Source organism: Cryptomeria japonica, chromosome 3, assembly GCF_030272615.1.
Source record: "Cryptomeria japonica chromosome 3, Sugi_1.0, whole genome shotgun sequence".
In the NCBI taxonomy this organism is placed as follows: domain Eukaryota; kingdom Viridiplantae; phylum Streptophyta; class Pinopsida; order Cupressales; family Cupressaceae; genus Cryptomeria; species Cryptomeria japonica.
In genome coordinates, this window is record NC_081407.1 from 216,189,253 (window position 1) to 216,333,431 (window position 144,179).

The window sequence follows — 144,179 nt, forward strand, 5'->3', positions numbered from 1 at the left end:
AGGTAGAACAAGCCCTAGTAGCTAAAGTTGAAGTAAAGGATGAATGGATCATTGACTCAGGATGCTCACATCATATGACAGGAGACAAAGGTAAATTCTTGAACTTTCAAGAATACAATGGAGGTTTAGTAAGATTTGGAGATGACAAAGCCTGTTCAATCAAAGGTAAGGGTTCAATATCTCTTGATGGTAAGCATAACACTGACAATGTCTGCTATGTTGAAGGATTAAAGCATAATCTTTTAAATGTTGGTCAATTAGTTGAGAAAGGATTTCAGTTACAATTTAAAAATGGAAAATGCAAAATCATGAATAGAACTGGTTTGGAAATTGCAACCGGTAATTAGACTAGAGGTAATATCTTTCATTTGAATAACTGTGAAAAGGCATGCTTGATTGTACATATAGATGAAAGTTGGTTATGGCATAAGAGACTATGTCATGTAAACTTTGATTGCATGGTAAAAATTAGTACTTCTAAGGCAGTTAGAGATCTACCTAAAATTGTGAAACCTCATAATACAATTTGTAAGGAATGTCAATTTGGAAAACAAGTTAGAGCTACTTTCAAAAGTATTCCAGAAAAATCCAATAATGCTCTTGATTTGATTCACATTGATTTATGTGGTCCTGCTAGAAACTAAAAGCTTACAAGGTGATAGATATTTCATGCTAATTATTGATGATTATTCTAGAATGTGTTGGGTTACTTTTCTCAAAGAAAAATCAGAAGCACTTGGAAAGTTCAAACGGTTCAAAGCAATGGTTGAGAATGAAACCGGTAAGAAAATCGAATGTTTAAGATCAGATCAAGGAGGAGAATTCACATCTAAGGACTTTAGTACATTATGTGAAATGAATGGAATCAGAAGACAGTTATCAGCACCTTGAACACCATAGCAAAATGGAGTTGTTGAAAGGAAAAATAGAACTATCTTGGATGCAGCAAGAAGTATGTTATCAGAAGCAAATCTACCACATGTGTATTGGAGAGAAGCAGTTAGCACTACTGTCTATACATTCAACAAAGTTCACATCAAAGATGAAACTGGTAAGACCCCTAATGAACTATGGTTTGGTAATACTTCTACTCTTAAGTATTTCAGAATTTTTGGAAGTAAATGTTATATTAGAAGAGATGCGTATATTGGAAAAATTGATCCTAGAAGTGATGAAGGAATGTTTCTTGGTTATTCATCTAAGAGCAAGGAATATAGATGTTTTAATAAAAGATTGCAGAAAATTGTTGAGAGAACAAATGTAAAGATTGATGAACAATTCAGAGGAACTTCAAGGTATATAGACTCTGAACTGGTAACAGAAATTGTGACAAATGAACTAAATCCACCGATATAGAATGAAGATCCAGTTACCCTGGTACCATCAGAGGATTCCACAGTAATTGAAGAACAACAAACTAAGACACCCTAGTATGTAAGATTGAATCATTCTAAAGATCAGATAATTGGAAACAAATTTAAAGGAGTTATGAAGAGAGGAAGATTGGCAAATGAAGAGGTATGTCTTATTTCTGAAATTGAACCATCATCTATCAATGAGGCATGTGAAGATAAATTTTGGATTAAAGCTATGGAAGAAGAATTAGGACAAATTGAGAAAAATAATACTTGGACATTAGTTCCCCGGCCTAAAGATAAAAATGTAATTGGAACCAAATGGTTATTTAGAAACAAACTTAATCAAGATGGTAAGATTGTCATAAATAAAGCAAGACTAGTGTGTAAGGGATATTCTCAGGAAGAAGGAGTTGATTACAATGAAACCTTTGCACCGGTAGCCAGAATTGAGGCAGTCAGATTATTCTTGGCTTTTGCAGCTCACAAGGACTACAAAGTTTATCAAATGGATATTAAATGTGCATTTTTGAATGGAGATCTTGAAGAGGAAGTATATATTGAACAACCTGATGGATTTTTTTTGACAGATGACAATGATATGGTTTGCAGGTGAAGAAAAGCTCTGTATGGATTAAAAAAAGCCCCAAGAACTTGGTATGCAAGGTTGGATAAGTATCTTTTAAAGATTGGTTTTACTAAAGGAAATGCAGATAGCAATTTATATTACAAAATAACTAATGATGACATCTTGATTATTGAAGTATTTGTTGACGATATAATCTTTGGAGGAGAAGATGGATTATGTAAGGAATTTTCTATTAAAATGCAGCAAGAAATTGAAATGTTTATGATTGGAGAAATAAAATTCTTTTTACGATTGCAGATTTCACAGACTGATAAAGGTATATTTTTGAGTCAATCCAAGTACTTTAAAGAATTACTAAAGAAATTTGGGATGGAGAACTCTAAACTGGTAAGCACACCTATGACTACAAATGACAAATTATCTCAAAGGGATGAATCTACACCTGTTAATCCAACTAGATATAAATCTATGATAGGAGGTCTACTGTATTTGACACAAACCAGGCCTGATATTATGAATGCAATATGTATTGTTTCTAGATTTCAAAGTAATCCTAGGGAAAATCATGAATCAGCAGTAAAAAGGATTTTTTGGTACTTACAAGGCATAGCAAATCTTGGATTATGGTATCCTAGAGATGAAAATTTTGATCTATGTGCATATACAGATGCAAATTGGGCAGGAGATGTGGATGATAGAAAAAGCACCACTGGAGGAGCATTCTTTCTTGGAAAAAGATTAGTTTCTTGGTTGAGTAAGAAATAGAGTTGCACATCTTTATCAACAGCCAAATCAGAATATGTTGCAACAGCAACTAACTGTACACAGGTACTATGGCTTAAGCAAATGTTGAAAGACATAAAGGTAAAATGCAAGGAACCTATTACTATATATTGTGATAAAACTGCAACAATTGATGTATCTAAGAATCTGGTATTACACTCTAAAACAAAACATGTTTCTATCAAACTGAATTTTCTAAGGAAAAAAGTTGAAGAAAAGGAGATAAAACTGGTTTATGTGAATACTAAAGAACAACTTGTAGATATTTTCACAAAACCTTTGCCTAAGGAGACTTTTGAATATCTCAGAGATCAGCTTGGAGTCATACCACCACCAGTAGAGACTTAGACAGTTGATGATTGTCATCAACTGACAGAATTGAAAGACAAATCTTTTACTCCATCTTTGATGAGGAAGCTACTTCTCAGGGGGAGTAGTTGGTATATTGAATTGATTGGTATTTTGTATATGAACTTGATTTTTTTTGTAACTTTGGTATTTGATGTCAAAGGGGGAGAGATATCTATGGAAAAACATATTATCTTTTGAGGAGAGATTGGTATTGAAAATAAATCTTTGGATAAACACATGTTGCTCCCAAAGGGAGAAATTGTTTATAGGAGATTGTTGTTTTTGGTATTTGGCATTTCTGTTTTGGCACTTTGATGGTTTTTCCATCTTGTGTTGCCATCAATGCCAAAGGGGGAGATTGTTGGTATTTTGGTATGGTTTTGTCATTGATGTCAACACCTACTAAAACACTAGCACTTTGGAAATCAGCAACATTCACCGGCAAGCAAGTAACTATTGCACAGTTACTGGTATATGGTTCACCAGCAGGATATAATGTTCACGGGCACTTGGAATGACATGGAAGACACTTGGTAATGTCGAAGACATCATGTGGACACTTTGTTTTGAAGAATTAATCATTGGTATATTCATATTTGCATATTTGTTTTTACCAACAAATAGGTCCAGGGTTATCTAGGGTTTCACCGACAGGTTTATCTTTTCCAGATCAGCATGGCACGCTATGGAGATGATTTATTATTGTTGTAAATGCATTAAGCCAACATGTTTAACTGGTTATTACATCAGATATTATATTGTATGTAAAATGTCTTTTATTGTAACATCTTGTAGAGCCAACCTAATAAAATTGGTCTTAGGTTATGTTATAAATGTAAGATCTTATTTGTAAGATCGAGTGTGGAATGCAAAAAAAGAATTGTGTGAAGGTATATGCGAGATTAAGCAGAGGTATACATGAAGAGATCATTTGAAGGTGAAGCTAGGTTTTTGTAGAAGCATATTAGCATTACACCGGTACTGAATCCAGCATATGAAGATGCTATTTTGTGCAGTACATTTTTATTGGATTTAACCATCCAACTGTAGTCAGTGTGACTCCCATTCTGTGATTGAGTGGTGAGCTCTAGGATATTGGCCTTTTTGCATGTGCAGACCCCATTTATGTACACTTACTATCTGCAGTAGTATCATCTGATTGTGGGTAAGGTTTCCCACCATGGTTTTTCCCCTTATAAGGTTTCCACATACAAATATTGGTGTTATGTGTTGTGGATGACTCTATGTTTATGTTTCATGCATTAATCTCTATCGGTATAGTAATTTACTGTTAACACTGTCTACCGGAACACTTAACTGGTTTACTGATATTAAGCATTAAGTTGGTTAATTGGTTTTTGGTTTGAATTTATTAGACAATTGATTCACCCCCCCCTCTTAGTTGTCTTCAAGACCTAACACTTTTCTCATGGATTTTTAGAGGGCTTGAGCTATAGCACATTGATGAGGAGAATGTGGTCCATCACAAGCCATGCACCAAGGAGTATTCTCCATATTATGAACATTCCCTTCTTTCAAAGGATCTGGGGTATCTTGGTTCTGAGTGTTTTTTGGCTTGTCATTTTGAGGTTTGCCATCTTTCCAAGTTGTATTATAAGGCATGTCATGCAATCTAGGAGGCCTATCTTGCCAATTGTAATGAGGCTTATCATTTTTACTCAGCTTGGCAGTAAGATCTTTCATGGCAATCACTAATTTCTCTATTTTGTCATCTTCCTTAGCAACTTTATTAGGTTGTTTTTTTTATTCTTTCCACAACCTTCCATCAATTCGCCTTCCTACTTTCCTAGATGATTTCTTATTACTCTCCACATTGATGGTAATCCTAAATGCATCCCTCAAACTATGTGGGTTTTTGTCCCTTAGAATATAGGCCATTTTAGAATTGAAAGCATTATTATAAGTGTTGAGACACATATTATCATCTAATCTCATTACTTGATATAGCCTATGCATTGCTTTTTGAAATCTAGCATTGAAATCTATGACAATTTCATTATCAAACTTTCTAATATTATTAAACTCATTGAGCACGAAGCTCACATTTGTTTTGTCACCATATTATTCTTGAAAACAATTTTTAAAATATGCCCAAGACCCAATGCTATTCACAAGGAGACCTTTGTACCAGTCCCTTGCATCATCTACTAAGGACTGTACAAACAATTTTGTGATGACATCTTCATCTACTATTTCATAATCATTGATTAAGTCACCAAAATATTTCAGGTTCTCTTCTGCACTGATTGCATTCTTGCCAGCAAATTTGTGGAGTCTATCCCTTAATTTTGTAGGAACATGATTAGGGTACCCTGGGATTCCATCAAAGAAGAGCTGCATATACAGTTCCATATTAATGGGTCTTCTCTGGAATTGGTTTCTAGTAAAGTTATTACCCATGTTCATTCTCACATTAGGGTTCTGAATTGGAAGAGCTTGGCTACTTTGACTTATAATGGGGATTTGATTAACAGGAACAATGCTAGTAGGCGAGGTTGATTGGATTTTTATTGGAGGGAGTGGAGTAGGATGAAGTAAAGGTTTACTTGGGTCCACTAAAGGAAAAATTATAGGGGGAGCCTTGAGATAACTAATTTTCTATTTAACGTCTTGATTGGCTGCCACTAATTTAGCTTTCTCCAATTCCCTTTGCAGGTCTTCCTTCTCTTTCCTCATCCTATCTATCTCTTTCTCATGTGCAGACAACATAGAAGAGATTTCTACTATAGTTTTAGACCCAGACCCATCTTCCATACACTTTTGTTTTCCTTTGTCAATGTTATTCCTAACAGGTTATGGATCACTTAAGACCTCTCTATTTGGTTGCACAATCGATTTGCATACAGGGTTAATTATGGGAACTAAATTTTCTCTGATGACTGGACCTTCATCCTCACTTTTAGCTTTCTCTTGGGTGCATAACTCAAGATCAGCAATCTACCTTAGAATCCTATCCATCTCAATTAGTTTAGCTTTCACTTCCTTTTCTTTATTTGCTTCCTTTTGTGCTCTCAAAGATATTAAGTGATGGACTCTTCTACTGAGGGCCTCAATTTCTTAGGACACCTTATCTTCATTAGGGAACATTTCTTCTGAATCTGATATATTGACTTGGTCTATATCGATTAAACTAATATTTCCATCTATTGTCCTAGGCATCAAATCCATTTTAATATTTGAACTATTCCTGTCCTTCCCAGAAAAACTAGCATGAGAGATCTTCTGATTTAAAATTTGGACATCCTCATTGTTACCAAATAACCCAGAATGGCAACCCAAAATGTCCTGATCGGATTCATGGGAGGAAGAATTTGAATTTGCATATATGGGTCTATCAGATGACTTACCCGTATTAATGCTCTTTTGTACCCAAGCAGCATTAGATGGCTCATGTACAACTGATCTTTTCTGGCCTCTCCGTGCCTGTTCATGTAATCCCTCTTGCAATGTCTCTTGAGGATGCTTCCTCATGAATGACCTTGTGTTCCTTCCTCTCTGCATTGTACTTGTTTTTATTAAAAGAATTATACTTACTCAAATGCACCGGTTATACTTGTCAGAGTCGCCACCCACAAAGACTATGGAAAATAAAAAAACAAGCTTAAACAAATCACTTGCAAAGATTTAACAAATCAAGAAGATTTTCAAAGAGAAAGATAGCATAAATGAGAGATAAGGCAATCTTCCACAACACATAGATATCCGAACAAACTTCTGAACTAATTCAGGCACCAATCTATAACATAGATACACACTATGACTATTCCCCAGTAGAGTCTCCACTTTTGTTGTTCTCAAATTCTGATTCCCTTCTCTCATCCCTATTAGGAATACAATAAACTTTGTTTTGAAATGAAGAGGACACCAAGGAAGAACACAACTCCAGAAAAACATATAACAAGGTTTTAACAAAACCTTCTACACTTCGAACTTATCCAAAGTTCAGGTGGGTATACCTTCTATGAAAACTTTCACACTCTTAAAATTTGAGATCCATAGTAAACCAATGCTAGAAACCTATGGACTTCATCACCTTAATAGAACTGAAACATTAATAGAAAAGCTTATACTCATTTTCAGTATTGATCTCCAAGAGAAATATAAAGAAAACCACAACTGGATACCAGTGCCTTATTCGGGCTACAAAAATTAGAATTCCAAAACTGAACAATTGCACACATTTCACCACCTCAGCCTTAATTAACCCCATACATGCCTAACATATACATGAGTTTTATCCTCTTAAAACTAAAACCATTCATCAAATTCAAAATGAGAAAACAATTGATTTACTGATAGAGATATTTCATGCATATTTAATTCCTCTCCCTTGAAGAGAAATGCTAGAAACACATCCATATGATTGCCTTACAGTCCATGTTCAATCACAATAACCCTAGACTATTCAAATGAAACCAACAAATTAACGAGTGCACACCAGAAGACAACACACATTTAGGCCTGAAAAGTGTTGATCTGTATCTTTATATTCATTTTTGAAAAATAATCTCACATGATTCAAAATATTCTCTGTGGTAGCTATAAAAAACCAAGATATATTTCTGCAGAGTTTCTTTACAAAAATTCTTGTGATCCCTTTTCTAATAGTCCTAGTATCCATTTATAACATTATGGATGCATACAAGCTTCGGACATTCCTAATAAAAGTTTGCTACAAACCGCAATCTCCTCCAAGAAACAGTTACAAGTCCTTTTCAGTATCAACAGCCTCTTCAGTTTGTTGCTCCTCTATAACATCTTCTAACTGCTCTGGGATTCCTTCTTCTTGCACCACATACTTCTTGGTCCACTCTTGGAATATGTCATCAATAGGCCATGATAATCTAACAATTTTTTCCTTCAACTTAACCAATCTTTTCCAAGAGTTTATCACTTTGTTAACCTCTGAATTCAAAAAGCCATAATGTGACTTTATCTTTTCTATTTCTTAAACTATCTTAACTAATAAGGATGTGTCATCTCTATTAATAATTCCATTCACCCTTAGAGACAAGTTAACTCCTAATTGATCAAGCCATGCTTGTTTGTCTTTTAACCGATTTGGGTTAACAAAACCCCCAGGAAATAATTCAAACTTGTGCTCAGTATATTCTTTCTTATACAAGTTGATTCTCCTTTCTATACAAGCTCTTCCTTCTTTCAACTTTGTCATACCTTTTTCCATTTCATGAGTGGATTTAATAATGGCATCAGATCCTGCCTCATCATAGGATGCACACATAAGTTCTAGATCCACTTCCCTAGGCATCCACTTATCCAAAATTAGCTCCAGAATAGCCGTGTCTTCATTCAACTCATTCCAAATATCAAAAATATTCTTCATGCTATTGTGCACCATGGAAGACCCCATTGTGTTAGCAATGCTCAAAATTGTGGCCTTTACCCTTTCCTCATATTTATTTGCAAATAGGATCTGAGCCTGTTTTAACTTCTCCAATTCATGTTGAATGGTCTTAGCTAGTTGAAAATAGAAGGCATAGGAGAAGGGGGAAATTCTATAATAGGACTAGTAGGTGGAGGTTGTGCAGGAGAAGAAGCTATCATTAGAGTAGAGGACTCACCTTGATGGTACTCTCCTAGCAATTGACGCTTCAATTCAGCAATGATGTTATCTAGGTTAGCTATTCCTTCTTTGGCCTCATTATAAGCCTTCAAGATTGTTTCTAATTTCAACTGTAGATTAGCTTTTTCCTTTGCCTCCTTTTCTTCCACTGCTACATTGAATTTTGCAGTTTCTAAAACTGTGCTAGCAGCCTCTACCACCCCTGTACCCTAAACTCTTTTTGCTATCATGCCTCCTAGAAAACTAGATCCTGAGGTATCCTTCCTTTTTCTACTTTCATCCCTCTTTAGGGACCACATGACAAGAGAAACATTATCTTTGTTGAATGTCACTCCCTCCATAGGCTTGGTCTCTTTCCTAACTACTTCAAGTACAAAGGCATCTACTATATCCCATTCAGGGAGGAGTAGAACACCAGCCTTTGACAGCATTTCCCTTCCTACTTCAGGAGTGATGGCTTTGAATTCAACCATCATTTCTTGTTTAACTTCTTCCTCCACTAAGGTTGTATCTTTGTGAGGATGCTCACTCATTCCCTTTTCACATCTTACCTTGAATTTTTCAATGTTTTGTTTCCATATAAATTGCATGAATGCCCCTGGTGTGACAAAATTGTTGTCAACAAGGAACTGTTCACTAGCTTGCTTGACAGTCAGGTCTAACTTTTTACCTTTGAACTCATCTTCAGTTAAGTTCATTTTGGCACTAGGTGGCTCTTCTGGCATTCCCTCTTGTGTCTCTTCATAGGTGTAAGCAATCTCTCTGAGGCTTCCTAACTGCAACAACTATTCTGCTACTGTCTGTTCATCTCCTATATGGATAGGGGGTTGAGATGGAGAGTAGAAAGATTCACCTATTTGCACTTCTTGCCCCACCCTCTACCTTTTAGGGGATTCTTGGATGTCAATGACATCTTCAATTTTTCTCTTCCCCCTTGAAGTGGAGGACTCCCCTGTTACTAGCATCAATACACTATATTTTGACTTTTTGTGCATCACATAATCATCGGGAGGGATGGCTTTAACAAAGGAAGGCTTAGCTAGAACTAACTTAGCCTTGTCAGGGTTATCTTTTATTATAGCCTCCCTCTTTTCTTTCAGAGTTTGCATTAGATCTTCAAAGTAAAGAATTAAGAATTTTGTCTTTTCCTCAAAGGGGTTGAAGCTAGACAAAGGGTCATAACTGCTATCAAATTGATGAATAAAATCTAGACCCTTTTTGTATGCCACCCACTTTTGTTTCCTCAATTCTTGCTCATCCAAGCTGAATCCATTTCTAATTAGGTCCTCGAGGAAATGAAATTGGTGTGGCCTACTTTTGCATACTGCTCTTCTCCTGAACATACCGTTGAAAAAATCCTCAGGGTCAGCAAACCTAGTTACTATAGTAGACAACCTATACAGTTGAAAAAAGTCATCAAAGAATTTCCAACCACCTTTAGTGATCACGAATTGTTGGGCCATGGTAACAATTGGGAAAATAGTCCCTTTACCCCTATTTGTCAGCTCTACCTCTTGCACACCTCCAATTTGCCTTAAGACCTCTGCAATCCCTATTTTCAATGGGACTTGATAGGGCAATAAATATGGAGTACCTCTGAAACCATAAACTCTTAAAATTGTAGAAACAAGGTACAAATAAATATCACCCCAATTATGAACAATCTTAATACCTTCAGCAAACTCCTTAGTCCTGAGGAACTCCAAAAGAGCCTTTGGGATCCTAGGGTTCTATGGGCATAGAAGAATCCTAAGCCTAGATGCAAAGCATCTATCAAACTTCAAATAACTAGCATCCTCTCTGTCCCAAGACAAAATTATGCTCCACAGTTGCACAAGCATCTCCTCACCTTCCTTTTCTTTGATCAAATCCATTTCCTTAGCAAAATAATAAAATCCTTTGAACAAAAACATGTGCATTAGAAGAGAATACCATCCAAAAGGTCTATCCTCCTTACCATTTTTTATCCCTACAAGCCCTGCATGAATTGCATCAGTGAGGTAGGGTGCATAATCAAATGTCACTGCTAGAGAGGGGTTCAGAATCTGTGACATCATTAACATATAATGGGTTGTCATGGTTGTTTCAACATCTTCCCCAAAGATCTGACATACTACCCAGTACATTCCTTTTGCCCTCAAAGTGAACAAATTCAGGGAGAAGGGTTCCATGGTGCTAGGGCCTACTATAGTTAACCCTCCTATTTTAACAAAAAAAATCCTTCAAAGGGCCACTCCTAAGGTGATCTTTCTCCACATCATAAATCTGGGCCAATGTTTCAAAATCAATAGGCTCTAATAAACTTGATGCATCACTAAGCTTAAAAACATTCCTGAATTGATCATCATTGATTTCTATCAGGGCTCCTCCATTGACATTCCTCACATATCTAGCAACAGGATCATAATTGTGTGTGATCTAGGTTAGCAAGTCCACATCCATAAAAACCCTAGGGACTATGAGCTTCCCTACATCTAGTTCCCATATGCTATTCATTGGGGCATGGGCATGTCTCTGACTGAATCCCACTTTAAAAAGACCCGACCCTGAAATCCCTATTTGTGAATCCCTTAACCATCTACCCTTGTCATATAAACCATCTCCAATCCTTAGATGGGGGGCTTTAGGAACCAATTCTTTGATTTTGGCCCCAGCATTCGCGGACATGGTTAATTGTTCTAGGAAGTCATCACATATATTCCTATCTTGATAATCTTTCTTCCTTGTGAACTCACTTCTTGGTGCCATCCCGTTAATGCAATTATATCAATTGAGATTCAAACAAAACTCTGACAAGGCAAGCACATAGTAAAGTACTGATTTTCAAACTATAATTAGCAAGTAAGATACAAAAAACCTATTACTCTCCTGAAGAAATTTGCTCTGCACCAGCTCCTCTACAACAAACTCGTCGAAATGGTGCCAATATTCAATTGATGTGGACCTTAATATGGTAACTTAGCATTGAATTGAGACATTAATCCTGCATGCTCTGGCCATCAACTTCAAATTGAATTCGCAAATCGAATTCAAAAATGAGCTCCAACGGATCACAAGTTTTCTGAGTATTTCCCTGTTTCGTTGTTTCGCCATTTTGTAAATTTTAAAACCCCCACACATTTCCTTCACAAAGCAACGACGTTCATCGGATCCTTGGAAACTTGCACTACCTTTACTCCTTCTGGTCCTTCTGTATTATTAATGGGCCCCACCTTATTTTCACTATTTTGCAAACACTAAACCTTGTGCACTTCAATCGCGTGAAACAACGCTGATCGTTTGATTAATCATCACTTGCATGATCTTTACTACTTACTATGACCACTAGTCTTTTTTGCAAACCGTGCACCGCCATCAATGCCAGCGGTCTTCACCGCTTCGTGAAAGCTAACCACCCTGCATCTTTGGGCTACAAAACAACATCCATCATTGGATCCAATACAAGATGTACACTATTTAATGTACTCAAACCTTTAAAGTGGGCGCCCGACTTGGAAACCACTTGCTTTGTTTCATCACCAGCGAATGAATCTTACGTGTCAGCCTCCTATTCACTCAAGACTTCTAGTGGGCTCCATTCTAAGACCGCCATGTATTCTACTTTACCATGGGTCTCAACACCATCATCGGTTAAATCAAAGCAGACCCTCAAGCAATACCTTTGGAGCCACGTGCATCTGACAAGTCATCATTTCCCTCAACCAAGTGACCCACCTGTCCTGCCATCTCACCCACCATGTGACTACCATGTAGCTTTTCTACTTCACGAACGGTAATCTTTGTTTGATTTGAGGTTGTGAATCCGTGTGAGCCGTCCGATCAAGTCCAAGTTGATCGGTCTTTAAAATCATGAATGGCTTATCTTTCAAACCCACCAACCCTTTTGCTACTTTGCAGACACTAAACCTCAGGCAACTCTTCTTTGCAAAGCAACAACCATTGTTGGATCTTTGGAAACTGCTCACCTATTAACCTTTTCATGACCACCTTTCCCCTGGCCCTCCACCTTTTCGCTACTTTGCGAAAGGTAAAACACGGACATCTTTTGGCTGCAAATCTATGCACACTGTTGGATCAACTTCACACTGATCATCCTTTAACCAAAGGAGCCACTTACCTCTGGACCCGTCAACTCTTTCACTATTTCATGGAGGGTAAATCACATGCATGTTGGGCTAGAGAAGTAACGCAAGTTGTTGGTTCCAATACAAGATACATTCCTTTTACCTGACAAATAATCCTTTGGTCGGGCCCGCTTACCCCTTTCACCACTTCGCGAATGCTAAACTATAGGCATCTTCGGGCTATGAAACAATGCACACTGTAGTATCAACCTTGACTTGCACGATAGTTAAGAAGCCTAAAAAAGATTACAAAAAGACATAGGAAAAGGCGCAAAAATTGAAAATATTTAAAAGACCGCCTAGGGAGAACCTAAAGGGGGGACACTTTCATGACGGAGCGACCCTTCCACTTAAGTGGAAAAAGTAATGCAAGAATAGAACATGAGGGTTTTTCAAAACATAGGGAGGGTTAAATCTTTCAAAAACCTTAAACCCTCTTTGACCCAAAAAACATAGAGGCAACAAGGTTATGCCAAATACACCTTTGCAAATTTTAGCCAATTATGGGACAAGAATACCCAATTTTCAAAATACTGATAATAGACGGACAAGTTGTGAGGAATAAAGCTAGATTGGTTTGTAAAGGATATTCTCAGAAGGAAGGAATTGATTATGGTGAAACTTTAGCACCTGTAGCTAGGATTGAAGTTGTAAGATTATTTCTTGCCTCTGCTACACATAAAAAACTACAAGTTTTATCAAATGGATGTTAAGTGTGCAATTATGAATCAGGATCTTGATGAGGAAGTTTATATTGAGCAACCTGATGGTTATTCACTTTTAGATGATAAAAATTATGTTTGTAGGTTAAAGAAGGCCCTATATGGATTGAAACAGACACCTACAACTTGGTATGCAAGGTTGGACAAATATCATTTAAAGCTTGGTTTCACTAAAGGTAATGTTGGCATTAATCTATATTATAAAGTCACTGATGATAATATACTGATTATTGAGGTCTTTGTTGATGACATCATTTTTGAAGGTGAAGATAAGTTGTGCTTGGAATTTTCTAACAATATGGAGAATGAAATTGATGTTTATGATTGGGGAAATGAAATTTTTCTTACATTTCCAGATTACTCAGATTGATAAAGGTATTTTCATCTGTCAAACTAAGTATGCTAGAGATTTGTTGAAGAAATTTGGTATGGAAAATTCTAAATCGGTTAGTACTTCTATGGTTACTAGTGAGAAGTTACAAAGAAAGATGAATCTGCACTTGTAAATCCTATAAGATACAAGTCTATGATTGAAAGTCTTCTATATTTGACTTAGACTAGACCTGATTAATGAATGAAATTTGCATTGCATCAAGATATCAAAGTGATCCTAGAGAAAATCACGAGACTGTGGTGAAAAGAATTTTTTGATAATTACAAGGAACATCTGAATATGGTTTGTGTTATCCTAAAGATGATGACTTTACTTTATGTACATATACAGATGCAGATTGGGCAAGTGATGTTGATGGCCAAAAAAGTACTTCCGGTGGAGATTTCTTTCTTGGAAAGAAACTTATTTCATGGATCAACAAGAAACAATCATATACTTCCTTATCTACTGTTGAAGCTGAGTATGTTGTTGCTGCTACTAACTGTACAAAAGTTCTATGGATGAAGCAAATGTTAAAGGACATAAAAGTGCATTTCAATGAACCGGTAGTTATTCACTATGATAACTCTGCTTCTATAGACATATCAAAGAATCTATTATTTCACTCTAAGACAAAGCACATATCTATCAAGTATAACTTTTTGAAGGAAAAGGTGGAAGAAAATGAAGTCAGATTGGTTTATTTGAACACTAAAGAGAATATTGCAGACATCTTCACTAAACCTTTGCCTAAAGAATCATTTGAGTACCTCAGAGATAGATTAGGGGTTTATGCCACTCCGATAGAGAACTAATTGATTCTATTTGACATCAGCCTGATATGCATTATCAGAGCTATTGTTCATTCCAGATTGATGTGGTGATGCTACTACTCAGGGGGAGTAGTTAGTCTTGTAATTCAGTGGTTTATGATTTTTCTTTGATATTTATGTCAGATCTCTGGCATTGATGTCAAAGGGGGAGATATATTCATCTATAGGGAGAGTATGGATCACAACCTCATTGCTATATTCTTGTGTGGGAGATTTGTTTGGCATTTCTTAGCACTTGGATGTTTTTCACATTTAGTGTTTCCATCAATGCCAAAGGGGGAGATTGTTGACCATTTGGAGGAATTGATTATGTGTTGCATTGATGTTTTGTCATTGATGTCAATACTAGCTGCTTTGGCTATTTACCAGTATCCTTTTGGTCCTAGTAGGATGTTTGATTTCTGGTTGGTTAGATCATGATGATCTGGTATACTCTGGTATGCTTTGGATTATGGAATTGGCTTAGATATACTATTCATGCTACTCAAATACTTGTTCAGTCAGTTGGTTTTAATTTGGTGATCAGGTGCTATCTTATATGCTGGTAAGCTCGGTTTGTTGATCCGGTGAGGGTTTCACGGCCAGAGCTTTGTTGGAGATCTTTTGATGTTATGCATAAGTAGTGTTGATGCAGCTTCTAGTATGGTTTCAGGATGCTAATGGTGACCACGTTCAAGACTTGACTGATTGGGATCATTTCTTTAGTGTGTGTGGACCTAAATTGGGTTGAGTTCTATCTAGGTTATGGACCGGGTCAATGTAACATGTTGTTTGGTCTTCTTGATGTGTTTCAGGGATGTCTTATGGGTTAGATGATATTTTTTTGGTCTTGGGATGATATGTTTTATAATTATTTAATAGGTTTTATTATCTAGTGGTCAATCTTATTGTTTAAGGTTGAGGGTTTGTATATATATGTATGATCTCATTGTAAATAATAAGGGATATGGTATGCAAGTGAATAATGTAATAATCATTCATGCAGAGGATTTTGTCGATCATTGGTGATCAATTTGGGTTTATGTAAGAGGATTAAGTCCTTCGATATTGAGCTTAACCGAAACTATACTCAAGCATAGGAGATGTTATTATTGCAGCTCATTCTTCCTTCCCATTTGTAGTCTGCATTTCTATGTAGTCAGTGAGACTCCTTTTGTAATGAGCAATGTGCTCTAAGTTGTTGGCCTTCTTGCAAGTGTAGGCCCCCTCAATTTGTAATCACATACTAACTGCATAAGTATTATTTGCCTATGGGTAGGCTTCCTACAGTGGTTTTTCCCTTTACCGGGTTTTCCACGTAAAAATATTGGTGTCATATGGATGGTATTCTCAAATTCTTGGTTGTTCTTAATTGGTATATATGCTATTTCGATAATTGGTTTATGTATTCCGGTATTGATCTTATGTGTTTCGGTATTAAAGTTTTAATTTATTAAGGTTCTGGTTATCTGGTGACAACCGATTCACCCCCCTCTCTCAGTTGTCCTCCGGTTATTTGAACTTTCTAACATTGCATTAATGTTTTGTCATTGATGTCAACACTAGCTGTTTTGCTATCTATCGGCTTCTAGTAGAGTGGTTGGACTATGATATTGATCTAGAGACCATCTCCGATATTCTTCGATTTGGTCAGCTTGTGGTATTGGCTTGGATTGGTTATTCATGTGTTCATGATGCATATCACATTCAGTTGGTTTGGGATTAGATGGTCTGGATGCTATCATTTGTTCTAGTAAGCCTTTTGGTCACCGGTAAGGATTTTTTGATAGCACTTTGGTGAAGATATTTTGATGAATCCAATAAGTGATGTTGGTGCGGCTTCTAGAAGGTTATCAGGATGCTAATGGTTATTGTGTTCATGTTCCAGTTGATCGATGGTGTTTGCATTTTGGACCAGACCTATTCTATCTTATTTTGCTAGGTTATGGACTAGTTTGTGTAACGTGTTGGTTGATGCTCCTGATGCATCACTGGTTGGATTTATTATTTGGATTATGTTGTTTCGGTCTTAGGCCGACTTGGTTTATCATTGGTTTGCAGGATTATGTAAAAGATCTATTGTATTATCTTGTAAGTGGCCAACCTAATTGTTTAGGTCTCAGGTTGGTATAAATATGATGTAAGATCTCTTTGTAGATCATGGGTTTATGGATAGAGGATTATCTATGTGTGAATATTGTTGTAATCATATGCAGAGGTTTTGGTCGATCATAGGTGATCGAATTGGGTTTGTGAAAAAGGTTTAAGACCTCTGGTATTGAGCTTAACCAGAATTGTACTTAGGCATAGGAGATGTTATTCTTGCAGTTCATTCTTATTTCCGGATTTTAGTATGGATTTCTTTGTAGTCAGTGAAGCTCCTTTTGTGATGAGAAGTGTGCTCTAGGCAGTGTGCCTTCCTGCATGTGCAGACCCCTCTTGGGTGAACTCACAACACTGGTTCCCATTTTTTGACCAACTTTGACACTTATATGAATATTTTGAAAAAACCCTTCACCTTCCGACACCTATAACTTTTAAACCGTTAAGAATTTGAAGATGATTTAAACTCATGATTTTTAACATCTTGTTTGTAGATTCTAAACATATTTTTTTCAAATTTGTTTGAATAAAATTTTATTGATTTTTCCATCTCCCTCAAAAAGTAGTTTTTTACAGCAAACAACATTTTTTAAGAGTGATGTGTATCTCGAAACGCATAATTTTTTTCTATAAATGATAAAAACTTAATTCTTTTGAATTTTGGTTTGTAACATCAATACCTAGGGCATGCAGTTGGTTTGATAGTGATATGTTGAATATTTTTCATTTTATTAAGTTTTGAAGTTCGAATAATTATAATTTAGATATAGGTGTACGTTTGAACACATAACTTGTTCTATATATATCAAAATTCAATTTTCTTTTTTTTGCGGGAAAGAAAACATCAATACCTAGTGCATAGATATTTTTTCAGAATTTTTTTGAATTAGTTTACTATTTTTCCCAATGCATTGAACAAAGAAGTTCATGTTCGATGAAAAACCTACATTCATAAGAGATAAAATAGAAATATATTAATGAAATTAAATATATTAATTGTTATACTATTTGGAAATCTTATAATAAGGACTAAATACTTAAAAAAAAACTTTTAAATGAATTAATTTTGTTGGTAAATGCACACTCCAATGAGATATTGTAGGTGATTGAAGGTTTTGTCATTGTTGGCAACCTTACAATCCTATGACACTGGCAAGACAATTTACCGGCATCAGCAAAGACAGACTCTACACCGACACAGAGACCACTGATAGTAAAAGGAAGCATACTAGCACAAAAGCCAACAGGAATTTTGTTTGTAATATATTTTGTTATTAATTGTAAAATCATTGTAAGCCGACTTGACAAGTTGTAAAATGACTCATATATATATGAGATCATTGTAAAACATTTTGCAATAGATGGAAGGAAATATATAGGCGAAATAAGGCAGACCTATTATGCGAATTATAGGTTAAGGGTTTATGTATGAAGCAGAGCTATAAATTGGTACTGGATCTGGCATATTAGATTCTATTTTGAAGCAGTACAAGACATTGGATTTATATTATTCATTTTGCAAGTCAGTGAGACTTCCCATTTTGTATTTGAGCAGTGAGCTCTAAGCACTTGGCCTTCCTACATGTGCAGGCCCCTCTTGTAGCAGTAATATTCTCTTATTGGCCAGTAAGTGAATATTGTGAGTCACAAATCCCACCGAGGTTTTTCCCACACCGAGTTTCCTCATTAAACTACTGTGTTATGGTGTGTTTTTCATGTGGTTGTTGTTATCTCTGTTTATTGTATTATTTCTTGTTTACCGATATATAGTATTGATATGATTTACATGTTTTAAGTTAAGAAAATCTTATAACCGGTTAGATACTGATTCACCCCCCCCCCCCTCTCAGTATCTGTGGGAATCCTAACAAATTTGACCCCACAAAAGCTAATGTAAAATTGGTTTTTTATCAGCATTTGATAGATGCAAAGTAGACTCCATTGCAAGTATGATTTAGAAGTAGAGAGGTTTTATCCAAGAAATTTTGATCTAAGAGCCTTTGATTTAACTCTATTCAATTAATTACTTAAAATGGGACCTCTTAAAGCTTAAATGAATATATTTTTTTAAAAATGTATGATTTCTACAAAAATCAGGACGTACCAAAAAGTGGGAACCAACTTTGTGAGTTCACCCTCTTATTGTAATCATAAAATTACTACAGAAGTATTATCTAACTATGGGTAGGCTTCCCACTGTGGTTTTTCCCTTTACCAGGTTTTCCACGTATAAATATTAGTGTCATGTGTTATGGATGGTTGGTTAATTATTCTGTAATTTATGTTTATTCTTAACTATTACATCTACTATTTCAGTATTTGGTTTATGCATTCCGGTAGAAGGTTATGTGAGCTTAAAGTTTTATAATATGTTGACAACTGATTCACCCCCCCTGTCTTAGTTGTCTAGCGGTTATCCTAACAATTGGTATCAGAGCCTAGTCCTCTTTTGCAAAAGCTTAATCACTTGAGGAAGATCCTACGGCAACTAATAATTCAACTGCAATTGTTTTCTAGAGAAAAACCCCTAAGCTTGATTTGACAAATTACAGAGTATGGAAGATTTGGATGGAGACTCATTTAAGATGTATTGGGAAAGAAATTTGGGAGATCACAGAGAAAGGCTATACTCCTCATAATTAGACATCTAGCAATCCTCCTCCGGCAAGTCTGGATAAGGACATTGAAAATGATTGTAGAGCTAGAGAAGCACTATTGAGCTTACTATCTGATCAACAAATTATGGGATTAACTGACCAATCTAATGCAAAGGCTATATGGGATAAGTTGGAAGCTTTGAATGAAGGTGACCCTACTATTAAAATTGCTAAACTTGATGGTTATCGGGTAAGGTATGAGAACCTGAAGATGGAAGAAGATGGAAGGACTACTATTTTCATGAAAAGAGTTAATGAAATTGTAATGACAATTCAATGTTGTGGTGGATCTCTGAGCAAAGATGAGATTGTTTCTACAGTTTTGAGAGCTTTTTCACCGACTTACAAGATGAAGGCTACTGAAATTAATGAGTTGAGAACAATGGCTAACACTTTTGTTAACTGGGATACTTTGGTTTGAAAATTGTCTACTTTTGAGCTTGAAGAATTTGGTCCTCAAGGAGCTGCAAAGACTGAATCTGCTTTTCATGCACCTACATCATCAACCAGAAAGAGTGATTGGAAAGATTTATATGTGAAGGAACTAGATGAAATGAAGAAAGAAGATGAAGAGTTTGAGCAACTGGAAGCCCTATTTGCTAGAAGAGTCCCTAAAGGTCCTGTTGGAAGTAAGTATGAAGGAAAATCACCTTTTAAATGTTTTGCATGTAATAAGATAGGTCATTTTGCATCTAGATGTCTTGAGAGGAATTCAAGATTTGAAGAGAAAGCTAGAAGATCTTTTAGGCATAACCATGATTATCAGAACAAGCATGAGTACAAGAGAAACAAAGACAAATCATGTTACTATGTCGATGAGGAAGGTGTAACTGATTCTGATGATGAATCGACACAAGATTCAACTAGTGGATTCGGTAATGGTAAGGAATGGGTATTTTTGGCTATTAAGGAAGATGATTTGGTACCTGTTATTCAAAATGAGGAAAAGGCCCTTGCTGCTAAAATTGAAGACAAGGATGAATGGATGATAGAAAATGGTTGTTCACATCATATGACTCGAGATAAAAGGAAGTTTTTATATTTGCAAGAATTTGATGGTGGACTGGTTAGATTTGGAGATGACAAAGAATGCATGATTAGAGGAAGATGAACTATATCATTGGATGGTAAGCGTTATACTGATAATGTTTATTATGTTGAAAGTTTAAGGAATAATGTTTTGAGTGTAGGATAGTTGATGGATGAAGGATTTCAATTACAGTTCAAGGATGGAAAATGCAAAATCATTAATAGGTCTGGATTGGAGATTGCAACTTGTAGATAGACTAAAGGTAACATCTTTCATTTCAACTCGGGTGAGAAGACATGTTTGATTGCACAAATTGATGAGAGTTGGCTATGGCATAAGAGGTTGTGTCATGTGAATTTTGATTGCATTGTAAAGATCAGTTCAACTAAGGTTGTTAGAGATATACCTAATATTGTGAAGCCCTATAATCTGGTATGTAAGGAATGTTAATTGGGAAAGCAAGTCAAAACTTCTTTTAAGAGTATTCAAGATAAATCTAATGATGTTCTTGATCTTATTCATACTGACTTATGTGGTCCTGCTAGAATAAAGAGTTTTTAGGGTGATAGATATTTTATGCTAATCATTGATGACTATTCTAGAATGATGTGGGTTACTTTTCTGAAAGAAAAATCTAAAACTTTTGAGAAGTGTAAGATCTTTAAAGCTAAAGTTGAAATAGAGACATTTGGTGAATTCACATCCAATGAATTTAATAGTTATTGTGAGAAGCATGGGATAAGGAGACAATTGTCTGTCCCCCAGACACCTCAGCAGAATGGTGTTGTGGAAAGAAAGAACAAAACTATCTTGGATGCGGTTATAACTATGATGATGGAAGCTAATCTGCCTCATATCCATTGGAGAGAAGTTGTGTGTATGGTGGTATACACATTCAACAAAGTTCATATCAAAGGAGACATCGGTAAGGCACCTTATGAGTTATGGTTTGGTCATACACCTTCAGTTAAGTATTCTAAAACTTTGGTAGTAAATGCTATATCAAGAGAGATGATTCTATTGGAAAGTTTGATTCTTGATGTGATGAAGGGATATTTCTTGGTTATTCTAATAAAAGTATATAGATGTTATAACAAGAGATTGTAGAGAATTGTAGAGAGCGCTAATGTCAAGGTGGATGAGTTGTACAAAGGTCAAATCAAAACTTATGAGAGAGAACAAGAAGTGGAGATGATCATAACTAAACCGGTAGCACCTGTACTAGAATAGAATGTTGAACTAGTTACTCTGGCAATATAAAAAAATTCAACAATGACTGAAGATCAGAGTAGGGAAATAGAAAGTCAGAAGACTCCTCGGTATGTAAGGTTAAATCATTTAGAAGATCACATCATTGGAGACAATAATAAAGGAGTAATGACAAGAAGAAGGCTGGCAACTAATGAGGCATGTTTAATTTCTCAAGTTGAACCAGCATTGGTCATTGAATCTTATAAAGATGAATGTTGTATGAAATCTATGGAAAAGGAATTAGATCAAATTAAAAAGAAAAACACATGGACTTTAGTTCCTCGGCCTAAAAATAAGAATGTTATTGGAACTAAATGGGTTTTTAGGAAAAAATTGAGTGAGCATGGAAAAATTGTGAGAATTAAGGATAGATTGGTATGTAAAAGATATTCTGAGAAGGAAGGAATTGATTATGATGAGACTTTTGCTATGGTAGCTAGGATTGAAGCTATGAGATTATTTCTTGTTTATGTTGCCCATAAGAAATACAAGGTTTATCAGATGGATGTTAAATGTGGATTTTTGAATGGAGATCTTGAAGAGGAAGTTTATATTGAGCAAGTTGATGGTTTTTCACTTTCAGATGATAAAAACATGGTTTGCAGGTTAAGGAAAGCGTTATATGGATTGAAACAAGCCCCTAGAGCTTGGTATGAAAGATTGGACAAATATCTTTTGAAGCTTGGTTTCACTAAAGGTAATGTTGATAGTAACTTATATTATAAGATCACTGATGATGATATATTGGTTGTAGAAGTATTTGTTGATGATATCATTTTTGGAGGTGAGGATAAGTTATGCATGGAATTCTCTGGAAATATGAAGAATGAATTTGAGATGTCTATGATTGGGGAGATGAAATTTTTCTTAGGTTTGCAGATTACTCAAAATGATAAAGATATTTTCATCTATCAAACTAAGTATGCTAGAGAGTTGTTGAAGAAATTTGGTATGTAAAATACTAAACTGGTTGGTACCCCTATGGTTACAAGTGAGAAATTGACAAAGAAAGATGTATCAACTTCGATAAATCCTACAAGGTACAAATCTATGATTGGAGGTTTGTTATATTTGATTCAGACTAGACCAGATATAATGAATGTTGTTTGTATTATATCAATATATCAAAGTGATCCTAGAGAGAATCACGAGTGTGCGGTGAAAAGGATTTTTAGGTATTTGCAAGGAACAACTAAGTATGGTTTGTGGTATCCTAAAGATGATGACTTTACACTATGTGCATATATAGATGTTGATTGGGTTGGAGATGTTGATGACCAGAAAAGCACATCTAGTGGAGCTTTCTTTCTTGGAAAGAAACTTGTTTCATGGATCAACAAGAAGCAATCATGTACTTCTTTATCTACTATTGAATATGAGGATGTTTTTGCTCCTACTAATTGTACACAAGTTTTATGGATGAAGAAAATGTTGAAGGATATAAGGGTTGATTGTAATGAACTAGTAGTTATTCACTATGATAACTCTTTTGCTATTGATATATCAAAGAATCCGATATTTCATTCTAAGACTAAGCACATTTCTATCAAGTATAAAGGAGAAGGTGGAAGTAAATGAAGTTAGACTGGTTTATGTTAACACTAAAGAGAAGATTGTAGATATCTTCACCAAACCTTTGCCTAAGGAATCATTTGAGTACTTTAGAGATAGATTGGGAGTTTTTGTCCCTCTGGTAGAGACTTGAGTGATGATAATTGGCATCAGTCTAGTATGCATTTATCAGTGCCATCATTCATTCTGGATTGATGTGTTGATGCTACTACTTAGGGGGAGTAGTTAGCTGTGTGGTTAAGAGGTTTTATGATTTTTCTTTGATGTTTATGTCACATTTCTAGCATTGATGTCAAAGGGGGAGAGATATATGTGAAAAAATAAGCTTTACTATGATATCATTCTTAGGGGGAGTTTGGTTTTCAGTTCAGAACTTCATTGTCATATCATCTTGGAGAGTTTGTTGGATGTCTTCCATTGGGGGAGACTTGTTTGGCATTTTCTTGGCACTTGGCTATTTTTCATATCTAGTGTTTCCATCAATGCCGAAGGGAGAGATTGTTGGCAATTTGGAGGAATTGATTATGTGTTGTATTGATATTTTTTCATTGATGTCAACACTAGTTGTTTTGTTGTCTACTGGCTTCTGGTAGAGTGCTTGGACTATGATATTGATCTAAAGACCATCTCCGGTATTCTTCAATTTGGTTCTGCTTGTGGTATTGTCTTGGATTTGTTATTCATGTGTTCCTGGTGCGTATCACTTTCAGTTGGTTCAGGATTTGATGATCTGGATGCTATCATTTGTTCTAGTAAGCCTTTTGGTCACCGATAAGAGTTTTATCGGTAGCGCTTTGATGAAGATCTTTTGATGAATCCGATAAGTGGTATTGGTGCGGCTTCTAGAAGGTTATCAAGATGTTGATGGTTATTGTGTTCATGTTCCAGTTGATCGGTGGTGTTTACATTTTGCACCAGACCTATTCTATCTTATTCTGCTAGGTTATGGACCACTTTGTGTAACGTGTTGTTGATGCTCCCGATGCGTCACCGATTGGATTTATTGTTTGGATTATGTTGTTTCGGTCTTAGGCCAACTTGGTTTATCATTGGTTTGCAAGATTATGTAACAGATCTATTGTATTATCTTTTAGGTGGCCGACCTAATTTTTTAGGTCCCGGGTTGGTATAAATATGATGTAAGATCTCTTTGTAGATCGTGGGTTTATGGATAGATGATTATCTGTGCGCGAATAATGTTGTAATCATATGCAGAGGTTTTGGTCAATCATAGGTGATCAAATTGGGTTTGTGAAAGAGGTTTAAGACCTTCAGTATTGAGCTTAACCAGAACTGTACTCAGGCATAGGAGATGCTATTCTTGCAGTTCATTCTTATTTCCGGATTGTAGTTTGGATTTCTTTGTAGTCAATGAGGCTCCTTTTGTGATGAGAAGTGTGCTCTAGGCAATGTGCTTTCCTGCATGTGTAGGCCTCTCTTATTGTAATCACATACTTACTGTAGAAGTATTATCTAACTGTGGGTAGACTTCCCACCATGGGTTTTCCCTTTACCAGGTTTTCCATGTATAAATCTTGGTGTCATGTGTTATGGATGGTTGGTTAATTATTCTATAATTTATGTTTATGCTTAACTGTTACATCTGCTATTCCGATATTTGGTTTATGCATTTTGGTAGAAGGTTATGTGAGCTTAAAGTTTTATAATATGTTGACAACTGATTCACCCCCCCTCTTAGTTTTCCATCGGTTATCCTAATACTCTTTCCTTCAGTAATTGTGTCAGATTCTCTTCATTCTTCTTCTGGTCCTCAATTTCTTTAGTCAACCTCATCACAATGGATGGCATCTCATTCTTGAAAGCAACATTCTCTCTCTCTCAATCTTGTTAACTTCATCAGATTTACCCTAGTATTCCATGATATGATCTCCTTTCTTCTCCAGCTTGTCCATTAATTCTTTCCTCTTGTCTCTTGAAGTGTTCACTTGATCCTTCAAGTCATTAATGAAATCATCAACAACATTCAAGTTCTTCTTCAACGTACAAATCTCATTTCTAGCTGCATCAAGCTCCTCAAGTGCCACACTAAATTGTCTCTAAAAACCAGAATCCATTGAATCAATCTCCCAGACCTTCCTCAAGTGGTTAAGCTTTCTCAGAGGAACAAAGCTCTGATACCAATTGTTGGAATCAGGGATTAGTGAGAGGGAGGGGTGAATCAATGATCTACTGGTTCTCAGATTTTCAAACTCAACTTTAAGCCACTAGAAGCAAACACTTAAAACTGAAATGCAAAAACATGAAACAAACAACCACAAGATCATAACACCGGTATTGTTAAGTGGAAACCCAAATGAGAAAAACCATAGTGGGATTTGAACCCACAATATTATTCCACTATGACCGCTAGCAATTTTTTTTTACAAAATGGGAATGCACAAGCATTCAGGCACACTCCCTAGAGCTCACTACTCAATTACAATAACCTAGAAGGGTACAACCCTCAGGGAAGTCTCATTCACTTACAAAGCTGATACAATGATGAATTACAATAATTGAACTCTGAAATAACATCTACAATGCTTGGATGAGTTCTAGTTGAAAGTTGAATACATTGACTGAATCACCTTCTCTATTCTGCTCTGTTCTGCCTTGTTCTTTGTCTCAGTCAGCTACCGAATCAAGAATGTGCACGTGAAACTGTGCCAAAATGGATTCTCGATCACCTCTCACTTGCATACAATCACGCCATACATCAAAAAGATCACCCACACCAAACTTATATACTGACAACCACAATATAGGTCATTTTCCATGTCGTCTTGAAGATGTAACACGTATTCACATGTCAGCTTGACCAGATCCAAAAAGATAAGTGTGGATCACCAAAACAATAATAAAATGATGTCTCTACGTTGGCCCAATCAACCCAAACATGCTTCAATGCAGCGCAATCACTGAAAAGCTTCCAGACCCAAAAAAGCTTTGTTCTACCTGAAATACCAGTTAATCAGCTACTGCTTAACACCCACTTCCGGATAAAGAGAATTACGACTGCAAAAGTGGATTTCTAAGAAGAGTTGCCATCAATGACAACCCTAAACCAATAATCAGCCACCAAAAACCATCAGAGACCACCAGATGAGTGTCAATTCCCAACACACTCTACCAGTAGGGAATCAAATCTTGACTCTTCAATGGCTAGCAACCTTCGGGTGAGAATCATCAACTAGATACACCTCTCCACCATTAAAATATTCAAAATTTGAAAACCAACCTCTATAAGAGGTCATGTGGAAAGGAGCACTTGAATCTAACAACTACACATATTTTGATGCATGTATTACAAATTCTATAATAAAATAATTTACTTCATCTTGAGAGGATTTTTAAGAGTCAAAATCATAAAAATCCTATTAACCTTTCTTTTTCTTCTCCTCCATGTACTCTTTTGGAAAATGACTAGATTTGTTGTTGCTCCAACATTTCATCGTGGAATTTTTACTAGGAGATGTAGATCTCCCCAAAGTATTTGATTTAACTATCTTTTCCTTCTTCAAGTTCCTTTCTCCATCATTCTACCACAAGAAAGTATACCTTCCTTGGCCATCTCAGAAGATTTCCTTTGTATCTCTTTAGATAACAAAAAACAACCACATCCTCCATCTTAAAATTGGTTGTTGTGCTTCCAATGACTATGAAAAGGTGATACCTTGAGTACAACAAAAAAAATAATATAAGCATGCATTTTCCTTGTTCATCAATCTTGATACTAACAATACCCAATTGGGCAACTAGCATGTTGAATACATTCATGCAATCTGCAATGGAACTTCCTTCCTCTATCCTCAAAGAATATAACTTATTTATTAGGAATAACTTATTTACCAGGGATTTACCCTAATAAATATCACCAAACTTCTTCCAAAGCATAGATGTAATCTTATCTTCATGCACATTTAGGAAAATAAAATCTACTAGATAATCTTATCAAACCCTTAGCTTTCTGACTCATTATATTTCATGCATCATGTTGTGTAGTTTGGGGTTTCATCAAAGAAACCACAACCCATAGATGTTTATCTACAAGCATTTCCTACATTTTGAGTTTCCACAACTCATAATTGTTGCCATTAAACTTTTCTATCTCTATTTTTCTTAATGTGCTTGCCAACTCAAAGATGCAACAAGGTTATGAAATCTTTATCTACAGAACTCCCATTGAATCTAGATTAGCACAAAAAACAGTTCTACAAAACAACAATAACAAAGTTGGCCAAGCTCTAATACCAATTGAAAGGAAGCAATGTGTGAAATAATGATTCTAAATGCTAAATCTAATAGGAAAAAATGCAAAAAAAAATATTACAAAGCCTTTGACTCTTACAATTTAGATAAACGCATACAAATTTAGATTTAAACAAATAAACTCATAATGCCAAATTTGTGTGGGAAAACCTACACTCCAAAAGCTAGAATCAATTGTATTATCAACGACAACCAATAGTTACAATACAATGTATAGAGCATCCAATGCTTTTCAAGAGTAGCTACAACATCAAAGAATTATAGAGCAATTATGACATCATAATAATGTCTAAGAAAATAAACAACCTATCTCATAAAAATAATCCAAGGCATTAACCTATATATAGAGCTTAACACAACAAGCTAGGCGCTCATAGTTTCCAAAATGATCTTCAATACCTAAGAGTTAAGTTATGTAACAAATAACATCTTGCTAATCCCATGAAACATTGCACATAGCTACTTTTAAAGAGACAACAACTATCTCATCCATAATGATCACCTCGCCAAATACAAGGTAAATACACCATAGAAATTACCATGACAAAGAATAGGCTTCTTCCTTACCTCACACCAGATGTAAAAAGTGAACTCCACCAAAAGTACTAGTTACAAAAAATAAACCCTTCACGACTCTTCCACTGAACTAGTCTCCATCATAGTCATATTGGAAATATGTCATAGTCCCAACATAGCAACCTATGACACTGGTCCCCTAAAACTTAAGACTTCCAAAATGAATGAAAAAAAATAATAATAATAATTAAATAAACATGTTAAGACTCTAAGATTATGACACCTTAAACCAAACCAAAATTGACTCAACAATAAAGTTTTTAATCTCATCCATGTCAATACAATTGTAAATGAACAAAAAAATTGACATTTTAATCTGGCTCCAAAAAATTATGATTTCCGTACAACACAAAGGTTATACGCATGTTATTAACCGTTGATTTCACGATTTACGGTTGCGATTTTTTCAGTTACCAATATCACGATGTATGTTTTGACCTTTTTGAAACCAAAATAGCTGCAACCAAAGAATACACCTACGCTGAATATGAGCACATGTTAGAATTAATTTATAAGTTCTCCATTTGAACACCACTAGCGATGAACTCAATGATTGTTGCATAATAATGTGGGAAACAATTACGCAAAAGGTTACTTAACAAATTCAAGTCAACCATTTTACACGTGATTTTGAAAATTTAAAGAGACGTATGACGTCTAACTTGCATGTGCAAGATTTGTTCCTTGTCGACTAGTACGTACAACATGGGTCCACCCTCCCAGGTTAACACGACCAGCGTTGTACGTATAACATCAGCAAAGCACAGCTACATCAATTCAAACAGAAAATCCAGAAAACAACTAGATAAATATAATAAAATCCTTCAAAACTGAATAGCGTGGAATAGTTCAGCTTGAGAAGGTACAATGGGAATTCAAGTCCTCTATAAAGAGCTTTCCTAATGGAAAATCAGTTAAAGAGTTGAGGTTGATCATCATCTAACCATCTAGTTAACGGACGCGTTTATTCTGGTTTCAAAAAGACAGTATGGATTGACTAACAAGAGTGTTAGTCACACGTTTTACATCGTCGATTTTGCAATTAACGGTTGCGATTGACTAACCTGTCACTAACACGTTGTACGACAGGTCTGTTTTGAAGCTAGAATAGCCACAACCCTAGTTAAGGAGATCACACTATAAAGATAAGACTATAGCATAACATTTCTCTAATGATGTAATTTCATAGTATTATCTTGGAACTTTCATACACTCTAGTTTTCATCTTATAAAGATAAGATTATAGAATAACATTTATGTAATGATGCAATTGCATATCATCATCTTACAAATTTCATATTCTACTTAATTTTAGTTTTTTTTCTTCCCTTTTAAAGATGGTTTCTTGGCACAACTTAATTTATATTCTACCTATCTTATTTATCATTTATTGCTCCTACAAATTTATAATCTCTAGTTTCTTATCTTTTCAAATGAACAATAACAAGAACAAGAAGAGACATATAGAGATCATTCAATGTGTTATTATGGAGAGCATAAAAGAAATATTTACTTTCATTATAATATTTATTTCTTGTATTATTTTCTTAATGATCAATTGCAAAGCATGGTGAAATATTTTATTGGTAATTGTATCCAAAATAAAATAGATAAGGAATAACAACATTTCATCGATATATTGCTCATAATTAATGAGTTTAATCTATATCTTGCTACTATGTCAAAAAATATAATTTTATTGGAGGAGATTCATAACTGGCACCTTAATTCTTGAATGAGATCACAATGAATGGGCTCAACAAACAACACAATATAATTACTTTATGTATATAATTAAGAAAAAATGTAAAATTGAAAGCACTTAAATAAAGAAGAATTCATATACATGTGAAATAACTAATTATTCTACATCTTATAAACTCCTCTTTTATATACAATACAAGAGGCTAAAGTAAAGATAAACACTCTAAGTAAATCAACATTTGAGTCACTAAGTATTAAGATTAACTAAAAAATAACTTTATAACTATATCAAGATATCTAATTATGTAAATACTTATAAATTTGTCTATCTACTCTTATAGAACCTACACAAATAAATGCTAAGAAAGCTTTTTCAAAGAGCATAATAAAACATAAAATAATATAAACAAATGCATAAATATAATGCACTGATACCCCATCAAAAATAGTTTAGGTGGTTAAATATTGATCCTATTAATGTGTACTCAGGTTAGGTACCTATGTAAAAACATTCTCTCATAATGTAAATAAAAGTATAAAATGAATAGGAGAAAATATTCCTCTAAAATAGAGAAAATATATCAAAATAATAAATACCTTCAACATGTATAAATCTTTGGCAATATTATGTAACTTATACGTATCAATACAACTAGTTGTTGCATAATCAGTCTTGTACACTCAAATCAAACTAATTATTTTCCTTTATGAAGAGAAAAAAAATGTCAATTATTATTCTTCATTAAGGAATATTCCTTTATAATTGAGTATTTACACTCTAATATACTTAGCATAGCTAAAAACATATACATAATTTAAAATAGCATTAGTTGAGAAGGCCAATTTCTACTTTTCAAGAATTGGTACAATAATTTTCTATCAAAACACCTACCAAAATATTGAGTTCATGGCTAGTACTAGACCAAATGGGACAAAGACTTTGTAATAGGAGCCATCAATGTATGACTAATAACATTGATTTTGTCATCAATAAGATCATCATCTACAAAAAGAAAGATTCCTCAAGCAATGAAGGGTGGAGATTGAGTTAGTGATAAATTGTAGATAGAAGCTCCATCAATTTGAGTTTTCATCAACCTTGACTACTCATTAAAAAAAAAATCTTGTGTGATATGGTTAAATAAATGATAAAAATTCACATCCTCAAATAAACCAACAAAAAATGAGAATTTTTCTTCTTCATGGCTCTGCATTTATTATTAGTAATAAATAGCTAAGCCTGATTGCTAGAAACTTGGAATTAAGTAAAAAACATGCTTGGCATTGCATAATTGAATTATTCAGCCAAAGTAGTTGACTTGTTTTTAAATTATACTATATAATTTTCTATCTATTTAAACTTTATGTTCTTCCTCTTACCAATGTCATATTTGTGAGGTGTGTACAAGAATGTATGTTGATGGTGAATTTAATTCTCAATAGAAAACTTTTTGAAATGTGAGATGCTCTTTAATTATATATGCATAGCTTCTTTAGTATAAGTGAAGATCACATCTTTAAAAACCTTATGAATATGTTAATTTTTTTAAGTCCTAATTTTTACATGAGAGTGTACATCCATTTTTTTTATGTGAAATTTATTTATAGAAGTTAGCACACACTTAGATCATAAAAATGGTATGGAAAATGAAATAAGGTTGTTTTGAACCAATTCAAGAGGAACCATAGCAATGAGTGAATTTTATTTGAAAACATGGCCTTGATAATGTTTCGTAAGGAAACAACCATGAAAAATGTTATTGGTATGAAATTCCTTAGGAATACCAAGTACTTAAGGGAAAGGTGTAAAACTTCCACCATGAAAAAACATCTAACAAAAACATAAAATAAAAAAATTTCACTTTGAGTACAACTTCCCTATAAAACCATTTATTTCATTCATTTTAAACTTATATTATGAATCCAAATCTAACCTCTAGCTAGTGTGCATTTGAATAATGGACTTCAAAGTTTAATGGTGTTGTTCTAGACCATTTATATATATAATTATTGTCAACTCATAAATTACATGTTTATTTTTTGGCCTCATTTCATACTTGATTTTTCTTCACATATTTGACCCACTTGAAGTATTATTTAATTATCATAAACTACCTAATAATAATGATCTAATTTTGTTTCTGCAAGCTGAATGAGTAGGCCAAAGTGTTGCATGTCACTTCCCAGGACATTTCCCCTTCGGGCAGTTCAAAGATGGGTAAGATTACTAAGGCTGTTGATGTAGGGACAAGCAAGATTCCTTGAAAGCCTTCGAATAGCGTGGAGGATGAGATGGAGGATATCGAGGTGCCCCAGTCGGATCTTACGACTAGGATTTGCAACAATTATAAGGGTATGACCCTTGTTGATGGTGTGAGTAAGAAATTATTGTTGATCAACAAAGAGGTCATTAGGAAGAACAATGAATTAAGCAAGCTTTTGTATGTTTGTTAGGTTGTTGTTTTGTTTTTTGTTTCGGGTTGTTGTGCTCTGTTTCATTGGGTTGTTTTGCATCTTGTTGGCATCTGGATCCCAGTTGTTTCTGATTTCTTTTTCTCTGTATACTTTGGGTTTCTAGTCCCTGTAAAATAGTTTTCCCCCTTAATCAAAACAATGATCTAATTTTGAAACAATTTAGTTTTTTATAATCTAGAGTCACATAACCTAATATTTGTGTCTAGACATAGAAATAACTCTCAAATAGTAGGATGATCTTGGTGATTAAATTAATTTGTTACTCTTGTGAAGGTTAAGATCACTTCATGATGGAATATGTCTAAGGGACTAATGACTTGTGGTTGGAGGAAAAGAACATAGGTGATGCTCTCCCTCTTACAAAATTCAAGAGTGCATGCAATATAATGTTAAATAAAGATATTATTTTAATTTCACCTATCTTTTGTAATACTAATGATCTATAAAATTTGTAAATTATGAAATACCTACAACACTTAAAATGTGTTCCTTATATAATGACATATTGATTGTTTTGTTTTAAGATGTAATATTTAATGAATGTATCTATGATAAACTAATGTAAATCAATTGCACAATATGTTTTAATTTATATACATTTATTAAGATAAATCATGGTATATTTATTATGTGTATAGGGTGAGTGCACCAAGATGAGGGACCAAAAGGGGGTCTTCAGATGCCACTTTTTTTTTCTTTTCTAAAATCAGCTAAGTTTAAAATTTGATTAGAAGTTGAAGAAAGTTACACTCAAATTTAAAGATGCATATAGAACAATAATTGTAGTACTATTAACTTTAAATAATAAAAAATGATGGCTCTACAAGTTGGCAGTGAAAGGCGACTTGGCGCTTGGGCAGATGTTGGGTGGGATGATCCACCACATGTGCCGCAGTGGGTGTTTTCCAAGGGTCGATGGGAGGATAGGGCTCCGTTCCTGCGAAGGCATCACAAAGAGTTTCGTCCGGTATCTAAATATTTTCAAGGCTTTTTCAAAATGTTTCCGCAGTGTGGGATGGAAAGTTTTAATAGGCAAGGGTCGGATGGAAGAAACATTAACAGGGGTAGGAAAGTGGTTACTGTACACCGCTCTTTTGCTAAAGTGGTAGCCATGGGAATCCCAGCAGCTCCTAGGGCATTCAGGTTTGTTAAACAAATGAATGGCGCTTGTGGTCCTAGGGCATCCAGGTCTGTTAAACAAATGGATGCGGATGTTGCTATCATTGTTGATAAAGACGCAAGAAGCTCGGGCAGTAAAGATCATGTGGAAACTAGTAATAAGGATCATTTCATTCCTTCTAAGGAGGTTTGGTTCCCGTGACCTTGTTTTGATTTTTCTGGTTCTGTTGTGGCTGATAGGGCTTCCAAGTTGCATTCTGTGGCTATTCTAGGGGAAATCCGGGGTCCTCCGACCAACTTATCCAAGTTACATTCTAAATTATGCAAATGTTGGCCTTCTTTGATTTGTTTTCAGTTGTTATCTTCCAATTCCTGTGTTTTGGTTTTCTAATCCCCTCGTTGCAAGGATAATGTTCTTAAAAGCTCATTCCATTGGTTCGGTAATGTTTTAGTTAGGGTTTCTATTTGGAAACCCTTCTTTGTTTCGGAATGGGTCAAACCTAATTCTCTTCCAGTTTGGTTCGGCTTGCCACAACTTCCATTTGAATTCATGGATCCGGAAGTGCTGAAATATATAGGGGATAATTTTGGGTGCTTTTTAACATCTAAATCTGTTCTTGAGGAAGGGAAGGTTCTGGTAAAAATATGTGTTCTGATTTCCCCAACATCAGTATGCCCAATTTCTTGTAATATTAAATCAAATGAAGGCATCTGGAAGCAACCTATTGTGAAAATGAAGGATGAGCTGGTTCAAAACCTAATAATTGTGGATGCTCCTCTATTTTTTGACTGTCAAAATGTAAAAACTAGTTTAAACAATGAGTTAGATCAAAATATTTCTTTTACTCCTGCTCTAGCCAAAGACTCCTCTCAGGTCTTGGTGGGGTCTATCTGCCAAGGCAAGGAAGACCTTAACAATGTCGCTCAAATAAATCATAATAATTCTACTAAAGAATCTCCTCAGGTATTAGCTAGGTCTGTCTGACAATTCAAGGAGGGTCTTCATAGTACCGCTCTTCCTAATAGTAAAATTGCCACTGTCATTTCTGAAAGTGAGGCGAACATCTTATCTTAGGTTGTGGTGTCTATTGGTCATGTTAAAAATGGCATTCCCAATCTGGGTAAATAGTTGGCTCTTCCTCCATTACAAGATTCTCTTGCTTGTTCTGTCCAGAAGGGGGGGTTGGGTGGTAGCGTAGGGGTTGAGGTCCTTAATGCTTTAGATCGATTGTCTGGTCCTATTGCAGCAACTGGGGTGATTGCTCCAGTTGTGCCTACCACTGTTAATCATGATGAAGATGCTTTAATTCAGCAAGTCAAAGAGCTACTACATAATGAGCCTCTTAGGGAAAGTACTAAGCCTGAATCTCTGCATATTTTTTTAGATGATCACACGGCTTAGCTAGTTGAACAGTTGCTTAAATCCAATATGGACTTTGCGGAAGATGAGGTCTCAAAAAAGGTAGCGTGCTCTATTGGGAATGATCTGGATTTAATTCATAAGAGTTTGTCTGTCTCTCCTTCCTTAAATCCTTCTGAGGCCCCTATTAACACCTCTCAGGATGAACCAAAAAGAGTGGTTCTTCAAGAAGTGACCCTATCGCATCGGTCATCTCTAGTGAATACGCCTATTAAATCTTTTATTGCTCAGGTTCAACTGAATTTCCCTAACACTATAGTATCCCCAAGAAGGGGTAGACCTCCAAAGAGTCATAAAAATCAGTTGGAAATTGATGCAAGTGTTCAACAAGTTTTGTCATTCTCCCCTAGGTTCAAGAAGGCAGCCATCTTGACCTTTGGGAATGGAAAAGGTAGTGGGTCCTTCAAGTCAAAAAAAAAGTGTGTTATTAGTCCTCTGGTTACTAGAAGCGCTTTGGTCAAGAGAAGCTTACACAAAAGCTTTGGGGAGAAATGTTCTTCTCCCATTAGTGAAAAGAGGGGAGAGTTGATCTCCCCTCGAATCCAATGAAGATTATATCATATAATGTTAGGGGCTTAAATGCCCCTAACAAGAGACGCTTGATCAAGTCTTAGTTAGATTTGGTTAAGTGGGATCTAGGTTTACTTCAGGAAACTAAACTTTCATTGGAAAACTTAGAATTTGTATTTTCTTCTTGGAAAAAGTGGAAGTTCTTATCTTGTCCAGTTGTTGGGGCTTCGGGAGGTTTGGCTTTGTTATGGAATGATTTTGTAGTTGATGTAAAATTGGTTGCATCTGAGCCTAACTGGATGTTGTCATTAGTCTCATTCAAAGCCTCTAGTTTTAAAGTATGGTTGTTTAACATTTATGCCCCCTCACGTATTTTGGCTAAATATAGGTTGTGGCAGGAGCTCATTAGGGTGTCATCCCCCCTTAGGAGTTCTTTTGTCATTTTTGGGGGAGATTTTAATGCAGTCTTGAATTTTAGTGAAAAATCGAGGGGGATTTACCCAAACAAGAAATCCATTGATGATTTTAATGCATTCATTGTTAACATGTCTCTTTTTGATTGCAAGCCCAATAATGGTCTATTCACATGGACAAATATGAGGAAAATTTTTTCTCAGATTGCGGAAAGATTGGATAGATTTTTACTCTCATCCAATTGGTTTGATTCAGCCATTGAGTTTTTCTCTTCCATTCTTCCCCTGGCTGGGTTGGATCATTTCCCGGTCTCTCTGACTATTGTATGGGATAGACCTGGCCACAAGCTTCCTTTTAAGTTTGAGCCAATGTGGTTTAGGGATCCCTCTTTTCTTTCCCTCCTAAGACAATGGTGGGGAGAGGCTCCTTCTGTAGGGGTTCTAGAATGTTCCAATTGGTTAAGAAGATTACTTTCTTAAAAAAAAATATTAGGGGTTGGAACTCCATTTCAAGAATGTTTTTGCAGAAAAATAGAGGGTTTTAGATATGTTAGAGGTCCTCAATAGGCATGCCTTGCAGCATGGTTTGGGCTCTTAGGTGTTGGATGAACTTAGGTCTCTTAGGAGTGAGTTAGAAGAAATCTTGGCTCGAGAGGAGGTTTATTGGAGACAAAAATCTCGGGAGTTATGGCTAGCTGATGGTGATAAGAATACAAAATTTTTTCATGCTAGCACTAAAATGAAAAGGGCCAGGAATAAGATTTCTTGTATCTAGGACTGCCAGGGGAATATCCTTTCTGAGGATGGGGATATCTCTAAGGAAGCGGTTAAGTTTTTTAAGAATCTTATTTCTTCTGAGAATATTGATGTTTCTAACAATATCTCATCTCTTATTCCTTCTCTTGTCTCTCCTGAGGATAATAGAATGTTAATGTCTCCTTTCTCAATAGAAGAGGTTCGGGGGGTTGTTTTTGCTATGAATCCGGATAAGGCTCCCAGGCCTGATGGTTTTACTCCTTTGTTTTTTCAAAAATGTTGGGAGTTTGTCAGTCAGGATGTCCTTTTGGCTTTAGAGGAAGCTAAGAGAAAAAGGTCTATCCTTAAAGAAATGAACACTACCTTAATTGTCATTTTACCTAAAAAGGACGACCCTAAAACCTTCGCAGATTTCCGTCCTATAGCTTTATGTAACACCGTTTATAAGATATTTGCTAAAGTAATTGCAATGAGGATGGCTAAGTTGTTACCAAGAATAATATCCCTTGAGAAAGGAGGTTTTGTCCCTCAAAGGGAAACTCTTGAAGGGGCTATAGTTTCCCATGAGGTCCTACATTCGATCTCTACCCAAAAATACCCTGCAATGATTCTTAAGTTAGACATGATGAAAGCCTATGATAGGGTTGAATGGAATGCATTAAAAATTGTCTTGTCAAGGTTGGGCTTCTCCCTGGCTTGGATAAAATGGATTATGGCTTGCATTTCCTTGGCAAGATTCTCAGTTCTTATTAATGGGTCCCCCTGTGGTTTCTTCCACTCTTCTAGGGGTTTAAGGCAAGGGGACCCACTCTCACCCTTTTTATTTATCTTAATAGCTGAAGCTCTGAGTCAGGCAATTGGCTCAGCACGTGAGAGTGGTTCATCGAAGGGCATCAAAATTCAGAATTTTGATCAGAGGATCTCTCATTGTCTTTTTGCTGATGACACCCTCCTATTTGGTTGTGCAACCTTGAAGGAGGCTTGGGCTATTGTTCAAGTGATTAGGAATTATGTAGCTTTTTTGGGTCAAAAGGTCAACAATGAAAAATCTAAGATTTTCTTCTTAAATACTCACTCCCTGCTCCGAGATAAGCTTCAAAAGTTTTGGGGTTTCCAACTTGGGGATCTTCCCTGTACTTATTTAGGTGTTCCTTTTTTTGCTAATAAGGTTAAGGTTATTTTTTGGGATAAAATAGTTTCAGGGGTGTCTAAGAAAATTTTGGCATGGAACCACAAATGGCTTACCATGGAGGGAAAAATTGTGTTGATTAAGTCAGTCTTGAATGCAGTGCCTACTTACTTAATGTCAATTCTCAAAGCTCCAAAGGATGTTATTGTCAGTTGAAAGGATACTCTGAGGTCTTTTCTTTGGAACAACAATAGGGATGGGAAATCTAGGATCCCCCTGTTAGCTTGGGATAAAATTTGTCTTCCTAAAGAACTTGGGGGGTCTAGAATTCATAGCTTGGAAAATCAAAATTTGGCCCTGGGGGCCAAATTAGTATGGAAATTGTATGATAATCCAGCTTCCCTTTGGGTTAGAATCATGTTTGCTAAGTATCTTTCTAATGGAGCTAGGGAGTCTGTATTTCGGGCCGAGTCTCTACCTAAGGGGTCGGCCATTTGGAATTTCATGGGAAAATGTAGAAGAGTCTTGCTGCCGCATCTTTCTTGGGTTGTGCATAATGGTTTGAAAGTTAGATTTGGGATGATGCTTGGAATGGTCATTGTCATATGGATTCTATTAGGGATTGATCACCCTTGAAATCTATACTTTTGGATAAATGGGGGGCCTATTTATCAGACTATTTTACTGTAGTTCATGATGGACATATGGTGATGGCTCAATGGAAGTCGATTGAGTTTCTTCCTATTATCCCTAGTCTAAAAGCAGATTTTTACTCTATTCTTAGAAATAGAATTATCATATTGTCTGAGCTCGATGATGAGCTGATTTGGACCAAGAACTCTTCTAGAAAATATTCAGTGAGAGATGGATATAATTCCCTTATGCCGGCCAAGGATCTCTCTTCTTGGCCTTACAAATTATTCTAGCATCCAGCATGTCTACTGAAGGCTAGAGCTTTTACTTGGCTTGTTGTTCAAGATAGGGTTCTTATTGGGATGAGACTGGATAGGATGGGTTTATTTGTTGTTTTCCCTTGTGTTCTCTATAATCAAAAATTGGAATTGTCATCTCATCTTTTCCTTCATTGTGATTTTGCTCTAGGATGTTGGAATTGGTTCTTTGAGAAATTAGGTCTCTCTTTTGTTACTAGTGGGGACCTCCTCTCACACTTCAGAGCTTGGCCTCTTTTATTCTCCTCTTCTTTGTATGCTTGCCTTTGGATCATAGCTCCATCGATCATTGTTTGGAACATATGGTTAGAGAGAAATAATAGGATCTTCAAAAAATCATCCACGTGGCTCTCTGATATCTTAGTCAAGATAGAGGCTTCTATCTCGGAGGTGGCCTTGTCATAATAAGAACTTAGATCATTTGACATCCTTTTCCCATTGGGATGGCATGATCACAAGGACATGGAAATCCCTGTCTATTATTCCCTCTCATGGGTCAGTTTTAAAGGGTCTGGCTTTTAAAAATAAGAAAATTATGGCCACCTGGGTTTCTCCTCCTCCGGGTCATTTTAAACTCCATTTTGATGGTGCTTCCAGGGGGAACCTGGGTATGGTGGGGGCTGGTATGGCCATTCTGGATCATAATGTAGTTTTAATAACTGCTCAATGTCATGCCCTTGGGTTGCATTCAAACAACTTTGCTGAATGTCAAGGTTTGTCACTTGGGATTGACATGGCTATTTCCCTTGGGATCAAACACATTTCCATTCAGGGGGATTCAATGGTTGTTATCCAAAGTGTTTTGAACTGTAGAAGTAATTGTTGGCATTTGAAGTATTTAATTGATCACATCTTGGAGAAATTATCTTTTTTTAATACCTATATATTATCTCATTGTTTTCGAGAGTTAAATAAACTGGCAAATTTCCTGGCTAATTTGGCTATTGACTCGGCTTCTTTTCATAAGAATGTAGAAATTGGTGACATTCCTCAAGATGTCCTCCCTGGGTATATGCCTCTTCCCAAAGATTAAGTTCATCTGTTTTGAGTTTTTACCTCCATTTCTTATTGAAGTATATAGATTATCCTCTTCTCAGATTCTGTATTGGGTTAGATGGTAATGTATGTACTTCTTGAGGAATGGGGAGGAAATAATCAGGTGGCAATTTATTATAATAAATTCCTACTCATTATCTTCATTTCTTACTGAAGTATACATATTATCCTCTCCTCAGTACAACCTGTATCTGTTCTTTATGTGCTGATAGGAGTCTTTTATTTCTATCTGCATTTGGAGTACTTATACATCTCTGCTCTTGGGTTAGATGTTAATGTGTGTATTCCTTGAGGATTGGAGAGGTTTCTTTAGATTATTTTATCAACACATGAGTTACATATGGTTTGGTGGTATATCTGGATTGAGCAGAAGGATGGGGTGTATATCCCGGGTGTTTTGGTTTATTTTGGTAGATTATGGATGCTTGTTGTATTATTTGTAAATGTTGTTATTTCAGAAGTACGCCCTTGTGCCTTACATATTGTTCACATTCAGACATAAAGTTTAAAGTGGTGGTGTCTTACTTTGGGACATTACTTCATTATTTCTATATGCTTGTGTGTAATCCCAAACAGGGCTCAAAGCCTTTGTTTCCTCGATCCGGTTGGACTTATGGTGCGCGGAAATTGTTTTTATCTTGCTTTATTCTTTGGTGCCACTTTAAGAGTTTTCTATTCTTACTTATTGGCAAAAAGCTTGTGTATGTATGGTGGCTGGAAGATTAATTATAGGAATGCACTTCTATTTTTTGCCATATAGGTCGTCTTTATTGAGAGTTGTGTTTGCATGTTTTTGGGGTACGGGGGAGGTTTCTTGTATGAGTGTAATCTTTTCTCATAAGTTCACTATTGTTTCTCCCTTGTTGTTTGCACGGTTTTGTTTTCTTCATGTCCATTACATGGCAGATTTTTGAGATCTCTTGAGTAATCTTGTTCGTGTGGATATCTTGAGTTACTAATTGGCTTGGCTGGCTCTGTGCTTCACATGGACATTGTCATCATTTTTTATTAGGGTGGCGGCATTTGTTTCTGTCTTGCATTCTTTGTGCCGACTTTTTTGAAATGTCATCATTTTTGTTTAGGGTGGCGGCATGGATAATTTCATCATTTTTTATTAGTGTGTCATCCTCTCATGGTTGTTTTACTATCTTATGATGACATTGTGTTCTTTTATTCTCCTCTGCTCTCTTGGCTCTACATTTGCTTTTTTGATGGAATCAGTGGGGTACCGCATTCTAATGCCTTGCAAACACTATGATTTTCAAGACTCTTTTGTCTTGGACAATGAAAAGCTTGGGCATTTGTTTCAAATTCATTTGGTGGATTTTTCTCTAGCTTTTCACAAAGTTTTGGGAAAGCGATGGCTTGCAGATAACTCAGGTTGTTTCCTTGCTGATATTGCATCTTGGTTTCTCACTGTATGTATGGATGTGCTTCTAGATATTTCTATGGTTAGGGCAATCTTTGATACATATTTCAACTCCCATTTCTACTCTACGGTTGATTTGGACAATGCTCTCTCTAATTACTGTTTTGATTTTGGTGATTTCGAATATGCTGGTTTTATTTCTCATTCTCAGTTATTATCCTTTGGGTGGCATGGGGAACTCCCTTCAATTTTAAGGAATGGTTTGATATCTAACTTATATGATGATACATTATTTGATTTGGCAGCCCTTTTAGACTATGTATCACCAGATTGTCTGGTTGCAGCGGTTAATGTTTTTGTAGGAATTCATTTGTTTTTAGAATCAATGCCTAATGTTCGAGCTTCACCAGTCTGGGTTCCTCCTATACAGATGGTGCCTCCTTCCTCTCCACCACTAGAAGGGCCTAGCTCATGGCTCTCAATTCCTTGACATCATGTTCTTGGGCTTTTTGTTTGAGTGCAAAAGATTTTTTGTCCACAGGTTTTTTGAGTAGGGTTATGTTTCCATTTGGCTTTTTACTCATTTTGGCAAGCATAATTGTTTTTTGTGGGAAATAGTGGGTGGTTTCCTACGCGCCTATTGGATATTATGGTTCTGATCAGTTGATACATAATTTTGTCAAGCATGGAAGCCTTGTGGCTGTGTTCCTCCTCTATAGTCTACTCCTCAAATTTTTTTGGGTCTTATAGATAATGATACGTATCTTCGAAGAATCATGTAATGGGAGGGTGTTAATATCAAGTATGTAATTGGTTTAGGGGGTTTTTTTGGATAATGATAGGTATATCCTGATAAGCTATGTAACGGGAGGGTGATCAAAATCAGATATGTAATTGGGTATATGGGGTTTTAAATTTTATTTTTTTTCTCTTTTTTGGGCCACAACCGGAGGTTTTCTTGCAGGTTCTTTCCTACCGGTATGCCCTTTGAACCCATTTTGTATTTTCAAATCTCGAAATTAATAAAATATAAGTTTATTGGCCTGTCCACTTTTATCAAAAAATAATAATAATTGTAGTACTATTTATATACTTTCTAAGCCACTAATTATTTTTGAAAATGGTGTACAAAATAAGGGTTCAAAAGTGAGACCACACAAAGTGGTCCCATTTTTTAATCAATAACATAACATAGCATCTATTGTGGCCCCCCTAAACTTCAAATTTTCTTTAGAATTTCAAAAATCACTCTAGTAAAAAATAAACTAACACCATGTAGTTTATGTTAGATTTTTCCATTATCTTTTTAATGAATATGATATTTAACTAATTTTCAAGTGGACACATCTTGAAAAATAAAAATTTGATTGTTCTTCCCCCTAAAATTTTTGAAAACTAATCAAAAATAAATTTTTTCAATATGTGTAAAATGGAGTCACATTTCTAAAAAATTAAATTGTTTCAAAATTAGATGAACTTGTAAAAAGCTCTACCCAAAATATCACATGTCAGTTATTACGAAAAAATGGACACATTGACAAAGAAAATTAAAGATGAAAACCTTAGCAAAATTAAATTGTGGAAAAAACTATATCTAGCTACATATATAAGAGAGATATTAATATTATTGAGGTATTTTTAAAAATTTGCATTGAAACACATGCAAACCTAATGGAGAGCATGGCCAAAAATGTGTTAAATTTTTCTACTTTTAAAAAAAAATGTCTTTGGCATGAAATGATTGTATCTCTAAGGAAAATTCAACCCAAAAGGTTGGAAATTTTCAATGCAAAACAAATGGCTAGAAACAAATGAAAATTAAAAAAAAAAGTGAATGCATTTTGAGAATGCTAGTGCCAAATAATTTTAGTTCCAAATGAAAATGCATTTTTTGAATGCTAGCGCCAAATAATACTAGCATTGGATTTTTTGCATTTGAAGAATTATCTTTGTCTTTCTCTCTCTCCTACTATTTTTTGAGCTTATAGTTTAGGATTTATGATTAATGATGGAAAGTTGAGGTCTTACCCTTCACTCTTAGTCTACCTCCTTCCCTCTCTATTAATAGTTTATTTTCTCTCTCTACCTCTTATATCTCTCAACTCTCTCTCCCCTCTATAGGTCTCTCATATCATTTCTCCCTCTCTACCTCACCTTACCTCCTTACCCCCATCTCTATCCATGCCTCACTCCCACTCCCTATCTTTTCTACTCTCTCCCTCTCTTATTTTTTCTCTGCCCTCTCTATTCATCCTCTAGATCACTCTCTCCCCCTCCCACCCTATTTGTCTCTCCATCCATAGGTCTCTCCCTCCCTCCATATTTACCTCTCTACCTCTCTCTATATATCATTACCCAAATCTATCTCCCCTTTTATATCTCTCAGCTCTATCTCTCCCCTTAGGTCTCTCATCTTTCTCTCACCAAACTATGGTCTCTCACCTCTATATCTATCCCTATCTAGTTCTTTCCCACAATCTCCACCTCTATACCTACCCCCTTACCCCTATTTCTTTCTTTGTGAACTTATTTATCTCATTTTCCTCTCTCTCTCTCTCTCTCTCTCTCTCTCTCTCTCTCTCTCTCTCTCTCTCTCTCTCTCTCTCTCTCTCTCTCTCCCTCCCTCCCTCCTTAGCCCTCTCTTTCTCCTTGTTCTTCTCTCCCTACTATTATCTCTCCCTCTCATCTATAGGTCATCATCTATCTTTGCCTTATACATGGTTTAGGTAATAGGGTGTAGGATATAGGGTTTATTATATATATTTAAGGTTACAAGATTGATGGTGTAGGGTGTAGGGTACATATGGATGAGGGTATCACTAGTATGAATAAATCTATATATTTCTCCATCTCGCCCTCCCTCACTTCTTTCTCTTATATCTCCAATATCTAGGTCTCTCCATCGCTTTCTTTCTATCACCCTCTCTATCTCTCCTCCCTTCTCATGCCCATATCTATTTCCCTCCCCCACTCTATTTTATTCTCTCTCCATCTCTTATTATCTCCCATTTTCCAAGTTGTCACCTCCCTCTCCCATATTCTCTCTCTCTCTCTCTCTCTCTCTCTCTCTCTCTCTCTCTCTCTCTCTCTCTCTCTACCTCTACCTCTGCATCCATGTATCATTACACACCTCTCTTTGTCCCCTATTACTATCTCACCCCTCTCTCCCCTCGTCTAGGTCTCTCAACTCTCTCTCCACCTTTGTGTATCTCACCCATTGGACCTTTCTCCTCTCCTTTTATGAACTATCTCTTCTTCTCTCTCTTCAATCACTTCTCTATATTCTTCTTCTATAGGTCCTTCATCTCTTCTTACTCCACTCTCTCTCTCTCTTTTATATTTTGTCTCCTCTTCTCCCTCACTCCCCTCTTTAGGTCATTACCTCTCCCTCAACTTTATATGACATAGGGATTAGGGTATATAAAATATTTAGGGTAATTCTTTTAGGGAATAGAGTGTAGGACAAAAGGTTGATGATATATTGTTGCAGGTGTTGGTGTATGGTTTAGATTACAAGATTAATGTTACAAGTTTAAGGTAAATAGTTCATTGAGAGTATTTTCTAGGTTGATACTTCCCTCTATCTCTTGCTTACCCTTTCACTCTTCTCTCTCACCTCTCTCATCCCTTTCTTGGTCTCTCCATTCATTTCTTCCCATATCCCTCTCTAGCTCCCCATGTTTATCTCCCTCCCCCACTCTCTCTTCATTTTCAAGGTCATCACCTCTCCATCCCACCCTCTCTCTTCCCTCTCTAGGTTTCTCACTCCCTCTCTATCCACCTATTTAATTCTATATTCATTTCTCATTACCCACCTCTCTTTATCCCACAGTATCTATCTCACCCCTCTATCTCCCCATCTAGGTCTTTCTACTCTCTATATGTCATCATTCTAGTTCTCTCCCTCCCTCTCTACCTATCTCTTTTTCCTCCTTTATCCCTCTATCTTTATGAACTCACTCCTCCTCTTCTCTCTCTCCCCTCACCTCTCTATCTCCTCCTTCCCAAGGTCTCTCACTCCCTCCATGTCTACTTCTCTCTTTTTTATTTTTCTCCTCTTCTCACTCCCTACTTTATCTAGGCCATTACCTCTCTCTTTGTTGTATATTGTATGGGCTTTAGGGTATATAAAATATTTACCATATAAGATTATAGGTTTTAGGGAATAGGGTGTAGGATATATGGTTTATGATTGAAGATATTGGCATATGGTTTAGGGTACAAGATTGATGGTATAGGGTTTAATATACATAGGTTTGAGGGTATTTCCCATGTTTATATTTACCTCTATCTCCATATCTCCCTCTCTCTCTCTCTCCATATCTTCTCTATCTCCCCTCTCTCTTCCCTCTCTAAGTCTCTCCCTCCCTATATTCTTCTCTTCCTCTCTAGCTCCCCCTCCCTCTCCCTTCTTCTCCCTTTCTTATTATTTCTCTCCCTTCTCTCTCCATTCTCTTGATCCCCACCTCTTTGTCCCCACCCGCCTCTCTCTCTCTCTCTCTCTCTCCCTCTATCTCTTTTATCTCTAATTCTTGTCCCCAAGTCTCTCACCTCTCTCTCCCAAAGATCTAGGTCTCCCACCTCTATATATCTACATTTATTAGTTATTTCCCTCCATCCTTACCCCTATTTCTCTATTTGTGAACTTATATCTCATTTTACTAATTATCTCCCTCACCTTTTTACCTCTCCCCTCTCTAGGTATTTAAGTCACTCCATGTCTACCTCTCCTTCCTTCCTTCCTTATCCATTGCTTTATCTTTGTTCTTCTCTCTCTCTCATCTTCTCTCTTCTTCCCATATCTAGGTCATGTCAACTCTTCCTTTGTAGTAAAGGATTTAGTAATCGGGTGTAGCATATAGGGTTTAGGGTACAAGATTGATGTTAAAAGGTTAACGATACATAGGGTTGAGGGTATTGTCCATTTTGATACTTCCCTCTATCTCTCTCTTTAAATTCTCTTCCCTCTCTAGGTCTCTTCTTCCCTATATTCTTCTCTCCCTCTCTATCTTCCCTTCCTTCATTACCCCCATCTCTATCTCCATCCCCTAGTGTCTCTTATTCTATGTCTCTCTTATTCTCTCTATCCATTGTCTTTCTCATAACTGATGAATACTAAGAGGGGGGGGTGAATTAGTATGCCAAAAATCACTGTACTTAAACACTTTACTAGACTACCAGTAAATCGGTAAAATAGTTTAGCAGACACACCGGTTAGCACACATGCAAACCAAATAGCAAATAAAGCATTCACCCACAGAAGCAAAAACACCATAACACAAGAGATTTTGATGTGGAAACCTAAATGGGAAAAACCATGGTGAGATGAAACTCACAATTAACTATCTGCAGAATAGGAACAAGATCGGTTAAGGTCATACAATGTTCTTTACCAGAATAGATCCTGTTAGGAATCTCAATCTCTGTTAGGAGATAAGTCCAATTAAAGACTACCTTGCTAGAGGATTTTAGATCCACAGATGTGAACCACCTTGTTAGAGGATTTACAAAAGGCTTTTGGGCCTACCCAATTAAGGGCTTTAGACTTGTCTAAGATGTGAGTGATCAACAAGTGAGTGATCTAGCAAATAGCATAGATTGCTTGGTTAGATCCTTGATAGCTTATTCCTAATGCATTCTAGCATTACTTCAATCTTCAACACATTCACACTCTACCTCTTCTCACAGACCTCAACTTCTCTCCTATGTTCACACTTACAAAAACTCTTCAACCACCTTAAACCCTAGCAACTACCTAAAACCCTAGACATGATGTCCTTATAAAGGAATCTGATTTCATGTCGGTCCAATAGGATTACAATACAATTTCCTAGGTTCAATGCATCTAGACATTTTTGGTAACATGACACAAAAAGCACCGCCAAACAATTGGTGGATGGTAACTCATCACAAAGTATTACTGGTTCATACAAAATACCAATTTAAGAAAAATACCGGTTGCTGGTTTGACAAAATGAAGACTAGGAAATACGAGTTGTGCCACTTTGTTCCTTTGTACCGCTTGAGATCCTCAAACCGCTTGGGGTCTTCATACCGCTTGAGATCGGTAAACACTTTCTGCAAAACACCGATAGTCTAAAGACTATAATACATCATACCAGTTGGAACAAATACTGGTTGAGATTTAACTTATACATACAAAAAGTGATCTCAAATCAAGTGTGTGTCCATCAATGACAATCACAGCATCAATCATAAAAAATGCCAACAATCACCCCCTTTGGCATTGATGACAACACTTAGGAAAATTGTGACATCTAAGTGGTTTACAACAAAAATATGCCATAATCAAAATTACTCCCCCTAAGCATATACACTATCCCTTTTGCAGAAAATACAATGTATACTACTCTTTAACAGAAATAACATGAAAGTATACATCAAAACATTCAAAATTTATACTTTTCCCTGTTTGCCAACAATGACAAAAGTATTGCAGACTAACCCCTGTTTTATTAAAATAATAAGTGTTTATGATAGTAAAGAGTAAAAATTGTCAAAAACTGATTTAAAGTCCTGCAAAAATTGCTTCATGGATAAGGACCATGAGTCAAGTAGGGAGGTAGCCACCTCTTTCTCTGTCTGCATTTGGGAGACCTATTCTTCCATGGCATCTATTGTGCTCATCTCTTGAGTGACCAATAGGGCATCAAGATTTAGATAGCATTTCTAGAGAATTTGCAATCTTGGCAGTAGGACTAGTTGAAGTTCCTACAAATTTCGTGTCTGGTTGCTTATCTCTGCTTCTAGTCTTGCAGACTGCAGTTGAAGTCGGTGAATAGTGTGTCCATATGTGGAAAAGCAATTATATGGCATCTTGAAGGTGCTAATAAATGACTGCATATCAGATTGCAATTTGTTCTTCTGAGTGAGCACATCATCACAAAATAAATGAGGTTGGCAAATCTTGCTGAGTAGAAGATTGCCCTCATTCATTACATCTCTAATGGCCTTTTGTGCCTTCTGGAGATCGAATTGGAGCTCTGTTAGCTTTTTCATCAGGGCAGTGTCCAAAGCCTTTTGATGTGCCTTCTTGGCATTTACTTCTGCGACCTCTTCCAGGATTTGTACCTGGTCTTCTATAACTAAGCATAGGAGCTTCAATTGTGCAAGTGAGGAATCGGTACTGGAAAGGTTCATACCAGGTATCAAACTGGTAAGTGTTTCCACCGCAGTTTGGATAACATCTTCCTCCTTTTTACTCCTTAGAGAATCCAATCACTCTTGAGCAAGCTTAATGCTCTGCAACAGCTCCGATTCATTTGTAGACTGGTAATTGCAGCAAGTTTAGCCTGACTACCGATTGCCATTGGAGTCTCCACCTGTGTGCTCTTTTCCACTACTTCCTTGTCCTTGGCTTTTTGTTGGTCTTCTTGAGCCTTCCTCTGCTCCTCTTCTTCTTTCTTTCTTTAGACAAAAACAAGAAAGTTTCAAATGATTTAGTCATAGACCTAACAGGTGCAACATTTGATAAAAGATCTCTAAGGGTTAATGATGTAAAAGATACAAATGTGAGATTCTTAAGTATGATATTAGGTTACAAAGCCACTCATGCCAATAGACTTAACTCAATTTCATGTTTATGCATTAAGAGTGCTTATGATATGGTAACAGACAATGCAAAAATTGACATTTGTGAATGGTTAAAGGATGAACTGATAGACAACCTTGGAAAGATAAAGAAGGATAAGAAAGGAACTTTCAGATTCGAAAATCTGTTAGTATGTCTAATGCTTCATATAACAAAACAAGTTCCCGGTATAGGATATAAAGAACTTGGCTATGACATACTGGTAGGAAAGCAACTAACAGAATTGTTCAATACCATGGGTGAGAACAAGGAAAACAACATTCATGACTTTTTCCAAGCACTAAAGACAAAAATGAAGAAAAGGACAAGGTTATCTCAGAAAATTGTAGATAAATACAAAGATGATATATGCTTTGTTATTAAAAAGGATGAAATATGGATGGAAACAGTCATCCCAAGGACAATCTGGGTAACAGAAATGGGCTATGAGACAGATGACCACATAGTTGAAACTTATGCCAAAGCACTTCTGGAAGCCCCCAATGAACCTAAGGAGGAAGTATTTGGTAGTGTTGAAACAATAGAAAAACAAATACAGTCCAAGAAAAGAGTGAAGAAGGTAGAGGCATTTGTGAGAAAAGGATCCAGACAAGCAAAAGCCATTAAGGAAGATTTATTAAAGAAAACTGGCATAACTGAAGATGAGTTGGCAGCCCCACAACTCGAAGCTCATCTATCATTGGTAGGTACCTCTTTGGAAGGAGACATGCCAGCAACCTTTAAAAGAGTTGTTAGGAAAAGAAATCCCTCACCGACAACCACTCATTCACCTAGAAGGACAAGGCAGAAGAAACAAGCTGTGAGATCTCCAGTCAAAAAGATCACACCTAAAAAGAAGTTGACTCCTAAGAAAAAGAAAAAGACAAAAACTGACTTGGCACCTCTAGACATTTTGCTAAATGAGATCACAGAGGAAGGAAAACTGAAAAACATAGGGAAAATTTATGACACCCTATCTGTTGATGAAAAAGGGCAAGTTGAGGAGAGTGTAATACTACATATGGACATGTTCAAAAAGTTTTTGATGGAAGTCATAAATGAAATTCCTGATGATTTATACAAAAGACTTGAGGCCAGAAGGCAAGGAGTAATTGAATTAGACAAGAAAAAAAAATAGAAAAACTACTTGTTGTATATCCTGTAAACTCCCCAAAGGAAATTGATGATCTGATTGCTTAGGCAAACTGAACAGTTTTCTCCACTGCACACCAGCATATTTCACTAATGGCAGGAAGAGTTACAGAAGTTTCAGAGGAAACAGAAGATGGTTGGGACATATTTTTGGTTGAAAAAGAAAAACAAGAAGAATACAGGAATCCCAAGCCTATTAAGGTATATCAGAAGGATAAGGACAAAGGGAAAGGCAAAATTGGTGGACCTCCAAGCATAAAGGTTAAAGACAACCTACCTCCACCTATAAAAATTACAACCCCTGAAAACCAACCGGCAGCTGAAAGCATGGATGTAGAGGATAGCAATCCAAATCCTGAAGTCCTATACACTGTAAATGTTGATACCCAAAAGATCAACATAATAGTTGATAAAGATACAATGGAAAAATCAGATATGGCTAAAGAGCCTCTGGTAATAAGAAATACAGAGCAACCGGCAGAGGATACAGGGAAAAAGATGGAATCTGAGGCACAAACAGAGAAACCAACAGAGCTAAAGACTCCGGAACAGGCTCACAAGGAAACAATGCCACCGGTAAGTAATGAAGCAGGAAAACTAGTGCTAAAGGAAATACAGACACAAACTGACCTGCTAGAGGTCAATACAAGCATGGTCACTTCCCTCGGTACTCAGTTTGTTGGGTCATCATCACAGTCAACAAATGTGACTGAGGTATTACTTGAATCCACTAAGAAAATAACTGACTACAGTTCACAAGCTTACAAAGCAATAGATGATTCAATACCAATTTTGAGGATAATTGCTCCTGATTGTAATATAGATAATAAAGATTCTTTAGGACAGTTGGATACATTATGTAAATAAATTTCTAGAAATATTGAGAAAATAAAGGAAGAATCTGTAAAGGACATGGTAGAAAAGGAGAAACACAAATTCTTTGAAAAAGAAATAAAGAAGTGTAATAGAGACTTTGACACACTTCTACTGGAATTGTGTAGTTTGTTGAAAGAGTATAAAAACCTGTACAAAGACACATGCAAAACAAACTTCTTGACTATAGATATTGACAAGAAAATAAGCAAGACACAGGAAGAGATAAACAAGCTTGCAAACAATTTTGTCAACTCACCGGATTCACTATCTATTTTTGAAGATAAGTTAGCAAATTTTGAGGAAGAATTGCTTAAATAGCAAAGAGAGAAAGAGACAATAATAAAAAAGGCAAAACACTTAAGATCTAAACCGAGTCCAAGATTGGACTATCTAGCATCTCTGTGGAAGGAAATCTCAGAGGCATTAGCACAGGGAAGTAAAACACCGGCAAAACAAATGCAACATCTCACCGGTATTGTGAAGAGGACTGAGACAACAATAAAAGATAGCAAAAATTTTATGGATAGTATAAAATTAATTTTGGGCGATCTTTTTTAGATAATAACTACCCAACTACAAGGTTGAGGATATGGATAGATATAACTACAAACTCTACTAACATCTTGACAACCTTTGTCATTGATGCCAAAGGGGGAGTAGTAGGATGAGAAAGTTCAAAGACATGAATCATATGCTCAGGGGGAGCCCTTCATATTTTTGGTAAATTTTTTTGGACTACACATTTTGGACACTTTTTGAAATTTCTCATGAGTGTTGCCATCAATGCCAAAGGGGGAGATTGTTGGCATATGGACACTCCAATGATACATTGTGTATGATTGAAGGTTTTGTCATTGATGGCAACCTTGCAATCCTATGGAACTGGCAAGACATCATACCGACAAAGTATTACACAAGCAAGACAATGCACCGACATCAACAAGATCACTCTACACCGGCACCGGCACCGGCACCGGCACAGAAGAAAAGATGTATACTGGCATAGAGGCTGACAGGATTTTTGATATGTAATATTTTGATTATTATTGTAAGCCGACTTGGCAAATTGTAAAATGACTCTTGTATATAAAGGAGATCATTGTAGACATTTAAGTGTGTAAGCAAGCGAGCATAAAGAAAATTATTAGGCAGACCTAATGTGTGAATTATAGGTCAAGGGTATATGTAAACAACAGAGTTAGAACCGGTACTGAATCTGGCATTGGAGATGCTATTGTAAAGTAGTACAAGTCTTTGGATTAGTATAATCCTCATTGTAAGTCAGTGTGACTTCTCATTGAGCAGTGAGCTCTAGGCAGTTGGCCTTCCTACATGTGCAAGCCCCTATTGTAAGTAATATTCTCTAATTGGCCAATAAGTGAATATTGTGGGTCACAAATCCCACCAAGGTTTTTCCCACACTGGGTTTCCTCGTTAAACATCTTGTGTTATGGTGTTCTTTTCATGTGGATGTTTCTAATTCTGTTTATTGCTTTAATTCTTGCATACCGGTATACTGCTATTTTATGTTCTGCATGTTTTAACTTAAGAAATACTACTCACCGGTTAGATATTGATTCACCCCCCCCTCTCAGTATCTATGGGAATCCTAACAGAGCAGGCCCTGACAGTTAAAGTTGAAGTTAAGGATGAATGGATCATTGATTCAGGATGTTCACATCATATGACTGGTGATAAAGGTAAATTCTTGAACTTTTAGGAATATAATGGAGGTCTGGTAAGATTTGGAGATGACAAAGTTTGTTCGATCAAAGGAAAAGGTATTATATCTCTTGATGGTAAGCATAATACTAACAATGTTTAATATGTACAAGGTTTAAAGCATAATGTTTTGAGTATTGGTCAATTAGTTGAGAAAGGATTTCAGTTATAATTCAAGAATGGAAAATGCAAAATTATGAATAGAACTGGTTTGGAAATTGCAACCGTAAATCAAACTAGAGGTAATATCTTTCATTTGAATGACAATGAAAAGACATGCTTAATTGCACACATTGATGAAAGTTGGCTATGACATAAGAGACTCTGTCATGTAAATTTTGATTGCGTGGTAAAAATCAGTACTACTAAGGCAGTTAGAGATTTACCTAAGATTGTTAAGCCTCAGAATCCGGTATGTAAGGAATGTCAATTTGGAAAACAAGTTAGAGCATCTTTTAAAAGTATTCCAGAAAAATCCAATAATGTTCTTGACTTAATTCACACTGATTTATGTTGTCCAGCTAGAACTAAAAGCTTACAAGGTGATATATATTTCATGCTAATCATTTATGACTATTCTAGAATGTGTTGCGTTACTTTTCTCAGAGAAAAATTAGAAGCACTTGGGAAGTCCAAATTATTCAAAGCAATGGTAGAAAATGAAACCAATATGAAAATCAAATGTCTGAGATCAGATCAACGAGGTGAATTCACATATAAGGAATTTAATACATTCTGTGAAGTGAATGGAATCAAAAGACAGTTATCAGCACCCCAAACACCACAATAGAATGGAGTTGTAGAAAGGAAAAATAGAACTATCTTGGACGCAACTAGAAGTATGTTATCTGAAGAAAATCTACCACATGTATATTGGAGAGAGGTAGTAAGCACAATGGTCTATACATTCAACAAAGTTCACATCAAAGGAGAAACCGGTAAGACCCCTCATGAACTATGTGTAGACACCTAAATATGTCTCATTGATCATGTACTAATTATTCCTCTAATTGATTAAATAATCTTTATTATTTAAATAAATTACTAATTATTCAATTTCTATCTCTAATCAACTAATTGTTCAACCCTTTTCTAAATATTAATTAAATATTTGTTATTTAATTAATTGTGATTTAATCCTTTAAATTAAATAATCTTTATTATTTAATTAAATTTCATTTCTAAAATAATTAAATAGTTTCTTTAAATTATATAATTAACTAATTAATTCTTCCATTTCTAAATCCCCAAATTCTAATTTCATTTAATTTCATATCCTTCCAATTTCTTCCAAATTCAAATACATGTGCATGATTTCAAAAACCAAATCGAAAATCAAAGTTAAGTTCTAAATATATTCAAATGCTAAATTGAATTAATAAATTCAATTATTTGAATAATATCTCATGCAAAGATTAAATTAATAATATAAATCTAAATGCAAGCACATGCTAAATTAATTAATTCAATCAATTAGTTAATTAAATCATTTATCTCTCCAACTTCTATTTCCATCTTTCAGTTAGCTTTTTCTAAATTAAGCTCTTTTTGTCATCCTCTTTATTTCCTCCAATCATTTATTTTTCTTCCTTCAGTCAGGTTTTTCTCAATCAGTTGACTCAATTAATCTATTCAATCTATTGAGTTCCACTCCTACAATAAGCAGTTCAACTATCAACTTGCATTTGAGCTCACCTGAGTTCACACCTCTTGATCATTTTGTTCCACCTTTCAATCAATCTTCACCAATTATCTATAAATTGAGCATCCAATCTCCATGTTCAACAATCACAAACTTTGAATCTTTGTGTCACTTGCAGGTTACCAGCGCAATATCTAAGAGCAATCATACCACGAAGAGGAGAAGAGAAATGGAAGCAATATGCAAATCTTGGAATAGGGAGTTTTATTTGAATTAATTTATAATTCCTATTTTATTTGATCTTGCATTATTTCATTGTATTGTTTGTTAAATTCTGATTAGGAAAGGGACTCATGATTTCCCTTATTTCTAATTGATTGCTCTATTATAAGAAGAATGAATTTTGCATCCCACATATTGGTGAACCTGATGTGAAATAACAACAATTTAACCTTTTCTGTGTTTTGTGTGATTTTTGTAGATTATATGGATTGTTCATTTTTTTTTGTAGGTTGCATGAATTTCGAGAAAAGATTTTCCATCACGCAATCGAGCTTACATTGTCATGCAATCGCATAGACAAAATTACGCATTTGACCCTTCGAGGTCATGCATTCTCTCTGACAGGGTCATGCAATCGCCCTATCCAGATCACGCAATCGCCCTTTCTGGGTCACGCATCCGTAGGGTTAATTGTTGTTTTATTTTTTCTTTTGTCTGATATCGGTTCTGTATAATTCTATCTTAAATTTGGTTAATCCAGGATCAAAATTACTTTTTTACTTCAGGGTTTGATTAACAAAGTTTATGGCAAGAAACATTCAGTTCAAGATTTCAGATGCAAGAAGGACGAAACAACAAAGGAGAGAAGCCAAACGATATCAAAAAGTTCTCCAGGCAGAAAAATTGATACAGGATTCGGAAGAACAACTGGTCTTAGATAGATATAATAGCCTAGTTCTTTCTTATACAGTTAAATATGATCTAATCAATATTGAATGGATGATGAGGGATTTGGCTAGGGCTTCACAATTGGTTTCGCAGGTTCCTGATCGGGTTTAGTTTTCTTGTATTTTTCTTTTTTTTTTGTTGTCTGCATTCTGTCACGCAATCGACCTGTTAGTGTTATGCAATTGAGCAGATAACATCATGCATTTTCTCTGTTAGATTCATGCATTCACTCTATCACATTCACGCATTCACTCAGGTAGTATTACATAATCGCCTCTGTCAAGTTCTCAGTTTCTATTTTCTGTTGGTTTATTTTGCTACTAATCTTCTGTTTACAACCTGTGGTAGATTCACAAAGAGGATTAGATTAGTAATTTTGCATGTACATCTCACAACAGTTAAAATGGACATGCATGGATAATCTCACACTTCAATTTTTAGTGCTTAAAATCAACAACAGTTAAAATGGACATGCATGGATAATCTCACACTTCAAGTTTTAGTGCTTAAAATCAACAATAGTTAAAAAGGACATGCATGGATAATCTCACACTTTGTTGTTGGTGTTTAAAATGAACATGGGCTAAAATTGACATGTGTGTATCTCACACTTGGTTTTTGGTGCTTAAAAATCAACAAATGGTTAAAATTGACATGTATGCCTTCATTCTTGGATTTGGTGTTTAAAATTGACATGCACATGTGGATCTAACACCTAAATTTGGGCTATAAAATGAACGTGAATTAGGCTGCATTAGATTAAATCATTTTTCATTTTCTTAAGGGAAAAGAACTTTTCATTGTGTCTAGGGTGGACCTACTGTTGCACTAACTGACTTTCTACCCAACATCGGGCGCATGGGAGAAAAAAGGAAGGTGACAATGACATCAAAATTTTATTTTTGTTCTACATAGTGAGGGGTATCTTTGACTGGAGATTTCATCACCCCATAGAGGTACTTTGAATTAGGATGTGTTGGGGATATCATCTCTCCCAGCGTACTCTCGAGCGGGTTTTTTGAGCTGTTATATAAATATATTGGTCAAGCGGCTAGAGAGTTGAGTGAATTCAATGTATGTGGGGGCCTTCCTTGCACCGATAAGCTCAACTAAAGCCTTAAGTGGCTTGCTCTAAGAATCCGTCATTGGAACGGGACCCCTCGAAATCTAATACTAAGAACCAAATTAGTTGCCAAAAATCCTACATTCAGTCATTTCGAGAGTGCGGATTGTACCCCATAGATACCCTTCATGTACCTTACACTATGATATAGGAATCCATTGGCTGAAAGATCTTTGGATCTTCAGGGTAAGAGAGATTGGCATGCCCAAGAAGTGTGTGCCGTAGAGTGGAGCCAGTGCTTCCAGACTCTCTATCTGTTCATTTTGTTTTGATATTTTATTGTAAGGGCCTCACTGAATGGTGTCCCATATCCAACCTAATATTGTATTCTGTTCTTTTTTATGTATCGTTGTGATAGACCAGTATTGAGTCAGTCCCTTGGGATATTTTAGGCCCTATCCCACGTATCTTTGAATTTTTTGAGATTGTATGAAATTTGAGTCAGTGAGCTATACATACCAACCAACCATTGTTCTTAGATTTGGAAAACTGCAAAATATTGTCCTACACATGAAGTTATCAAAAACAAAGTCCATTTTGAAACTGATTCTCAAAATGTCCTTACATACTTGTGACCATAGGTAGTCCCATTTACATCCTCATTATCATCCATAGTCTTTTGCATAGTCCCATTTACATCCTCATTATCATCCATAGTCTTTTGCATAGTCTCACTTACATCCTTAATATCATCCATATTAGTTGCATAGTCCACCATTTATCATATACATCTTCACCTAGACCTCATATACCTCTAAGTTCATTATCAGTTATAGGTTCATAGCATGTACCTTCATGGGTCTCCCAGGTGATGGTTTAGCGAACTTAGCTTGGGATTTAAGAAGAAGCGCACCCCAATATATGGGAGTTATATACGAGATAAATATTGAGTCTAGGATTGCCTGTACGATTGATAGAGAGATTGAGGCCGAACAACTTCATCAACAAATGGAAAGACTTGCATTAGAGAAAGATAGAAAGGCTAAAAAGGTCTCACATCAAAATCCTTAATAGAGAGTCTAGTATAGTATTGCATACCTCATATTTACGTCTACTGTCTAGTGTTAGGTCATCGTCTTGCATAGAACCATCATCATATAGGCAATTTTAGATGCCCGTCATAAAGTCCCAGAAAGCAAAAGGAATAATGGACCCAAACAACACACAGTCTATAAACCCTACTTGGAACATGGACATGTCGACAAGTCAACACTCAAATGCACAGACAATGTCCACCACAAACAAATTATAACAACATCTGACAAAGGAAGAAATTGAGTCTGCACAGCAAGACCCACATGTCCTCATGATCCTAGATGCACTTATACATAGTGATAGGGACAAGTATCTTTCGTTGTTAATACAAAATGGGGCAAAATTACCTGAGGATTTTGATGTCACAAAGATTTTACCACTAGGAAAAACTTTAGGTCAAGATAACAGTCAAACACCACCCTTAACACAAATACAAGCAATGACCTCTAGTCTTCCTCAAAATGTACCTCTTCCAACAAATGTCAACACAAATGCAAACTTTCAAACAAGCGTGTCATCTTCAGTGATCAATGCTAGTATACCATCACAGAGCATACCAATAATGTCAAGTATCTTAGAACCTATTCAAATGCAAGCAATAAGTGTAACCCAACCTCCAGTTTCCTATTCTATGGGATCCACATATGGATATCAAAATGCAAATATGGGTATTACCAATACAATAGGTACCAGTCAACCAAACACGGGTTCACATATCACCTATTTCACAGTACCTACTGGAACACACAACACACAAGGTTATAATCTTGGTACCTTTCAACAACCTCCTAGTTATGCAATTACGAATCCTTTTGTGGGACATACACACACACAAGGTATACCTTTGACATCAACAGATATTTTGACACAACAAGTACAAAGTTTGCAACAATAGATGACAACCATGCAAACTAGTAACAATAAAAAGAGCTACACAATGTAGGACCTACATCCTTTTCCATTTGATCACACATTATACATGCCACCTTTCCCACAACATTTTGAAATGCCCAAATTTGATAGATATCGAGGGAAGGGTGATCCTAGAGATCATATCAGAGAATTTTTTACGACATGTATAGAAGTTGCCTTGGAAGATACTTATCTAATGAGACTATCCCTAAAAGTCTTGGAGGTCCGGCTTTAGAGTGGTTTTCACATCTACCACCAACCATCACGTCATGGGGGGAATTAGTTAAACAATTTATTGCAAACTTCTCGCACAACATTGACACCATAGTTACTTTGATGGATTTATGTGCCACTAAGCAATACGAGAATGAAACATTTGCATCCTTCATACAATGCTGGAGGGATCTCTACAGGAGATGCAAGACAGTTATCCCAGAAATAGAGCAAGTTGATATGTTTACAAAAAATTTGATTCCTAAGATAAAATATCTGATACAAATGCAGTGTCTTACCACATTCAAACAAATCATAGAAAAGGCTCTCAAATGTGAGAAGGGCTTGGTAGAACAAGGTCTTATTAAGTATGGCAATACCAACAACAATGACAAATCTAAGTTTTGGTCAAAAAACAAAAATGTGACCAATGATGGTATTGTAGATGCCAGAACAATAAACAGAACTCAACCTATTTTATCATTGGGAATGAGCCAGTCAACAAATCCACATACCGGGAATAACACAACCTCAACCAATGTAAATGCCATGCGAAATACAAACACAAGATACCCTAGGGCAAATGCTCCAAGAAGAAATTACACACCTTTAGGAGAACCTATTGAGACAGTGCTCAAAAAGTTAATACAAACAAACATGATCACTCTACCTGAAGTAAGAGTATATGAACTAGGTCCTTTCAAACCCACATGGTGGAATGACAATGATTTCTGCGATTATCATAGGACTAAAGGTCACAAAATGGCAAGTTGCTACAAATTGAAAAACTTGGTCCAAGATATGATAGACCAAGGGGACATCACAATTGATATAGATAAGACCTCAACAAACACAAATTATATGATTTTTAAGGATCCTTTTTTTAAGCATGACAAGGGAAATGTGACCACATCAGGTACACAAGACAACACGGCTAACTACACGAAAGTCTCATATGACTACACTATTCATGCCATTAGTTCAGGAGATACAAAAAACAATGATTCGCAAGAAACACCTGATTAGGAGGACCAATATCAAGACACTCATAAAGATGACAACCAAATTTGCATGATATCCAAAGGACCAAAGTAAGATGATGATACAAATCTTTGTCTCCAAGACTAGGGGCAGGATCAACCATCTCACTCAGATTGGTTTGAAGATGAACTCATTGAACATATTATGAATGTCAAACATACACATTGGGACTATGAAGAAGGATTTAATATAAATCTAGATAAGACAACCTATGATACAAATGATACAATTGCTACAATCACAATTACTCCCAGAGATAGAGACTATGCAGTGGTTACTCAAAGGTCAAAGGTAACCTTGCAAGGGATACCACAAAATCAACCACCAGTAGTAGGGACTTACAATGTAGTTGAGCAACTTAAGAAAACTTCAGCACATATATCCTTATTTGAACTACTGCATATTTCACCCAATCATAGAGCTATACTAGAAAAAGCACTTCAAGATTTAGTAGTGAATAAAGATATAGATGAACGTGCCTTCCAGTCTATGGTAGGAAATCTGACACAAGGTACACATATTGCATTTACAGAACAAGATATTCCTAGTGATAAATTGTTTCATAATGACCCACTACATCTGGAAGCTTACATTCACAAGAAAAGAATCAGAAGAGTATTTATAGATGGGGGAGCCGGTCTGAACATTTGTACTTTAAAGCTGGTCAAAGCACTGGGATATTCTGAACTTCACATTGATTCTTCCAAAAGGATAAACATCAAGGCTTACGATGATGAAGAATGTCCATCTAAAGGCATTGTAACATTACTTGTACAAGTAGGACTGATAACAACAGAGGTCCCTTTTCAAGTCATGGACAGAGAGCTAGGATATAACATGTTATTGGGCTACCCATGGATCCATGCCATGCAAGTGGTACCATCCACATTTCATCAGTGTGTCAAATTCCCATACAATGGTATTGAAATCACCATAAAGGGTGATCCAAATCCATTTCAACATTGTAATTATCTAAAAGATAGTGTCGATAATCAGGTACCTATCAATCAGGCTGCACCTCTCACTACATAGTTGGAAATGTTAAAGATCATAGAAACACAAAAAGATATGCCTATGACATCCTCCTTACAAATAAAGGATATGGGTTGTGGAGAGTACTCTATTGAAAATACTTTAAATGGGAAATAATTGTCTCTTTCTCCTAAGTCCTTTGGGAAACCTCACACTACAGTACATAAGAAAGACAAAGGAAAAGAAATTGTCAGATACTCAGACTCATGCTCTTTCATTAGATGGGGAGACTTAGAGGAAGAATCCTTGAACGAAGATGTTAACCATTGGATATATAGAGAAGAAGATCATATGACAACACCCAGAATACACATAGATCAGTATGGAAATGGATTCAAAATACTCCAAAGACATGGATATGATGGTACCATAGGCCTGGGGTTACAAAAGCAAGGAAGATTAGAACCTGTTGTTCCTAATGATAATCCAGGAAATCAAGGATTGGGATACAAGCATGTACAACATATCACACAAGCCAGACAACGCACCCTTAATATACTAAATCGACCAAACACACCATCAGATTACATATCACAAAGGAATTGGTCCACACAGGCTCTTCCATCTTCATCTCAAACAAGCAATCAGGTACCTACATCACCAAGCACAGAATCAGATGGGGAAGACATGAGACAACTCTTGCAAGAACCCACCATGAAGTTACAAAATGATGTAGTTATTGACACAATAGTATAGGCTAATGTGGCAACAGATGAAGGATTACCCCCACCACCTGAATCCCACCCATGGTTATTGTCACTACTACCATGAGAAGCAACTCAGGCTCAACCTAACGAAACAGATGAAGAAAGATTACAAAGGCTTATACCTGGCTTAAGAAGAGTCACTAATGTACAAAGAAGACCAGTCAATCTATAATAGAATCAGGGACAGGAACAAGAAGAAATAAGTGATGATAACCCATATGATGAAACATATATTGATACTGAGATAGATTCTCATGACTACAAATTCTTATCACTCCATGATTCTACTCCATCAGAAAGTATAATATCAAACAATCAAGTCTTCATGTTATTAGACTCTACTACAGAAGGGAATAATGATTTACCCCTAGTACATTCACACTTGATTGATTGGGGGAAAGAAGGAAAACCAACACTGGATTGGTTTGAAAACGATGAAGCAATTTCGTAATTTCTAGGAGTTAGGGAAGGATTTCCGCAAGGTGATCATAAAGTAGGGTTTGTTATAGACCTAAATAGAATGGCATACTTTGGAGAAGAAAGTACTTCTCAAAAAGAAGATAAGGATCAAACTAACCATAATGACAAAAGTGACTTGGGTAATCTTCCTATGGAAAGAGAAAGTTCAGCATTACTTACAGAGGAAACAGAAGAAGTAAATATAGCAGAAGGGGAAGTTGTACATAACATCCATCTAGCAAAATCACTGAGAAAAGAAGAAAAAGATAGATTCATTCATTTTTTCAAACAATGACCTATCAACTTTGCTTGGTCCTATTCATACATGTCGGGCTTAGATTCTAAATTAGTGTTGCATCACTTACCATTGATACCAGGAGTTAAACCTTACAAGCAAAAATTGAGAAAAATGCATCCAAGTATCACATTAATGGTTAAAATAGAATTACAAAAGTTGCTGGATGTAGGTTTTATCAGACCTATTGACTACGCAAAATGGATATCAAACCTAGTACCTATGACTAAGCCCACAGGAGGCATCAGAATCTGTACTGATTTTTGAGATCTAAATAAAGCTTGCCCTAAGGATGATTTCCCGCTACCTAATATCGACATGATAGGTGACCTAACAACTGGAAATGAGATGCTATCCTTAATGGATGGTTTTTTAGGATACAACCAGATTAAAATTGCACCAGAAGATCAACATAAAATGACCTCTACATGCCCATGGGGAACGTACTACTGGAATGTGATGCCATTTGGTCTTAAAAATGTCGGGGCAACTTACCAAAGAGAAATGACAACATTATTTCATGTTTTGATCCATAACATAATGGAAGATTACGTGGATGACAAGTTGGCTAAATCACAAACCAGAGAAAGTCACCTTGTAGTTCTTACACAGATATTTGATCAGTTGGAACAGTATAATGTTAGATTAAATCCGAAGAAATGTGTGTTTGGTGTAATAGCAGGTAAACTATTAGGGTTTATAGTATCAAACAGAGGAATTCAAATAGACCCTGCCAAGGTCAAGGCAATCATTGATATGCAACCTCCATCAACACCTAAACAACTCAGAGGGTTACAAGGAAGATTGCAATCCATAAGGAGATTCATAGCATAGTTGGCAGATAAGTGTCACCCATTCCAACATTTACTCAGGAAAGGAGTTACTTTTAAGTGGATAGAACAATGCTAGGAAGCTTTCCAAGCTCTAAAAGATTATCTTTTGAACACACCAGTGTTAATATCTGCTACTCTAGGACAACCTCTATTGTTATACATATCAGCAATGGACTCAACCCTAGGAGCTCTATTGGCACAACATGACAAAAATGGAAAAGAAAGAGCCATTTATTATATAAGTAGGAATCTGATCAACTATGAGCTTAATTACACCCCCATAGAGAGAGCATGCTTAGCAGTAATATTTGCATCCCATAAGCTCAGACACTACAAAATGAGTCATAAGGTACAACTCATGGCACGGTTTGACACACTCAAATACCTATTGAGCAGAGAAACATTGACTGGGTGATTGGCTAAGTGGGTTATGATCTTGAGCGAGTTTGATATAGAATACATAGATAGAAAAGCTATCAAAGGACAAATCATAACAGATAAATTAGCAGAGGATCCTATACAAGATGGTCACCCATTGCTGATAGACTTTCCAGATGAATCTGTGTTTACACTAACTGCCTCAGTAATGTGGAAGTTATACTTTGATGGATCATATACAAATCATAGATCTGGAGTAGGTATTCTCTTCATTACTCCTCAAGGGGATGTTATACCTAATTCATTTAGGATCAATTTCGCATGCACAAATAATATTGTAGAATATGCAGCTCTCCTCATAAGGCTTTGTACAACTATGCAATGGAAAATACAAGAGTTATAGGTTTATGGTGATTCGCAGTTAATTCTAAACTAGGTCAATGATGATTACAATACGAAGGATAACAAACTCATGCCTTATAAGAAGTTGGTCAAAGATTACAAGGAGAACTTTAGCAAAATCACCTTCGAACAAATCCCCAGAATACAAAACAAGGCAGTAGATGCAATGGCAACCATAGGATCTCTTCTGAATATGCTTGCTAATGAAACTCAGTTTGATTTTATCATAGAATAGTTAATGCTACCTGCATATGAGATCCCCCTATCAGACTATGTATGTGCAATTGTGGGTCCAAAATCACCTTGGTACAATGAAATATATACATATTTGCATACCCAATACATCTCACCAGATCTGTCCAGAAATCAAAAGAAGACCTTTATTCATCAGACATCTAGACACACCATTATAGCTGATACTCTATATAGAAAGGGTTTTGATGGAACTCTTCTTCGATGTATGGATGAGAATGAAGCACACCTTGCTTTAAAAGAATTCCATGATGGAGTCTGTGGGGATCACCAAAGTCATCCGCCATTATCAAAGAAACTGATGAGAACAAGGTATTACTGGCCAACCATGGAAAAAGATGCTTACAAGTATGTACAAAAGTGTAAACAATGCCAAATGTGTGGAGACCTTATTCATGCACCAGCACAAGATCTTCAACCCATCACATCACAATGGCCATTTTCACAATGGGGATTAGATCTAGTAGGAAAAATCAACCCTACTTCATCCAACGGGCACAAGTTTATCTTGACAGCCACCGAATTTTTTACAAAATGGGTTGAGGCAATTCCTTTAACATACACTACTAGAAAGCATATATCAAAATTCATGCTCAACTACATTATATGTAGGTACGCAGTTCCAATGTGCTTTGTTATAGATAATAGGCGTCCATTTAAAAACCAGGAAGTGAAAGAATTGTGTGACAAATTTCACATACAACAGAGATTTGCCACGCCATATTATCCACAAAGTAATGGACAAGAAGAGGCTACAAATAAAACAATATTGAAAATTCTTAAGAAAGTAGTCACTGACACGGGACAGGACTGGCATCTCCAATTAAATCCTGCTCTCTGGGCTTATAGAACAAGAGTGCACACACCTACAGGAGCAACCCCATATTCCTTGGTCTATGGTACATAAGCGATACTCCCCATTGAAATAGAAATACCGTCTCTAAGAGTCTCCTTATAGAACATTATATCAGAAGAAGACTACAGGGTAGAAAGGTTGCAAGAATTAGAGATCCTTGATGAAAAATGACAAACATCATTCAATCATTTACAAGGATATCAAAACAGACTGAGACAAAGTTATAATAAAAGGGTCCACCCATGAACCTTTCAAGTGGGAGATCTAGTACTTAAAGAGAATCAAAGGAACTTAGCAGAACGAGAAAGGCCAGGGAAATTCGAACCTAATTGGCTAGGTCCTTTCATTATAACAAGGGTCATAGGTAATGGTGCCTATCATTTGGCTACCATGGAGGGAGATCCATCTCTGACCCTATGAACAACATGCACCTTAAGCGATATTATACCTAAGGGCTATGTAGTTTAGGTTTTTCTTTCCACATTGCATATCATATCATTTAAAACACTACATTACATGAAGTTTCCCTTTTAGATGCATCACATTGTTAAAGTTCTGCATTCTCATATAGAAGCATCAATAAAACAAGGCAACTGTTCGAGTTTATCATTCATTTGCATCCTGAAGAAAACAAGGGTCATCGCCTTTCTTAGATATTCAGACATGAAGTCTTTGGGGTTCTAAAGTCATTCATTCTCAACATTACCCTGTGATGACGCTTTACTTATGGTTGGGTAGTGATTTCACTATTTGAGACTTGTTAACCCACAATCTATCATTTGCTATATCTCACACCTTAACAAGATCTCTAATTCATTCTAGAAACCTAGTTGATCATATGACTAGTGAAAAATCTAAAATTTTGCTTCAGCGCCATTGTAATTGTCACACCCAAGTAGGTTTCATTACTTACAAGTCAAGGCAAGAAAATAACAAAAAATAAAAAGAGCTATGCCAAATATCCATCTCAAGGCAAAAGAGAAATGATATATAACTGAAATATCATGTATACAAATGCGATAAAAATGCTTGACTATGGGAACATGCAAGTAACTCCATCAAGGCTATGAATGCTTACTAGCAATGGAGCAATATTTGAGAAATTATAGTCTATAACCTCATTGGAGCTCTCAAGGCTTGCTGACAATGAGGCTCTATTCGAGATGCTTTTGAAGTTAGAATAATCCATGTAGCTAGTCGTATAGGATGCTAAGGATCTTTAGTGGACACAAGAGCAGGAATTAACTCATCTGCATACACATGGGCAAAAGAAGATCAAAGTTTCTAGAACCAATGGGGAATTTTTCTGCGTCTCCATTTGTAAATCCTAGTCACTAAGTGTGTTGAGATGAATGTTCTGAAGGGCCTTAGAGATCGATTGATCACTTATCTATGAAATGTTTTGCACCTTCATTTTCAATCGGTGTATTACAAATGCTAAATACAAAGACAGTCAACCTTGTTCGAATAAGAAGTGCATCTTCATCCTACATACTGCATTCACATAGGTCATGTCAAAAATTATTTGTCTCCACACACATTTTGCAGATCATCATGTCATACAGGTCTGCACACTGGGGGCATAACTGAAAAAATCCAAAAAATCAGATAAAGTCCTGAAAAAATCCAAAAAATTAGATAAATGATCCTAAAAAAATATAAAAAACATTCATATAATGTCTTGAAAAGATCAACCAAAAACATCCATATACGATCCTGAAAAAAACTTAAAATCCAAAAACATCCATATAATGTGCTGAAAAAATATACCAAAAATATTGGAATACGATCCTAAAAAAAATCAAACCAAAAACATTGAAAAATCTACCTACATAATCCAAAAACATCGAAAAAGCTCTTGGAAAAGAACTAAAAATAAAAAATCAATCAATCAAAACATTTGCAATAAGATGTCTTGTGAGAAACAAATACCCTAGCAAATATCCAGCAAACACTTCGCATGAAGTTAACAAAGGATACGACTATCCAGTCAAACATCTGCAATCAACTGATCAAACTATCTTATCAATCGTATCATATCCATATCAATGTGATTATTATCTTTTCTTAAACAGAAGAGGATACACTTGAAATCAGACAGGTTAGTCTTAAACGGGGTTCACAACTTTTTGAGATCAGACATTATCAACCATCACATCAAATAACTAAGAACGAAGGCACAAGGTCAATATAGCTGCTGAATTTTTTCTGGGTCAGTCTTTATCTTTTTCTCATTTGGCGACAGATATTGTTTCTATGCTACTCAAGGATGTCCACAAGTGACTAGAGGAGCCATGCTGAGCATTATCTTTTTCTTTGTTTGTTGTTTGTGGTGTGAACCGATCAAATTCTAGGGAAATTGCTCTAGTGGGTGTCTGTGATAAGAGCCTTCACATCAAGGTGAAATTGCCACACATACCTCAACCCCTAATGCAATTCCCAGAATGGAGGGCTCACTCCTTGTCTGCTATGTGTTTGTTTCTACAATGAGATATCTTTGCATCTTGGTTCCTTATACCCTGATGTGCTAAAGTTTCATTGCTCAATAATAAGGCTAAGTGATGAATATATATTGACGCAATAAAATATGTGACACAGGTTCGTGATTCATTCTTATTTTCATCTCATTTTCTTATTGATAGTTTTTTGGTTTCTCATCTTCTGTCTAAATCGCATTCTTTCTAACATTTTTTCTATCATCATTTTTTCTCTCTACCATCTGACTAACATTTCTTCAAGGTGTATCTGAGTTAAAATTGATTCAACCATTATCATACAAAAAAGAATTCATTATAGAGTTCATTTGCATTCATTATAGCGTTCATTTGCATTTCATTATAGAGTTCATTAGCATTCATTTTAGATTTCATTTACATCATTACTACATACATGTATTACCATTGCATTTAGAATCATATAGAATTCAAGTAGATATGCATCATACAACTCATAACATCATATAAATCATACATGGAAAGCAAAAAAAAAATAATAATATACATAGATCATTTCCAAAAACCCGCATGCCATATATATATAACTCAAAAATGATAATGTGTGTGAATACAATAAATAAGCCCGAAGGCTTAGATAACATGATCAACCAACATTGCCTCTATCAGCAAGTGGATCTTGTCCACTAGATCTTGCCCCAGGATGTCGAGGTGGTCCCATAACACCACCACTACTATTCCATCGTGAAGTAGATCTACTCAATCTCCTCCACATGAATGTACTGAAGCTAGGCTCTCTCTGACCCTCAGGGATGGCTCTCTCATATGCTTGTCTATAATAAATAGCCTCATGAGTAGCAGTGAAATATCTCTCTCCCTGGTCACATGCATCTTTACCTGCTCTAAAAAGCTAATCAAAGGCATCCATAGTGATCTGACATCATCGCACTACCTCATCTCTCTCCCACTGAAGATGCACTCGCTCTGCCTAAAGGGCTCCATAATCTGCATGGTAGGTCTCTCGCTCGATATCTCATCTAGCGACCTCATCCTCCAAGCTCTGCACCCGTGCTCTAAGAGTATGCAACTCATCCCCATCACCAACCTCTCCTATCCCACCCTCGGTGGCAGGCACATCCTCCAACTCTAGCATATCATCATCATCATCACCACCCTCGCTACTCAATGACTCCAAAGAATCATCGCTGTCCTCACTACTAATAGACTCAGTGTCTCCACCAATGTCTATATCCTCATCTCCCCCACCTCCTCCCCCATCTCCACCATCTCCTCTAGCTCTCTCCCCTGCGTCTATCCTCAACCGTTGTCTAGGATGGCAAATCTGTTGTGTTGTAATCGGAACAACAGGATCAGTTAAAGGCATTGGCCTATGCCTAGCAAACCACGCATCATACTCCACTATCGTCTCCAGATCTACTCCACCTCTACCCCAACCCTAGAGTAATGACTACAAAGAATCAAACTTAGTAGAAGCAACATGTGGCTGAATACACACACCCCAATTAGATACCTCCTGCGATACACGAGAAAAATATGCACTAACCACAGGTGTCACATGTACCTCACCAAATTGTCTGAGAACCTTCCCAGGAAGATACATCTCTATGATCCACTGAGTCTCAAAGGTCCTCCCAATAAGATATCTCTGCTATCGGCAGAAAGACATACGCACTACATCATCAGGTCAATTGGGGCAATCTAAGTAAGGTCTCTAAATGAAATGCTACAATATATCCAACTGATGTCTCCAGTACAAGGTGTTCCCCGAACCCCTGTGTCTGATACCTATTGTATACCTAAAGGCATAAGACTCACCAGGCTGAAAATCTACATGAACAATACACCTAGAAATAGAAATGTGCTCCCATGCCCATGTTTGCAACAAAGTAAAACCAAAACTGATAGAACGGTATCCCAAATACACAATACCATGCATCTGATAGTACAACATGGCAAGTAGACAAGGACCCCAAGCATACAGTTGGTGATGCATAATCATATCATGGAGCACTCTACCCCATCCAACTGGAAACCCATGACCTCGTCAATCAGGTATCAGTAAACCACCGACAATACCGCATAATATAATGGTCAAGTCATCATAGTCTAATCGGGCCCAAGGGATCTCATAACGGCCATTGATCTGCAAATCCTTAATCTCACACTCAAAAAGTGCACATAATCCAACAATGCCATCATCGTGGTCATATATAACTCTCTCACCATGAATGGGAATACGTAGTATACACCATACATCCTCTCAGGTAATGGATGCCTCACCAGTCAGAAGATGAAACGAACACGTCTCTAAGTGCCACCGCTCTATCAAAGTTGTAATCTTGGCCCTATTGGCCATAACCTCTAGCAAATGCAATACATGGTAAAGACCAAGCTGATGAATATGCTCAATCTCATCATCTGGTAGGTCAGCTCGAAGATCAAGTCCACTAGGTCTACTCTATTGATAGTATAACACTCCAATGTTCTCTTGCAACGCGAAAATGATCAACATATCAAATGTCAGATCTAGATAAACTTAAAATATTTTCAAATGCATGACAACAAATAACATATACAATGAATGCGTAACAGTTATGACTTATGCGGTACAAATAAGACTCTTGCGTGATGATTAAAGGTAATGTGTGACAAAATGGGTGCATGTGTGACAAAAAACACTTATGCGTAATGATATACAAGAATGCGGCATGATAAATATAATGCGTGACACTTACAATGCATGCATAACATTTAAAGCATTTGTGGTACACTAAACACTAATGCGTGAAAAATGAAAAGTGATTGCATAACAAAGAGCATAAAGTGATTGTGGAAAATTATTGAAAAAAAGGCAAAAAATCAAGGTAAAACAATGAAAAATACCATGTGGCCAGTCCCCGGAAGTCTCTGAAATGAACGTACTCGGTCCGACAAGTGCAATCGAGCTCTATAACCAGCCATGATGATCAAAAACTCAAAAACAGGCACAGAAATTGCAAAGAAACCAAGGAACTACCAAATCACAAATGAGCAAATGAAAACCTAGAATTCTCTATTTATAGCTCAAAAATTAGGGTTTTACAACACCTTGACGCTTGTGGTCCCCGCTAGCTTCAAACAACTTGTAGCCTACTCAAATGATCTCGAAATGACATATAATTTCATATGCTTATTCTTTACACTGGTATCGAAAACATGGTCTCAATTTTTGAATTTTTCGACCACCTTTTCCGAGGGGGGCATATTTACACTATACAACAATACCAAGGCATATTGGGACAAATTTTTTTTGTTTTCTTTGAAACACTGTAGTTCTGACATCGTCTTAAAGAGGGGCAAATGTAGACACCTAAAAAATATCTGATTGATCATGTACTAATTATTCCTCTAATTGATTAAATAATCTTTATTATTTAATTAAGTCAATTAAACTTATTCTTCTAAATTCTTCTAATTTCATATTTCCTCATTATCTTACTAATTATTCTATTTCTTATTCTATCATCATTTAATCATTTCAATCATTTTCTAAATATTAATTAAATATTTATTATTTAATTAATTCTGATTAATTCCCCAATTTAAATAATCTTTATTATTTAAATAAATTACTAATTATTCAATTTCTATCTCTAATCAACTAATCATTCAACCGTTTTCTAAATATTAATTAAATATTTATTATTTAATTAATTGTGATTTAATCCTTTAAACTAAATAATCTTTACTATTTAATTAAATTTCATTTCTAAAATAATTAAATAGTTTCTTTAAATTATTTAATTAACTAATTAATTCTTCCATTTCCAAATCCCCAAATTCTAATTTCATTTAATTTCATATCCTTCTAATTTCTTCCAAATTCAAATACATGTGAATGATTTCAAAAACCAAATTGAAAATCAAAGTTAGGTTCTAAATATATTCAAATGCTAAATTGAATTAATAAATTCAATTATTTGAATAATATCTCATGCAAAGATTAAATTAATAATATAAATCTAAATGCAAGCACATGCTAAATTAATTAATTCAATCAATTAGTTAATTAAATCATTTATCTCTCCAACTTCTATTTCCATCTTTCAGTTAGCTTTTTCTAAATTAAGCTCTTTTTGTCATCCTCTTTATTTCCTCCAATCATTTATTTTTCTTCCTTCAGTCAGGTTTTTCTCAATCAGTTGACTCAATTAATCTATTCAATCTATTGAGTTCCACTCCTACAATAAGCAGTTCAACTATCAACTTGCATTTGAGCTCACCTGAGTTCACACCTCTTGATCATTTTGTTCCACCTTTCAATCAATCTTCACCAATTATCTATAAATTGAGCATCCAATCTCCATTTTCAGCAATCACAAACTTTGAATCTTTGTGTCACTTGCAGGTTACCAGCGCAATATCTGAGAGCAATCATACCATGAAGAGGAGAAGAGCAATGGAAGCAATATGCAAATCTTGGAATAGGGAGTTTTATTTGAATTGATTTATAATTCCTATTTTATTTGATCTTGCATTATTTTATTGTATTGTTTGTTAAATTCTGATTAGGAAAGGGACTCGTAATTTCCCTTGTTTCTAATTGATTGTTTTGTTATAAGAAGAATGAATTTTGTATCCCACACTATAGTTTGGTATTACTCCTAATCTTAAATATTTTAGAATATTTGGAAGTAAATGCTATTTAGAAGAGATGAGTATATTGGCAAATTTGATCCTAGAAGTGATGAAGGAATATTTCTTGGTTATTCATCTAAGACCAAAGCATATAGATGTTTTAACAAGAGATTGCAGAAAATTGTTGAGAGTACAAATGTGAAGATTGATGAATAGTTTAGAGGAACTTCAAGGTATATAGACTCTGAACCGGCAATAAAGATACTGACAAATGAACCTACATTGAATCCACCAGTACAAAATGAAGATCCAGTTACACAGGTATCATCTAAAAATTCCATTGTAACTAAGGAACAACAACAAATGAAGACACCCCGATATGTAAGATTGAACCACTCTGAAAATCAGATAATTGGGAACAAGTATCAAGGAGTTATGACAAGAGGAAGACTGGCAAATGAAGAGGTATGTCTTATTTCTCAAATTGAACCATCATTAATTAATGAGGCATGTGAAGATGAGCACTGGATTAAAGCTATGGAAGAGGAACTAGAACAAATTGAAAAGAATAACACATGTACATTAGTTCCCCGACCTAAAGACAAAAATGTGATTGGAACAAAATGGGTATTCAGAAACAAAATTAATGAAGATAGGAAGGTAATCAGAAATAAAGAAAGACTAGTGTGTAAGGGATATTCTCAAAAAGAAGGAATTGATTATAATGAAACCTTTGCACTGGTAGCTAGAATTGAGGCAGTCAGACTATTCTTGGCTTTTGCAGTGCACAAGAACTATAAAGTATATCAAATGGATATTAAATGTGCATTTTTGAATGGAGATATTGAAGAATAAGTTTGCATTGAGCAACCTGATGGATTTTCTTTAACAGATAATAAAGATATGGTTTGCAAGCTAAGGAAAGCTTTGTATGGGTTGAAGCAAGCTCCAAGAGCTTGGTATGCTAGATTGGATAAATATCTTTTGAAGATTGGTTTTTCTAAAGGTAATGCTGACAACAACTTATACTATAAAGTGACTAATGATGACATCTTGGCTATAGAAGGTTTTGTTGATGATATAATCTTTGGAGGAGAAGATGGATTATGTAAAGACTTTTCTATTGAAATGCAGCATAAATTTGAAATGTCTATGATTGGAGAGATAAAATTCTTTTTAGGATTGCAGATTTCACAGACTGATAAAGGTATATTCTTAAGTCAATCCAAGTACTTGAAGGAGTTACTAAAGAAATTTGGGATGGAGAACTCTAAACTGGTAAGCACACCTATGACTACAAATGACAAATTATCACTAAGGGATGAATCTACACCTGTTAATCCAACTAGGTACAAGTCTATGATAGGAGGCCTATTGTATTTGACACAAACAAGACCTGATATTATGAATGCAGTATGTATTGTTTCAAGATTTCAGAGTAATCCTAAAGAAAATCATGAATCAACAATAAAAAGGATTTTCTGGTACTTACAAGGCATTACAAATCTTGGTTTATGGTATCCTAGAGATGAAAACTTTGAATTATGTGCATACATAGATGCAAATTGGGCAGGAGATGTGGATGGCAGAAAAAGCACCACCGGCGGAGCATTTTTTCTTGGAAGCAGATTAATTTCTTGGTTGAGTAAGAAACAAATTTGTACATCTTTATGAACAGCAGAATCAGAATATGTTGCAACAGCAACTAACTATACATAGGTATTATGGCTTGAACAAATGTTGAAGGACATAAAGGTAAAATGCAAGGAACCTATAACTATCTATTGTGATAGCACTGCAACAATTGATATATCTAAGAATCTGATACTACATTCTAAAATTAAACATGTTTCTATAAAATTGAACTTTTTGAAAGAAAATGTTGAAGCAAAAGAAGTAAAACTAGTTTATGTGAATACTAAAGAGCAGATTGCATATATTTTCACTAAGCCTTTGCCTAAGGAGATTTTGCCCACCGGTAGAGACTTAGACAGTTGATGTTTGTCATCAACCAACAAAACTAACAGAGAAATCTTTTATTCTGGCTTTGATGAGGAGAGCTACTTCTCAGGGGAAGTAGTTGGCATACTAAATTGGTTGGTATTTTGTATTTGAACCTAGCTTTTGTATTAGCTTTGGCATTTGATGTCAAAGGGGGAGAGATTGATATGGAAAAACAAAAGGAGAACACATCTTACTCTTAGGGGGAGAGATTGTTACTTTGGGAGAGATTCATTACTCTCTGTATCTGAATTTTGATTTCTGGTTATGATCTTTTTTGGGAGATTGCTAGTTTTTGGTATTTGGCATTTCTGTTTTGGCACTTTGATGGTTTTTCCATCTTGTGTTGCCATCAATGCCAAAGGGGGACAATGTTAATATTTTGGTATGGTTTTGTCATTGATGTCAACACCTATCAACACTTATCAACTCTGGCACTTTGGAGAAATGGTTATGTTCATCGACAAGCAAGTGACTTTATGCACAATCACTGGTATCTGGTACACCGACAATATATATTGTTCATCGGAACTTGGAATGACATGGAAAACACTTGGTTATGTCGAAGACATCATTTGGACTCTTTGTCTTGGAGATTTCATTGGTATATTCGTATTTGCATATTTGTTGTTACTGCCAAATAGGTCTAGGTTATGCACCAATAGCCATATCTATTCCAGATCAGCACGACACGCTTTGAAGATGATTTTGTTGTTATTATAAATGCATTAAGTCAACATGTTGAATTGGATATTTCACTGGTTATTGATTTACTTGTAATTATTTTATTGTAATTTCTTGTAGAGTCAGACTAGTAAAATTGGTCTTAGGTTATGGTATATATGTAAGATCTTATTTGTAAGATCGATAAGCGATTGGGAAAAAGAATTGTAAGAAGGTATATGCAAGATTAAACAGAGCTATACATGCAGAAATCATTTGAAGGTGAAGCAAGGTTTTTGTAAAGGCAATCAGAACTACACTGGTACTGAATCTAGCATATGAAGATGCTATTTTGAGTAGTACATCATTATTGGATTTAACCATCCAATTGTAGTCAGTGTGACTCCTATTTGTGTTTGAGTAGTGAGCTCTAGGTGCTTGGCCTTTCTACATGTGAAGACCCCATTTGTATACACATACTATCTACAGTAGTATCATCTGATTGTGGGTAAGGTTTCCCACTTTGGCTTTTCCTCTTACAGGGTTTCCACGTACAAATATTGGTGTTATGTGTTGTGGATGTTATTGTATTTCTATTTCATGCATTAATCTTTACTGGTACTATAATTAATTGATAAACTGTCTACTAGCATAAAGTTTGATTTACCAGTATTAAGCATTAAGGTTGGTTAAGTTGTTTTTGGTTTGAATTTATTAGACAACTGATTCACCCCCCCTCTCAGTTGTCTCTGAGACCTAACTAATATAATTCACTTGGAGATGATAAAATTGAACTCATGAGATAGAAAGATTTCTTAGAAAATGAGTTGGCTACTGCAAATCAACACAAGGATAAATTCAAGAAAAGCTTAGAAGAACTTGATGACATGTTGAAAAATCAGAAACCTAATGGAGATAGTAATGGTCTTGACTTTGAAGTTGGTGAAAGCTCCGGTACTGCAACCAATCATGATCACAATCATAAACTGGTAAGACAACCTAATGCCTCCAAATTTAATGGGAAATGTTTTAAGTATAACAAGTATGGTCATAGAGAAATCAATGTAGATCTAGAAACTATCAGAACACTAATGCACCAACTGGTCAATGTTCTAAATGCAACAAAATTGGTCATAATTCAGAAAACTGCAGAATGAATGTAAGATGTTATGTTTGTGGAATATTTGGACACTTATCTAATCAATCAGAATACATAATAGCATAGGATATGGAAAAGTTATTTAGAAAAATAACGTGACTTGTTATGCTTGTAACAAGATTGGACATATTACAAAATTTTGTAGAAGTAAGGCAGCATCGGTAAATAACAAAAGACCCAGTTTGAAAAGTAAAGAGAAGGTTGAAGAAGTAAAGAAAGAATTTTCAAAACAATGGATTAGAAAGTCAGATATGAATGTTAATGAAGATATTCCTTCACTAGTAGAACATAGTATCACTCCGTCGGCAGGAGACTCTTCATCTAACTAAAAAGAAATCCTTTGGAGGTATGGCAACAAATTGAAAACATGCTAGTTTATCCTCGGTTGAGGGTGAGAAGTTGAATTACTTCTTTACCGGTAGATGTGTTAAGTTTCACTTAACCGATAGGCATTTAATGTGGTAGCTGAAGGAAATGACATTCTAAAGCAAGTGTTTTCCACTCTTTTTCACTCACCAAGCATTCAAATTTCCTTAGAGTGCGAAAAACCCGAGCGAAGGCATCCACAGCAAGAAGTGAAGCAAATCATTCAAGCATTCAAACCTAAAGGCAGATTAAGGTATTTATATAATGGCTTCCTCCTCTACACCTAAATTCATTGCAAACCCTAAACTAATTAAAGTGATTAAACACCCTAGGCCTATATTTAAAATCATTCCCGAAGTAGCGAAGAAGGATTATAACCTAGGAGAATTTTCTAAAATACCCAAAGGAGTTGAATATGCTGAGGATCTTATAATTTACATACATTGTCATATTGAAGAACTAGGTGCTGATGAGATTATGAACATGTATAGGATAGTAATATGTGATGAAAATGGTAATATAAAACCAGAACTCAAGATAATTGAAACCCTAGGTTTTGTGGAGATACTTAGCATTATTGATTTTCTGAAAGAGGTTAGAAGGATTGTATTGAGTAGAGTTCATGGGGAGTTCTTTTGGCTAGATTCCATTCATAAGATAACCAAAGAACCAGTTAGGGTAGTGACAAGCTTACCTTCCATCAGCAGCAGGCCTGATAAGACTAAAAAGGTTCCAAACGACATTGTAATGACCCTAACTGGTGCAACCTATGACAAGAGATCCTTAAGAGTAAATGATGTAAAGGATATCAATGTAAGATTCGTTAGCATGATTCTTGGAGACAAAGCTACACATGCGAGCAGATTAAACTATGTTTCTAGTTTATGTATCAAGAGTGCTTATAACTTAGTAAATAGTAATGCAAAGATTGACATATGCAAATGGTTAAAAGATGAGCTAATAGACAATCTAAAGAAACTTAATGGTGACAAGAAAGGCACATTCAGATTTGGCAACTTACTTGTATGTCTATTGCTATATATCACCAAGGAAGTTCCTGGTATTGGTAGAAAGGATTTTGGATTTGACATTCTAATAGGAAAACAACTTATGGATATTCTTAATAATATGGGAGATGACAGGGAGAAGAACATAATTGAACACTTTCAAGAACTAAAGGCTAGAATGAAAATTAGGGAAAGACTATCTCAATCCATAGTTGATAAATATTAAAAGGAGATATGCTTTGTAATAAATAAGGATGAAATCTGGATGGAGGCAGTGATTTCGAGGATAGTTTGGGTTATAGAGATGGGTGATGAGGCTGATGAGAACATAATAGAAACTTATGCAAAATCCCTTCTTGAAGACCCTAGAGAACCAACAAAAGAAATATTTGGAAATGCAGAAACTATTGAAAGCAAAGTTCAATCACATAAACAAATAAAGAAAACAAAACAAACAATCAGAAAGGCAACTAGATAGGTGAAAGAAATCAAGGATGACATATTGAATATGACTAGTATTAAGGAGAGCAACTTGGAAGGATTACAACCAAAAACACATCTCTCACCAGTTGGTACCTCCTTTGATAGTGAAATATCGGTTGAATTCAAAAGGGTAGTAAGAAAAAGAAAACCCTCACCGGTACCCTCACTTGCTCCTAAGAGAACAAGACAGAAACAATAGGCAATAAGGCCTCCTGCAAGGAAAATAACACCAAGGAAGAAAAAGGAAAAACAAGTTATCCCCCCACTTGATAATCTTTTGAATGAAATAACTAAAGATGCTAACTTGTCAAATATTAGCAAGTTGTATAACACTTTTAACAATGAAGAAAAGGAAAGCATAGAAAACAGTGTTATCTTACACTTAGATATTTATAAGAAAATTTTGATAGAAGTTGTAGATGATCTACCTAGTGACTTGTACAGAAGGTTAGATGCTAAAAGGTTAGCAATTGTTGAACTAGAAAAGAAGATAAAGGTAGAAAAACTACTTGTAATTCACCCTGTAAAATCAGTAGAAGAAATTAATGAACTGATAAGTGAAGCAAACATGACTGTATTTTCCACCAGTCACCGACATGTAGCATTAATGGTTGGTAGAGTAAATGAGATCACTGAAGAGGCAGCAGACAAATGGGACATCTTCTTTGTTGAGAAGGAAAAGAAAGAAGAACTTAAATGACCAAAGACTTTCAAAGTCTATCAAAAAGAAAAAGATAAAGGTAAAGGCAAGGTAGGTGGTCCTCCAAGCATAAAGATAACAGACAACTTGCCCCCACCTTCTTCTAATACTCCACCGGTTGTAAATATTGATACACCACCAGTGACAAATAAGGTTGAGAGTATGGAGACAACACATGAAGACACCAATCTTGATTCTGAAGTGTTGTATACCATGAATATTGACACACAAGAGGTTAACATTGTGGTTGATAAGGAAACAACTGAGGAGAGAGATGTGGCAACTGAGCCACCGATAGAAAACATTGTAGTTGAGACAAATGTTGAGGATACAGTTGGAAATGTTGAGACTGGGATTGAAACAAATATTGAAAAATCAACTGATCCCCTAGATACTAGAAGGACAAATACCACCGATGTACACACTGAAAAACCTACTAAGCAACCAGCTACTAATAAATCTATTGAGATACCGGCAATAGATAGTTCATAGGTACATACAGAGAAACTGGTAGATAACACTAAGATAGAATCAGAGAAACTAGCAATGGATAGCACAGAGAAACTGACAAAGGTACATTCTAAGAAAATTGATGAGGAAAAGGTTCAGACTGAGACAATGCCACTGACAACAGCTGAGAAACCCAAACCTTTGCTAGTAGAAATAAAGACTCAAACCAACCTACCAGAAGTCAACATAAGCAAAGAGGTTACTCACACTGACAAATTGGATATCATTAAGACAGTTGGATAGTCATCTGGTTCCTTCTTAACTAAATTCAGACTGACAAATGTAACAGAGTTATTATTAGATTCCATCAAGAAAATCACAAAGTGTAATGCACAGGCTTATAAGGCTATTAATGACACCATTCCAATTTTGAAATTGATTTCACCCAAGTGCAATGTAGAAAATAAAGATTCTTTGAGTCAACTAGACACATTGTCTAAGTATATAAGCGGCAACCTACTAACAATTGATCAAATTAATGAGGAGACATTCAGTGAGAAAATGAACAAGGAAAAAGAAAAATTCTTTGAAGAGACAATAAAGAAGTGCATGAAACACATTGACACCCTTCTACCGACACTAAACAAAAATTTAATGGAATTTAAGGAGTTGTACAAAGACACCTGCAAAACTGATCTTTTGACAGTGGATATTGACAAGGAAATCAGCATAGCACAAAAGGAAATAAATGATATAGCTAACAATCTCATTGGTTAATCAGAACCCATATCAGTTATAGAGCAAGAGATAATAGTTTTTGATGAGAAACTTGAAAAATTGGAAAGGGAGAAGGAAAGAATAAAATACAAGGCTAAGGAACTCAAATGCAGACTTGGTCTGAAACTACACATCCTCATCTCTTTGAGAATAGAGATTTATGAGGCTCTTGTTCCAGGACTTAAGACACCAGAAGAGAAAATGCACACACTCACTAGTACCATCCAAAGGACAGAAGTAGCATTGAAGGATAGTGAGAGGTTCACTAACAACTTGAATTTTGCATTAGCGGATCTATATCAGATTGTAACCCACTGGTTACAGGGATCCTAAAAAGGAATACACTCAATTGACATTCAATGACAACCTTTGTCATTGATGCCAAAGGGGGAGTAGTAGAATGAGAAAAATTATTGGCAGAAGAGATCATCTGCTCAGGGGGAGCACACAATTTTGCTAACACATTTTTGGAAGATATTTTTGGACAACACATTTTTGGATACAATTTTGGCTATTTCTCATGAGTGTTGTCATCAATGCGAAAGGGGGAGATTGTTGGAAAATGCACACTCCAATGAGAAATTGTAGGTGATTGAAGGTATTGTCATTGATGGCAACCTTACAATCCTATGGCACCGGTAGGCACCGACAGATAGTTTACCGACAGCGACAAAGATGGACACCCGCACCCTGGCCGATAGGATTTTTGTTATTATATTTTGTATTTAATTGTAAAATCTTTTTGTAAGCCAAAAAGGTGAATTGTAATAGGAATCATATAAGTATGAGATATTGTAAGATCATTTATGTGTGGAATGTAAAAGGCAAATGCGAACATGCGAATATTAAGGCAGATTTTGGAATAAGGTTTATGGAAGTTGTATGAGCTTAAACCGGTACCAAACCTAGCATACTAGATGCTGAACCCAAGAAGTACATGATATTGGATTTACATAATCCTTTTTTTTAAGTCAGTGAGACTTCTCTTTTTGTAATTAAGCAGTGAGCTTTCGGTAGTTAGCCTTCCTGCATGTGCATGCCCCCATTGTAAGTAATATTCATTTATTGGCCAGTGAGTGAATATTGTGGGTCACAAATCCCACCGAGATTTTTCCCACACTAGGTTTCCCCATTAAAAATATTGTGTTATGGTGTGCTTTCTATGTTTTGGTTATTGATCTTGTTTACTGCATTATTTCTGGTTTACCAGTACACTATTTTGGAATGCAATTTGTTTAATAAGACAAGCAAATCTGTTAACCAGCAAGATACTGATTCACCCCCCCTCTCTCAGTATCTTTAAGAATCCTAACATTTTCCTTGTATATATCTGGTGTTGTGTGATTTATTCTTGTGCATGTGTTATGTTAATATTTTAGCAAGTCCTTTCACACACCCTGTTTGCATTGTTTGAGCTACTGGTTAGCACTCCATTTGTTTTATATATTATCAATATCTCCTTATTGAAGGAAAAGAATTCAAATCATTGATTCACCTTCCTACATGATAAGTCACAAGCATTTGAGAGATTCAAAATTTTCAGGAAGATGGTAGAAATTGAAAGTGGATGCCAGTAAAAATGCTTAACATCAGACCGAGGTGGAGAATTTTCTTCAAATGAGCTTGTTGACTACTATGCGAAACATGGAATCCAAAGATAGTATTCAGCTACTAGAATACTGATAGTTCTGATACTTAAAGATAAGTACAGATGCCAAGCTAATAAGATGAGAGGGGGGGGTGAATCATACAAACTTAATCTTCCATAAAAACATCAGATTCAACCTCGGTAACATATACTTCAGTAATATAACCAAAACTGCTAAACATGCAAACTCAAAAGCATATAAACATCATAATACTCATAACACCAGATTTAATGTGGAAACCCAAATAGGGAAATACCACTGTGGGATTTCAGACCCACTAAGAAATATACTCTTCTAGAGTATGCTCAGTTAAAAGCAAATGTTGTTAAAGATTACAAACACATTGCTAGATGTGACCCGGTTAAGGGATTTCCCTCAGATCTATTAGAATCTTCACCTTGTTAGAAGTGACCTTGTTAAAGGATTTCAAACACTCAATCAGAATGTCACCTTGCTAGAGGGTTTTACAAATAAGACTATTAAGTCCACTCGGTTAAGAGATTTTCTATCACTTCACAAAATAATAGTAATAAAAATCTCTGCAACTTCACATCTAAAATGCTAAAGCAGATTCTTATTTGCTCAATACAATATAGACATAGAACTAATCTTGTCCATCTGTTGGGCTCTTTACTATGTTATTCAAAATAGGTCTTCAACCTTCTGTGCTCAGTAATCACTATGTAGCATCCCTGTGCATACACTTGCCCGCATACATTGTTTATCAATAGTTCCCTATTTATAAACAATTTTCCAACCACTTAATCTCCTTGATCACATTTCCCATGATCAATCATAGCCATCAGATCTTCAAACTTTGACCAGGTTCAATGTATCCTTAGATCTGAAAATGTTTTACCCTACCTTGGAACTTGCATACATTTCTTGGAACTTGTGCTAGGGTATTATGGTTCAATCTGAGCTATAGATCTTCCTGTCGATTATCCTTTGGCATAGATTCTTTAACAAACTTCATTCACGGCATACCAATCATTTAATCATAGCTAGCTCATCAACTTCCTTCATTAAATAATGCTTTTATTCATTCAATGCATTTTGTTATTACTTGGTTGCAACTCGGTAAATACTAAACTTCACTCAGTAGACATTTTGCCTTCATTAACTGATAGCGATAACCTTAGGGTATACCGACTAGGTTCCTTAGGGTCTACCGACTAGGTTCTTTGCTCAGTAACATAGTATAGTATTAAGCTTTCAATCAATAACATATGTAGGATATCAAAACAATCTAATCATCATGATCTCATCATTGTCTAACTCGATAATAGTTGCCCATTGAATAACTTATTTTTCCCCTTATCCATCATAGTCTTTCTGTGTCATTTACCGACATCTTTATACTCATCAAATCATACTTCTCAAGATATGGCAACATCATATTGAATTAGAAAATCAATTTCTTGACATCAATGACAAAATAATAATATTAAGACATTAAACATCCTTAATCAGTTTTATCCATAATCATCAACAACCTTCTCAGTATCCTTAATGAAATGCCAACAATCTCTCCTTGTCTTTTATAATGCCAAATGCCAACAATCTCCCCCTTTGGCATTGATGGCAAAACCAATTGATTTGACCTAATTGATTCAGATTGCTATGAGATTCTAAAATGCTAAAATGCTCTCCCCTTGTCATCAGAATTCTCCCCCATACATTAGTCTTCTCCTCTTCTCTCAGTCATTCTTTTCTTCTTTTCTCCAATCTTCTCCAGTCTTGTCCCCCTTTGACAACAAAGCCAAAAAGTAAAGAACTAAAACATAATTTCTTCCTGTATGAAGTGATTTCCTACTGTTATGTGTCGATTTAGTCTTGACCAAAGCATTTTGTCTTCAATTCCTGTTCCCTGTATTGTTTCCTGCACACCTTTAGAAAACATCCTAAAGTGTGTAAATCAGCATCAACTCCTAAAAGATATTCTATAGAGTCATTGAATTGATGCTTTCACCAAACTCAGTCAATGAGTAGAAGATAGGGGTAGGACCCCTAACTTACTTCTGAGATACTCAAAAGTGTCCCTTGGTAGTGGCTTGGTGAAGATATCTGCTATTTGTTCCTTTGTGCTAACATATTCCAACACCACTTTCTTCTCTTGAGCTTCTTCTCTATGATAATGATATTTGATAGAGATGTGCTTTGTCTTAGAGTGCATAACAGGATTCTTTGAAATGTTAATGGAACTAGTATTGTCACATAATATAGTTACTGGCTCAGTAACTTTCTCATTTATACCTTCCAATAGTTGTTTGATCCATGCTATATTGATACAATTCAATGCTGCAACAATGTATTTAGCTTCTATCGTTGACTGTGAAACACATCCTTGTTTCTTGCTAAGCCAACTCACTAGTCTTTCTCCTAAAAAGAAAGCTCCTCCACTTGTGCTTTTTCCAGTCATCAATGTTGCCTGCCTAATCAGCATCAGTATAAACTTTTAAATCAAAATCATTTCTTTTCTGATATACTAAGCCATAATCCTAAGTGCCTTTCAAGTATCTAAAAATTCTCTTGATTGTTGTCATGTGTGTTTCCTTAGGATCTACAGAGAATCTTGCAACTATACCTACTGCATGTGCTATGGCTAGCCTGTTGTGAACAACTTATTGCAACTTTCCAATCATGGATCGGTAAAGTGTCTCATTAATAGATGCAGATTCATCATTCTTTGATAGTTTATAGTTGGTAGTCATAGGAGTACTTACTGGTTTTGAATCCTCCATTCCAAATTTCTTCAAGATTTCCTTTATGTACTTGGATTGAGTAATGAAAATCTCATCTTTCATTTGTAGTATCTGTAAACCTATAAAATACTTTATCTCACCAATTAATGACATCTCAAATTCTTTGCTCATTTCATTTCCAAATTTCTTACATAGAGAGTCATTCCCACAAAATATAATATCATCAACAAATATGGCTGAGATCAGTATTCCATTTTCATCATTCTTCATGTAAATATTGTTGTTTTCACTTGTTCTTATAAAACCAATCTTGATTAAATAAGAGTGCAATCTTTCATACCATTCTCTAGGTGCTTGTTTCAAACCATATAAAGCTTTGTTCAATTTACATACCTGATCTTTATTATTGCCTTCAGCAAATCCTTCAGGTTGTTCAATAAAAACTTCTTTTTCTAATACTCCATTCAGAAATGCAGATTTGACATCCATTTGATATACCTTGAAATTCTTGTAAGCAGCATATGCCAACAATGTTCTTACTCCTTCAAGTCTTGCTACAAGTGCAAAATTCTCACCATACTCAATTCCTTCTTCTTGGGCATAACCTTTGCAAACTAGTCTTGCTTTATTTCGAATGACCTCTCCTTTTTTATTCAGCTTGTTTCTGAAAATCCATTTTGTACCGATTACATTTTTGTCCTTCAGTCTTGGGACCAGTGTCCATGTGTCATTCTTCTTGATTTGATCAATCTCTTATGTCATAGCATTTATCCAATCTTCACTGTTAAATGCCTCTTTCACTATTCTCGGTTCAAATTCAAATATCAGACATGTGTTCTATCTCAGTTTGTTCCTTGTCATCACTGGATCATCCTTATCTCCTATAATCTGACTTGGTGCATGATGTCTTCTGACATATTTGGCTAATACAGGCTTGGTAGGCTCTGTATGATCTTCTTCATCACTCAATAACTGGATATTTTCTTCATTTCCTTCTGCAGTTTTCTCAGTAGGACTTGTCGATTGAACATAGACAAATTCATCATAATCTTCTGGTTCCTTGGAATTTCCTTCATCATTTCTTTCTGCAAATTCATCAATTTTCACATTTGCACTTTCTACTATTTTGTTAGATGATTTGATCAGACATTTAAATGCTTTACTTCTAGAAGAATAACCAAGAAATGTTCCTTCTTCACTTTTCTGATCAAACTTGCCATTTCTATCATCCTTGTGTACATAGAATCTACTTCCAAAGATTTTTAAATAACTTACATTAGGTTTCTTGTCATACCAGATTTCATATGGTGTCTTAAAAGTACCTTTCTTCAGTTGTACTCAGTTCAAGGTGTAAACTGTTGTGCTTATTGCTTCTCTCCAAAATGTTTGTGGCACTTTCTTTTCAATCATCAGGGTTCTGGCACAATCCACAATAGATCTATTTCTTCTCTCAGCAATTCCATTTTGTTGTGGAGTTCTCGGTGCAGAGACTTGTCTTTTTATACCATGATCATTGTAGAATAAGTTGAACTCATCAGATGTGAACTCTCCTCCTCTATCTAATCTAAGACATTTAAGTTGTCTTCCTATTTCATTTTCAACTCTTACCTTGTACCATTTAAACATTTGAAAAGCTTCTGATTTTTCTTTTAAAAACATTACTGACATCATCCTTGAGTAATCATCCACAAATAATATGAAATATTTATTGCCATAATAACTTTGAAATTTCATAGGACCACAAAGATCAGTGTGCACAAGATCTAAAATTCCCTTAGAAGTGTAAGACTTACTTGTAAAGCTTGATCTTGTCATTTTACCCATCTCGCATCCTCAGCACATAGCATTCTTAGGTTTTTCAAGACTTGGTAGACCTCTTACTCGGTGCTTCTTGCTTATTTTGATCAGATTATCAAAATTTACATGACAAAACCTTTTATGCCATAACCAGGTATCATCTATCTTTGCATACAAACATTTATTTCGAGTTGAGTCAAGGTGAAATGTGTTACCTTTTGTTTGTGTCCCGGTAGCAGCTAACTTTCCATGCTTGTCATGAACTTTGACAATTCCTTTTTGAAATTCTATTTAGTAACCTCTATTGTTTAGCTGTGCTACACTCAACAAATTGTATTTCAAACCTTCAACCCAATAAACATCAGTGCATCTTGCATTGTCAAGAAGTGTTATAGATCCTTTACCTCTTACCAGACATGGTGCATCATTACCAAATCTTACATAGCCTCCATCATAGTCTTCTAACATAACAAACTCGTGTTTATAACCTGTCATGTGATGTGAGCATCCACTATCTATGATCGAAGAATCATTAGTATTTATGTGAGATATTAGGGCTTTTTCTTCATACCTTTCTTCATCTGATCTATCTTTGATAGCCACATAAACTACTTCCTCTGTATCAGTTTCATCTGATTTATCATCATTGGATTCCTCATCGGCTATTAAGCATGACTTTCTATCTCTTCTTCTGAAGTCTCGGTGTCCTCTGTAATGATTATCTTTCTGTCTATCATCTTGGTAGTCTCCCTTTTCAGTAGAATCTTTGTCAGGACAGTTAGAAGCCATATGTCATATCTTATCACAATTGAAACATTTCAAAGGTAGTTTTCCTTTATACTTACCTTTGCGTCTCGGTAACCTTCTGGCTAATAGTGCTTCAAACTCTTCTTGCTTTCTGATTTCCTCATACAGTTTGTGTACTTCCTCCATGTTCTTGCGAAATCTTTCACTTGCTCCACTGTGATCCCCTTTAGTGTACTTACTCATTCTATCATTGTAATCATTAGATTCATCAAGATGAAAAGAACTAAATGCAGATTCAACTTTATTTACCAATGACCCACTATTATCAAAGTTACTTAACTCAAATGCATGTAGCTTACCAATAGTAGCATCTAAAGAAATTGGCATATTAGGTATAGACCTCAATTCATTGATTGCAAAGACTCAGATTGCATAAGCTGGTAGAAGGGTTCTTAACAACTTACTTGTTATATCATTTTCTTCAATAGTTCCACCTGCTCCTTTGATTTGATTGACAATCTCCTTTAGTCTTGTACTGTACTGGGTTATGTTCTCACCTTCATTCATCCTTATAGATTCAAGTTGTCCTCTTAGACTATCCACTTTTGCTCTTTGAACATATTCATCTCCTCCATACACAGATATGAGCTTGTCCCACATTGCCTTTGCATCATTGCAGCCTTCTAGATCATTAAACTCTGAATCGGTCAATGCAGATGTTATTTCAATCATTGCTTAGATATGTTCTTTATTTTCCTTTATTTCTTCCATTGTCAATGGATAGGTGCTCGGTGTGATGAAATCATTCTCTAGATAATATGCAACATATTCTCCAATTCCTGATAGGTGCAGCTTCATCCTTTTCTACCATGTAGAGAAACTTGACTTGTTCAGCTTCGGTGCATCCCTCTTATACATCTTTGGATCTTTTCCTCAAGTACCTTTAAACCTTTCCTTTTGGAGTCCAAAGCTCTGATACCAATTGATAGTTTTGATACTTAAAGATAAGTACATATGCCAAGCTAATAAGATGAGAGGGGGGGGTGAATCATACAAACTTAATCTTCCATAAAAACATCAGATTCAACCTCGGTAACATATACTTTAGTAATATAACCAAAACTGCTAAACATGCAAGCTCAAAAGCATATAAACATCATAATACTCATAACACCAGATTTAACGTGGAAACTCAAACAGGGAAAAACCACTGTAGGATTTCGGACCCACTAAGAAATATACTCTTCTAGAGTATGCTCAGTTAAAAGCAAATCCTGTTAAAGATTACAAACACATTGCTAGATGTGACTCGGTTAAGGGATTTCCCTCAGATCTATTAGGATCCTCACCTTTTTAGAAGTGACCTTGTTAAAGGATATCAAACACTCAATCAGAATGTCACCTTGCTAGAGGGTTTTACAAATAAGACTGTTAAGTCCACTCGGTTAAGAGATTTTCTGTCACTTCACAAAATAATAGTAATAAAAATTTATCTGCAACTTCACATCTAAAATGCTAAAGTAGATTCTTATTTGCTCAATACAATATAGACATAGAACTAATCTTGTCCATCTATTGGGCTCTTTACTCTGTTATTCAAAATAGATCTTCAAGCGTCTGTGCTCAGTAATCACTATGTAGCATCCCTGTGCATACACTTGCCCACATACATTGTTTATCAATAGTTCCCTATTTATAAACAATTCACCAACCACTTAATCTCCTTGATCACATTTCCCATGATCAATCATAGCCATTAGATCTTCAAACTTTGACTAGGTTCAATGTATCCTTAGATCTGAAAACGTTTTACCCCGCCTTGGAACTTGTATACATTTCTTGGAACTTGTGCTAGGGTATTATGGTTCAATCTGAGTTGTAGATCTTCCTACTGATTATCCTTTGCCATAGATTCTTTAACAAACTTCATTCATGACATACTAATCATTTAATCATAGCCAGCTCATCAGCTTCCTTCATTAAATAATGCTTTTATTCATTCAATGCATTCTGTTATTACTCGGGTTCAACTCGGTAAATACTAAACTTCACTCGGCAGACATTCTGCCTTCATTAACAGATAGCGATAACCTTAGGGTTTACTGACTAGGTTCCTTAGGGTTTACCGACTAGGTTCTTTGCTCAGTAATATACTATAGTATTAGCCTTTCAATCAATAACATATGTAGGATATCAAAATAATCTAATCATCATGATCTCATCATTGTCTAACTCGGTAATAGTTGCCCATTATATAACTTATTTCTCCCCTTATCCATCATATTCTTTTTGTGTCTTTTACCGACATCTTTATACTCATCAAATCATACTTCTCAAGATATGGTAACATCATACTAAATTAAAAAATCAATTTCTTGACATCAATGAAAAAATAATAATATTAAGACAGTAAACATCCTTAATCAGTTTTATCCATAATTATCAACAACCTTCTCAATATCCTTATTGAAATGCCAACAATCTCTCCTTGTCTATTACAATGCCAAATGCCAACAAATACCTCAGCAAAATGGGATGGTAGAGAGGATAAATAGGACAATGAAGGAGATGGCTAGGACTATGATGAATGAGGCCAACATACCAGATATGTACTAGAGGGAAGCAATTCACACTGTAGTTTACACATTAAACCGGGTATAGTTAAGAGTGAATAGTAGAATGGCTCCTTATGAGTTATGGTATGAAAGGAAACCATCACTCAAGCACTTCAGAGTGTCTGGAAGTAAGTGTTTCATCAAGAGAGAGGCTGATGGATTAGGTAGTTTTTATTCCTGGAGTGATGAAGGAATCTTCTTGGGATACTCAACCAACAGTAAAGCCTACAAATGCTACAACAAGAGATTAAGAAGGGTGGTTGAGAGTGTAAATTGTAGAATAGATGAAGACCCACATAGAGGAAAATCTACACCGACACCTTAGATTGATGATTCAAATGTAGAATATAAAGAACAATCTAACAATGGACTGGTAGAAAATGCACCAAGAAAGATCCCCAACTGCTTTGTGCAGAAGAATCGTCCAAAAGAATAGATCATAGGAGATAGGAATGAAGGTGTGCATACTATAAAAAGATTACCAAGGAAATTGAGAAGGTAAATTTCTACCTCATGACAGAAGTAGAGACCAAAACTTTTGATGATGCTAGCAAAAGTGAGAAGTGGGTAGATGCCATGGATGAAGAATTGAGGCAAATTAAGAAAAATAAGACTTGGGAAATTGTTCCTAGACCATCAAACAAGAATATCACAATTACTAGATGGGTCTACTAGAACAAGATGAATGAAGAAGGTAAGATAGTCCGACATAAAGCAAGGTTAATCAACAAAGGGTATTCTCAAGTGGAAGGTATTGATTTTGAAGAAACCTTTCCACTGGTGGCTAGGTTAGAGGCAATAAGAATGTTTTTAGCTTTCTCACCCTACAAGGGATATAAAGTGTATTAGATGGATGCAAAATCTTCTTTTCTAAAGGGCAATCTTGAAGAAGAGGCATATATGGAACAACTGGAAGGGTACTTGCTACATGAAGATGAGATTTGTGTATGTCGGTTGAAGAAATCCTTGTATGGTTTGGAGCAGGCTCCCAGAGCATGGTATTCCTAGTTAGACAAATACTTGAAGGAGCAAGGATTCTGGAAAGGGAATGCAAACAACAAATTCTATGTCAATGTAAATGGAGATCACATAATTATAGTTGTTGTATATGTGGGTGATATTATCTTTGGGAGAGATAAGGACATCATGTGCAAAGAATTTGTAGATCACATGAAGACAAAATTTGAGATGTCCATGCTGGGTGAGTTGTCCTATTTCCTTGGTTTACAGATCTCACAATAGGAGAAAGGAATTTTCATCTTCCAAACCAGATATGCAAAAGACATGCTGAAGAAATTTCAGATGGACGACAACAAACCTGTAAGTACTCCCATGATTACTGATTGTAAGTTGAGCAAACTAGTTGAGTCACTCGAAGTTGAGAAAACACTATATAGGTCTATGATTGGTAGTCTGCTATATTTAACAACATCTAGACCAGATATTGTACAAGCTATTTGCATGGTTGCAATATTCCGAGCTGCTCCTAAATAGTCTCACCAGAACGCAATCAAAAGAATATTTAGGTATTTGGAAGGAACTATTAGTTATGGCCTATGGCATCCAAAGAAAAGAGACTTTGCTTTGCAGGCTTATACTGATGCAGATTGGGCAGGAAGTATAGATGACCTAAAAAGGACAAATGGAGGTGGTTTTTATTTAGGAGACTGGTTAGTATCATGGCACAGTAAGATGTAAGATTCAGTATCATTATCTACTGCTGAGGTAGAATATATAGCAGTTGCTACATGTTGTTCACAAGTTTTATGGATGAAGAAGAGAGTGAAAGATATATAGGTGGAGATATTGGAACCCATTCCAATCAAGTGTGATAACTCAAGTGCAATCAACATCTCCAAGAATCCAGTAATGCACTCAAGAACAAAACACATTGCAATCAAGTATCACTTCTTGAGGGAGAAGGTAGCAGACAAGGAGATCATAGTAGAGTATGTTCCAATAGGAGAATAGATTGCCGACATATTTACCAAGCCACTTCCTTTGGGTCCATTTGAGTATTTGAGACAAAAGATGGGAGTTGTCCCAAAATATGGTAGCACCTAAATGCATAGGAGATTTCATGATTTAGGGGGAGTCAACCATTGTTACTACCATATGACTCTTGAATCATGATGCATGGACACAAGGGGAGATTGTGTCCTAACTAGATAAAGTCAAAGGAGATATTATTGGTGTCTGACAAAGGTCCCCTTTGCCATTGCTATCAAAGGGGGAGAGAAACTAGAAAAGACAATATTGACATCAATGCCAAAGGGGGAGATTGTTGGCATTGAGTTGTCATTGATGTCAATCGGTATTGCAGGTATGCTACTGGTAGAGGTATGTCATCCAGTATAAAGAAGAGTGAACCGGTATGGTGGAAGACAAGTAGTTATTGAGACTATCAGTGACTTCACTAGTATGAGATGAGATGCATGTGTGTGTTATCATGTTGAATGATAACTGGTAGAGCATAAATCCATTTGGAGGTTAGCTGCCTATTTATGATGAAAAGGCAAAATGTTCAAATGATATCAAACCACTGGAGGTGAAGATGAGATACCAGTATAGTGTGCACTACCGGTTAGCAGGAGGAAAAGGCCTCACCGATAAAGGCTTATATTGGTACGAGTTTTTTGGGTGTTCAACTATAAACCAACCTTATGTTGGTGAGTTGAGTGTATGATAGATGTGATGACATGTGGTGCTAAGGTGGCAAACATGCAGAGGTCGATGAAGCCTCCATTGACATGGTTGTTAAAATAGATAGTCAACATTAATGAAACAACCAAACATCACGGGATGGTAACTGAGTGATGCGACTTGAGAAAGAAAGAATGATAGAGAAAAATCAGGGAACAGTTGGTACTTGGATCGAAGAAAAGAAATTAGACTGCAAGTTGACCTCGAGAAGGAAATAGCTAGACTATAAATGAGTCGATAGATTTCAAGGCAAATAATCATGGTCGAGATTGCTATCTTTAGCAAATGTGCATTTCAAGTTTCTAGCAGTGGGTCTTGAAGCAACTGGAATATGATTATGTAACTTGTCAAATTTTGCTACAAACTCATGCATGGGTTCCTGAGGCTCTTTCTTCAACTGAGTTAATTGTGCCAATAAAGCATGATTATCTTCAGCAGACTTGAATCTCGCCTCAAAAAATGTTCTGAGAGTTGCCCAATTTGTGATACAAGCATTAATAAGATGATAGACCTAATCAGTAGTAGCTCCATGCAAAGTCTCAATGAATAATTTCACTGAAACATCTTTGTGCTCAACACCTAGGACTCCACATGCGATGTAGAAGGTAGTAATGTGTTCATTCGGGTGCTGAGAACCATCCCCAAAAATTTTGGGTAAATTTTTTTGTGTACCTTTGGGAAATTCATGCAAAGGTGTGGTTAGGTTTAGAGGACCAAAAGTAGTACCCCAAGGGCCAGCAGCGGCCATCCTTAATGGATTATAAGGTGGTATTACAAAATGATTTGCAAATGGAACAACTAAAACTTGCAAACTCGACGCCTCACTTGATATGGGAGATAATCATGCAGATGGAGGAAAAATTTGTGTTCGCTGCAAGGGAGAAAGCATCCGTGGAGGTGTCACAAAGGGAAAATTAAACCGCTGCAATACGTCAAAAGTAGGATCAACAATTCCTACTAATCATTGCCCACAAGTGTAACTTCGATCAGCCAGATTATGATTTTAAGAAAAACAACAATATGGAAATTACAATGAAAATGCAGTGCAACCCAAGAGACAAACCGGTTGCATGTTGCTCCCTAGAAGAGTTGCCAAAAAACTGTTGGGTAAATATTTTGTCACCAGCGTACTAATGACAAAACATAAAATTCACACAACGCTATGCTAAGAAATTAATCTCTCCTCTCATCAAGGGGAGGTTCCCTATGAAATTTCTCCTCTAATTAATAAGAAATTAAATTTGTGGGTTGTTGTTGGGCATATAACTCTCTTTTTTAAGAGTTTATGTATTCTCCCTTCACCTAGTTACAATTTCTCTATCTTTTCAGATACTTAAAGAAAATAACTATTAATCTAACAAACTACACAAAGAGTTACTTTTAAGTGGCACAAAGTCCCCTTTATGGTAACACTAATTCACAGTGATTGTTACAAATTAAATAATTAGAAACTTAGCTTAAAGCTGAAAGTCTTCAAGTATAGATTTCTAATCCATTAAACTACAAATAACTGCAGCAATACAAAGCTTACTACAAGTCACTTAATTTATTAGCAGATTTCTCAAGTATGCTAAGAGCACAAAGTCTATTGGCAAGATTTGAGAGCCCTTTAACCACATAGAAATATCTCAAAGATCAAAGAAGTAAAGGTAATATGTATTCAATAGACATAGGAACATTGAATAATATAAACAACTTTCTTGATACAACACAAAGTTTACAATCAACAAAACTATTTTCTTTATTTATTTGATTGAATTTTAACCACAAAAGCCCAAAGTCTTGATTGGGATAAAAATCTAGCAGAGTTTTGCTAAGCATGAAAAAGATAAAAATATTCACAAAAGGTCCTCCTTATATAGGAAAGGAAATTGAGAAAAAGGTGGGCACAGTTGACTTGTTCAACCGCACAGTCCCATTTTACTACAACTACTACATAAATAAAATGTGCAACTGCACAAAAATTTACAACATATATTGGTGCAACTACATGAAGAAAGAGTGCCAAAAGAGGGTACTTCATTCTTGATTCTCTTCTTCATTGGATTTTTGGAAAACTTTGAATTTAGCAAGGATGGCGTTGACCTCTACTTCATTTGGCATCAAGGTAGAACTTGTGATGATCTGGACGTGGGACATAGCATCTTGAATCTTCACCTGTTTCTTTTTAACATCCTTCAACATGGATGCGGGGACTTCAAAGTTGACCTGAATTTCTAACCGTTTATCAAAGATATCAAGCGATAAATCTTGTCTCGTGCATTGGTCCATCAAGGAAAGGAATTCCTATGTGACAACTTCAACAGTGATGAGATTTTGATCACTATCATATAAATAGCAAGGGAGATCACCAACTTTAGAAAAAATAAGGTCAACCTCATCATCACCTTCTTTCTTCTCTCGATCTAGCTCTACAATCATTAACTTCATTGTCTCTTATTTATGAGACAATAATGACAAGATCTGAATGTATTTCTCCCTTGTGGGAATTACCTTGTTCTCAACCAGGACATCTATCCTGAAATCCTCCATTTTACTCCACAAGGTAGTGCTTTTCACAACTTCCTCAATTTCCTGTATTAAAGAGGTTTTGAGTCTTTGCATCCGACTTTGGATCACTTCATAATTAGACAATTGTTCCGCTATTGAGCTTAGAAGATGAGAGCCTTCTAACCTTAGCCACGAGATCCATTCGTCCATGACCCGACCTTTAGCTCCTACCTGTTCAATCTTTTTGAGAGCTTCGATGTCTACTGATGACCCTATAGGTTCAACCTCTTGAGAAGATTGTGTTACCTTTAAAAGGACGTTGGCTAGTTGTTCACACTTCTGCTTCAAGATATTTTTCTTATCCCTCTCTTGATCCAATCTTCTCAATAAAGAATTAAGGGCTGTCTGAGAATCTAATTTCATGCTCTCATGTGTTTCCACCCCGAGCTCTACAACCTACATGGTATAATCTTCTGATTGTATGTTGCCTTTGTCCTTGTCTAATGAAGGCACCATAACTTCAGTGTATTTCCTCTTGGAAGTTGGGTCTACAACCACCCGAGATACTATCTTTGGCTTTTTCGTTCCCTTAGGCTTTGGAGGAACTAAAGTTCAAAGTCAAATTCATCAGGAGATATTACCTGTTTTTTCCTCTTAGGGACCACTACTTCCATCCAAGGGGGTAGTTCTAGATTGGATGATGGAGTAGTAGCTCCTTGCTGACTTGGAGCCAAAGATTCAGGGGCAGGTTGAGTAGAATTTGGAGCAGTTGTGAGTGTTACTGATGGTGCTGATATTGAAGCTTTTAGTGGAACATTGGTTGCTACTATCTCTTCAATTATAGGTGGGAGAGTTGAGGGTGTTGTGAGTGTAATTTCAACACTTACCAATGGAGGAATTGCTGTGATGGTGGTAGTAGTGGTGGGTAAATCTACTAAAACCTATTCTGCAAGTGCAACTTGCAAGGTTTCATTAAAATCCATCATGGTAGACTCAAAAGTAGATGAAGGGATATCATCTAAATTAGAGAAGTTAGTTATTGTAAAAAATTGACCAATGGTCTCTGATTGCATCATGCCCATACTTAGATCTCCATCCTTATAAAAATCTTCATCCTCTTGGTCAGAGTCAGAGTCCGAGTCAACAGAATGGACACTTACCTATGAGGTAATTGGGGCGTCAACTTCAGCCGGGCATGATATTTCTTCTGCTTGTACCTCCTCTTGTTGAGGAATTTCACCTTCCTCAACCTCTTTTCCCTTTCCAACTTCACTAGTAGGCGGTTGTTCTGACTCCTTTGTCACTGCTTCTTGTGGTGCGGATGATGATTCACCCTTTTTCGACCCTTTAACTATAAATTTGATTTTGGGCCCTTTACCTTTTGATTGTATCACAGGAGCTGAGGATAGTGGTTGTGAGTCTGCCCTGCTCTTTGTTCTTGTTTTGGCCATTGCTGTCTTGCCCAATGGACCATCACTATTGTCATCATCTCCCAAACTAGTGGGAAGTTGTTTCATCCTGAGATTCTCTTTTAGCAACCAAGCATTGGTGTTTGCTAAGATGGGAGAGATCCTCTATGTAATGGACTTGCTTTCCTTCTTGGACCATTGCACAAGTGGAAGTGGGAAGTCTGCAATCTTCTTCTTATAATAAACAGGGTCCACTATGTCATATGTGTCTTCCATAGTTATTGGGATTATAGCTAGATCCATATTTTCAATTTGTTCTAGAGTAAGGCGACTGAAATCCATCCTTCTTATATCCTCCTCATTCTGACAATCCACCCAAACATCCTCAAACCTGTAAACATGAGTGTAAGTCCTTTTGAGCTTGCTCTTTATACCCCAAAAATAAAAATCAGTTTGGGCCTTGAACCTTCTCATGGTATTCCACTGCATTTCCTCCTCCATATTTTTGGCCTAAGGGTTGGTCAACACTGAATACCTGCCAATTGACTCTGGGAATTTCAGTCCAGTCTTACATGCTTGTAATTTTTTCTCATGCACATTAATCAATTGTCTGCACAGCTCTATAAGGATGATTTTGTCTAAAGGGAACCTTGGAAGAATTAAGGGCTCACCTGAGAAACATCCAATTCGAATATAGGTGAATGTGGGAAACTATAGAAATACGCACCCAAAATGAGACACCCTACTATAAGAGGCCTTTGATATTCTTCTCTACTGTAGGCCATTATCAAAAATTCACTTCCATACAACAAATATGGTGTCATTAATCCTCTTGTAATTATTACCTTGATTTTTGATAGTTAGTTGGTCGTAGTACTCCCAAACGAGCACCACTCTTCTGTCACCCTTGGTTGACAAGCCTGGGTATTGCCTCATTAAAGCAGCTGTGTAAACTAGGTATGAGGTCATATAGAACTTCAGTGTTACCTTGACCTCTTTGAATTGGGTGCAAAGCACATCACTGATCTGGTCTCCCCAATCAATTCTTGCAGCTCCCTTTCTTATTATATTTATGTAGTAAGTCATCCAGCTTTGGAAATAATGAGAGCTTTTTAATCCTCTCACTCTGGATAACATAGTAACCATGTCATTATATTCTTCATTAAAATCACTCCTATGAAAAGACTTGGGCCATCGTGAGGTGAGGGAAGTTCTTGCAGTAGAGAGATAAACAATATTGATCACTTTTTTGCATTTATCCTCATGTTTCTCATAGTACTCTTGAGCACTCTCTTGAGAAATATCAGCTACTTCTTCAACTGATGAACCTTTAAAGACACTATTGAAGAATACACTGTCCAGAGTCATGATGACATTTTGATCTTCATCTTTCACTTGCCTTGTGCTTGGATCAAAGTGATTGGCTATCGCCAGTACAAATTCAGGATCATGACCCGCAACTGGGAAAGATGCATACTTATGCAGCTTAGATTTGATTAAACTGGTTAGATGTGCAAGAGCCTTTTGAACCCGATCAAAAAAATCTTGCATGTCAACATGCCCAATTTCAATCTCCCTAATCTCCTTAATATTTGAGTCCACTGAACTCTCTGGGTATAGATTCAAGTACCTATCATACTTGTATTTTATCTTTTTTGATGATGCTTTACTTGGAGAAGGTTGTCCTGAGGAAGACTTGAGCTTGTTGTGAGAGAGCTTTGACATTCATGCATAATGACTGCATTCAACACTGATGATTAGTATTTCATCATAATCAAAATCAATTTTTCTCAAACGGATCAAAAAATGGGACTCAAAACAGGCTTAGGAGTAAAACTGCCAAAAACAGTGGGTCAGGGAAAAAAGTCTAATTTGCTTCTTTACAAACAAAAATTTGCACATCGGAATTTAAAGTCCAATGTGCAAACTCAGGACATGTTAACAACACATTGGACTTAAAATTCCGATGTGTAATCTCAAAAAAACATCCTGCACACTGGACTTTAAAGTCCAATGTGCAGACTTGGGAAAAACATCAGCACATCAAACTTTAAAGTCCGCTGTGCAAGAAAAACAAGCACATCGGACTTTAAAGTCCAATGTGCGATCTAGAAAAGATTAGATGTGCATCGGACTTAAAGTCTGATGTGCTTCTAAGGGGAAGGATAATTGGTTGACATGTCGGGTTTTAAAATCCGACATGTCAACCTATACCCCTCCGCATATCAGATTTCAAAGTCTGATATGCAGAGGTTAATAGGCCGCATATCGGACTTTGAAATATGATATGCTGAGGAATAAATATTTAGCTGCACACTGGACTTTAAAGTCCGGTATGTAGCTTTAGATAGGGGGATCCAGAGGACAATCGGGTTTTGAAATCTGATTGTTCTCTGGAACAAAGGAGGCAATCGGACTTCAAAATCCAATTGTCCTCCGGATCGAAAACTGAAGAAGGCAAACACCAACAAAATGAAAAGGAAAAAATGAAAACAAGCAAACAAGAACAAATAAAAAACCCAAAAACATAAACCCCACCTCTTCCACTATGATGATCAAAAAATCCGAGCAAGGAGCAATCCGATAGAGCCACAAAGAAGAAAATCCAAGTTGTGATGGAGGAAAATGGAGGAGGGGGCGCGCGATACAGACCAAAATGAAGATAAAAATGCAAAAAATAACTTTATAAAGCATTTTAACCAACCCTAATTAGTAATAAATACATCATTAAAACAACACGTAGTCATAGTTCAGACTTTAAAGTCCGAACTACACGCAAATACCAACTGCATTTCAGACTTTAAAATGTAGGCAAAGACCACATGTAGTTTAGACTTTAAAGTCTGAACTGTAGGCAGAAAGACTAGCAAATACACATCAGACTTTAAAGTCCGAAGTGTATTTGGCCAAAAGAACACTACAATTTGGACTTTAAAGTCCGAACTGCAGGTAAAATTGCAAACTTAAAGAAAACAATAAAAATGAAAAGCAAAGAATGAAACGAACTAACCGACCAAGTCGATTAAGCTCTCTCAAAGACCATAAGGTATGGAACATACTAGTTTTGTAGGGTTGCCTCATGATTTTGGCCATGCTGAAATCAAGGACAACAAGTATGAAGACATTGTGAGAGGGGATTTAGAAAAGTTATCATTAAAGTCAAGTTGCAGAGCCAGTGGAGAGAATACAGACTGATAAGGTTGAAACCCATAGAGGAGAGTATTGTAAGGCTATAAAACTTCATTTCCAATAGTGATTTCATTTGTATAACTGAGTATTTATATTTACTTCACTAATTTGGAGCTTAGTGCAGGGGTTGTATCTCCTTTAGGTTGTAGCCTATAAATTGTGCAGGGGTTGGTGCTCCTTTGAGTTGGTGCTCATAAATCATGGGTTGGTGCCCTAAATATTGTAATCAAAGATTCATTGTGAGGCTGGATTGGAGCATAAGATCTCCAACAACTATTCTCACTGAGGTTTTTTCCACATTGGGTTTTCCTCATATATATCTGGTGTTGTGTGATATATTCTTGTGCAAGTGTTATGTTAATGTTTTAGCAAGTCTTTTCACACACCTTGTTTCCACTGTTTGAGCTACTAGTTGGCACTCAGTTTATTTTGTATATTACCAGTATCTTCTTATTGAAAGAAAAGAGTTAAAATCACTAATTCATCCCCCTCTCAGTGATCCATTGTGTCCAACATATACAATCAATGGGTCAAATGATTGAGAAATGCTTGTTAAATTCTTGTCAATCTCTTTTATCTGCTTCTTAATATCTTCAAAAACTTTAGAAGATAATAAACAAGATTTGTAGACACTGTCTAATGAATAATGATGAATAGTAAATACCCAACAGATACTGAGAGGGGGGCAAATTATTATAGACAAAAACTTCTTAAACAACTTATACTATAAAGATTGCACTAACTGGTAAACAATATCACCAATCTAAATCAAGGCACTACCGGTAAAACACAGTATGACTGTAAAAGACATAAACTGGTAACATCTAGATCATCTCAAAACCTAATATCTCATCTTAACTTCACCCATATGCGTAAGCAAGTAACACATCAAAAATACAATGACCATTGGATCAGCTTGCATTATCGCTTAACAGAAAACACTAAAAAATTACATGAAAAAGCATCACACATAACACACTATTTTTTCACGTGGAAACCCAACTGCGAAAAACCACGGTGGGGATGAATACCCACAAGTTGTTCTTGAACTCTTATGAAGTCCGCTCTATTAGGATCCTAGTCCGGTTAAAGACTTTACAATAGGTTATGCTAGGAACCGATCCTGCTAGGGATCACCCGGTTAAGGGATGGCTAAATACCCGGTTAGAGGTTAAAACCCTATCAAAGGTTACCTCGTAAGAGGATCTAGAAAACTCAATGATTTTGAGTCACCTTATTAAAGGATTTACAAAAATCCTATTAAAGCTACTCAGTAAAGGGATTTTCCATTTGTTGAAATGGTTAGAAATCAACAGGTAATACACTGATCAGATAATAACACTTAATGCCAAGGCAGACCCGCTTTAGTTTCTTTACATCTACAATCACACTCTGCAAATCTCTACTTACTCCTTTGGTCTGGCAAGAATCACCTCACATAAATTCATTTTCCAACAACTTCAAATGAAAATCATCATTAATATTATAGATAGCAATTAGGTCAGTGGCCAAAACCTAAAACCCTAAGCATCTAGGTTAACAATACAGTCAGTCCAATCCTAGCCGTTTAAGCACATTACATAGGATAAAACAATCTTGAACAAATCTCAAGACGTTCTCCATCATCCACTCTTCACTACTTCTGGAAGCTGATAACCCATCACACACTTTCCATTCTTTACTAAGATTTTACACATTCTCGAGGTAGATAGAATCAATCTTCTTCGTGCAAGATCCTCAAGGAGATCCATCACGCACACAAGGCTGATGTGGAAATGTGATCTAATCTTCATGTCAATGCTAACTCATCACAGGATGTCATCGGTCGAATCACACAGACTTGGAATGCATCAACCGGAAACCCTGAAACTGAGACTACCAACCAATAGTCATATCAAATGAAACCTCGATACAAACTTTGCATATACCAATTCACTTGTTGCATATACCGATTCATACCATCATACCAAATCACTTGCCAATTTGGTTACTTCAATATACCGATTCATACTTCAACATATTGACATCAATGACAACATACAATATCATCATGTCATCAAACTCTTCACATATGCCAACAATCTCCCCCTTTGGCATTGATGGCAATACACAATGATATCTCTACATCTTCTTCCATATTATATGTCTTCAATACTGCAGATATCTTCTCTACTTCACATCTTCTCCCCCTTTGACAACAATTCCAAAGTGGAGGTAGAAACATCCTTGATCTAATATGCTACTCCCCCTGAGGTGTAGCATCCTTCAACACATCAATCCTAAAAAATATTTGACAACACAATACCTGACTGATGTGGAGCACATACCTTTAGTTCACCTCTTGAAGGGGCAGCACCCCTAATGCACCTCTTAAATAGGTAAATGTAGCCTTTGGTAGAGGCTTGGTGAATATATTTGCTAACTACTCTTTACTGGAAACATGTTCCAATACAACCTCTTTGTTTTGAACTTTCTCCCTCAAGAAATGATACTTGAGCTCGAAGTGCTTGGTTCTAGCATGTAATACCGGATTCTTGGAAATATTAATTTCACTAGTGTTATCACAAAATATACTCACTGGTTTAGATACAAGGACTTTGAAACCACTTAATACATGCTTCATCCAAATTGTCTGAGTGCAGTTCATAAATGCTGCTACATATTCTGCTTGTGATGTGGACTGAGAGATACAACTCTGCTTCTTGCTCATCCATGAGTCTAGTCTACCACCGAGAAAGAATACACCACTGGTTGTGCTCTTTCGGTCATCCACATTACCAGCTCAATCAACATCAATAAACACTTTGAGATTGAAATCATTATTGTATGGATACCACAATCCATAATCTATAGTTCCCTTTAGATATCTAAGAATCCACTTGACTGCTACCAAGTGGGATTCTCTTGGACTTTTCTGGAAATGTGCAGCAATGCCCACTACATGTGCAATGTCTGGTCTGCTATGTACAACTTAGTGCAACTTACTAATCATTGACCGGTATTCCTTCTGATTCACCAACACTGAGTCATCTTCTTTTGATAATTTACAACTGGTCATCATCGGTGTACCAACCGGTTTGTTGTCTTCCATACCAAAGGTCTTCAACACCTCTTTTAGATACTTGGACTATGTGATAAAGATACCATCTTTCATTTGTTGGATCTGTAGTCCAATGAACAACTTAATCTCTCTGATTAGTGACATCTTGAATTCCTTCTTCATTTCATCTGCAAACGCATGGCTCATCTTGTCATCTCCACCAAAAATTATGTCATCAACAACACTTCATAGATCAAAATTTGATCTCCTTCTATCTTCAGATAGATATTTCTATCTTCACTTGTTCTTTCAATTCCAATCTTCACAAGATGGGAGTGTAAACATTCATACCATTCTCTAGGTGCTTGCTTCAATCCATACAAGGCTTTATGTAGCCTACACATGATATCACTGTCTTCTGATAAGGCAAACCCATCTGGTTTCTCTATATACACTTCCTCTTCAAGTATTCCATTCAGGAATGTAGATTTCACATCCATCTGATACACTTTGAATCCCTTGAAGGTTGCATATGCAAGTAACATTCGAAATCCTTCCAATCTAGCTACTGGAGAAAAGGTTTCTCCATAGTCTTCTCCTTCTTCTTGAGCATATCTCTTACATACCTATCTTTCTTTGTTTCTTACCACTGTGCCATCTTCATTCAGCTTGTTTCTAAAAACCCATTTGGTGCCAATAACATTTTTGTGATTAGGTCTAGGTACCAAAGACCATGTACCATTATTTTCTATCCTGTCAAGTTCCTCTTCCATAGCCTTAATCTAGTCTTCATCTTTGTGTGCCTCTTTAAATGTTTTGGGCTCAAATTCAGAAATCATGCAAGAATTCTCTCTGACCTTTCTTCTTGTAAGTATTCATGTATCCTTATCCCCTATGATTTTCTTTGGATCATGATGAAAATTTACATACCTAGGAATGATCTTAACTGATTAATCTTTCTTTCCCTCTTCATCCTCATCTTCATCTTCATCTACATCAGCATCTACTAGTGTAGGAGCACTATTGCTTGTACTTGGTTGTTTTGCAACCGGTTCCTAGAAGGTTACATCTGGTTCATCTACCACTCGCTCACTATTGGTTTCATCAAGTTCCTCAGAGGTTTCATCAACTCTTGCATTGATACTTTCAACAATTCTCTGAGTCCTATTGTTAAAAAACTTGAGAGTTTTTCTCTTGGTGGAATACCCTAGGAATATTCCCTCATCACATTTTGCATCAAACTTGCTCTGGTACTCACTTTTCTTGATATAACCCTTGCTACCAAACACTCTAAAGTAGCTTACTACTAGAGTCTTACCATTATAATACCCATAACGAGTTTTATCCTTACCTTTCTTGATGAGTACCTAGTTCATAGTGTAGACTGGAGTGCTCACTGCTTCTCTCCAAAAAGTGTGCACAACCTTCCCTTGAATTAGCATCATTTTGGCAGCTTCAACTATAGTCTAGTTGTTCCTTTCTACTAGACCATTCTGTTGTGGAGTTCAGGGGCTAGACAATTGCCTCTTGATGCCATTCTCTTCATAGTACTTATTGAATTCACCAAAAGTGAACTCACCTCCTTGGTTGGTTCTAAGGAATTTAATCCTCTTACTGCTTTCCTTTTCAACTAGTGCTCTAAAGGCTTTAAACTTTCCAAAAGCTTCAGACATGTCTTTCACTAATGTGACCCACATCATTCTTGAGCAATCATCAGTAAGAATCATGAAGTACCTATCTCCCTAAAAACTCTTAGTTTTCATAGGACCACACATATTAGTGTACACAAGATCAAGTAAATTATCTGTTGTGAAAGATTTACCTTTGAAGATTGAGGAAGACATTTTCCCCAGTTGACATTCTCTGCACAAAGGATTCTCTGATTTGTTCAGCACAGGAAATCTTCTAATTGCCTTGATCTTATTGGCCATCACAATATTATCAAAATTTACATGGTAGAGTCTCTTATGCCATATCCAACTATCATCAAACTTATCCATTAGACATTGACTGATATTTGTATTTAACTGAAATAAGTTACCTTTGGTCTGCATACCAGTGGCCATCAGTTCACCACTCTTTCCTTTTATTTTGTACACTCCATCTTTAAATTCTAGAGTGAGTCTTTTATCATTCATCTGGGCAACACTAGAAAGGTTATGCCTGAGACCTTCTACCCAATACACATTATTAACATTGCTTTTTCCATTTAGAGAGATGGACCCTTTGGATTTTACCATACATGGTGCATCATTACCAAATTGGACTACACCTCCATCATACTCTTCCAGAGATAGAAACTTCATCCGGTCACGAGTCATGTGGTGAGAACATCCACTATCAATAATCCACTCATTAGAATTATCAAAGTGGGAGATGAGAGCCTTCTTGTCTGACACATCTTCCTTAATGGCTACAAACACTATGTATTTGCTTTCTTCATCTTTTGATTCATCATCAGTGACACCTTCATCGACTGCAACAAGACAATTTCTCCTATTTCATCCTTTGAACTTTTTAAACTTCTCTGGTTTGTCCTTATTATCATTGTTGGGATAGTTGACAACAATGTGTCCTATCCTATTGCAAGAAAAACATTTCAAAGGGAGCTTACCTCTATATTTTCTAGTTCCCTTAGGAAGTCTCTTGGCAAGAAGACCTTCAAACTCCATTAGGATCTCCTCATCATCCATATCCCTACTGTGTATGGGTTCACAGCTGGTACCAACCTCTTTTCCCTTTCTAGATAGTGCAGCAGATGCTCTAAAGGTTGATTCAGTCTTCTAAACACTGCCATCATAACTGTTTAGCTCATATGTGGTTAAATTAGAAATGATGGAGTCAAGGGATACCTTTATCTTGTCAATAGATCTCTTCTCCTAAATAGAGGCAACCCTTATTGCATAGACCAGTAATAAGGATCTCAAAACTTTGCTAACTACGGTGGGATCATCTATTTTGCCTCCTGCACTCTTGATGTCTCCTACAACAATTTTAATTCTTATCCCATATTGTTGAATGGTCTCTCCTTCAACCATCCACATGTCTTAAAATTTTCCCCTAAGGCTCTCTTCCTTAGCTTGCTTCACATGCTCATCACCACCATACATAGTCTCTAGGGTATCCCATACATCTTTGGGATTGTCTTTGTCTTGAACATCTATAAACTCAATATTAGATAGATTGCTGATAAGAGCTTCCATGACTTGCCCATTCTCCTGAATTTCTCTTCTTTGATCATCAGTGAGAGTACTAGTAGGGACAACATAAGTATTCTCAACATAGTTCTAGTGTTGAGAACCCATGCTTTTAATGTAAATCTTCATTTTGTCCTTCCATATCTTAAAGTTATCTCTATTGAACTTAGGACCTTCCCTCTTCATCATTAGAATAGGATCTTTTCCTCATGCAGTTAAGCTTATAACATAGAGGACCTAGAGGATACTCTAATACCAATTGATGAATAATTATGAACAATAAATACCCAGTAGATACTAAGAGGGGGGGTGAATCAGTATAGACAAAAACTTCTTAAACAACTTAAACTGCAAAGACTACACTAACTAGTAAACAATATCACCAATCTAAATCAAGGCACTACTAGTAAAACATAGTATGACTGTAAAAGACATAAACCGGTAACATCTAGATCATCTCAAAACCTAATATCTCATCTCAACTTCACCCATATGCTTAAGGATGTAATACATCAGAAATACAATGACCATTGGATCAATTTGCATTATCGCTTAACATAAAACACTAAAACATCAAATGAAAAAGCATCAAACATAACACACTATTTTTTCACGTGGAAACCCAACTTGGAAAAACCATAGTGGGGATGAATATCCACAAGTTGTTCTTGAAATCTTCTAAAGTCTACTCTGTTAGGAGCCTAGTCTAGTTAAAGACTTTACAACAGGTTCTGCTAGGAACCGATCCTGCTAGGGATGACCCGGTTAAGGGATGGCTAAATACCCAGTTAGAGGTTAAAACCCTATCAAAGGTTACCTTGCAAGAGGATTTGAAGAACTCAATGATTTTGAGTCACCCTGTTAAAGGATTTACAAAAATCCTATTAAAGCTACCCAGTAAAGGAATTTTCCATCTGCTGAAATGGTTAGAAATCAATAGGTAATACACTGATTTGATAACAACACTTAATGCCAAGGTAGATCCACTTCAGTTTCTTTACATCTGCAATCACACTCTACAAATCTATGCTTTCTCCTTTGGTCTGGCAAGAATCACCTCACATACATTCATTTGCCAACAACTTCAAATGAAAATCATCATCGACCTTATAGACAACAATTAGGTCAGTGGCCAAAACCTAAAACCCTAAGAATCTAGGTTAACAATGTAGTCAGTCTAATCCTAGCCATTTAAGCACATTACATAGGATAAAACAATCTTGAACAAATCTCAAGACATTCTCCATCATCCCTTCTTCACTGCTTCGGGAATTTGATAACCCATCATGCGTTGTCCACTGTTTACTAAGATTTTGCACATTCCCAAGGTAGATACAATCAATCTTCTTCATGCAAGATCCTCAAGAAGATCCTTCATGCACATAAGGCTGATGCGGTAACACAATCTAATCTTCATTTTAGTGCTAACTCATCACAGGATGTCATCAGTTGAATCATACAGACTTGGAATGCATCAACCGAAAACCCTAAAGCTGAGACTACCAACCGGTAGTCATATCAAATGAAACCCTGATACAAAATTTTCATATACCAGTTCACACTCCAACATACCGGTTCACTTGTTGCATATACTGGTTCATATCATCATACTAGTTCACTTGCTAGTTTGCTTACTTCAATATACCGGTTCATACTTCAGCATATTGACATCAATGACAACATACAATATCATCGTGTCATCAAACTCTGCACATATGTCAACACTGCCTCCTTCATATAATGCATTTTGAGTTCTCTTTGCACAAGTGTCTAATGAAATCCTATCATTAGAAATCATCTTCTTCAACTCACTAAATCTTTTATCATTAAACTCATTGAAGACACTAACTTTTGCATATTTTTCTAAGGACTCAAAATGAGTACTTACAGAATTGATTAATCTCTATAGTTTTCTGGAGGGAGAATCAGATGTGTCCTTCTAGAATGTAGGCATTATCTTCACTAGGATACTAGATACAAGACTAAGTAGCTTTCTATCTTCCATGTGAGATTTCAAAATCTCCTCCCTTGATTTGGCCTGAGCAAGTGATGCTAACTTTGACTTCTGAATGGGAGAGAGATAAGCCAAATTGAGAATCCCTTCGGACAATGTCGGATCATCAAAAACTTGTTTATCCTTCTCAAGGAAGTCCTTGACATCTTCTGTAGTGTCTCTTTCTTCAGCGACAACACTAATTGCCTCAACCTTTTTTATTTCTATCTCAAGTTATGTTTTGACTACTTTTGCACCTTCATCTATAGTTGGATCTTGAATCTCCATAGATGGCATTGTATCCATTTTATTTGACTCGTCTGAAGGATTCTGAGTACCCTCAACTTTATCTTCTTTCCCTGTCTCCTCTCCACCTTGGTTCAACACATCTTCCTTCTCTTTATTCAAACCTTCTTCTTCTCGAATAGAGGAAACATATACTTCAACCTGTTCAACTTTTGAGTGCAATATTTGTGCATCTAGAACAATTGAATCACCACCACCATGGGATTATTTTGAGACAATAAATTTAATTCTCATCCAGAACTGATTTCAATATTTTCTTTGTTTCTTTAACAACTTCATCAGTTTTCCCAATCATTAGATTATTTATCCTAGTTTTGCTCCTAAACTACTTTTTGCCTTTTTTAAATACTTCATTCATTTCCTCTATAGATATTTCAATGCATGAATTGATCAACACTTGCTATTTTAGCCTTTCTTCCTCAACCTTAGCATTAACTCTTCTCATTTCTAAAAGGTTATAAAGACTTTTACGTATCTCAGACATGATTTCAACAAGAGACCTATTGAATGTATTCAAATACTTAACAGTAGATACTTCAAGAATTCTTTTACCAACATCATCAAACTTATCATATAACTCAAAAAGTGGCTTTAAATTACCTTGCACTATAATATCTTTTTCAACATCATTAACTGACATACTAGGTGTGTCTGAATCAATCTTCATTTTCTTAGTTTTTCTTCACCAGAGGACTTATCTTTTGAGACTCTTGATGCTTTTGTGCCTTTGGTCTCTATTTCTTTCACTGCATCATTAGATTCAATCTCTTCATCATCTTCTATAGTGACATGCACCCTTCAACTCTTGGCTTGAGATTTCTCGGTGATGACTAGCGTAGGAGAACTGAAGGAGGGTGTAGAGCTTTTGGTTTATCTTTATTTGGTGGAGACTTCTAGACTAGCTGTCTAAACCTTGACTGGTTTCTCCTTTGCAGCTTGCTTTGCTTTCTTCTTGACTTCCCTGACTTCTTCTACCAGAATGCCAATGTTTATTGGAATTTCTTCTATATGTTTTCTTACCTTCCTTACTATTTCTGCTCTCTAAAATTGAGAGTGGAGCTACAAGTCTTTCTTTGCAAATGTACCAAATCTCTCATATGAAGTATCAATTGGCTTGCTCAACAAATTTTGAGCATACATTTCTAGTATCTTTGCATCAACCTCATACCCCATAGGCATGATCCAAATTTTCATTGGTTCTACTACTTCCATCAAGTACTAATCAATGTCAACCATAAAATAAATTGTGTCTTTGTACTTGTCAATTGTTGATTGGGAATCCTTACCCTATCCTGCATCAAATTTTGAAAATTCTTGAAGTAACCCCAAAGAGCAATTCTTCAAGCCTTACAATCACCAATTCTATATGAATTTTCTCTAATTTGAATAGCCACTGGCTTGTCATTGGACCATTGAACATTTCCAACTCCCAAAACCTCATGAAGTAAAAGAATAAACACAGGATGATATTGCCATACTTGAATGCTTTCTTCTTATCCTTCTTTATCTTAGTCATATTTTCCATTAGCTAGCTCCACTGTAGCTCACACAGGTCATACTCTTTATTCTTATTAATCATCTCATAAGCTACATAGATTGTAGTACCAGATACAAAATTCGGTCAGTTGGAGTTATAGATCTTGTAACCAATAACCATTGAATCAAAATTCAAATCAGGCTCAATTATGTCATTAATTTTCATTAATTTTCATATCCCTCTTGTCAAACTTTGAACCGGTTGTATCCATAACAAGTTGATTCTTCACAACCCTCAGTGTGGGCACACCACTGGATGAGCTCAAATCAGTTACAACCCTAATTTCCTCCTTGGTGATCATGAATGGCTTGCTCAACCACATGAATTCACCATGAATTCTGCTCAACACATATCAGACCCATTCATTTTCCTCAAACAATGGGAACTTGGTGACCTGAACAAAATTATTTTCCTCCAACACCTTAAATTCTGGCTTAAGCCTGCAATCTTCCCCTAATAACTTATTGGAGTACATATTTGTTAGTGAACAGATTTTTCCCTAAAAAATAAATACACATACTAGCTCCAAATACCCAGGATAAAGGACAAAGAGCACTAACAGTTGGATAGATTATCATTGAATTGATAATATTCCTCTGAATTGAGAGGTACAACTCCCTCTTTAAAAGATTTACAATAAATTAAAATGATGAATATGTCATTAGCCAGAAGACACGAAGGCATGTTAACACTCATCCATCAACATGGCATGAATGTGATTCAAAATTTAAATAACAAAGAGAGAAACAAATAAATAGCACACAAACCATCTATTTGATCTTCCCATATACACAGGAACAAAGGGAAATTTAACATTTCATTCTAGACTGAAGTGACCAATAGATCAATCTCAATTAGAAAAATAAATGTCCATACCAATAGATCTGAAAATATATTTCTCCTTATTCCAAATACATAAATAAAGGTGATCAACTAATTACTCTATCCCTGCACCCAAGATCAAGCTATGTAGAATTAAAAATCAATTCTTTCCCCCTATGTCTGTTACATTCATATAAAATATTTCCTCCTTCCCTTTAGCACACAAACTTCTGGAAAAATAAGAAGCCCACTCCACCTCTTTTCTGGAGAAACTTTCCTTAAATAATCTTCCTCTTCTTCATAACTGAATCTTGAAAAGATTATTAATTAATCTTTTCTTTTATCTTTTATCTTCTTCTTGACAACCCTTCTTTTTTTTAGCTTCATATCTTTTATCCTCCATTCCTTTCTAAAAAATATTTGTACAAAATTTAAATTAAACACCTCTAATTATGTGTTGACTGGTTGATATATTTTTTATATCTCGAGGATAAATTATTATCTGGGTCTCCATTTCAAAAGAGCCCCAACCGTGAGCTTCTCATAATGATCTTTTTCTCATAATTTTTATAGACCCATACTCAGAGATCAATAAATTTTGAAATATATTTTCTTTTTCCAATCGCTTTGGTGATAATTTATAAAACTAGGTTTTCTAAAACATATAAAAAATTCATCAAGATCCAATGGTTGAATTGAGAGTTATATCCCCTGCATAGAGAATACATTTTTTGTCTCAAAAAATTTGTGGTTACATGTTGCATTGAAAATTACAAATAGTATTCATGCCAAAACTTACACATGGATCACCACTTTGAGCTGCCATTAAAACTGACATTAATCAGCTCCAGTAGCACCTTTGAAATATATCAAGCCTTAGACAAATTGCCATTATCAGCTTGTTTGGTAAATCACCATGTTATACTGCAACTCATGCCAATGTTATTGGATTATTAAACTCGCTCAATTTTGAACTCACGCACTCTGAACCTGCATCTGTTTAAGTTGATGAATCTCTGAACTTTGAATTTGAACCTCTAAAATTAAATCTCGTGAACTTATTGAAATTTTAACTTGAACCCTTACTTTGAAACCCGAACCTTGAACCTTGAACCTTGAACCTTGAACCTACAGGGTTCAATCAGAAGGTTCAAAATTATAGAATTTTCCCACCATATGCTTCATTAATCACTTTGTCTTTACATTTAGCTGCGCATTGAACCTTTGAACCTTGAACCAAAGAAGGTTAAAAGTTCAAGGTCAATGACCAAAAATTACAAAGACCTTACACTCATAAAACTAAAGTTGTGATACAACCCGCTCTAGTTGAACTCGAACTTTGAACTTTGCAAAGGTTCAACCAATAGTTTCAAGTTCAACAAAAACTTCAACAAGACAAAAACTGAGAATTATACAAGGTAAGACTGAATAAACACTCCTTATTTAAGGACACTAGAGACATAGTGCAAGCGAAAATATGGAGAGTATCAATATTCAAAATTTGTGATCTCCCTATTTCCTTGAGATTTGTATGAATGTATGCCCTAATGTATTCGACATTTAGAAAACCATACAAAACTGAGGAAAATGCACCTAGCGAATCTACCTCTATAGATTTGAAGGGGTGCTTCTTGAATTTAGGGTGGGATCTTTCAGTGATGTCAACAACCAATAATGTAGCCATTGCAAAAATTTCAAATTCACAAGCTTCATAGAAAAATACCTTTCTCTTTGGATTAGGGTTTAACATGAAATCGCCTTCACGCCTCGATCTCGCAGAAATATGCTTGTAAATATCACTCCTTCTCTTTCTCTTAGTATGAAATGTCAAAAATGAGAAAGAAAAGTTACCTTTTATCATTCACACATCTAAGTTTTTGGTGTAATAATGCCCTTTTCCTAAACCTTCTCGATACCTTGTCTTCTTAGAATATTTCACAATAATTCCTTTGTGGATCTTCAATATCACTTAATTTCTTTCAAAAATACTTCCAACTTATCTGTAATACTCCAATATAACTTCTGTCAATCTATCGGATTTAGTCACCAACTGCTAATAGGGGAGAATAAGATTTTCTTGAAAACCCCCTAGGCTAGAGGCCTTAAATTAATTCTCAGAGGAATTTCCAGCATCGAATTCAAGTGTGGACCCATTTCCTACATCAATGTCACTCTTATTCACCCATGTCTTCTTCATTTGATTCTTGATCTCATCCACATCCACTTTACCTTTTCCCTTATCATCTTTCTGCACACTTTTTTTTTGTCTACCATACCCTTCATGTCCACATTCTTGCTTCTACAAAATCTAGCAATGTGACCAAACCTATTACATGCATAACATCTAACATTCCTTCTATTGAAAGAATCATTCATCATACTTCTCCATTCACTTGATTTATGTCCATACTTATTGTAATTGAAACACTGACAGGAGAAAGATGGACCATTTAGATTCATTCCACTTCTGCATTGAATAGATTTATGACCAAATTTATTACAAACAAAGCAGTTACCATTGAAGGATGGATACCTTTGAGCATTAGGTTGTGTTACCAGAGACCTTTTACCTTTTTTCTTCTAATTTTTTGACTTAGGATTGCTTGAACCAGATCCGAAGCTTTCACCTTTCTCAAATCCAAGACCTTTCTTGTTATCTACCCTCTTCTACCTTTCAATTAGTGTATCAAGTTTGGATGAGATGATTTTGAACTTCTCCTTATACTCATTTGTAGTTACAAGTTCATTCCTAAGAATGACAATCTTCTTTTCAAGTTCTTCCCCATTGCGTTTGGATCCTTGCAGGTCAAGCTTCAGTTGGCCAATTTCACAATCAAGTCTGCAGCATTCATCAGATCTTTCCTTCAAGGACTGATTAAGATTCTCTTCATTCTTCTTTCTTCCCTCAATTTCCTTGGTCAATCCCATCACTATAGATTCCATCTCATGTTTTAGGACTACATTATCTTTTTCAATCTTCTCACCTTCTTTTGTCTTCTCCTTCAAGATTTGACTCAAGTGAACATCATGCATGTTTTTGCTTTATTTTTGCTTTAGTTGTTCATAGAGTTCCTTTCTCTTTTCCCTAAACTTGTTCAATTGCTCTTTCAATGATAGAATGAAATTCTCAGCATCCTTAAATTCTCCTACAACTCCTGGACTTCAACTTTGGACTGATCAAGATCATCTAGTGCAACTAGGAGTTCTTGTTGAAGACCATCGGAATCCATTGAATCGCCCTCTTGAATCTTCCTCAAGTTGTTAGACTTCTTCCGATGAACTAGGCTCTGATACCAATTGTTGGAAATAAGAAACACTAAGAGGGGAGGGTGAATCAGTGTTTTGAAAATTTTATTTTTAACTTGGTCTTTTAAGCATTTAACAAATTTAATCAAGAGAAGGATGCAAGAACAAAAGAACAACAACCACAAAACCATAACACCACAAATTTTGTACGTGGAAACCCTATAAGGGAAAAAACCATGGTGGGGATGAACCCACAAAATGAGTATACTTTGTTAAAAGTATTACAATGGGAATGCACATGCATTTAGACTCACTGCCTAGAGGTCACTGCTCAGAAGAGAGCCTCACTGCCTATAAATCAATTACAAAAGAATACTGGAGTGATTGAACTAAAGATTAGCATCTATGAATGCTTGATTATAGTTCAGGTTAAGAACAATACATGGAATTCATATACTTCATCTCTCACTTCTCTATTACACTATCTTGCTATGATCTGGAGCACAAATCTCTATCTTGCACACGTGAAACTGTGCACAATCGATCACTAACACCTTTTTCCTATCCAAAATGATAAAGAACATCAATCATATATCAACAAAAACAAATTAGATCTGTCACTAGTCAGCTCATGAGGACTTAGAACATTATTCAAGCGTGTATGAATACTCGGTGGAATTCGACCTGCAATGCTTATGAGGAAAAAAATAATTGTTCACACGTTGCCACAAATATCGACCAAACCTTCTGGATCAAAAAACCAATCACCAAAACTACACAAAGATCAACTACACAAGTTGGTTGTTCTGCACTATCAAACCAAAAAATGGTACTCAAAAGATTCTAACTTGCACACCAATTATCACCAGAGACCAAAACTCTGGAACAAGGTAGTCAAGCACTCCATCAAGCTTCCCTTAGATCCACAACATAAAATGTTATCCTGAAAAGAAATACCAACCCAAATACTAAACATTTTCAGGTGCTTTGTTCTTAGCTTGTTGGACTTGAATGAATCTTCAATCTGACTTCTGGTATGACCAAATCATGCAATACAGATGGGGGTACTAACTTGGGTTGCCATCAATGAAAACACCTAATAACATGTGTAGTGTCTCTTGCCAACGCATTTACTAGCCACCAAAGCAACAACCAAAGAAAGGCAAAAAGAGCATAAAAAATAGAGGGTAAAAATCCCACAACCTCAAATACAGGCACAAATGAGCTCCAATCGAAGACCCAACAATGAAAAGCCACAAAGAAAGTAAGTTGAAAAAAGGTACCACTAGATTTGTAAGCTTCCACATCCTCCATAGAAAGAATGCCCCTCCAGACAGAAATAGGGCCCATTCAAGATCTCCCACACTGCATTAAAAGGATGCACAAAGTGCATAGAAGGGAAATGCACTAGTAGATAACCCCCAAACAAGGGCCATCATCATTATTATCTTTATCAGACTCTCCTTCATTGATATCATTTGCAACACCTCCTCCATTAGAAACCCTATCACCTTTGAATGCAATACTTGAACCCTTATCGTCATAGGTTGCTATGTTGGGACTATGAGAAATTTCTATTAGACTATGATAATTACTAGTTTGGTGGAAGGATCGAGGAGTCTTATTTTTTGGTAGTTCGTATTTATGGTGGAGTTAAATTTTTACATGTGGTGTAAGGTGAGCAAGGAACCTATTCTTGGTCATGGTAATTTATATGTTTCACTTACATTTTAATTGGCAAGGTGACTATTATGGGTGAGATAGGTGTTGTTGCTTTGAATGTTGTTATGTACAACATGTCATGAGATCAACAAGATGTTGCTTATGACATAACTTACCTCTTTAGTAATTTAAGATGCTTTTGGAAACCATGAACGCCTACCTCTTTGTGTTGAGATCTATATATGTGTTGATGTCTAACTTGGATGTTTATGAGACAAGTTGATAATTTTCTAAGACATCATTACATTGTTAGAATTGATCTAGAATTCTCTATTGTTTCAGCTATTCTTGAAGAGAATTGACTTATGTGCATTGCATTGTAACTATTGGTTGTTGTTGATAATACAATTGAGTTTATCTTTTTGAGTGTGGATTTTTTCTTGAAAGAGTTTTCCCACATAAATATTTTGTCATGAGTTTACTTTTTTAAATCAGAATTTGTATGTGTTTATATGATCTATAATAGTTAAATTGTTTTAAAGAATTTTTTGAGATTCACTCTCCTATTATATTTATCATATGGAAGCATTATACCTTACTTTTCTTCCTTTCAATTATATTAATTGATTCAATTTTAACATTTATTATTATTTAATGTTGTTATTTTTTTTTAAATTTTGACAAATTAGTATTAACCAATGGTAGCGAGTTTTGAAAAATGAGTGATATAAAAACACCAACTTTAGTTTTACTTATAATTTTTACTATATCTTAATAAATATTATTTTTAACATTTTAAAAAATATTTTAAAAAATTTCATACAACTACATTTCACTTTTATTCTTTCTTAAATTATCAAATTGTATTTAATACTAAAAAAAATTCAAATGGTATTTTCATTCAAATTCCTTTAGTGGTCACATCCACAACTAAACCATGGTTTCTATGAAAACATAAAATGAGAATGAATTATTAAATGTGTTTTGGTAATGTTATTTATAAGAAAATTTAGTGAAATGAAATAAAAAGGATTTTTAATTGAGATACTGGAAATTTGTGAGGATCGTGTGGTGGGAAGAAGGGAGCAAGCACACATTTATCTCCACATTTTGTTCATTGAATCTTATAGGCACCACAAGCATACACAATCCTAAACATCTCTTGCTCTTTCTATTCTCTTGAATTTTTTTAAGATAACACATCTACTTTAGTCTTCAAGTATGGATTTATGCATATTTCCTATTTATGGCATGTGTACCTTAAAACTACTTTTTTTGGCATGTGCACACACAGTTTCATACATTTCGTCTCCAATTTAATTCTTTTCACAATGACATATTTTTATGCAAAGAATGTGTGTCATATATAATTATAAAAGAGTATGTGCCATATACTTTCATACATACTTTTATATATATACATGGATTCACATGTGTGAGCATTGGCAAATGTAGTTTTCATTATTTTTCGTCAATACTATAGGTTTTCAAGTTTATAAATCAAGGATACTTTATTTTTTTTCATTCTACAATTTATTTTTCATAAGGTAATGTGGGTGGTTTGGGGGTCTATGATGGAGTATATACCACTAAATAAGAGGATAACAATTCCATTTGAGAAATGGGATTTCCCAACATCTGGTACCTTTTTGAGACAACAACTCAAACGAGTGTTCAAATGCGATTTCTTTATGGTCGAAAGGACTATCATCACCATTATTGGAAAAGATTTGATTCAGGTGAAGCCTCCTCGAATTCTCTACTCTTCTCAAGCATGACTTCTATTTTCCTTTCTAATTGATTTGACCTATTGCATTTTAATTATCAGTTATTATTGCAGTTAGCTTTACAATATGTGAGAGAGAACTTTATTTTTGGGGAGGCTTTGGATAGGGTAATTAATAATTATGATCTATTTTAAGCGAAAGCTTGGGTAGGTGGAATATTCCCTAGGAAATATTTAAAGAAAAATCTTGTGTATGCAATAATATATGATGCTATGAATATAGTATGGAAGGAATAATTGCAAGTATTTTGAATGGGAGTTACACATTTTTTTGAATGTTTTTTCCCCTATTGGAGATACAAAGGTTTCATATGTCTTTTATGTCATTCATCATTTGATTATACACAAGCCCCACTTAGTAAAGATTGTGCATCTCTAAGAAAGAGAAGATGTAGGCGATGAGGAGCAAGTTATTACTAAGGTCCTTGTTGTTTAGACTCCTACAAAAGGGCTTGTGGGGGATAAATCTGTCTATGAGAGAATGAGATAAAATTATCCCACATGATTATGTTTTATGTAAAGATATTTTTTGTGCAATCGACTCCCTAGCATGTTAGGGTTTTTGGGATATATAGTATCTTTTTGGCATTCTTGGTTCTATGGGTATTTTGGCCTATTTGGCAGTTACTTGTAATCTCAACTTGGGTCTTTTTATTATGGTTGGTCTCTTTTAGAGTTAAGTCTATAAATTTATTGATGGATATATTCATGAAAATAGAATCAAGCTAGGCAATATGAAATAAAAGTCATTTAAGAATTTTAAATAAAGTAATATATATACTTATGTTTCCTCTTAATAATTTACTATGGTATTTGAGGTAGATATAGATGTTAATCACTATGTTATTTGGAACTTATTTAGGTGCATGTATTTCTAAGGTGGATGGAAACTTGAGGGGATTTAAACCATATCTAATTTATAGCATTACATTAAATAGTCATATATGCAAAGAGATAGTGTTAATTATGTATGACATTGTAAAAGGTGACATGCTATTTATTATCTAGAGTTTTCTTTTCGAACATTAGTTCTAAATGTAGTTGATCTTAATTTAGCTCCTACTTTGCATTGATTTAGTTCTCTTAATTTTAGCTTTAGGGTTTGAAACAAGGGTTTCATTAATCCTTTATAAGGATTCATTCATTCATTGTAATTGTATCTCAAATTTTGTTTTGTGCAAAAATACAAAATCCTTTGGTAGTTATAGAGCATACAATATTTGCTTGATCTCTTTTAGTGCTATATGCTTTGCTTGGAGATGAATCTTGGCACGTGTGGTTGATCATCATCTCCTATACTTTTTAGGGGCATATATAGGATAATTATTTGAGTCACAATCTCCTATTAATATGAATCTTGCCTATTTATTTAGAAACTCATAGGCCACGTATCTTCATGATTTTAAATTTCGTTTACTCCTCATGATATATTGACTCTAGAGTCATCACATAATAAAAAAGTTTATATAGATATAATTATTCAAAAACATAACGTCAAATGAGTACTTATATATGATACATCTACTTTAAATCTATTTACATACAAGTTCATAAAACAATTAGAATATTTAAAAGATAATATAGAATTGAAAAATAATATAATCATTAGAGTATATGTTGAAGCAAAGAGAAAATATGAAGGCATAAAATGGACTCTCATCCTTGACCTTGAATCTCCACATAACATCCTCCTTGGTTGTCCATGGATTGATCCATGTAGGAAGTTCAATGTACCTACCAAATCAGTGTATAAATGTTTTACATAATGATGTACAAGTCACATTCCCTACATATTACAATCCATTTTAATATTGCATATTATTAGAAGGTTCCTATGTCAAATCATATTATCTTTCTATTATAGATATTCCTAGTCCTCCAACATTATTTCCATATTCCTCATATGTCAATCCTACTACTTTAGCATTTGTATCATCTAGAGCATCCCTTGTCAAGGACAAGATCATAGATAAAGATGTAGGAGAATAGAAAGAAGGTACGTCAATCAAGTTTTACATCAGTTAGTAGATGGTGCGAGCCAAGGAAGACCAAGAATTTTGATTCCAAAATAAAATGAAACAAGTTTACAAAAAGAGTGTATTATGTGTCGTAGCATTAAAATAGAGAAATGATAAGAAGTGGCACATCAAATGGGGATTGTAGCATGGAAGTGGAGGAGTCAGAAGTGAAAATGAAAGAGAAAAGGATTTTGTAAGGAATATGTAGAGATTTCAATTTGCAGATAAAAAGTAGAGAAATGAGAATGAATGCGTAAAGGAGATTGGCATGTAGGAAAACTACGTTGAAAAGAGAATTAGAAGTGTAGGAGAGAGGTGAAGGTGTGTTACTAGTTGAAACTAGAACATGACACCCATGAAGAATAGATTAAGGTATGTGAAAAAGATAATAGAGAGTGTTTTGCGAGGGAGAAATGGCTGGCATAGAGAGAAGAGTGACCCATAGCATAAAAGAGTTTGTATTTTTCTATATTGTGAAGAGGTAGGGGCATCACATAAAGGGATTACCCACGTTGAATAGAAGATAGACTTAAAATAAAGCGTGTAGTAGTTTAAAGAATAGAGGAGTATGAATGAAGGGTTCATGGAACATAAATTGATATAAATTGCATAGAGAACAAAAAGTATTTTGGAAGAGTCAAATGACCATAGAGGATAAGATAAAAGTGTGAAGAATAAGTGTGTGGGAAGAAAAGAATTAAGAAGGATGAGATAGAGGGGAAATATAAAGTTTAAACTTATAGATAAAGTAGAGAGAGTTAGGAAATAGATGTGGAGAAGAAAAAGGATGTGGAGAGAGTATACTAGATAACCTTAATAGAGTAATAGCATAAATAGATTGAGGAGGCACATGATTAGCTAGGAGAGTGTGTCGAGGACTGTAAAAATCATAGTGGTTCCTTTCTTAGAAATTTGATAGGTTTAAAATATAAATATTTGAAGATATTTGAAGATATATCAAGGGATAAGTAAGAGAAAAGTGACCTGATTAAAAAAAGAAGAAGAGAAACACAAAATTTAAATTTGTAGATAAATCAGAGAGAGTTGAGAAATGGATGTGTAGAAGAATAAGATGAGGAGAGAGTATGGCAGAAAATATTGACAAATAAATATCATAGAGAGAGAGGGGCACCATAGTAGCCAAGAGTGAAAGATAAAATCTCAACTATCCATCATCAATTGTAAACCTTAAACTATAAGCCTTAATCAGAGTGAGAGAGAAAGAAAGAGAAAGATAATTCATCCAATATAGACAATATCATGCTAGCATTATTTGACACTAGTGTTATGTTAGTGCATTTTTCATAATGTGCACAAATTATTGAATGTAGACAATATCACATTAAGATGAGGATTAGAAGCATTAAGATGGTGATCAAAAGAATTAACAATATGATGTTAATGGTCTTGTTAATGCTACAAGTTGTTGTTCTATCTCTCTAATTGCTCCTAAGAGAGAAAATGACGCTACAAGGATGTTCTAGTTGTTAGTAGTTGCATATAGAAAATATCAATTATATGCAAATAATGATTAAACAGAGAAATGAAAAACACATAAATAATAATAATAGAGAGGAGACAATTTTAACATGGTCGACCCAATATCGGGCTACATCCACCAAATAGAGAGTCCAATATTATTATTTAGTAAATCAAACCGATTACAACCAACAATCCCTTGCAACTCAATACCGCTACAAAATGTTACAAAAAACCCTAACCCTTAGCCATTTTATCAAGACTTATGTCGGTTACAAAATTAAGGTTACAATATGTTAGACAATAGAAAAATAACACCTAATTCCTTTATAAAATAATAAAGGTCCTTTGAGAATCACGTGGCACTGCCCCTCGACCCCTCCCTGTATTGCAAAGGGGCATTGTCCCTTGACCCTGCCTTGGGGGGCGCTGCCCCTAAACCCCCATTGATTGAATTGGGGAGAAATTGCATTGATAAAAGTGGAGAAAATTTAACCTCTGAGCTTAATTAGGCTCCATATAATCACAATCTCCCACTTGGAGACTGATCAGACTCCACAACATAACATTCTCCGACTTGGAGACTGATCATAACACCACTAACCCTATAGCTCCCACTGGAATGAAACATCCTAGACCCTATTGTTTTGTTTTACTATTTTGTCTTGAAGACCAATCAAAGCTAGAGAGAATCTTAGCTTCTCCTTTTTCATTGCCTTTGTAAGCATATCTCTTGGGTTTTAATCTATATGTATCTTCTCCAACCTTAACTATCCATCATCCAACACTGACTGAATGAAGTGATACCTCAAATGTATGTGTTTTGTCTTTGAATGGAAGACATAATTTTTTGCAAAATGGATGTCACTTTGGCTATCTGTAAAAAAATAATTATTAGCCTATCGTTTGCCCAATTCTTCCATGAAAGATTGCAACCATACCATCTCTTTTCTTGCCTCTATTGTAACTACATGCTCTGCCTTTGTAGTGGATAAATCAACCACATTTTGCAACCTCGAGATCCAACTCACCATTTTCCCACCTAGAGTAAAGACATAACATGTAGTACTTTGCCTAGTATCAATATGCCCTGCTAAATTTGAGTCTACATAATCTGTTAAATCAGTTCTAGAACACCTAAAATACAAATGTTTATTGGATGTACCTCTCAAATACCTTAGAGCTCATTTCACTGCATTCCAATACTCCAATCTGGGATTACTCATATACCTACTTATGACTCCAACGACATGTGCAATATCCGATCTCATGCATCCCATGGTGTATATTAAACTACCTACAGCTGAAGCATATAGTATCTTGGACATTTTGTCTTTATCCTCTTGTGTCTTTGGACACATTTCCTTAGTCAATTTCAATTGACTTGGCAAAAGTGTACTGACAACTTTTTCATTCTTCGTATGGAATCTCTACAACACATTTTCAACATAATCAACCTAAGATAGAGTTAATTGTTTGTTTTTCCTATCTCTGTGAATTTTCATACCAAGTATTTGTTTTGCTACCCTCAAACCCTTCATAGACAATGATTTTGCTAACTATTGTTTTAGCTATCTAATGTGAGTCATGTTAGACCTCACTACAAGCATGTCATCAACATACAAACATAAAATAATGTAGTTGTGATTATCCAACCTCTTTATATAAACACAATGGATAGAATTACACCTATTGTAACCTTTCTCAACCATAAAACTATCAAATTTCAAGTACCATTACTGAGGTGCTTGTTACAATCCGTATAAATTCTTCTGCAATCTACACACCAATTTCTCATTACCTTCAAGACCTCAAATCCTTAGGGTTGTTCCATATATATCTCCTCTTCCAAATCACCATGGAGAAAGGAAATTTTCACATATAGCTATTCCAAATGAAAATCTTAAGCAACCATTGTACTTAAAATAGTACGAATAGAAGTCATCTCAACGATCAGAGAAAAAATTACAGCAAAATCAATGCCCTTTTTCTATGCAAATCCTTTCACAACTATCCTGGCTTTAAATATGTGCTTACATCCATCTTCTTATTTTATCCTATAAACCCATTTGTTTTGTAAAGCCTTTTTACCTCCAAGCAACTTACATAATTCCCAAGTCTAATTTTTGCAAAAGGAGTCCATTTCTTCTTTCATTGCAAGCTGCCACTGAACCTTTGTATCCACCTGCATAGCTTCATCAAATCCTTCTAGTTTACCAACATCTGTTAACAAAATAGAATACAAAGAGGAAGAGAACCTATCAAGACGTCTACATAGCCTTCTTGACAATCTAACATTCACTCGAGTTGGTGGTATTTCTAGTTGTTGTTGTTGAGCATGAGGAACCACTAGAACACCACTATCTAGAATATCATCCATGACTACAAAATCCTTTTCTTTCTTCGCATGCTACTGGAACTGATCTTTGTACAACACCTTCTCATTGAATACAACATCCCTGCTTCTCACAATTTTTACATTTTCAACATCCCAAAGCCTATAACCAAATTCATCAATGTCGTATCCAACGAAAATACATTTTTTTGATTTTACATCCAACTTGGTTCTATTTTTCAGAATCTGCATGTGCAAATGCTTCACATCCAAATTTTTTGAGAAAAGAATAATTCACCTTCTTACCACAACCCAAAGGAGCTAAAGGACCCCTATTAATCAAATATACCACAGTATTGACAACCTCTACCAACAATTTTAAAGGCAGTCTACCATGCAATCTCATGCTCCTTGCATGCTCCATTATTGTCCTATTCATGCATTTAACCGCTCCATTTTCTTGTGGAGTCCTTGGAACCATTTTTTGTCTACGAATTCCATTAAAGGAACAATAATCCTCAAATTATTTGCTGCAATACTCACCACCATTATAAAACCTAAGACATTTTAGACTTTTACCCGTCTCATTTTCAACCAAGCTTCTCCATTTCTTAAATGTTTCAAATACATCAAATTTTTGCTTAAGGAAATAAATCCGAACCTTGCTAGTTACATCATCTATTAATGTAACATAATACCAAGAGCCACCGACAAAAGATAGCTGAGCCGGTCCCCATACATCTGTATGCACATGCCCCAAATTTTGTTCTTTCTTTTTCTTCCATTCCTTGAGAAAACTCTCTTTGTTTATCATACACACAACTTTCACAAAATTCCATATTAATGCATTTGAGACCTATTAAAAACATTCTAGAATGAAGTATCTTCATACCTTTTTCACACATATGCCCAAGTTTATTAGTTACCACATTTTCCTCTCTATTACCTTCTTGTTTGTCTCCGTCATTATTCTTCCAAGACCACCAATTTTTCTTCAGATGAGCTATTTTCCCATAGTACCATCAATCTTTTGGTCCTCTAGACTGAGATCTCTTGTCCTTTGATTTTTCAATGTGACTTCCCATGACCTCCAGAACCTTTCCTCTCTCCTTTGATTTTCTCCTACTTTCTGCATTCAAAACACTTCCTAATGTGGATCCACTTGAGATTTTTCAACAAATTTCCTCACTCACAATAACACCAACAATATTATCAAATTTTAGAGTATTTGAACTAGAAACAAAGATATTAACCACCATTACCAAACTTTTCTAGCTTTTAGCAAAAGACCATAATACCATGAGAGCTCTGTCACAGATCCACCTTTAAAGAAGTCAATTGCTTGGTAACCATATTAAACTCATTTAAATGATCTGTCACAGATCCACCTTCAATCATTTTCAAATTAAACAAACGCTTCATGAGAAATACATTATTTGAGGCTGAGGGTTTTTTATACAATTTGGCCAAAGCTTTCATTAAAACTTTTGTTCTCTTCGCTTATGTTATATTGAATGCCATAGATGGTGCTAGGCACAACTGTATGGTTCCCAATGCCTTTCTGCCCAAAAAATCCCAATCCTCATCACTTATTGTTGATATTTTCGTAGATTTTCCTTCCAATGGCCTCGATAAATCCTTCTGAGATAGATAATCCTCCATCTGCATCTTCCATAATTGATAGTTCTGCCCATTGTATTTTTCTACCTTAAATTTACCATCGTCTGCCATTGCTCTTGCTTAATTGTGAGACTCCAACTCAACCATGAGACCTTCTTGTAGATGATAATCAAACATAACCTTTCTCTGATACCACTTGTGAGGAATTGTATACAAAAAATATCAATTATCTGAAAATAATGATCAAACAAACCAATGAAAAAATACATAATTAATAACAAAGAGGAGACAAATTTAATGTGGCTCATCCAAACTCAGGCTACATCCACCAAATAGAGAGTCTAACATTATTATCCAGTAAATCAAACCAATTACAACCAGCAATCCCTTGCAACTCAATACCGCTGCAAAATAATCAACCTACATCTCATTAGTCAATTTCAAATGACTAGGCAAAGGTGTGTTAATAGCTTTTGCATTGTACATATGGAATCTCTGCAATACCTTTTTAACATAATCAACCTAAGATAGAGTTAATTTTTTATTTTTTTTATCTCTACAAATTTTCATACCAAGGATTTGTTTTGCTGCCTTAAATCCTTCATAGCAAACAATTTTGCTAATTGTTATTTTCACTCTCTAATGTGAGCCATGTTAGACCTCTCTATAAGCATGAAATCAACATATAAACATAAATTAATGTAGCTGTCATTATCCAACCTCTTAAATTAAACACAATGGTTATAATTACACCCAATTTAGCCTTACTCAGCAATAAAACTATCAAATTTTAAGTATCATTGCTGAGGTTCTTGTTTTTGTTGGTATTATGGATATGTTGCACTAGTTTTGTCATTGATGTCAACACTTATCAACACTTATCCTTCTGGAGATCTTTGGCTATGTTCACTAACAATTCAGTGACTTATGCACAGTCACCAGTATTTGGTTCACTGGCAGGTTATATTGTTCACCAGCACTGAGGATGACTTGTTATCATCTGGAGATCACTTGGTTATGTCGAAGACATGGTTTGGACACTTGTTTTTGGTGATTTGGTTATTGGTCTAATCGGGTTGACATATTTGTTGTTACCAGAAAATTGTTCTAGGTTATGGACCGACATGCATTATCTATTCCAGATCAACACGACACGTTATGAAGATAATAAACAAGATTTGTAGACACTACTTCCTTTAGATAAGACATTTTGAATGCTCTTTGCACAAGTGTCTAACAAAATCCTATCATTAGCAATAATCTTCTTCAACTCACTAAATCTTTTATCATTAAACTCATTCCAGACCCTAACTTAACTTGTCTAGAGGGAGAATCAGATGTGTCCTTCTAGAATGTAGGCATTATCTTCTCCAAGACACCAGATGCAAGACTAAGTAGCTCTCTATTTTCCATGTGAGATTTCAAAATCTCCTTCCTTTATTTAGCCTAAGCAAGTGATGCTAACTTCAACTTCTGAATGGGAGAGGCATAAGCCAAATTGATAATCCCTCGGGACAACGTCAGATCATCAAAAACCTGTTTATCCTTCTCAAAGAAGTCCTTGACATCTTATGTAGTGTCTCTTGCTTCAGAGACAACACTAATTACCTCAACCTTTTTGATTTCTATGTCAAGTTCTGTTTTGACTACTTTTGGACCTTCATCTCTAGCTGGAGCTTGAATCTCCATAGATGGCATTGTATCCATTTTATTTGATTAGTCCGAAGGATTCTAATTACCCTCAACTTTATCTTGTTTCCCTGTCTCCTCTCCACCTTGGTTCAGCACATCTTCCTTCTCTTTATTCAAACCTTCTTCTTTTGGAATAGAGGAAACATATACTTCAACCTATTCATCTTTTGAGTTTAATTCTTGTGCATCTGGAATAATGGAATCACCACCACCATGGTCTTCTTTTCAGACAACAAATTTTATTCTCATCTAGAACTGATTTGAATATTTTCTTTGTTTCTTTAACAACTCCATCTGTTTGCCCAATCATTAAATTATTTATCCTAGTTTTGCTCCTAAATTTCTTTTTGGCTATTTTGAATACTTCATTCATTTCCTTTATAGATATCTCATTGCATAAACTGATCAACACTTCCTCTTTTAGCCTTTCTTCCTCAACCTTAGCATTAACTCTTCTCATTTCTAAAAGGTTATAAAGAGTTTTAGGTATCTCAAACATAATTTCAACAAGAGACCTATTGAATGTATTCAAATTCTTAATAGTAGCTTCTTCAATAATTCTTTTACCAGTATCGTCAAACTTATCAGAAAACTCTAAAATGTGGCTTGAAATTACCTTGCACTGTAATAGCTTTTTCAACATCAATAACTTAGATACTAGGTTTATTTGAATCAATCTTCATTTTCTTACTTAATTTTTCTTCACCAAAGGACTTATCCTTTGAGACTCTTGATGCTTTTGTGCCCTTGGTCTCTATTTCTTTCAATGCATCATTAGATTTGGTCTCTTCATCATCTTCTATAGTGGTATGCACCCTTGAACTCTTGTATTTCTTTCTCTTTCCTTCCTTATCAGATGATTTGGCTTGAGATTTCTTAGTACTTACAAGCTTAGGAGAATCAAAGGAGGGGGCAGAGCTTTTTGTTTGTCTTGATTTGGTGGACACTTTCGGACTAGCTGTCTCAACCTTGACTGGTTTCTCCTTTGTATCTTTCTTTGTTTTCATCCTGGCTTACCCGACTTCTTCTACAAGAATGCCAATATTTTTGGCAAGTTCTTCTACATGTTTTCTTACCTCCCTTACTATTTCTATTCTCTTAAATTGAGAGTGCAACTGCAAGTCTTTCTCTGCAAAGGTACCAAATCTCTCCTATGAAGTATCAATTCGCTTGCTCAACAGATGTTGAGCATACATTTCCATTATCTTTGCATCAACCTCATACCCCATATGCATGATCCAAACTATCCTCCAGTTCGACTACTTCCATCAAGCACTGATCAATGCCAACCCTAAAATAAATTGTGTCTTTGTACTTCTTAATTACTGATTGGGAATGCTTACCCTATCCTACTTCAAATTTTGAAAATTTTTGAAGTAACCCCAAAGAGAAATTCTTTGGGCTTCACTATCACCAATTCTATGTTAATTTTCTCTAATTTGAACAACCACTAGCTTATCATTGGAGCATTGAACATTTCCAACTCCCAAAATCTCATGAAGTAAAAGAATAAACATGGGATCATATTGCCATAATTGAATGCATTCTTCTTATCCTTCTTTATCTTAGTCAGATTTTCCATTAGCTGGCTCCATAGTAGCTAACACAAGTCATACTCTTTATTCTCATTAATCATCTCATAATCTACATAGATTGCAGTACCAGATACAAAATTATCTCGGTTGGAGTTATAGATCTTGTAACCAATAACCACTGAATCAAACTTCAAATTAGGCTCAATTATGTCGTTAATTTTCATAGCCCTCTTGTCAAACTTTGAACCGGTTGTATCCGTAACAAGTTGATTCTTCACAACCCTCAGTGTGGGCATACCATTGGATGAGCTCAAACTAGTTACAACCTTGATTGCTTCCTTGGTGATCATGTATGGCTTTCTCAACCATTTGAATTCAGCATGAATTCTAGTCAACACATATCGGACCCATTTGTTTTCCTCAAACAATAGGAACTTGATGACCTGAACAAAATTATTTTTCTCCAACACCTTAAATTCTGGCTTAAGACTATAATCTTCTCCTAATAACTTATTGGAGTACATATTCAACAGCTGTGAGCTCCCTACTTCCTTGAGATTTGTATGAATGTGTTCCCTAATGACTTCAACATGAATAACACCATACAAAACTAAGGAAAATGCACCTAGTGGATCTACCTCTATATATTCAAAGGGGTGCTTCTTGAATTTATGGAAGAATCTTTCAGTGATGTCAACAACAAAAAGTGTAGCCATTGCAGAAATTTCAAATTCACAAGCTTCATAGAAAAATACCTTCCTTGTCAGATTAGGGTTTCACATGAAATCGCCTTCACGCCTTGATCTCATAGAAAATTTTATTTTTAACTTGTTCTTTTAAGCATTTAACAAATTTAATCAAGAGAAGGATGCAAGAACAAAAGAACATCAACCACAAAAACATAAAAGCATAAATTTTGTACGTGTAAACCCTATATGGGGAAAACCCATGGTGGGGATAAACCCACAAAATGAGTATACTCTGTTCAAAGTATTACAATGGGAATGCACATGCATTCAGACTCACTGCCTAGAGTTCACTGCTCAAAAGAGAGGTTCACTACCTACAAATCAATTACAAAAGAACACTAGAGTGATTGAACTAAATATTAGCATCTACAAATGCCTGATTATAGTTCTAGTTAAGAATAATCAATTTCATACGCTTCATCTCTCACTATTCTATTACACTATTTTGCTATGATCTGGAGCACAAATCTCTATCCTGCACATGTGAAACTGTGCACAATCGATCACTAACACCTTTTTCCTATCCAAAATGATCAAGGACATCGATCATATATCTACAATAAGAAATTAGATGTCGGCTCATGAGGACTTAGAACATTATTCAAACGTGTATGAATAATCGGTGGAATTCGGCCTCCAATGCTTATGCGGAAGAAAATAGTTGTTCACATGTTACCAAAAATAGCGACCAAACCTTCTAGATCACAAAACCAATCATGAAAAATTCTCGATCAAAACTGCTCAAAGATCAACTACACAAGTTGGTTGTTCTGCACTATCAAACCAAAAATTAGTACTCAAAAGCTTCTAACTTGCACACCAATTATCACTAGAGACCAAAACTCTGGAATAAGGTAGTCGAGATATCCATCAAGCTTCCCTTAGACCCACAACACAAAATGTTATCCTAAAAAGAAATACCAACCCAAATACTGAACACTTCCAGATGCTTTGTTCTTAGCTTGTTGGACTTGAACAAATCTTCAATCTGACTTCTGGTATGACCAAATCATGCAATGCATATGGCTATACTTTTAGGTTGCCATCAATGACAACACTTAATAACCTGTGCAGTGTCTCTTGCCAACACATTCACCGACGACCAAATCCACAACCAAAGAAAGGCACAAAGAGCATAAAAAATAGAGGGTAAAAATCCCACAACCCCAAATACAGGCACAAATGAGCTCCAATCGAAGACCCAGCAATGAAAAGCCACAAGTAAAGAAGGCTGAAAAAAGGCACCACTAGATTTTGAAGCTTCCACATCCTCCATAAAGAAAATGCCCCTCCAAACAAAAATAGGGCCCATCAAAGATCCCCCACATTGCATCGAAAGGATGCACAAAGTGCATAGAAGGGAAATGCACTAGTAGATAACCCCCAAATGAGGGCCATCATTGTCATTATGTTTATCACACTCTCCTTCATCGAGATCATCTGCAACACCTCCTCCATCAGAAACCCTATTGCCTCTGAATGCCATGCTTGAACCCTTATCGTCATAGGTTGCTATGTTGGGACTATGACAAATTTCTATTAGACTATGATAGTTACTAGTTTGGTGGAGCAGTCATGGAGTCTTATTTTTTGGCAGTTCATATTTATGGTGGAGTTAAATTTTTACATGTGGTGTGAGGTAAGGAAGGCACCTATTCTTGGTCATGGTAATTTATATGTTTCACTTGCATTTTAATTGGCAAGGTGACTGTTATGGGTGAGATAGGTGTTGTTGCTTTGAATGTTGTTATGTACAACATGTAATGAGATCAACAAGATGTTGTTTATGACATAACTTACCTCTTTAGTAATTGAAGATGCTTTTGGAAACCATGAACACCTACCTCTTGTGTTGAGCTCTATATATGTGTTGATGTCTAACTTGATGTTTATGAGACAAGTTGATAATTTTCTAAGACACCATTACATTGTTAGAATTGATCTAGAATTCTCTATTGTTTTAGCTATTCTTGAAGAGAATTGACTAATGTGTATTGTATTGTAACTATTGGTTGTTGTTGATAATACAATTGAGTCTATCTTTTTGAGTGGGTTTTTTCTTGAAAGAGTTTTCCCACATAAATCTTTTTCCATGGGTTTTCTTGTTTAAATCAGAATTTGTATGTGTTTATATGATCTATAATAGTTAAATTATTTTAAAAAAAAAATTCACATTCACTCTCCTATTATATTTATCATATGGAAGCATTATACCTTACTTTGCTTCCTTTCAATTTTATTCATCGATTTAATTTTAACATTTATTATTATTTAATGTTCTTATTCTTTTTTAAATTTAAAAATGAGTGATATAAAAACACCAACTTTAGTTTTACTTATACTTTTTACTATATCTTAATAAATATTATTTTAACCATTTTTAAATTTATTTTTAAAAATTTCATATGACTACATTTAAATTTAATCTTTCTTAAATTATCAAATTGTATTTAATACTCAAAGAATTCAAATGATATTTTCATTCAAATTCCTTCTAGTGGTCACATCCACAACTAAACCATGGTTTCTATGAAAACATAAAATGAGAATGAATTATTAAATGTGTTTTGGTAATGTTATTTAATAATAGGAAAACAAGTAGGTTATTTATGAGAAAATTTAGTGAAATGAAATAAAAATGATTGTGAATTGAGATACTGGAAATTTAATTTAAGAAAAACTCTATTTCTAAAATAAAAATATGTTATATTCATTTTCTTTGATTTTAATTTGAAATGCTACTCTACATAAAACTTGTGAAATAGTTCTCAAAATTATTGTAATAAACATTAACAATTGTCCATACAAAAATTTGACAAATTGTGAAAGTTTAATAATTACAAATAGCTCCCTTAATCATGCATTCATCCAATTAAATCATTATATTGAAAGAAAAAGGTAATTAAAACAAACAAAATTGCTCTTATTTTTATAAAGTTGTGGATTGATAGTATGTGGTCTAATATCTTTAAAGGGTGATAAAAGGAAGATCATTTCAAATTTAAATAATTCTCACAATGTTATCAAAAGTTCAAACATTAGCTAATCTATGCATCATATGTGTACTCACATTCTAATAATATAAATGTGTTCATATAGAATTAGGAAGAAGAGTATCTCCAAAAAAAATTTCTTTTTTGTAGAAGTCTTATAAACCCTTTCTAATTCCTAGGATTATGTAAAGACATAATGATACTTTTGAATTAAAGAAAATCAACAAACCTTTAATGCATTATTTTTTACATATAATATATTATGGATCTTGTGTGTCTCTCCAAATAAAAATTCTTATTTTATGACCATAAACAAATCATTTCTTATAAATTTTCTATAATTTCTTCTCAAACCTATCAAAATTAACAATTATTAAAAAATTCTTAAATATTAAATAATCCAACAATCAAAAGTAAATATTTTCTAATACAAATAAGATATAACTATTTAGTACTTTTATAGTTTTGGATTGTTTATCACACTTTGTGCAATTTATGAAGATTTAAGTATCATTATGTCATATTTGAACAATACTCAATTGTGGATTTGTGTATTTTAAAAGCTTCAAAGACCAATAGGCAATAGTGATTGTAGTGCTTGGCCAGTAGATTAATAAAAATTAAAAAAAAAGTATGAAAAATATATAATTGAAAATTATTGGAAGCCTCTAAATAAATGAAAACATAGAACGCATTCTCTCACAATAGACATATTTCTCTTCTTGAATTTTCCATAGAAAAATCTTGATGTTCCTGTAACAAGTGCTTTGTTTATGTTCTTTCCTTTGTAAATCTATTTTAATATTTGATAATTGTAGGTTTGAAGATAGAAGATTGAAAGAAATAAGTGCATACAATTTGCATGGTTTGGCATATTGATAGTTGATGTTTTTTTGCTTTAGTGAAGAATTTTTTTTCTAGTCTCATTTTTTTAGGTTGTTTCAATCAAGGCATATAGATTCAGCATATAGGCCTTTTTCATTGAAAATAAATGACATGATAAAACATAAGAACAAGAACATACATATAGAGGTAATTTTTAGATATATTTGCAATATTAGAATTTTATCCTTGGAAATTCAATAGGTTTATTCAGATTTATCCAAAAATTTATAACTATGAAATTATTAATTGAATATAGAATACAAAATATTGTCATTTTATGGTAGGTTTAAACTTTATATATATATATTGGTACCTCAAAACTACTTTTTTTTGGCATATGCACACACAGTTTCATACATTTCGTCTCCAATTTAATTCTTTTCATGATGACATATTTTTATGCAAAAAATGTGTGCCATATATAATTATAAAAGAGTATGTGCCATATACTTTCATACATACTTTTATATATATACATGGAGCAATTATAATAGATTGTGTGCCATATAATTTTTTTTATTGTATAGTACTAACTTAGAAACAAATCTAGTGAATGAATAATCATGATAAAAATTTAGGATTAAAGAAGAGTTAGTTTTATATATTTGAATGTATTTAGACCATTCTAAATACAATGAATTTAAATAATTTTATTCAATAAAATTAGAGTATTTTATTAAATCTAAAAAAGTGTACATGATTTCTAGGATTAAATTATATAATTATGTTACAAATATTTAGAAAATTTTAGAAAGTATTATATAATTTATAAAAAAATAAGTTTTGAAGTTATGTGATGAAGTTTTTTCACAAGAAACATTTGTAGAGATTTAGAAAAGAAAAGATTTAGCATCAAAATTTAAGAGCTTAAAATCAATTTATTTGTGAAAACCTTTATAAGGAATAAGAATAAAGTATTATACTCTCATTTTTAATAGTATACATGATATCTAATACTTGCATGAAATTCTGATTTTTAGGTAAAAATACATTAGAAATTTGTTAGACACATAGAGCCTGCATTATTGATTTGAACAAAGAAAAAAATAAATTTGAACCATTAAATATTTTAATTGTCTAAGAAAATTTGAATGGTTGGACTTGTTAATCATATTTGAAATGGACTAGTTCACATAGAGCCATCAAAACTGGAGGCCAAGTGAAGTGGCCTTGTGGACTACAAGAATCTTCAAAATAAGGAGCTCTATATAGACAACCTAATGTTAAGGAAAATTGTTATCTTTACCAAATTATTTTTATAACTTTACATTTAAAATAAGTTGTTAGATTTTTTTTCCTCTTATTGTACCACATTGGCTCGAGTTCATCATGAATTGTTCTTCTTGAGAGGTGATAAATCTCCCCATATATTTTTCTTGCCCTCAATTTATTCTCACAAGCGACTCACATGTGTGAGCATTGCCAAATGTAGTTTTCATTATTTTTCATCAATACTATAGGTTTTCAAGTTTATAAATCAAGGATGCTACTCTATTTTTTTTCATTCTACAATTTATTTTTCATAAGGTAATGTGGGTGGTTTGGGGGTCTATGATGGAGTATATACCACTAAATAAGAGGATAACAATTCCATTAGAGAAATGGGATTTCCCAACATCTGGTACTTTTTTGGGATTTCTTTATGGTGGAAAGGACTATCATCACCATTATTGGAAAAGATTTGATTCAGGCGAAGCCTCCTCAAATTCTCTACTCTTCTCAAGCATTAATTCTATTTTCCTTTCTAATTGATTTGACCTATTGCATTTTAATTATTAGTTATTATTGCAGTTAGATTTACAATATGTGAGAGAGAGCTTTATTTTTGGGGAGGCTTTGGATAGGGTAATTAAGAAATATGATCTATTTTAAGGGAAAACTTGGGTAGGTGGACTATTCCCTAGGAAATATTTGAAGAAAAATCTTGTGTATGCAATAATATATGATGCTATGAAAATAGTATGGAAGGAAGTAATTGCAAGTATTTTGAATGGGAGTTACACATTTTTTTGAATGTTTTTTCCCTTATTGGAGTTACAGAGGTTTCATATGTCTTTTATGTCATTCATCGTTTGATTATACACAAGCCCCACTTAGTAAAGATTCTGCATCGCTAAGAAAGATAAGATGCAGGCGATGAGGAACAAGTTATTACTAAGGTCTCTGGTGTTTAGACTCCTACAAAAGGGCTTGTGGGGGATAAATTTATCTATGAGAGAAAGAGATAAAATTATCCCACATGATTATGTTTTATGTAAAGATATTTTTTGTGCAATCGACTCCCTAGCATGTTAGGGTTTCTGGGATATATAGTATCTTTTTGGCATTCTTGGTTCTATGGGTTTTTTGGCCTATTTCGCAATCACTTGTAATCTCCACTTGGGTCTTTTTATTATGGTATGGTCTCTTTTAGAGTTAAGTCTATAAATTTATTGATGGATATATTCATGAAAATAGAATCAAGCTAGGCAATATGAAATAAAAGCCATTTAAGAATTTTAAATAAAGTAATATATATACTTATGTTTCCTCTTAATAATTTAATATGGTATTTGAGGTAGATATAGATGTTAATCACTATGTTATATGGAACTTATTTAGGTGCACGTATTTCTAAGGTGGATGGCAACTTGAGGGGCTTTAAACCATATCTAATTTGTAGCATTACATTAAATAGTCATATATGCAAAGAGCTAGTGCTAATTATGTATGACATTGTAAAAGGTGACATGCTATTTATTATCTAGAGTTCTTTTCTAACATTAGTTCTAGATGTTGTTGATCTTAATTTAACTCCTACTTTCCATTGATTCAGTTCTCTTAATTTTAGCTTTAGGGTTTGCAACAAGGGTTTCATTAATCCTTTATAAGGATTCATTCATTCATTGTAATTGTATCTCAAATTTTGTTTTGTGCAATAATACAAAATTCTTTGGTAGTTATAGAGCATACAATATTTTCTTGATCTCTTTTAGTACTATATGTTTTGCTTGGAGATGAATCTTGGCTCGTGTGGTTGATCATCACTCCTACACTTTTTAAGGGCATATATAGGATAATTATTTGAGTCAAAATCTCCTATTAATATTAATCTTGCCTATTTATTTAAAAAATCATAGGCCACATATCTTCATGATACTAAATTTCATTTACTCCTAATTACATGTTGACTCTAGATTCATCACATAATAAAAAAGTTTATATAGATATAATTATCAAAAAACATAATGTCAAATGAGTACTTATATATGATACATCTACTTTAACTCTATTTACATAAAAGTTCATAAACCAATTTGAATATTTAAAAGATAATATAGAATTAAAAAATAATATAATCATTAGAGTATATGTTGAAGCAAAGAGAAAATATGAAGGAATAAAATGGACTCTCATCCTTGACCTTGAGTCTCCAAATAACATCCTCCTTGGTTGTCCATGGATTGATCCATGTAGGAAGTCCAATCTACCTACCAAATTAGCATATAATTTTTTTGCATAGTGATGTACAAGTCACAATCCCTACATATTACAATCCCTTTTAATATTGCATATTACTAGAAGGTTCCTATGCCAAATCACATTATCTTTCTATTATAGATATTCCTAGTCCTCCAACATTATTTCTATATTCCTCATATGTCAATCCTACTACTTTAGCATTTGTATCATCTAGAGAATCCCTTGTCAAGGATAAAATTAAAATAAAATAAAATGAAACAAGTTTCCAAAAAGAGTGTATTGTGTGTTGTAGCATGAAAATAGAGAAATTATAAGAAGTGGCACATCAAATTGGGATTGTGGCATGGAAGTGGAGGAGTCAAAAGTGAAAATGAAAGAGAAAAGGATTTTGTAAGGAATATGTAGAGATTTCAATTTGCAAATAAAAAGTAAAGAAATGAGATTGAATGCGTAAAGGAGATTGCCATGTAGGAAAACTATGTTGAAAAGAGAATTAGAAGTGTACGAGAGAGGTGAAGGTGTGTTACCAGTTGAAACTAGAACATGACACCCATGAAGAATAGAGTATGGTATGTGAAAAAGATAATAGAGAGTGTTTTGCAAGGGAGAAAAGTGTGGCATAGAGAGAAGAGTGACCCATAGCATAAAAGAGTTTGTATTTTTCTATATTGTGAAGAGGTAGGGGCATCAGATAAAGGGATTACCCACGTTTAATAGAAGATAGGCTTAAAATAAAGTGTGTAGTAGTTTAAGGAATAGAGGAGTATGAATGAAGGGTTCATGGAACATAAATTGATATAAATTGCATAGAGAACGAAAATTAGTTTGGAAGAGTCAAAAGACCATAGAGGATAAGAGAAAAGTGTGAAGAATAAGTGTGTGGGAAGAAAATTTAACCTCCAAGTTTAATTAGGCTCCATATAACAACAATCTCCCACTTGGAGACTGATCAGACTCCACAACGTAACATTCTCCCACTTGGAGACTGATCATAACATCACTGACCCTATAGCTCCCACTGGAATGAAAAATCTTGGACCCTATTGTTCTGTTTTACTATTTTGTCTTGAAGACCAATCAAAGCTAAAGAGAATCTCAGCTTCTCCTTTGTCATTGCCTTTGTAAGCCTATCTCTTGGATTTTAATCTATATGTACCTTCTCTAGCCTTAACTATCCATCATCCAACACTGACCAAATGAAGTGATACCTCGACTATATGTGTTTTGTCTTTGAATGCAAGGCATAATTTTTTTGCAAGATGGATGGGACTTTGGCTATCTATAAAAACATAACTGTTAGCCTATCATTTTCCCAATTCTTCCATGAAAGATTGCAACCATACCATCTCTTTGCTTGTCTCTATTGAAACTACATGCTCTACCTTTGTAGTGGATAAAGTAACTACATTTTGCAACCTCAAGATCCAACTCACCATTATCCCACCTAGAGTAAAGACATAACATGTAGTACTTTGTCTGGTATCAATATGCCCTGCCAAATTTGAGTCTACATAACCTGCTAAATCAGTGCTAGAACACCCAAAACATAAATGTTTATTGGATGTACCTCTCAAATACCTTAGAACCCATTTCACTGCATTCCAATGATCCAATTTGGGATTACTCATATACATGCTTATGACTCCACCTACATGTGCAATATCTAGTCTCATACATCCCATGGTGTATATTAAACTACCTACATAAGGCGCTTACTTTGACACATTTTTCTACTATAAAGGCACCTTTTGAAACCTTCTAGTTTTATCATTAAAAGTAACTGTGCAACATTCATCACCTAGCCGCCTTGCTAAAATTAATTTCTTACTTAGCCTTGGAACGTGCCTTACCTCTTGTAGTAGCCAATGATTCCCATTCTGCAACTTAATCTTAATTCTTCCCTTTCCAACAATTTGACAGGGTTCATTATCTCCTAAATAAACCAGCCCGAAATCCCCTTGGACATAATCAAGAAAATAACTTCTATGGGGCGTAGCATGAAATGAGGTTCCTGAATCTAAAACCCATGAATCATCAGCATTATCTAGGGAAATAATTAAAGCACCATCTTTAGATTTATTAGTTACCACATTTTCCTGCTTATTACCTTCTTGTTTGTCTCCTTCTTTATTCTTCCAAGACCACCAATCTTTCTTCAGATGAGCTAGTTTCCCATAGTACCATCAATATTTTGGTCCTCTAGATTGAGATCTCTTGTCCTTTGATTTTTTGTTGTGACTTCCCATGACCTCCAAAACCTTTTCCTCTCTCCTTTGATTTGCTCCTACTTTCTGAATTCAAAACACTTCCTAATGTAGATCCACTTGAGCATTTCCAATGAATTTACTCACTCACAATAACACCAACAATATTATCAAATTTTAGGGTATTTGAACTAGAAATAGAGTTATGAACTGCCATTGCCAAACTTTTCCAGCTTTCAGGAAAAGACCATAATATCATGAGAGCTCTAACTTCTTCATCTAAATTTACCTTTAGAGAATTCAATTGATTGCTAACCATATTAAACTCATTTAAATGATTTGTCATAGATCCACCTTCAATCATTTTCAGATTAAACAAATGCTTCATGAGAAATACATTATTTGAGGCTGAGGGTTTTTTATACAATTTGCCCAAACCTTTCATCAAAACTTATGTTCTCTTTGCTTATGTTATATTGAATGCCACAGATGGTGCCAGGCATAGCTGAATGGTTCCTAGTGCCTATCTGCCCAAAAAATCCCTCATCACTTATTATTGATATTTTCTTAGATTTTCCTTTCAATGGCCTCCATAAATCTTTTTGAGGGAGATAATCCTCCATTTGCATCTTCCATAATTGATAGTTCTGCCTATTGTATTTTTCTACCTTAAATTTACCATCATCTGCTATTTCTCCCACTTAATTGTGAGACTCCAACTCAACCATGAGACTCCAACTCAACCACAAGACCTTCTTGCAGACGATAATCGAACACAACCTTTCTCTGATACCACTTGTTAGGAATTGTATACAAAAACTATCAATTATCTAAAAATAATGATTAAACAAAGCAACCAAAAAATACATAATTAATAACAGAGAGGAGACAATTTTAATGTGGTTCATCCAAACTCAGGCTATGTCCACTAAATAGAGAGTCCAATATTATTATCCAATAAATCAAACCGATTACAACCAGCAATCCCTTGCGACTCAATACCGCTGCAAAATGTTATAAAATTCTCTACAGAAAACTCTAACCCTTAGCCATTTTATCAAGAATTATGTTGGTTATAAAATTAGGGTTACAATATGTCAGCCAATAGAAAAATAACACTTGATGCCTTTATAAAATTCCTTTGGGGCTCGTAGGGCATTTCTCGTTGACCTTGCCCTATATCCTAAAGGGGCACTACCCATTGACCCCTCTTTGTGGTCCGAATCACCCCCAAAACCCTCGTTGAATAAACTAGGGGGAAATTGCACCGATAAAAGTGGAGAAAATTTAACTTCCAAGTTTGATTAAGCTTCATATAATAACAATCTCTCACTTGTAGACTAATTAGACTCCCCAACATAACATTCTCCCACTTGGAGATTGATCATAACACTCCTGACCCTGTAGCTTCCATTGCAATGAAACATCATGGACCCTATTTTTCTATTTTATTATTTTTAGTCTGGAAGACCAATCAAAACTAAAGAGAAGCTCAACTTCTCCATTTTCACTACCTTTGTAAACATATCTTCTATATTTTCATATGTATGTATCTTTTCTAGCCTTAATTGTCCATCATCCAACATTGACCGAATGAAGTGATACCTCAATTGTATGTGTTTAGTCTTTGAATGCAAGGCAGATTTTTTTCCAAGATGGATTGCACTCTGGCTGTCTTTAAACAAATAACTATTAGCCTATTATTTTCCCAATTCTTCCATGAAAGATTGCAATCATGTCATCTCTTTGCTTTCCTCTATTGCAACTACATACTGTACCTTTGTAGTGGATAAAGTAACCACCTTTCTCAACTTGGATATCCAACTCACTGTTGTCCCACCTATAGTAAAGACATAACATTTAGTACTTTGCCTGGTATCAATATGCCCTACCAAATCTGAGTCTACATAACCTACTAAATTAGAATAAGAACGCCCAAAACATAAATTTTCATTAGATGTACCTCTTAAATACCTAATAACCAATTTTATTGCATTCCAATGCTCTAATCCAGGATTACTCATATACCTTCTTATGACTTCAACAACATATGCAATATTTAGTCTCATGCATACCATGGCGTACATTAAACTACCTATAGTTGAAGCATATGATACCTTGGACATTTTGTCTTTCTCCTCTTGTGTCTTTGGATACATCTCCTTAGTCAATTTCAAACAACTAGGCAAAGGTGTGTTAATAGATTTTTCATTCTACATATAGAATCTCTGCAATACCTTTTCAACATTAGCAACCTAAGATAGAGTTAATTTTTTATTTTTTCTATCTCTACAAATTTTCATACCAAGGATTTGTTTTGCTGCCCTAAATCCTTCATAGCAAACAATTTTGCTAATTGTTATTTTCACTCTTTAATGTGAGCCATGTTAGACCTCGCTATAAGCATGCAATCAACATATAAACACAAATTAATGTAGTTGTCATTATCCAACCTCTTAAATTAAATAAAATGGTTATAATTACACCCAATTTAGCCTTTCTCAGCAATAAAACTATCAAATTTTAAGTATCATTGCTTAGGTGCTTGTTTCTGTTAGTATTATGGATATGTTGCATTAGTTTTGTCATTGATGTCAACACTTATCAACACTTATCCTTTTGGAGATCTTTGGCTATGTTCACCGACAAGTTCAGTGACTTATGCACAGTCATCGATATTTAGTTCACCAACAGGTTATATTGTTCACCGGCACTGAGGATGACTTGTTATCATCTGGAGATCACTTGGTTATGTCGAAGACATGGTTTGGACACTTGGTTTTGGTGATTTGGTTATTGGTCTAATCAGGTTGACATATTTGTTGTTACCGTCAAATTGGTCTAGGTTATGAACCGGCATGCATTATCTATTCCAAATCAGCATGACATGTTATGAAGATAATTTAATCAATTGGTATTATTGATTGAGCTAACATGATGCATCACATCCTGACTTACTTGTTGTAATTGATTTAATTGTAATATTCTTAGTGAGCTGACCTACACATTTGGTCTTAGGTTTTGATATATATGTAAGATCTCATTTGTGAGATTAAGATATGGTATGTAACATGGTATGGTAAGGTTGCGATATTCGGTATATGTGAATATAAGAAGAGCTACTCACACAGACATCATTTGAAGATTCAAGAAAGGTTTGAAGAATATAAACAGAGCTTAACCGGTACTGAATCCAGCATTGGAGATGATACTTTGAGTAGTACATTATCATTGGATTTAATCATCCAATTGTAGTCAGTGTGACTCCCTTCTTGTGATTGAGCAGTGAGCTTTAGGCAGCTAGCCTTTCTGCATGTGCAGACCCCATTTGTACACACATAATATCTACAATAGTATCATCTGATTGTGGGTAAGGTTTCCCACCTTGTTTTTTCCCCATACAGGGTTTCCACCTACAAATATTTGTGTTATGTGTTGTGGATGTTGTTTCTCTTTCTATTTCATGAATTAAGCTTCACCGGTATTAATGTTAACTATTAATCTATTTACCGACATTAAGTTTGGTTTACCGGTATTAAGTATCAAGTTTGATTAAGTTATATTTGGGTTGAAATTATTAGAAAACTGATTCAACACCCCCCCCCCTCTCAGTTGCCTCTGGGTCCTAACAATTGGTATCAGAGCTAAGTCCTCTTTTTGCAAAAGTTTAACAACTTGAGGAGATTCTATGGAAACTAACTATTTCAGGAAGGATAGTCTAAAACTTGATGGAACTAACTATGGTATATGGAAGATCAGAATGGAGAGACATTTGAATTACATTGGAAAAGACATATGGGATGTTACATAGAATGGCTATGTTAGTCCTACACCAGGTCAACCTAATCCACCTACATTGACTGAGGATCAAGAGAATGATTGCAAAGCAAGAGAAGCACTTTTGAGCACCTTGTTAGATTAGCAAATCATGGGATTATCAAACTGATCTACTGCTAAAGATATATGGGATAAATTAGAGACATTGAATGAAGGTGATTCCAATGTCAAAATTGCAAAACTGGAATGCTTCCGAGTCAGGTATGAAAATCTGAAAATGGAAGAAGATGAAAGATTTTTTGCTTTTATGGAAAGGGTTAATTAAATTGTTTTGGGAATACAATGTTGTGGAGGTTCCTTAAGTGAAGATGAAATTGTTTCTAAAGTTTTAAGAGCATTGCCACTAACATACAAAATGAAAGTAACTCTTGTAGATGTATAAAAATGACCATATTAAATGAATATTTTATGTTCATTTCTCTATTTAATTAAATCCAATTTAATTAAATTACCTGTATTCCTCTATTTAATTAAGTAAATTACTCAATTAAATTCACTATACCCATTTAATGAATAATTCATTTTATTCAATTAAATCCCTTCTATCCACTTTTAATTAAATTCAAATTTAATTAAATAGTTTATCCTAAATTAAATAAATCTAATTTATTTAATTTCCCCAATTGCAACCAAATTGAATTAAATTAACTTTATTTCAATTAAATCCTATTATCCCTCCATCCACTTGCATTCTCCTACATCTCCCACTTGCATTCTAAACCCTATTCCTAATTTCTTCTAGACCCTTCTAATCACTTCTAAATTAGCCTAACCCATCTCCTAGACTTTGTCACATCCCTAAGCAAAGGGAAGTCACTTCTCAAACCCTTAAAGTCTTTGATAACCATTAAAGGCTTCAAGTCTTCAACCACTTAATTTTTCAAAGTCTCCCAAACCATTAATGGTTAACTCAACCCTCTAGCATGATTTGAGACTTTCTCTAAACTCAACCTCCATGTAACCCAAGGGTCTCATCAAGAATTCATTGCTTTGACCATGGTTATCCCTTAATCATTTGCACAAGAGTTTATCCTTGGATTAACTCTTAATCCAATGGGTAATCTTAACTTAGGCTTGACCCTTACCCTCTAGATAACCATAAGCTCTTCTCAGGCATTTAATGCCTCCAACCCCTTCTCTCAACCCAACCCTATGTTGACATTTGTCACCATTTCATTGGTGCAAATTGCAAACATGGATTCCCAACTTTCAAAATCAACCCTTGATTAACTCTTTCAATCTTGGCCATCCATTGCCCTATTTTTGTTATAAATAGAGCTTTCATTCCTCCATTTTTAAGAGAGAGAGATCCAAGTTTGTAGTACCATACTTATGCTCAAATACATTCAAGATTTCATTTCATATATGCTCATCATTTAGCCTCTCTTTAGAATAGAAATTAATCTAATATGCATTTTAGAGTATTTCTATTATCATTAGCTTAAATCATTAACTAATATAGTATGCTAGGATAGTATTGTTTACTAATCTTGTCATCTTATACCTAGTTTATTGCATTTCTAGAATCATGCATAGTTTAGGATGCATCTCACATTAAAATCAACAAAAGCATCCCTCATTCTTGCATTTGTCATCCCTAAACCATTTTGCTTAGTAATTTGAAAGCAAAAATGTTGGTTTGAGGGACCGTGCAAGATAGAGAACCATGGAACCATCCTTGGGAAGCTGAGTTATGCTTCATAATGCCATAGCTTGCACCAAGAAGTCCTGTGGGTGTGTGAGCAAGGCTCCATAGAGCTCCATTTTTTGCATTTTGAGTTCTATCAACCCGCTTTTCTCGCATACAACTCCTATAAATGCGTTAACAACTATACCTAATACATTAGTATCTAGAGATACCTTGGTTGGAAAACTTTCAGAATTTGAGCTTGAGGAATTAGGTCCTGTTGCTACAATTAAAATAGATTTAACTTTCAAAGAATCATCATCTACAGCATCTTCATCATCAACTGATAAATCTGATTATAAACACTTTATGCAAGAGAACTTAAAGACATCAGGAGGGAAATTGAAGAACTCGAAGAACTTGAAGCACTATTTGCAAGGAAAATTCCTAAAGGTCCTATTGGAAGTAAGTATGAAGGTAAAGCACCCTTTAAATACTTTAATTGCAATAAAATTAGTCATATGGCATCTAGATGTCCTGAGAGACATGCAAGATTGAGAGAAGAAGCTAAAAGAACATATAAGCCTAACCCTGAATATCAAAGATACATATTTAAGAAGAATAAAGACAAATCATCTGATGAATAGTAAGAGGGGGGGGTGAATTAGTATGCCAAAAATCACTGTACTTAAACACTTTACTAGACTACTAGTGAACCGGTAAAACAGTTTAGCAAACAAACTGGTTATCACACCTTCAAACCACATAGTAAATAATGCATTCACCCATAGAAGCACAAACACCATAACATGAGATTTTGACATGGAAACCCAAATAGGAAAAACCACACTAAGATGAAACTCACAAGTAACTATTTGCAGAATAGGAACCAGACTGGTTAAGGTCATACAATGTTATTTACCAGAATATATCCTGTTATGAATCTCAATCTTTGTTAGGAGATAAGTCTAGTTAAAGACTACCTTACTAGAGGATTTTAGATCCACTGATGTGAACCACCTTGTTAGAGGATTTACAAAAGGCTTTTGGGCCTACCCGGTTAATGGCTTCATACTTGTCAAAGATGTGAGTAATCAACAAGTGAGGGATCTAGCGAATAGCACAGATTGCTTGGTTAGATCCTTGATAGCTTGTTCCTAATGCATTCCAACATTACTTCAGTCTTCAACATATTCACACACTCTCTAACTCATCAACCACCTTAAAACCCTAGCAACAACCTAAAACCCTAGACATGATGTCCTTATAAAGGAATCTGATTTCATGTCAGTCCAATAGGACTACAATACAATTTCCTAGGTTCAATGCATCTAGACATATTCTGTAACATGACACAAAAAGTACCGTTAAAGTGTCAGCACCATCAAATAATTGGTGGATGGTAACTCATCACAAAGTGCCGATTGGTAACTCATCATAGAGTATTACCGGTTCATACAAAATACTAGTTAAAGCAAAATATCGGTTGCCAGTTTGACAATAATGAAGACTGGGAAATATGAGGTGTGCCACTTCATTCCTTCATACCGCTTGAGATCCTCAAACCGCTTGGGGTCTTCATACCGCTTCAAATTGGTACACACTTTC